The 144,179-nt window shown below is 43.1% G+C and overlaps 3 protein-coding genes and 1 long non-coding RNA gene across 6 annotated transcripts in view; 3 read left to right on the top strand and 1 right to left on the bottom strand.

The window, feature by feature from the left end:
- LOC123993392 (calcium-binding protein 8-like) overlaps positions 1 to 67,414 on the top strand; it is a 70,968-nt gene extending 3,554 nt beyond the window's left edge. The window contains exons 2-6 of the mRNA XM_046295493.1: positions 13,476 to 13,600; positions 29,750 to 29,893; positions 33,839 to 33,951; positions 43,294 to 43,444; positions 66,697 to 67,414. Of these exons, the coding sequence (XP_046151449.1) occupies positions 13,476 to 13,600; positions 29,750 to 29,893; positions 33,839 to 33,951; positions 43,294 to 43,444; positions 66,697 to 66,824 (661 nt within the window). The 3' untranslated portion in view covers positions 66,825 to 67,414. The remainder of the gene's footprint in view (positions 1 to 13,475; positions 13,601 to 29,749; positions 29,894 to 33,838; positions 33,952 to 43,293; positions 43,445 to 66,696) is intronic.
- Positions 44,653 to 47,914, top strand: LOC123993398. Its single transcript, XR_006831443.1, has 3 exons — positions 44,653 to 44,768; positions 47,507 to 47,569; positions 47,679 to 47,914. It is a non-coding gene; the product is annotated as an uncharacterized LOC123993398 (long non-coding RNA).
- Positions 67,415 to 76,063: 8,649 nt separating the features above from the next.
- LOC124005543 (stromal cell-derived factor 2-like) lies at positions 76,064 to 88,497 on the bottom strand. Its single transcript, XM_046314920.1, has 3 exons — positions 87,712 to 88,497; positions 87,293 to 87,489; positions 76,064 to 77,764 (listed from the first exon to the last, which is right to left on the bottom strand). Exons 1-3 carry the CDS (start codon positions 87,884 to 87,886, stop codon positions 77,462 to 77,464), a joined length of 675 nt encoding a protein of 224 aa, XP_046170876.1. The 5' UTR covers positions 87,887 to 88,497; the 3' UTR covers positions 76,064 to 77,461.
- LOC124005529 (transcription elongation factor SPT6-like) lies at positions 78,364 to 143,538 on the top strand. Of its 3 annotated transcripts, none has more exons than XM_046314897.1 (38): positions 78,364 to 78,551; positions 89,350 to 89,457; positions 89,650 to 89,820; positions 92,828 to 92,901; positions 93,186 to 93,378; positions 93,537 to 93,615; positions 95,515 to 95,773; positions 95,923 to 96,024; positions 98,689 to 98,802; positions 99,088 to 99,177; positions 99,372 to 99,514; positions 102,708 to 102,859; positions 103,106 to 103,213; positions 104,785 to 104,914; positions 105,024 to 105,174; positions 110,066 to 110,220; positions 110,428 to 110,623; positions 110,968 to 111,113; positions 111,379 to 111,496; positions 111,815 to 111,890; positions 112,011 to 112,171; positions 112,351 to 112,488; positions 112,793 to 112,960; positions 115,384 to 115,511; positions 115,716 to 115,923; positions 119,882 to 120,029; positions 121,468 to 121,610; positions 121,903 to 122,043; positions 122,247 to 122,442; positions 123,015 to 123,160; positions 123,304 to 123,396; positions 124,796 to 124,909; positions 125,181 to 125,305; positions 133,786 to 133,898; positions 135,697 to 135,774; positions 136,006 to 136,187; positions 136,479 to 136,726; positions 141,049 to 143,538. In XM_046314897.1, exons 2-38 carry the CDS (start codon positions 89,361 to 89,363, stop codon positions 141,236 to 141,238), a joined length of 5,274 nt encoding a protein of 1,757 aa, XP_046170853.1. In that variant the 5' UTR covers positions 78,364 to 78,551; positions 89,350 to 89,360; the 3' UTR covers positions 141,239 to 143,538. The 3 variants fall into 3 exon arrangements, with proteins under 3 accessions (XP_046170853.1, XP_046170847.1, XP_046170862.1); XM_046314891.1 differs by lacking the exon at positions 78,364 to 78,551 and adding an exon at positions 88,070 to 88,340; XM_046314906.1 differs by lacking the exon at positions 78,364 to 78,551 and adding an exon at positions 88,071 to 88,340 and having other exon boundaries at positions 111,815 to 111,891; positions 112,036 to 112,171.
- The last annotated feature ends 641 nt before the right edge of the window (positions 143,539 to 144,179 follow it).

The raw sequence follows: 144,179 nt of genomic DNA, 5'->3' as shown, positions 1-144,179 counted from the left end.
AGTGTTGTATGGTATTGAAGCTTGTTTGGAGGTTAGATAGCACAGTGTCCAATGACGGGCCGAAAGTATATAGAATGGTGTCGTCTGTGTAGAGGTGGATCAGGGAATCGCCCGCAGCAAGATCAACATCATTGATATATACAGAGAAAAGTGTCGGCCTGAGAATTGAACCCTGTGGCACCCCCATAGAGACTGCCAGAGGACTGGACAGCATGCCCTCCAATTTGACACACTGAACTCTGTCTGCAAAGTAATTGGTGAACCAGGCAATGCAGTCATCCGAAAAACAGAGGATACTGAGTCTGCCAATAAGAATATGGTGATTGACAGAGTCGAAAGCCTTGGCAAGGTCGATGAAGATGGCTGCACAGTACTGTCTTTTATCGATGGCGGTTATGATATCGTTTAGTACCTTGAGTGTGGCTGAGGTGCACCCGTGACCGGCTCGGAAACCAGATTGCACAGCGGAGAAGGTACGGTGGGATTCAAGATGGTCAGTGACCTGTTTGTTGACTTGGCTTTCGAAGACCTTAGATAGGCAGGGCAGAATGGATATAGGTCTGTAACAGTTTGGGTCCAGGGTGTCTCCCAATTTCAAGAGGGGGATGACTGCGGCAGCTTTTCAATCCTTGGGGATCTCAGACGATATGAAAGAGAGGTTGAATAGGCTGGTAATAGGGGTTGCGACAATGGCGACGGATAGTTTCAGAAATAGAGGGTCCAGATTGTCAAGCCCAGCTGATTTATACGGGTCCAGGTTTTGCAGCTCTTTCAGAACATCTGCTATCTGGATTTGGGTAAAGGATAACCTGGAGAGGTTTGGGCGAGGAGCTGCGGGGGGGGCGGAGCTGTTGGCCGAGGTAGGAGTAGCCAGGCGGAAGGCATGGCCAGCCGTTGAGAAATGCTTGTTGAAGTTTTCGATAATCATGGATTTATCGGTGGTGACCGTGTTACCTAGCCTCAGTGCAGTGGGCAGCTGGGAGGAGGTGCTCTTGTTCTCCATGGACTTCAGTGTCCCAGAACCTTTTGGAGTTGGAGCTACAGGATGCAAACTTCTGCCTGAAGAAGCTGGCCTTAGCTTTCCTGACTGACTGCGTGTATTGGTTCCTGACTTCCCTGAACAGTTGCATATCGCGGGGACTATTCGATGCTATTGCAGTCCGCCACAGGATGTTTTTGTGCTTGTCGAGGGCAGTCAGGTCTGGAGTGAACCAAGGGCTGTATCTGTTCTTAGTTCTGCATTTTTTGAACGGAGCATGCTTATCTAAAATGGTGAGGAAGTTACTTTTAAAGAATGACCAGGTATCCTCAACTGACGGGATGAGGTCAATGTCCTTCCAGGATACCCGGGCCAGGTCGATTAGAAAGGCCTGCTCACAGAAGTGTTTTAGGGAGCGTTTGACAGTGATGAGGGGTGGTCGTTTGACTGCGGCTCCGTAGCGAATACAGGCAATGAGGCAGTGATCGCTAAGATCCTGGTTGAAGACAGCCTAGGTGTATTTGGAGGGCCAATTGGTCAGGATGACGTCTATGAGGGTGCCCTTGCTTACAGAGTTAGGGTTGTACCTGGTGGGTTCCTTGATGATTTGTGTGAGATTGAGGGCATCGAGCTTAGATTGTAGGACTGCGGGGTGTTAAGCATATCCCAGTTTAGGTCACCTAACAGAACAAACTCTGAAGCTAGATGGGAGCCAATCAATTCACAAATGGTGTCCAGGGCACAGCTGGGAGCTGAGGGGGGTCGGTAGCAGGCGGCAACAGTGAGAGACTTATTTCTGGAGAGAGTGATTTTCAGAATTAGTAGTTCGAACTGTTTGGATATGGACCTGGAAAGTATGACATTACTTTGTAGGCCATCTCTGCAGTGGACTGCAACTCCTCACCCTTTGGCAGTTCTATCTTGACGGAAGATGTTATAGTTGGGTATGGAAATCTCTGAATTTTTGGTGGCCTTCCTGACCCAGGATTCAGACACGGCAAGGACATCAGGGTTAGCAGAGTGTGCTAAAGCAGTGAGTAAAACAAACTTAGGGAGGAGGCTTCTGATGTTGACATGCATGAAACCAAGGCTTTTTCGATCACAGAAGTCAACAAATGAGGGTGCCTGGGGACATTCAGGGCCTGGGTTTACCTCCACATCACCCGCGGAACAGAGAAGGAGTAGTATGAGGGTGCGGCTAAAGGCTATCAAAACTGGTCGCCTAGAGCGTTGGGGACAGAGAATCAGAGGAGCAGGTTTCTGGGCATGGTAGAATATATTCAGGGCATAATGCACAGACAGGGGTATGGTGGGGTGCGGGTACAGCGGAGGTAAGCCCAGGCACTGGGTGATGATGAGAGAGGTTGTATCTCTGGACATGCTGGTTGTAATGGGTGAGGTCACCGCATGTGTGGGAGGTGGGACAAAGGAGGTATCAGGGGTATGAGGAGTGGGACTAGGGGCTCCATTGTGAACTAAAACAATGATAACTAACCTGGGCAACAGTATACAAGGCATATTGACATTTGAGAGAGACATACAGCGAGGCATACAGTAATCACAGGTGTTGAATTGGGAAAGCTAGCTAAAACAGTAGGTGAGACAACAGCTAATCAGCTAGCACAACAACAGCAGGTAAAATGGCGTTGACTAGGCAACGGGGCCGACAGATAAAACAAACAAGCAGAATGGAGTACCGTGATTAATGGACAGTCCCAGCATGCATCAGCTATGTAGCCAAGTGATCAGTGTCCAGGGGGCAGCGGTGGATGGGGCAGGGGAGCTGGACTGGCGAGTGTTATCCAGGTTAAAAAACTAACAATGACTAAATAGATTGTAGCTAGTTAGCTGGTTAGCTTCTGGAGGTTCTTGAGTGTGTTGTAAAAATTAAAAATAATATCGATTCCTTATCACATTGGGTGAGGCAGGTTTCCGGAAGTTATAAACAAAAAAATTTAAAATCGGAGATAGAAAGTACATATGGGCCACTGAGTGTTTGGGACGTGGCGATGCAGACGGTTAGCAGGCCTGTGCTGACAAGCTAACAGTTAGCAGGCCGTGGTAAACAAGGTAGCAGTTAGCGGACCTGGGCTAAACAAGCTAGCAGTTAGCAGGCCGAATTAGCAAGCAAGGAGATGGCAAGGGCTAGAGAGTTAGCCTTTGGGGGACGTCTCAATGGGGTGAGTCTGTTTATTCCTCTTCATCGATGACATCGATAGACCGGTCGTGGGTTTCGGTTTAGCTCAATAGCTAGTTGTGAAGATCCAGCTGAAAAATGTTCCGTTTGCGGTGGAATCCGGGGATAAAAAAATAAATAGGCCCGTTATGCTCTGGTTAGCGTTGCGTTGTTCGAACTGGCGAGAGCTTTCCGAGCTAAAGGTTAGCTGATGACCGGTTAGCTGAAGACCGCTAGCATAGCTGGTGGTTAGCTGGCTAGCTTCAGTTGAGGGGTTCCGGTTCCGAAGTAAATATAAATACTTTAGGAAAAAGTAGCTACATTGGGTGAGGCGGGTTGCAGGAGAGTATTTGGAAGCTTAGGTTTAGCAAAATGTTTTTAAAGATATGCGAAGAAAAATATGTAAAACGAAAAAGAGACGATATATACAGGGGACACGATACGACAGGACAACCTACTGCTACGCCATCTTGGAAAATACTTGCACATCCTCATCTGCACATCTATCACCCCAATGTGAATTGCTAAATTGTAATTACTTCGCCATTACGGCCTACTTATTGCCTTACCTCCTTACTTCATTTGCATACACTGTATACTGATTTTTCTATTGTGTTATTGAATGTACGGTTGATTATCCCATGTCTAACTCTGTGTTTTTGTCGCACTGCTTTGCTTTATCTTGGCCAGGTCGCAGCTGTACAGTGCCTTGCGAAAGTATTCGGCCCCCTTGAACTTTGCGACCTTTTGCCACATTTCAGGCTACAAACATAAAGATATAAAACTGTATTTTTTTGTGACGAATCAACAACAAGTGGGACACAATCATGAAGTGGAACGACATTTATTGGATATTTCAAACTTTTTTAACAAATCAAAAACTGAAAAATTGGGCGTGCAAAATTATTCAGCCCCCTTAAGTTAATACTTTGTAGCTCCACCTTTTGCTGCGATTACAGCTGTAAGTCGCTTGGGGTATGTCTCTATCAGTTTTGCACATCGAGAGACTGAAATTTTTTCTCATTCCTCCTTGCAAAACAGCTCGAGCTCAGTGAGGTTGGATGGAGAGCATTTGTGAACAGAAGTTTTCAGTTCTTTCCACAGATTCTCGATTGGATTCAGGTCTGGACTTTGACTTGGCCATTCTAACACCTGGATATGTTTATTTTTGAAACATTCTATTGTAGATTTTGCTTTATGTTTTGGATCATTGTCTTGTTGGAAGACAAATCTCCGTCCCAGTCTCAGGTCTTTTGCAGACTCCATCAGGTTTTCTTCCAGAATGGTCCTATATTTGGCTCCATACATCTTCCCATCAATTTTAACCATCTTCCCTGTCCCTGCTGAAGAAAAGCAGGCCCAAACCATGATGATGCCACCACCATGTTTGACAGTGGGGATGGTATGTTCAGGGTGATGAGCTGTGTTGCTTCTACGCCAAACATAACGTTGTGCATTGTTGCCAAAAAGTTCAATTTTGGTTTCATCTGACCAGAGCACCTTCTTCCACATGTTTGGTGTGTCTCCCAGGTGGCTTGTGGCAAACTTTAAACGACACTTTTTATGGATATCTTTAAGAAATGGCTTTCTTCTTGCCACTCTTCCATAAAGGCCAGATTTGTGCAATATACGACTGATTGTTGTCCTATGGACAGAGTCTCCCACCTCAGCTGTAGATCTCTGCAGTTCATCCAGAGTGATCATGGGCCTCTTGGCTGCATCTCTGATCAGTCTTCTCCTTGTATGAGCTGAAAGTTTAGAGGGACGGCCAGGTTTTGGTAGATTTGCAGTGGTCTGATACTCCTTCCATTTCAATATTATCACTTGCACAGTGCTCCTTGGGATGTTTAAAGCTTGGGAAATCTTTTTGTATCCAAATCCGGCTTTAAACTTCTTCACAACAGTATCTCGGACCTGCCTGGTGTGTTCCTTGTTCTTCATGATGCTCTCTGCGCTTTTAACGGACCTCTGAGACTATCACAGTGCAGGTGCATTTATACGGAGACTTGATTACACACAGGTGGATTGTATTTATCATCATTAGTCATTTAGGTCAACATTGGATCATTCAGAAATCCTCACTGAACTTCTGGAGAGAGTTTGCTGCACTGAAAGTAAAGGGGCTGAATAATTTTGCACGCCCAATTTTTCAGTTTTTGATTTGTTAAAAAAGTTTGAAATATCCAATAAATGTCGTTCCACTTCATGATTGTGTCCCACTTGTTGTTGATTCTTCACAAAAAATACAGGTTTATATCTTTATGTTTTGAAGCCTGAAATGTGGCAAAAGGTCGCAAAGTTCAAGGGGGCCGAATACTTTCGCAAGGCACTGTAAATGAGAACTTGTTCTCAACTGGCCTACCTGGTTAAATAAAGGTGCAATAAATACATTTTAAAAATTGGCTTCCATAGCAACCCCCACAGGAACCCTTTCCCCAATAGAATCTTTCCCCCACGGGAACCAAACCTGTTGGTATTCTCACAAATAATCGCAACATTGTTTCAATTATATATAGAACTTTTCTCGCAGCTTTGATATATAAATATTTTTTGAGGCCTTGCTCGCAATTCATTCTGTGGCAGCACAATAACCAAACGATATATGTGAGGCTCTTGATCATATATTTGATCATGACACTGGCGAGGAGGAGAGAGGGCAGGAAACTGACAGTGAAGTAGTCTGTGATATATAGGACAATATGTTAAATCTGGGTATTTGTTATAGTCAAAATAATCCATACATTATGCTTTTTTTTACTAAAACATGAGCTGTATGAGCTAGCCAATGAGACCTACAGGCCACAAATAGCAAATAGAAGTTCAAAACTTGTAATGTTCACAAGAACTTAAGTTGATAAAAAGATTTAACACAACATTAGGTGATAATATATGTATTATTATGGATTTGGATTATGGATTTGGGGCGGTCATTTTGGACCTGGAACACAGAATTAATTAACATGAAACAAACACAACCGGAGGGTTAATTTATGGATATCCATCATCCATTTCATAGTATATTTTGTCAATTGGAATACGTACAGCATTTTAGGAATTTTCTAAATGTACAATTTTATTTTTTATTTTACCTTTATTTAACTAGGCAAGCCAGTTAAGAACAAATTCTTATTTTCAATGACGGCCTAGGAACAGTGGGTTAACTGCCTGTTCAGGGGCAGAACGACAGATTTGTACCTTGTCAGCTCGGGGGTTTCAACTTGCAATATGTTATTCATTTTCAAAACATATGATGTTATGAATTCCAATTTGTTGTGGCCAATGTTAGGTAGCTCATCCTAATGTTAGCTACAGTGAGCTCCAAAAGTATTGGCACAGTGACACATGATTCATGTCTACGGAAAATTCTGATTGAATTGTGAATAATGATGAGTGAGAAAGTAAATATAATAGTCCCAAAAAAGGCCTACCTCCCCTGTTATTGTAATGGTAAGAGGTTAGCATGTCTTGGGGGTATTGTCACGATATTGATATTGTCACGACTTCCTCCGAAGTCAGTCCCTCTCCTTGTTCGGGGAACGTTCGGCGGTCGACGTCACTGGTCTTCTATCCATCGCCTTCGCCTTCGCCAATCCACATTTAATTTTCCATTTGTTTTGTCTTGTCTTCCCAAACACCTGGTTTCAATCCCATCAATTACATGTTGTGTATTTAACCCTCTGTTTCCCCACATGTCCTTGTCCGGTATTGTTTTTTCTAAGTGCTTGTGCACGTTATGTCTGGGATTTTGTCCCATTATAATAATTGTGTTTTGTTCACTGCGATTTTTATCATTAAACTGCACCGTTGGAACACAGTCTTTGCTCTCCTGCGCCTGACTTCTCTACCACCAGTACTCACGCCTTACAGAATACCGGACCAAACTTATGGAGTCAGCAGGAGCAGGTACCCCGGGAGCTCGTCCGTGAGCACGTAGCAATGATCCACCATCTTGGCACCAACATGGACCAGACAATGGACCGCTGGGAGAGACAGTGAGCTCTCCCAGCGCCTCCACCAGCACAACCGGGGTCTCCACTAGGCGCCCCTCCTTCTCCTGGTCCCAGTGGGATTTGTCTCTCCCTTCCCCAAGAATATGATTGGACGGCTGCAAACTACCAGGGGTTCCTATTACAACTGGACCTATACCTGGCAACCGTCCACCCGGCTTCTTCGGGCCGTGAGAGGGTGTCCGCCCTCATCTCGTGCCTCACCGGGAAAGCCCTGGAGTGGGCCAATGCCTTGTAGAGAGAGGGAGATGCGGCGTTGGACCAGTTTGAGGAGTTCACCTGCCGTTTCCGGGCAGTCTTCGATCACCCGCCTGAGGGTAGAGCGGCGGGTGAGCGCCTCATCCATCTGAGGCAGGGGATGAGGAGCGCCCAGGAGTTCGCCGTGGAGTTTCGGACCCTGGCTGCCGGCACGGGATGGAACGACAGGGCCCTGATGGACCAGTATCGTTGCTGTCTGCGCGAGTTGGCCTGCAGATACACCACCTTCAAGTTCGACCAGCTGGTGGACATGTCCATCCGGCTGGATAACCTGCTGGCTACCCGCAGATGTTCAGATCAGGGTCTGTTGGTTCCATCCTCTCGCACCCCCTCTCCGATACCCATGGAGCTGGAAGGGGCGGTGCGCAGGGAGAACGGAAGGGGTTCCAGCTCGTGCCCCATCTGTGGTCGCAAAGGTCACACTGCCGGTCGGTGCCGGGTTGGTTCCTCTGGGTATCGAGGCAGCAGGCAGGGAGCTCTGACGCCACCCCAGGTGAGCCGGTACCATTCTCACCCAGAGCCCTCTGTTGCACATATGTTTGTGTATGTTACTTTCCATGAGTTTTCCCCGCATTCCCAGCATAAGGCGCTTGTTGATACAGGCGCGGCTGGGAATTTTATAGATAAATCGTTCGCCCATAGTTTAGGGATCCCCATTGTTCCAGTGGCTGTAGCTTTCCCCGTTCACACCTTAGATAGTCGACCATTAGGGTCAGGGTTGATCAGGGAGGCCACCACTCCTCTGGGCATGGTGATGCAGGGGGATCACAAGGAGATAATTAGTCTCTTCCTTATTGACTCTCCTTTCTTTCCCATGGTGCTATGCCTACCCTGGTTAGTTTGTCATGACTCCACTGTTTCTTGGCCACAGAGGACTCTCACGGGGTGGTCGCGAGAGTGCTCTGGGAGGTGTTGTTCCACTGGATGTCATAAGGTGAATGCACCAATTTGTAAGTCGCTCTGGATAAGAGCGTCTGCTAAATGACTTAAATGTAAATGTAAATGTGTTTAGGGGTTTCTGTTGGTGCTACTACGGTGGAAAGTCCAGACCAGTTCTCCACCGTGCGTATTTCCCTTGATTATGGCGATTTGGCTCTCACCTTCTCTAAAAAGAAGGTGACTCAATCACCACCCCATTGACGGGGCGATTGTGCGATAGATCTCCTGGTAGACGCTGCACTTCCCAGGAGTCACGTGTATCCTCTCTCACAGGCGGAGACGGAGGCTATGGAAACATATGTCTCCAAATCCCTGCGTTAGTGGTACATTCGGTCATCCACTTCACCCGCCTCCTCAATTTTCTTTTGTGATGAAGAAGGAGGGAGGTCTGCGCCAGTGTATTGACTATCGGTGTCTGAACCAGATCACTGTGAGGTATAGTTACCCGCTGCCGCTCATAACCACAGCGATAGAGTCAATGCACGGGGCGCGCTTCTTCACCAAACTAGATCTCAGGAGCGCTTACAACCTGGTGCTTATCCGGTAGGGAGACGAGTGGAAGACGGCTTTCAGTACCACCTCAGGGCACTTTGAGTACCTCGTCATGTCGTACGGTGTTGATGAATGCGCCATCAGTCTTCCAGGCCTTTGTAGACGAGATTTTCAGGGACCTGCACAGGCAGGGTGTAGTGGTGTATATTGATGACATTCTGATATACTCCACTACACGCGCCGAACATGTGTCCCTGGTGCGCAGGGTGCTTGGTCGCCTGTTGGAGCATGACCTGTACGTCAAGGCTGAGATGTGTCTGTTCTTTCAGCAATCTGTCTCCTTTCTAAGGTTCCGCATTTCCACCTCAGGGGTGGAGATGGAGAGTGACCGCATTTCAGCCGTGCTTAATTGGCAGACTCCCACCACGGTAAAGGAGGTGCAGTGGTTCTTTTGGTTACCCAACTACTACCGGAGGTTTATCCAGGGTTTTGGTCAGGTAGCGGCTCCCATTGGTCAGCTGAGGCAGTGGTCGGCTGAGGCAGACAGGGCTTTTGGTCACCTGAGGGCTCCGTTTACCTCGGCTCCCTTGCTGGCCCATCCGGATCCCTCTTTTGCATTCATAGTGGAGGTGGATGCGTCTGAGGCTGGGATAGGAGCTGTGCTCTCTCAGCGCTCGGATATGCCACCGAAGCTCCGCCCCTGTGCTTTCTTCTCGAAGAAGCTCAGCTCGGCGGAGCGAAACTATGATGTGGGGGACCGGGAGCTGTTGGCTGTCGTCAAGGCTTTGAAGGCGTCGAGACATTGGCTTGAGGGGGCTAAGCACCCTTTCCTCATCTGGACTGATCCACCGCAATCTGGAGTACATCCGGGCAGTGAGGAGATTGAACCCTCGCCAGGTAAGGTGGGCCATGTCATTATGATTATTGTGTTTTGTTCACAGTGATTTTTGTCATTAAACCGACTTCTCTACCCCAGTACGCATGCCTTACAGATATTTGTGCATCTGTTTCTCACACATCATTAGTCATGATTCATTCAGGATTATCCGTAATCATGGTAGCATCCACATTAATGTAGATGTGTTTGGAAACATATTCTATTCTTATTTACAACAAAAGTGATTCAAAAATGACACAACACATTATTTACCATTAATTTATATTGGGCACAAAATATCTGAAACACAAACCAAACAAACAGCAAATGCATCTAACAAATTTGTAGAGCCACAAGCTTGATGTCGTCATTGCGTCTTCTGCGTCTTTACCTTTGAAATATACGGTTATTTGTCAGTCCAAATGTAGCCCTCCCTGTCCAGGTATCCTGTTCAGGTAGAGGGTTCAGGGAAATATTGCATTACTGTATATTTGTAAGTATTTTTCCAGTGATAAAATGAGCAGGGAGACAGACAGTGGGAACAGCAGTGGGGTTGGGATTTGATCCCAGGCAGGTAGGGGTGGCCAATGTCAGGCACAGGAAAATACTTAGGAATGATCACATTTAGAAGAAATGTTTGGGGATATGGATTATAGTCAAATTATGTTAGATGTCCAGATAATGTTAGATGTGTATGTGAAATATTGTGCTGACCCTGCTCTCTCCCTCTATCCCTTTTTCTCTATTTCCCCTCACTTTTCTCTGCTCCTCCCCCCTCCTCACTCTCTTCTATCTGTGTGGCTGCTCTGCCCCCCTCTCTTCTCTCTCCAACTTATCCACTCCTTCAGTCACTTTAACTATACCTACATATACATATTACCTCAATTAGCCCGGCTAACCGGTGCCCCCGCACATTGACTCTTTTTCCTTTACCACCTGTATATAGCCTCGCTACTGTTATTTTCACTGTAATTGTACTGTTTTTTAAATTTCATTTCTGTACTTATCTACTGTTTACCTAATAGCTATTTTTTACTTCAAAATTGCACTGTTGAACCTCTCTCTCTCTCTCTCTCTCTCTCTCTCTCTCTCTCTCTCTCTCTCTCTCTCTCTCTCTCTCTCTCTCTCTCTCTCTCTCTCTCTCACACACACACACACACCCACACACAGTGAGAGAGAGAGAGACTCACCCTGGCTGTCATTATCTGCCCCATATTTGTATTGCTCTAAGGGGTGGCAGGGTAGCCTAGTGGTTAGAGTGTTGGACTAGTAACTGAAAGGTTGCGAGATCAAATCCCCAAGCTGACAAGGTACAAATATGTTGTTTTGCCCCTGAACAGGCAGTTAACATGCTGTCATTGAAAATAATAATTTGTTCTTAACTTGCTTTGTTAAATAAAGATAAAATAAATAAATAAATAGGCAGTGATGAGGGAGACAGAGTCAGAGAGCAAGAGGGACATACTGTATATATGTATGCTAGAGAAAGAGACATCTAAAGATAGACGGATACAGAGAACATTGTTTGTGGTGGTTGTAGTTCAGTGTCTAGGGTTGTATACACTGTGTGTGTCTCTATAGCTCTTTAGTGCAATGGAGGACATCTAGGGCAGGTCCAACCTGCAGCCCTCACATATTCAAATGAGATTTAGATCTCCAAGGATGTTTTATTGATCTGCCAGTATTTTCATTCAGATGTTCCAGTTAACTCTTTGATGTTTCCTTTCATTTGCCTACCAATTATATTGGATTATTCACCATGGCAACCACTTATGTCTCAGTTTGGTTGGCTTTCATGGAGATCAGACTGTTTTCATTTGAAGTGATATTTGTGTGTTTTTGACCAAATGTAAGTCAGAACAAATACTTATTTAACTTGCTATTGTTATATATAAATACAATACATTTGTATGTAGAGGGATAACTTTCTTCACCCGTTCTCATACCATTTTGTACAATTATGTGATTAGCCTACCCGTTGGTGTAACTGTAATGTTAATTCTCTTGAGAGGAATTATTATTTTTCTCTTATTGCCAATTGTGTATAGAGATTGCTAACATTACTGTTAAATGTGGTATTCTCTATTGGACTTACATTATAGTCATTTTCTATTTCTTTTACCCTGTTTCCCTCTGTACACAGACCACATACTGTATATACTCATCATCTCCACAGATCATTAAACCCCTAGACTGGGCTTCTGTCTCTTTGACGAGAGTGCAGTCCGGTATCCGTTTACTCCCAGTGGCCTATCCACACATTAGAGAGTACCAGACTCCGTCCTCTATTTAGGTCATTAGAGCATAAATGTACCTGTCGCAGTTCTCTTACCCTTTACGCTGCATCTAGCACTCATCTCCTCTTCTGTCCTTTCATCCGTTGCTTTTCGTACAGGGCATTCATATTACACAGAGGAGTCTAAAATGTTTATGTTCATTACATGAGGAAGGGAGAATATATTTTTGATTTGTTTCAGACATGATTTTGTATGTGTTATTTCATAGTTGATGTCTTCACTATTCTACAATGTAGAAAATATTATAAATGAAACCCCTGGTACTGTAAATATAATAGATCTAGCCTGTAGAAGCTGATGGGATCCTCCTCTTTTTAATAGAAGCCATCAGGCTGTTCTCACGCAAAAGCATAGGTTATAGAAATGTTGCGCATTGGGTGTGTAAACTCTGACCCTGCTCTCTCTTCCAGCAGCAAAACAAAAACCAATGATTGCAAAGATAAACAAACCATACAACCATACAAAAAACATCTATTTATCAATGTCCATTTGCTTCCCAAACTTTGCATCTGCACTGTTCTTCAAGTAAATGTGATTTTGGACATTTTTCATTGGACATTTTTAAAGGTAGTACTTGTGCATAAAGTTGTGTGGTTTGTTTAACGTTTCAATCATGGTTTTTGTTTGACATACATTTTAAAGTTAACAAAAACTTAGTCTCAGCCATCCCTCATGGAATCATCATTCAACTCTCATAGCGCAACTTATAGAAACACTGTCTTTTATCTCTTATAGCACCTTCTCTACCTCTTAGAGCTCTTTGTTGACTCTGGTGGTCTGTCTCTTTTTCTCTCTCTCTACACTGTAGATATGGTTCATTCTCCAGTCAGGGAGGAGAAGGGAGGGGGAAGCGGTAATGACAAGATGTGAGGAGGTGATGGGGAGCGAGGTCGAAGGCAAAACAGTGACAGGGCTTTAGTCAGGTGTTTATCTCTCTGGGCCAGGTACCGGGTAGACATTAGAACGAGGAGGAGATGAGTGGAGGTAAGGAGAAAATAAGTTGATGGGTGCTTATATTTGTCCTATTTCACACATGGACAAGTGTGTATAAACACACGTGTGAATTGGAAATGTGTTTATTTGCATATCCGACTCTCCCTGAAACACCATCAGAGAGTGAGGTCACAGCCAAGCTCTGCCTTCATAACTAGCAACCTTGGAGCAATTAGGGTTAAGTTCCTTGCTCAAGGGCATATGAACAGATTTTTCACCTTGTCAATGGCGGGATTCGTACTAACAAACTTTCAGTTACGGGCCCAACTCTCTAACTACTAGGCTACCTGTCGCCCTTAAGGGAGAGGGAGGGAGAGGGGGAGAGGATGGAGGAGAAGGGGATGAGTAGAGGGAAAGAGAGGTAGAGAAAGATAGATGAGTTCACTCTCTTTCACACACCTACTGTATATGGGTACACAGACCCTCAGCATTCAAACTGTATATGTGTGTTCTGCAGAGAGAAGATGCCGTTCCACCACGTCAGGTCTACACTGGTCTACACTGGAAGTCTCCTGACCCGGACTCTGTCTGAGGGGAGCGAAGCCTTCCAAATCAACAGTATATCCACTGAGGAGCTAGGAGGTCAGTGTGTGTGTAAGTGTGTGCACTTGTGCAACAGTATTGATATAAAGCTTAGGTATAAAGTGGTCTGTCCTCCAAATCTCTTCATTCTTCGCCACGATGTAAACAACTATTTATCCGTACACTGGCTCAATAAGAAAGTGTTTGATTGGCTGTAGCAGACAGATACTGTCACGTTGCATAAGGATGGGAGACAGTCGGAGGATACGTAATAGTTTAAAAAAATTCTCTACCCAAAACAAAAGAGTGAGGTGTAAACCTCTAAAATAATTAATTGGACGAGACCCGTAATAACAAGTGCACAAAAATACACGTAGCACCAAAAATAAAAATGGGCACAGGTACTCACAAGACCAATAGACATAGAACACTGATCAACAAAGACAGTCCGGGGTTGTGGTGATGATCCAGTTCAGCGACACCTAGAAGGCCGGTGACGTAGACCTCTGAAGCTGGTGAACGGAATGAGCAACAGTACCGGTGTCACGACTTCTTCCCAAGTCGATGCCTCTCCTTGTTCGGGCGGGTGTTCGGCGGTCAACGATCCACTTTTAATTTTCCATTTGTTTTGTCTCGTTTTTCCACACACCTGGTTCTCATTTCCCTCATTATGTGTTGTGTATTTAACCCTCTGTTCCCCCCATGTCTTTGTGTGGCATTGTTTATTGTGCTTGTGCAAATTTAGTTTGACACGGATTTGCGTCGGGTTATTGTGCCCATACTTTGTATTTCTCATGCCGTTGGTTTTACTATTAAACTACCATTAAACTATTAAAGTATTATCAAGTTCTGCTCTCCTGCGTCTGACTTCCCTGCCACCAGATACGCACGCCTTACAACCGGGGGGGGGGGGATCTTTGACAGATGATAGAGCATGGCAGGTCCTGTGTAGCTCAGTTGGTAGAGCATGGCGCTTGTAACGCCAGGGTAGTGGGTTCGATCCCCGGGACCACCCATACGTAGAATGTATGCACACATGACTGTAAGTCGCTTTGGATAAAAGCGTCTGCTAAATGGCATATATTATTATATTATTACAACCCTTTCCTGCACTGAGCAATCTGATTGGTCGAAGCATGTCCTGTGGACGGTCAAGGGCTAAGTGTTTAGAAACTAATTAGTGTAATTCTGACCTCTTAGTGTTCGGTTATCACTGCGTCCTGTCAATCACACATGGGAACCTTTGATGTGGAAAACAAAGAGATCCCATTGGGTGTTGGAGATAAATGGATGTTGATAATCCACCCATCAAGGGATTCAGAAAGCTATTTTTCAATCGCCTGCCTGTGAAGGTTAGTACAGTGGCTCCCAAACTAGGGGTTGCGGCCCCATGTGGGTCCACCTGATTTGAAAATGGGGTCGCGGGACAATTTCCAAAATACAGAAAATAAAATATATATATATTATAACATCGTCTTTGTATGTCAAAATCATTGTAATATACTTCACCTTAAAAATCTAAATTAAAATGATTCAAATCTAAAAGATACAATTCAACCAGAGAGTGCCTTTAGATCATGAGAAAAGACCACATATGACCTTTGCACTTGAATCATTCCCACATTGAATGGCTAGGCCCGCTACGCTATGAAACACTATTGCACAGACTTTGATATTACCAGCTGCAATTGATATGCTGAAAACAGTGTGTCACCACACAGAAACTCACATGAATAGGCCTACCTTTGTTAGATAATGTTTAACAAATAATTTATACTATTGCTAGCAATAAAGATGTAACTGACTGAACAACTTTAAACTCCCCAGCTTATGCTCTAAAAATGGACGTTGACTGTAAGGGGCAAAATGTCCATGCATTGACTTTTGTTCATTATACATGTTGGGGATACTATTCACGAGGGCATATTGTTCTGTCCCACGATTCCCAAGATTGAAATGGCACAGGGGATGTTCAGTGTGCTGTGTGGCTGTAGTGACAAAAAACGTATTCCATGGGAACGAATAGTGGGCTTTTGCAAAGATGGGGCTCCATCTATGGCGGGATGGTAGGCAGGCCTCTGCCTCCTCTATAAACTACATCAAACCACACACTGTGCGCACGACTGTTCGCAAAACCATGTGGATATTTGGGATCAGAGCATGACAATGTTCTATTCCACACCGAGGCTTGGTGGTTATTGAGGGGGAGTGTTGGAAAGAATTTTCGCATGTTTGAGGTCGCGAGAACTTTCAGGTATCAAAATGGTGTTGCGGGCCAAAAAAGTTTGGGAACCCCTGCCTTATCACTTCAAGGCTAGATTCAACATGTCGTGCTGAAGATCTGCATTGTAGCGTGGTTGAAATGTAAAGGTCATTTTTGATTGAGCCAATAAATGCAGCATTTACCGTGAATACGGGAACCTTTAAAGCTGAAATATCGATCCTTTTGGGATAACCCAACCAAATTCACATAGAAATGTGAGTTATAGATCTGTCATTCTTATAAAGCAAGTATAAGAAGCGGTTGATCTGTCTGGGCACAATTTCTTTGCTTCCCATTATTAAATTTTGTTTTTGCATCTTTTAATTTCAGTTTTGTACACTAGCTTTAAACTGCTGAAAATACAATATTTTTGGTTATTGAAAATATATTTCACAGCAGATTAGATGGTACATTGATTCCCTGCACTATACAGTACATCTCTTGTTTTGTCACAAACTGAAATTAGGCAAACTACTAGAATTATAGCAACCAGGAAATGGCAGAGAAATTTCTGCATATTGCAACTTTAAATGTCAATCGTGCTACAGCGCAGCTACGGATTGAATCGAGCCCTTACTGTTTAGTCTGGATTTGTTGTTTCTCAGTGAGGGATGATGTCTGTCCAGACTGAAGGGTGTATCACAGCGTGAGCCACACAAAACTCACTTGCATGCATACATGTACAGGTCATTCGGAACGTATTCAGCTCCTTTGACTTTTTCCAAATTTTGTTTTGTTACAGGCTTATTCTAAAATGGATTAAATAAATAAAAATCCTCAATCTATATACACTACCCCATAATGAGAAAGCGAAAACAGGTTTAGAAATGTTAGCAAATGTATTAAAAATATTTAAAAAACAGATACCTTTACATAAGTATTCAGACCCTTTGCTATGAGACTCAAAATTGAGCTCAGTTGCATCCTGTGTCCATTGATCATCCTTGAGATTTTTCTATAACTTGATTGGAGTCCACCTGTGGTAAATTCAATTGATTGGACTTGATTTGGAAAGGCACACACATGTCTATATAAGGCCCCACAGTTGACAGTGCATTTCAGAGAAAAAAAACAAGATGTGAGGTAAAAGGAATTGTCCGTAGAGCTCTGAGACAGGAGGCACACATCTGGGGAAGGATACCAAAAAATGTATGCTGCATTGAAGATCCCTGAGAACACGGTGGCATCTATGATTCTTAAATGCAAGCAGTTTGGAACCACCAAGACTCTTCCTAGAGCAATCTATGGAGAATAGACTTCGCCAGGGAGTTGACCAAGAACACGGTCACTCTGATAGAGCTCCAGAATTGCTCTGTGGAGATGGGATAACCTTCCAGAAGGACAACCATCTCTGCAGCACTCCACCAATTAGGCCTTTATAGTAGAAGCCATTCCTCAGTAAAAGGCACATGACAACCCACTTGGAGTTTGCGAAAAGGCACCTCAAGGACTCTCAAATCATGAGAAACTTGAAACCAAGATTGAACTGTTTGGCCTGAATGCCAAGCGTCACGTCTGAAAATCTGCCACCATCTGTACGGTGAAGCATGCTGGTTGCAGCATCATGCTGTGGTGATGTTTTTAGTGGCAGGGACTGGGAGACTAGTCAGGATTGAGGGAAAGATGAACGGAGCAAAGTAGTGAGATCCTTGATGAAAACCTGCTCCACAGTGCTCAGAAACTCAGACTGGAGGCGAAGGTTCACCAACCAACAGGACACCAACCCAAAGCACACAGCCAAGACAACGCACGAGTGGCGTACAGAGTAAAGAGTAAAGGGTCTGAATACTTGTAATTGTGTCATGTAAATGTGAACAAAATTATATTTGTTTTGTTGCAAAAATATCTAACCTGTTCTTGCTTTAACACCATGGTGTATTGTATGTAAATTGATGATAGAAAAAAAATGTTTTAATCCATTTTAGGATACGGTTGTAACAAAATGTGGTTGTAACAAAAAGTCAAGGGGTACTTCCCGAATGCACTGTATACACACACTCAGGCAGCAGCAGTAATTCAATAGAGTACAGTCTTAACTGAATAACAGAAGCAGAATATCATATGAAATGTTATTGAATAGTTTGGGTTAGGCCTAGACTCAGAGGAATGCTCCTCAGAGCCAAATGCTGATGACAGGTTGCCCTATGCAGGGAAATATGGGACCAGGGGCGATGAGGGACAGGGAGTGGCTGAGGGAGGCCAGACTGAGCTTGCCGCAGAGTCTTGCTTTCAGCGCAAACCGTGCAATGAAGGCTGAGACATCAGGAGCCATGATGGGCCACCAGAAGTGTTGTCGGAGGAAAGCCAGGGTACAACGAGCACCCGGATGACAGGTAAGCCTGGAGCAGTGAGCCCATTCCAGGACCTGAGGCCGGGCCGAATCAGGAGCAAACATCTGGTTAGCCGGGGTGTTGTGCCTTGCAGACCAGAGTGCCAAACATGAGGCAGGTAGGATGGTCTCAGATTCGGAGGGAGTGGCAATGGAACTGTGCAGATGGGAGAGAGCGTCCGGCTTCACGTTTTTGCACCCTGGGGCGGTAGGAGATCGTGAAATTGAACCTGGTAAATAACAGAGCCCAACAAGCTTGCCTTGGGTTGAAGCGCTTGGCAGTGCATACCAAAAATAGATGTTCCTCCCCTTCCAGCCAGTGCCTCCACTCCTCCCGAGCCATCTTAACCAATAGAGGTTCCCAGTTCCCAATGTCATAGTTCACAGGGTTGAGACGATGGGACATGAAGGCATACGGATGAAGCTTTTGGTCCTGGAAGGATCTCTGGGAAAGGATGGCCCCTTCTCCCACGTCGGAAGCGTCAACCTCAACCACAAACTGACGAGTCGGGTCCGGATGGGGGCAGTACTGAATCGCTGCTTCAGATCCCCAAAAGCCTTGTCCGCTGCTGGAGACCATGTGCACGGTATCTTGAGAGGGAAGAGGTGAGTGCAGAGAGAGGAGCTGCCAGGTTGCTGTAGCCTCGAATGAAACTGCGGTAGAAATTAGAAAACCCCAGAAATGATTGTAGCTGCACCCTGGACGTGGGCTGGGGCCAATCCACCACCGCTCTCACCTTTTCCGGATCCATCTGAACATTCCCTTCAGCAATGATGTATCCCAGAAAGGAGATAGTGGAGTGGTGGAATCCGCACTTCTCAGCTTTTACAAACAACTGATTTTCCAGGAGGCGCTGATGGACCTGTCGAGCATGGAAAATGTGTTCCTGGGCAGAATGAGAGAACCAGGATGTCGTCGAGGTAGACAAAAACAAAATGATTCAACATGTCCCGGAGCACATCGTTGACCAGGAAGACAGTGGGCATGTTGGTGAGTCCAAACGGTATGTCCAGGTACTCATAGTGTCCACTGGCAGTGTTGAAAGCCATCTTCCACTCATCTCCTTCGCGTATCCGCACAAGGTGGTAGGCATTCCGAAGGCCAAGGAGTGGTAGAGGGTACCGATCAATACATGGACGCAGGGTCTTGTCCTTCTTTCCCACAAAGAAGAATCCTGCACTAGCAGGAGAGGAGGAAAGACAAACGCTACCAACAACCAGAGAGCCCTCGATGTACTCCTCCATGGCCTTGGTCTCAGGACCAGACAGGGAATATAGCCGGCCTCGAGGCTGTGTGGTGCCCGGGAGGAGGTCAATAGCACAATCATAAGGATCACAATCATAAGGATAACCCATGACTGAGCCTGTGGTCCAGTCAATATCGGTGTTGTGCTTCTGGAGCCAAGAAAATCCCAAGCCAATAGGGCATGTGGGGAGACTCAATGAGGAGAAGCTGTATTGACTCACTGTGATTTCCAGATACCCAATGAATAAGGATTCAGGTCTCTTCACTGGGCAGGTGGCTATGTAATGCCCTACAGCACCACAATACAGACAATTATTGGAGTTTAGCCTGCATGAACGTTCCCTAGGCGATAATCTAGCTCTTCCCAGTTGCATAGGTTCCGGTGTATCCGACTCACCCGTCATCGATGATTCTCGAGAGTTATCGGGTGGCTCTTGGATCCTCTCGGAAAACAGCCTTCGGCGACATCCGGATTCCTTTGGAGGTGAGCGAGCCGCAGCAGATTGACGAGTGTGACCAATTAATCTGTCCATTAATCCTAATGGTGAGGGCAAGGAGGGAATCAAGGTCCACCGGTAACTCTCGAGCAGCTAGTTCATCTTTTATCACCTCTGATAATCCCTGAAGGAAGGTATCGAATAGGGACTCCGGATTCCAGGCACTCTCGGCGGCCAATGTGCGAAAGTCGACAGCGTCGTCTGCCACACTACGGGAGTCTTCATGTAATTCCAGTAGTTTTCGGTCCGCCTCTCTCTCGGATACCGGAGAATCGAATACCTTCCTTACCTCTGTAATGAAGTCTTCCTGATCACGACGAATGGCAGATTGTTGCTCCCAAACTGCCGTAGCCCAGGAGAGCGCCCTTCCCATCATTAGCGTAATAATATACTGAGGGAGCACTGAGAAAGAAAACCCCGGCAGGTTCCAGGATTCCCAGAATATCATTCCGGAGGAGTTCATCGGGGTTCTCGGGGAGCCGGGGTAGGCTGTACAAACCCACCACTAATAGTAAAAAGGTTACTGGGTGGTTGGGAGGTCTCAAGAGATGGAGGGCTGCCTATGAGCTAACTCACTGATTTGCTCCATAATAGCCTTGAACCCTTGGTAGTGGTGTTCCGCCAGGGAACAAAGCCCTTCCAAAAGGTCCAGCAGTAGCTCCTCATGGCTCCCAATACTGGGGCTGTCAAGAAGGAGGGGGGTCTTTCTCCGTGTACTGACTAGAGGTCTCAATGCCATCACCGCCAAGTACCGGTACCCCCTTCCGTTGGTGCCGGCCACCATTGAAAAGCTCTGCGGGGCCCAGTTTTCTCCAAGCTGGACCTGCGGCGTGTCTACAATTTGATCCGCATCTGATAGGTGGATGAATGGAATACGTCCTCCAGCCCGGTATCTGGGCACTACGAGTACTTGGTGATGCCTTATGGTTTAGCCAATGCCACGTCGGTGTTCCAGGCATTCGTAAATTAGGTTTTTTGGGACATGCTTGGGCGCCAGGTGGTCATGTATATTGACGACATCCTGATCTACTCGGCCACCTTGGAGGATCATATCGCCCATGTCCAGGTAGTCCTGGGGCACCTGCTGGAGACCCATCTGTACGTTAAAGCGGAGAAGTGCCAGTTCCATTAGGTCGTCGTCTCCTTGGGATATCAGATCAGCCCACAGTGAGTGGTTATGGAAGAAAGGAAAGTAGATGCGGTCAGGTCATGGCCAGTCCCACCACCATAAAGGGACTACAACTTTTACAGAAGCTTCATCGGGAACTTCAGCTCCATCAACTCACCTCTCTCCTCAAAGGTGGTCCCCGTTAGTTGGCGTGGAATCCTGCAGCTGATGAGGCCTTCCACTTGCTGATGAGGCATTTCACCTCGGTTGCTGAAACACCTAGACCCTACGCTGCATTCATGGGGGAGGTGGATGCCTCAGAAGTGTGCGTGGGGGCCGTCCTGTCACAATGACAAGGTAGTCCACAAAAAACATCCGTTTGCATACTACGCTAAAAAACTGTCCCCTGCAGAGAGGAACTATGATGGTGATTGGGATCTCCTGGCGGTGAAGTTGGCATTCAAGGAGTGGAGACACTGGTTGGAGGGCGCCACGGACCCGTTTCTCATCCTCACCGACCATCGGAACTTGGAGGTGGCTGAACCCGCGCCAAGCAAGGAGGGCCCTTTTCTTTACTAGATTCAACTTCACCTTGTCATACCACCCAGGTTCATGAATATCCAAACCGATGCCTTCTCCGAACGTCTCCAACGTCAACTCCTGCTCCGTATCTACCCAAACCAAGTCTCCCCGGAACGCACCAGCCGTGGTGTAACCATCAGACAGGGGAAACCCCTTCCCCTCCCCGTGTCTCAGCGGCCTTGGACCCATCTGTTGATAGGTTTTATTTTTGTTTTCTTCTGATCTTCCCCTGTCTGATGGTTTCACCACTATTATGGTTGTTGTGGATAGATTCTCCAAAACCCCTCTCTCTTGACTCTATACCACTCTCCAGGTCGCTGAGGCACTGTTTCAAGCAGGTCTTCCTGCACTATGGCCTTCCAGAGGATATTGTCTCCGACCGTGGTCCTCATTACACCTCACTTGTATGGCGAGTCTTCATAGACAAACTGGGGCTCATGGTCAGCCTCACAATTGTGTACTGTCCTCAGTCCAATGGGCAGATGGAGAGGACCATTCACAGGAATCTCCCCAGCTCCTGGAGTCACTGTCAGGACAAGCAGAGAGAGTGGTCCCGATTTCTTCCCTGGACGGAGTACGCCCAGAACTCACTTTGTCACTGCTCTACCGGGTTGTCTCCCTTCCAGTGCGTCCTGGGGTACCAGCCGGCCCTTGCTCCGTGGACCCTGAGCCAGACCGAAGCCCCTGTGGTGGATGAGTGGTTCCGGCATGCAGGAGTGATTTGGGACACTGCCCGAGTGAGGCACCAACACACGTCCGGTGCCAGAGGGAGCAGGTGGAGTGAGGCACCCATTTTCCATCCTGGTGGAGTGAGGCACCCATTTTCCATCTCATCTGGATCTCCACCAGGAACCTCCCGCTCCTCCTGCCAGAAGCTGGGCCCCGGTTTGTGGGGCCATTCAAAGTCCTATGGAGGGTCAATGAGGTAACTTACCGAATACAGCTTTCCAATGACTACCGGATCTCACCCTCTTTTTCACCCTCTCAGGCCGGTGGTTCCTGGTCCCCTGGCTGATGCTGTACCCCACGACACCCCTCCACCTCCCCTGGACATTGAGGGTAGTCCCATCCATGCCGTCAGGTCCCTCCTGAACTCCAGATGTCGTGGGAGTCGGCTCTAGTACCTGGTGGACTGGGAGGGGTACGGTCCAGAGGGGCGGTGTTGGGTTCCGGTGGACCACATTCTAGATCCTAACATCATCTGAGATTTATACCTTTGCCGTCTGGACTGGCCCGTCCCTCGTTGTCCTGTGGCTGGAGCCGAGCATCAGGGGAGGGGGTTCTGTCACAACCACTCGTTTCCCCTCTCCGGTGCTCAACATCGCCAGTCTGCTAAACACTGGTCCTGGTAACCCATCATTACGCACACCTGGCAACCTTCATTACGCACACCTGCGCTTCATTAGGCATTAAACTCATTAGCTGCACTTGTTTCCTGAATTCCTGCATCTGCGTTACATAATTGTAGAGTTTATTAGATTAATGAAATGGCGATCCATTCAGACCAGACCAAACTGATTGAACTTTCATAACTACATTAAATGTGAGGCAGCTCTTTCAGAAACAGCAGATAATGTTGCTTCTCTCTTGTGCTGCATACAGATAAATCACTTTGCTATAGAGGAGAAAAACCACTGTGTCGATCCCACTCATTTTGTTTGGAGATAGAATAAGAGGAGCTCTGCGATTATCTGTTGAAATGGGAAGGTTTACAGGCTTAGATGGGTGTTGCGACTTAACTCAAACATTCTGAAAACTGACAGCGTAGACAGGCGGAAGAGACATCTGAGACTGGATTAGTACAAAGACACAGAGGAGAGGAGGGGAGAGGGGGGGGGGGGTTCAGTCAGAGAATATCAAAGAGAGAAATATACAGAAGTGGGGCTCTGTCTACACCATGGCTCTGAAGATGAATTGATACAGATGGGAAATATGGAAAGGAGAGATAAAGAGGGAGTCTTTAAGCTTACCTTAGTGAGAACCCAGAACAGTTTCCATCACTCAACAATCAGACAGTGGTGTGTTTTCATGGATGCCAAGCTTCCCCAAAAAATGTACTAATAAAAAATACAAAAACATAAAATATATATTTTGTCTCTGCTTCATCATTTTCCTTCAATTCGCAAGAGGTTGAATGTGGAGAAAAGGAGAAAACATCCGAATGAGCGAAACAGCGCACCTTTGTGTCTCTACCAATAGGCCATGTATTTGATGATGTCTTGTCGAAACGAGTATGACATTGTTGCTGCCCATAGCATTGAAGGCAAGAGAAGCCAGTGAGTATCTGGCCTCCCTTGACAAAAAAAGTATTGATAAATTTGCCAATCAGCGTTAAGCTAAACTGAGCGGGCTCAACTGTGAATGGTCCTGGCACACCAAAAAAAGTGTCAACAGAAGCCAGGTTGGATTTTGCTTCACTCCTATCAAATCCCATACGTCATTGACAGAAAAACTTCAATTGTTGAAAAATAAGGAAAGGTGACTACAGTGGAGGAACACAACTAATATGAATGCATTGGTCTCAACCCACATCAAAGCAAAGCTCTGTAATGGAAAGTCACCATGTTGGATATGGTGACTTTGCACTAACCCAGAAAATTACTTCAGTAGAAGTAGAAGTAACCCAACTTCATTCTCTGCATGTCCACAATGTTGTGAAAAGGGATATTTATTGATGACAATTGTATTTAATGTTTTGCAAAAGTGGATCTAAGATATGCAATCCAGGTACAAAGGCAAAACAACTGACCAGACATTCTGCAAATGTATTTATAATTTGATCATTGTTGTTCTGCTATTGGTACTTTGAACCACATTTCCAAAAATACTTGTGGGTCTTTCTATAAATCATGGGGCCAATGTGCAATCAATTAAAATGTCATTAAAAATCATTGTTATCCAGTTCCACATGTGTATTTAGAGGAATATATGCAAATTGACCAGTAACTCCACCTATACAAAAACAGAGGCCTAGAACTATACATCCTTTAACCTCTACGGGATCGCGACCCCCCCCCCCCCATGATTAGCATGTGGTTGTAAGTAACAAACAAAAAAATCCAGGACATAGACATATCTGATATGAGCAGAAAGCTTAAATTCTTGTTAATCTAACTGCACTGTCCAAATTAGGGTAGCAATTACAGTTGAAGAAAAACATGCTATTGTTTGAGGAGAGTGCATAATTATGAGCTTGAAAATGTATTAATAAACCAATTAGGCACATTTGGGCAGTCTTGATGCAACATTTTGAACTGGAATGCAATGGTTCATTGGATCAATCTAAAACATTGCACATTCATTGCTGCCATCTAGTGGCCAAAACCAAAAAATTCTGGGCTGGAATAATACATTGTGGCCTTTCTCTTGCATTTCAAAGATGATAGTAAAACTTTTTTTTCTTTTTTTCTTTGTATTACCTTTTACCAGATCTAACGTGTTATATTCTCCTGCATTAATTTCACATTTCCACAAAAGTCAAAGTTTTTCTTTCAAATGGTATCAAGAATATGCATATCCTTGCTTCAGGTCCTGAGCTACAGGCAGTTAGATTTAGGTATATAATTTTAGGCAAACATTTTTTTTAAAGGGTTGGATCCTTACGTTAAGAAGGGTTCATACAATCATTGGCAAGTCAAATTCAAGAACTTTCAGGGACTTTTTCAAGCACTTAATTGTAATTTTCAAGGACCTCAATGGTATACATTTGTGTAATTTTACATATACAGTTGAAGTTGGAAGTTTACATACACTTAGGTTGGAGTCATTGAAACTTGTTTTTCAACCACTCCACAGATTTGTCGTTAACAAACTAGTTTTGGCAAGTCGGTTAGGACATCTACTTTCTGCATGACACAAGCATTTTTTCCAACAGATTATATCACTTGTAATTAATTTTATCACAATTCCAGTGGGTCAGAAGTTTACATACACTAAGTTTAAACAGCTTGGAAAATTCCAGAAAACTATGTCATGGCTTTAGAAGTTCTGATAGGCTAATTGACATCATTTGAGTCAATTGGAGGTGTACCTTGTGGATGTATTTCAAGGCCTACCTTCAAACTCAGTGCCTCTTTACTTGACATCATGGGAAAATCAAAATAAATCAGCCAAGACCTCAGAAAATAAATTGTAGACCTCCACAAGTCTGGTTTATCCTTGGGAGCAATTTCCAAATGCCTGAAGGTACCACGTTCATCTGTACAAACAATAGTACGCAAGTATAAACACCATGGGACCATGCAGCGGTCATACCACTCGGGAAGGAGACACATTCTGTCTCCTAGAGATGAATGTACTGTGGTGCGAAAGTGCACATCAATCCCAAATCAATCCCAGATCAACATCAAAGGACATTGTGAAGATGCTGGAGGAAACAGGTACAAAAGTATCTATATCCACAGTAAAACAAGTCCTATATCGTCATAACCTGAAAGGCTGCTCAGCAAGGAAGAAGACACTGCTCCAAAATCTCCATAAAAAAGCCAGACTACAGTTTGCAACTGCACATGGGGACAAATATTTTTTTTAGAAATGTCCTCTGGTCTAATGGAACAAAAATAGAACCGTTTGGCCATAATGACCATTATTATGTTTAGAGGAAAAAGGGTGAGGCAATGGCAATTTAAAGGCAATGGTACCAAATACAAATTGATTGTATGTAAACTTCTGACCCACTGTGAATGTGACGAAAGAAATAAAAGCTGAAATAAATAATTCTCTCTACTATCATTCTGACTGTTCACTATCTTAAAATAAAGTGGTGATCCTAACTGATCAAAGACAGGGATTTTTTTCGAGGATTAAATGTCAGGAATTGTGAAAACTGAGTTTAAATGTAGTTGGCTAAGGTGTATGTAAACTTCCGACTTCAACTGTAGGTACTAATATAGGACCCACCCATTAACAGTTTAAGAATGATGCATTTTTTGGGCCTTGCTAATGCATTGATAGTCTATCCTACGGAATTGCAAACGGTAGACTCGGTGTCTAATCCGAGGCACAAAGACATATGCAAACATGAGCTCATTACCTTGATGCTTTTCTGTGTTAAATCTAACGAGACCCTGGTGTAAATCAAGCGGACAACAACAGATGATCAACATTAATTCACTAGATATTAGATCCAAGGTGGTTCCAGGCACAACTGTCTTCACCGGCATAATGAATGAGACACCAAAATATTCTGGACATTCCTCATGAACACCTTTTCCAGCACTGGGCTGTTGTTGAATTGCATGCGCTATCACAACAGCTGTTGGTCACTTGACTGTCATTCAGAAAATTCCTTCTTGGATCAGATGATGATGTGCGAATATATCATGGTGTCATTAAACAGCTCAACACCGTGCACATCCAACAAGTATTATGTATAATCATTGAAGAACCACATTAATGACAATATCCATATAAGTTTTAAGTATCAAGGTAAGGTTACTCTTTGAATAAGAAGCATTAGATTTTACAATCTTGTACATTTTGGGGGATTTGTATGCCCATGAAAACCGTTTCGCCCCTTAACATAAGGAGACAGGAAATGTTATGTATTTACACTAAATTTCTGAGGTCTCTATACAAAAACCTGTCTGACAGCTTGTTCAAGGATTCCTACAGGGTTCAAGTTCAATGTCTATTTTAACTGGGTAATGCTTAATATATGATCCACTATATGTCCAAATGAGTGGATTCAGGTTTTTCAGCCACACCCACAGGTGTATATATTTGAGCACACCGCCATGCAATCTCCATAGACAAACATTTACAGTAGAGTGGCCCGTACTGAGGAGCTCGGTGACTTTCAACGTGTCCTGGTAGAGCTTCCTGGGTCAACTGTAAGTGCTGTTATTGTGAAGTGGAAACTCTAGAAATAACAATAGCGAAGTGGTAGGCCACATAAGCTCACAGAACACAAGTGCTGATGCGCATAATCTGTAAAAAAATCATCTGTTCTTGGTTGCAACACTCACTACCGAGTTCCAAACTGCCTCTGGAAGCAACGTCAGCACAAGAACTGTTCGTCAGTAGCGTCATGAAATGGGTTTCCTTGGCCGTGCAGCCCACAAAAGCCTAAGATCACCATGCGCAATGCCAAGCTTCGGCTGGAGTGGTGTAAACCTTGCCGCCATTAGACTCTGAAGCAGTGGAAATGCGTTCTCTGAAGTGATGAATTACGCTTCGCCATTTGGCATTCCCACGGACAAATCTGGGTTTGTCGGATGCCAGGAGAACGCTACCTGCCGAATGCAGAGTGCCAACTGTAAAGTTTGGAGGAGGGGTAATAATGGTCTGGGGCTGTTTTTAATGGTTCGGGCTCGGCTCCTTAGTTCCAGTGAAGGGAAATCTTAACGCTAGAGCATACAATGACATTCTAGACGATTCTGTGGCATTAAAGGGGGGACCAATTCCATATTATTGCCCATGATTTTGGAACGAGATGTTCGATGAGAAGGTGTCCACACACTTTTTGCCATGTAGTGTATCTTATTATAGTGTTATTCTGTGACCAAACTAGGACCTGTACTAAATGTCCTCTTGTGGTACCAAGGTGTTTTAATGTTCCTAAAATGTACTCAGAACATCAGTGGGATAACGTCTCGCCAAAACGCCAAAAAAGGACCTAATGGGAAGGTCGCCCAAAGTCTTTAAGATATCCCCTGTTTGCTGGACAGAGTTGACTTCACAGGGCTGAGTTACAGGGCAAATCTCAAGTGATACTCTCTTCCTTATATAATGCAGTACTTTCGACCAGAGCCATAGGTGGCTCTACATAAAGTGTTTTAACTGAGAGGAGTCTGTGGAAAAGCTGTAGGTGTTGCATGTAAAAGTGTTCCCTCTGAAAGGAGTGTGACTGCCCCATGGGTTGGTCAGTACAGTAACTTCAGTACAGTAAGTTACTGAAATAAACCACAACAGAGAGACGGGGGGAAGAGAAGGCAGCGACAGAGAGGGGGGGGGGGGGCAGGAGAGGAAAAGGAGAGAAGGAGATGGAGAGAATGGGAGAGAGAGAGAGAGATGGATACAAAGAACGAAGAAAAATAACATCTCAGAAAAGGGAGTTAAACACAAATGCTTCGGCAGTAAAAAATACTTCCTGTCAGTATTAGTCTCATCTCTGTCTCATGTTTGATTGTCTGATGTTGAGACTGATCATTGTATCATGTCTGATTGGTTCATATTGATTGTGTGGTGAATGCAGGAATGGAGCTGTGGGTAAATATGTCAGTTATATATCTTTATGTACATATTCTTTATCCCTTTACACCTGTGTGTATAAGGTAGTCGTTTTGGAATTGTTAGGTTAGATTACTTGTTGGTTATTACTGCATTGTCGGAACTAGAAGCACAAGCATTTCGCTACACTCGCATTAACATCTGCTAACCATGTGTATGTGACAAATAAATGTGATTTTATTTTATTTGATTGAATATGTGTGTGTGTGCGTGCATGTTTTTGTACATATGTGCGTACATGCATGGGTGTTTGCCTGTGCATGGGGACACTGAGTGTACAAAACATTAAGGACACCTTCCTAATATTGAGTTGCACCCTTCCCCTTTTGAGTTCAGAACAACCTCAATTTGTCAGGCCATGGACTCTACAAGGTGTTGAAAGCTTTCCATAGGGATGCTGGCCCATGTTGACTCCAATGCTTCCCACAATTGTGTCAAGTTGGTTGGATGTCCTTTGGGTGGAAAATGTTGAGTTTGAAAAACCCAGCCGCGTTGCAGTTCTTGAAGTGGTGCAACTTTGGTTTTAGAGGTGGACGAGACATAATTATTATATTTAAAAAAATATATATATATCCAGTCCATAAACACTCCAAACAGCATAGCCAATATTCGGAGGCATCCGCATGGTCCTAAAGCACACTGTTGCCTCGTTTATTATCACAATCCAATTATAAAACTGGGGGGGAAATGCAATTTTAGAATGTGGGGGGGACATGTCCCCCATCCCCAGTGAAAGTTGCACCCCTGGTTCTTGACACAAACCGGTGTGCCAGGCAGCTCCTCCAATAATCCGTTCAAAGGCACTAGTTTTTTAACCTGTCTCCTCCATTTCACACTGATTGAAGTGGATTTAACAAGTGACATCAATAAGGGATCATAGCTTTGTCTATGTCATGGAAAGGACAGATGTCATACATTTTCTTGTACACTCAATGTATGTGTGTCCCTGTGCAGAGATCCGGCAGGCGTTCCGGGTGCTGGATCGGGATGGGAACGGGTTCATCTCTAAGCAGGAGCTGGGCATGGCTATGAGGTCCCTGGGATACATGCCTAGCGAGGTGGAGCTGGCCATCATCATGCAGAGACTGGACATGGACGGTGAGGCATAAGAATGAAAGACACACACGCACACACACATTGGCCTATACTTTATGTAGGCACACACACTGAAAGTCTTAGTCTGTGATTTCCTAAATGCATTTTTCCAAGGTTAATGAATCAATTACACCTCCAAGTCTTAGCAGTGTGGGAGAGTGGGCTCATGCTGTATGTACACTGTGTCTGTGTTTGCATTCACCCTATATACCAGGTTCTCTGTGTAAACCGCACTGCATTAAACAGCTTTGACAAAATGCTTTGCGGATGACTGTGCGCACACACACACACACACACACACACACACACACACACACACACACACACACACACACACACACACACACACACACACACACACACACACACACACACACACACACACACACACACACACACACACACACACACACACACACACACACACACACACACATAGGGATGGCTCCAGGAATAAGCGACATCAGCATTTGCTTAGGGCCTCCGACTGCTAGGGGGAGTTTAGGAACACAGTTGTGGCCTCAACTTATTGTTGAGAGTTATAATAGTGGAATGCACAAGGTGCAGTTTAGACATTTGGTTGTCCATCTGCAGTTTTTCTCTTGTTATGTCAGTCACCGATAGTCACTCAATTAGCATGTCAGCTAACAATTTTTTAATTGGTAAGTTAATATAGCCAGTTGTCATGGCCGAATACCAACCGGGCACTCAGAGCAGGTGCCCAGGGGTCTTAATATAATAATAATAATAATATATGCCATTTAGCAGACGCTTTTATCCAAAGCGACTTACAGTCATGTGTGCATACATTCTACGTCTTGACCTCCAGGGGTTCCCCATTGATTTTGTCAGTCACTGCCACTCAGATATAATTAACATGGAAAAAGTATTGGCAAAATGTGTAGAATTGCAGGAAATTAGCTGTAAAACTGCTAATTATTCTCTCTGCTCTATGGTATAAAAAAACGGGACCCCAAAAAGCTAAGACCGACCCTGAACACACACACAGGTTGCTCTCTGAAAGGCAAATCTATGTGTGTGTGTATGTGTGTGTGAGTCAAATGACATTTTATTTGTCACATGCGCCAAATAAAACAAGTGTAGACCTTACTGTGAAATGCTTACTTACAAGCCCTTAACCAACGATGCAGTTAAAAATAATGATAAAAGGGTTAAGAAAATATTTACTAAATAAAATGAAGAAAAGTAACACAATAAATAACAACAACAAGGCTATATACAGGGGGCACCGGTACCGAGTCAATATGCAGGGGTACAAGTTAGTCGAGGTAATTGAGGTAATATGTACATGTAGGTAGGGGTAAAGTGTCTATGCATAGATAATGAACAGTGAGTAGCAGCAGCATAAAAAAATGGGGGGTCAATACAAATAGTCATATGATTAGAGTACCAGTCAAAGTTTGGACAAGTAACGCTCAAACTCCATTGACAGCAAAGCTAGGTGATCACGCACCAGCTGGGAGAAAGACGGCCCAGTCTCAGTCTCTCTGAAAATCCCTGCTAATGTTTGGAACATGTCAAATATGCCCCTTGTCCACTCACCGTCCCCACAGTTCCAGTTTGGCTTTGAATGCAGCCACTTTATCTGACAACTTAAAGACATTTGTCATTCTCCCCTGAAGTGACAGATTGAGTTTGTTGAGCAGGTTGAATAAGTCGCACAGGTAAGCAAGTTTTGCAACCCATTCCTCGTCATTGAAATGTGCTGCCAAATCTCTGCAGCTCTAGTAACTCAAACACTCTGGTAAGCGATCTCCCCCAGGATAGCCATCTGACTTCAGTGTATAAGAGAAGGTGTTTGTGCTCTGCGTCCATTTCCTCACAAAGCTGCCCAAACAGATGCGAATTAAGGGTGTGTGCTTTGATGTGATTGCTAACTTTAATAACATCATTAAATATGACGGTAAATTCAGGTGACATTTCTCGGCTAGCCTGCATTTCTCTGTGCATGACACAGTGCTTAGACTCACGTTCAGGCTCAGCCTCTTTAACCCAGTAGTGAAACCAGACAGCCGTCCAGTCATGGCAGCAGCCGTGCATATGCCAACACAGAAGGACCAATCCAATTTTCCTGACATGTAATCATCCAAAGACTTGAAAAGTTCTGCGGCCGCTGTGTTAGTCGGCAGGGACAGCGCACACAACATATCCTCATGCACATCATCCTGAAATATATTTATCACACATAAGCAAGCAGTATTGCCTTGTTGTCGACATCGTTAGATTTGTCAACCTGGATTGCATACCACGGTGACTCGTTAATAAACAAATTAGGAACATTTGAGCAGTCTTGACACAACATTTTGAACAGCAATGAAATGGTTCATTGGATCAGTCTAAAACGTTGCACATACACTGCTGCCATCTAGTGGTTAATATCTGAATTGCATGTGGGGTATAATAATATGTTATGGCCTTTCTCTTAAATTTCATGATGATGGCACACTTTTTAAAAAGTTTGGTGTTTTCTTTGTATTATCTTTTACCAGATCTAATGTGTTATATTCTCCTACATTCTGTTCACATTTCCACAAACTTCAAAGTGTTTCCTTTCAAATGGTACCAAGAAATGCATGTCCTTGCTTGAGGGCCTGAGCTACAAGCAGTTAGATTTGGGCATGTCATTTAAGGAAGATATTGAAAAAAGGGGTCCAATTCTTATGAGGTTTTAAGCCTCTAAACAATTGTGCCTCAACGTCCTCCGCTATTTCATCAATTCGGCTAGTGATGGTGGTAGCCGAAAGAGGAACTTATGATATCTTTTTAGCTGCAGCCTATCCTAAGAGTTCATGGCAAATGTCCTTAGCAGCAGGTAGAATCATCTCCTCGCCAATAGTGAAAGGCTTCTTGGCCTTAGCAATACGGCTAGCCACTAAGTATGATGTTCTCAGTGCAGTTCACGTTTTCTTCGTTTAAAGAATTCAACAGGTTTGTCTTTAAGTGCAGGGTGCTTGGATTCGATATGCCGAAGCAGTTTTGAGGGCTTCATTGCCTCGTTAGATAGCCTATCTACACATACTACACACAGGGGGCTAGGAGCATGTGAGTCACCTGTCGCAATAAAGCCATATTTTAGGTAGGACTCATCATATTTTCTATTGAATGAGGCTTTTTTTAAAGTATCAGGCTCTGCTGTCTCTGCATTATCGACATCGTCGTTGGGCCTTTGATCTCTCTTACCCCTTCCGAAAGAATCTCTCCAGCGACGTTTGTTTGTTCTTATTCATGTCAGCTAACGTAGCTAGCTAGTCCAAAGTTGGCGGGCAACACAGCTCACACAGACCGTGATGAACTCATTACTCAAGTTCAAAATCTGTAAACTGTTGTGGATGTGACAGAGATAATTAGAGTGGTGAGAAAAGGACGGACAGACTGCACCAAGTTCAATGTATTTACTACACAAATAGCCTATAATTGTATTCAATTATTATTTTATTGAACCGATTAAAACGATTTAAAATGAATGTATCCTTTCCGTGCGGCCCGGTAGAGTATGTGCCAGGGGGTTGGGGACCGGTGGTCTACAAGACTGTGTGTGTGTGTGTGTGTCTGTCTGTCTGTCTGTCTGTCTGTCTGTCTGTCTGTCTGTCTGTCTGTCTGTCTGTCTGTCTGTCTGTCTGTCTGTCTGTCTGTCTGTCTGTCTGTCTGTCTGTCTGTCTGTCTGTCTGTCTGTCTGTCTGTCTGTCTGTCTGTCTGTCTGTCTGTCTGTCTGTCTGTCTGTCTGTCTGTCTGTCTGTCTGTCTGTCTGTCTGTCTGTCTGTCTGTCTGTCTGTCTGTCTGTCTGTGTGTGTGTGTGTGTGTGTGTGTGTGTGTGTGTGTGTGTGTGTGTGTGTGTGTGTGTGTGTGTGTGTGTGTGTGTGTGTGTGTGTGTGTGTGTGTGTGTGTGTGTGTGTGTGTGTGTGTGTGTGTGTGTGTCTATCTATATAGGTGATGGCCAGGTGGACTTTGAAGAGTTTGTGACGATACTGGGACCCAAACTTCTGTCGTCTGATACCAGAGAAGGTTTCCGAGGAAGCACCATCGATAACATCTTCTGGCAGGTAGGACCACATAGTCCTCTCTTCTCTTGAATTCACTTATCTTCTATTTTCTCCAGTCAAATCCTCTTCTCTCCTCTTCTCTTCAGTTCTGGTCTCTTGGGCCAAAACTGGTTGAATCAACATTGTTACCACGCAATTTCAACCCAACAATTCAATGTGATGATGTCGAATCAACGTTGAAAACTGATTGGATTTTTTAAAAGTCATCAATGTAAGGATGTCTTTGCCCAGTGGGTTCTCGCCTCTCTTCTCTTCTGTTTTTCTGCTCTTTTCTAAAATCAAATTGTATTTGTCACATGCGCTGAATACAAGCCCTTAACCAACAATGCAGTTTTAAGAAAATAACCCCCCTCCAAAAAAAATTAAGATATAAGAAAAACAAATAATTAATGAGCAGCAGTAAATAACAATAGCGGGCCTATATACATGGGTTACCAGTTCAGAGTCAATGTGTCAATATGCGGGGGCACCGGTGTCGACGTAGTTGAGATAATTATGTACATGCAGGTAGGGTTATTAAAGTGGCTATGCATAGATGATAACAGAGAGTAGCAGCAGCGTGGGGTGGGGGTGGGGGTGGGGGGAAAGTCTGGGTTGCCATTTGATTAGCTGTTCAGGAGTCTTATGGCCTGTGGTAGAAGCTGTTTAGAAGCCTCTTGGACCGAGACTTGGCGCTCCGGCACCGCTTGCCGTGCGGTAGCAGAGAGAACAGTCCTTTCTATTCCTTTCTCTTCTCTTTTCCTGTCCTCATTTGCTCTACCCCCTTTCCTTTCATCCTCTTCTCTTCCTTTCTTGTTTTCCAGTCCTCTCATCTCTTCCCCTCTCCTCTCTCCTTTTTTTCTCCATCATCTCTACCCCTTTTCTCGCTTTTTGATGTCTCCTTTATCTCATTTCCCCAAATCCCCATATCCTCCTCTTCTGTTCCCCTCTCCTCCTTCTGCCCCTACTCTCCTCTTCTCCCTCCCTCTGTGAAGGCTTCTGCAGTCAAGGCACGTGGAGATGCTTGCTCAAAAACCTGTTTTTGATAGATATTAACACACACACAGAGATAGAGACCCTATACCTTTGCCTTTTGTCCCATGGTGATGGGGAAGGGATATTTGGGCCCATGTCTTCAAAGGAAAAAGACATGCCAGGGTGTGTGTGTGCATGTGTGTGTGTGCGTACATCCGTGTGTGCATGTGTACAGGCTTCAAAGTAATTTAGGGGGGGTCTCTGCATCAGAGAAAGGAGAGAGAAAGGAGAGCTTTTGGGCTCCCAGAGAGATGCAGTGGTCTAAGACACTGCATCTCAGTGCAAGAAGCGTCACTGCAGTACCTGGATCGAATCCAGGCTGCATGACATCCGTGGAAGAGAATCATCCGTGTTCCCCTGCATCAGCCATGCAACCATCTCTGAGCCAGGTGCTGGCTGTTGAGACTGAGCCCATGCGATCTACCATTCAGCCAGGCATTTGTTAATCTCAGTGAGCCATCTTCATGTGAGGTCAACTACAGCGCTTTAGAGAATTGTCTCTACATCAAAGCGTGATTGGGAGTCCCATAGGGCAGCGCACAATTGGCCCAGCGTCCTCTGGGTTTGGCCGTGGTAGACCGTCATTGTAAATAAGAATTTGTTCCTAACTGACTTGCCTAGTTAAATAAAGGTTACATTTTCTTCTCTCGTGTATTTTCCAGTCCTCTCCTCTCTTCCCCTTTCCTCTCTCCTTTTTTCTCCATCATCTCTACTCTTTATATTTCTGTTTCTTCTCTTTTTGATCTCTCCTTTTTGTCCCATGATGATGGGGAAAGGGATATTTGGGCCCATGTCTCCAAAGTAAAAAGACACGCCAGGGTGTGTGTGTGTGCATGTATGCGTGCGTAGTGTATTTCAATTTACTTCTGTTCAGCGAAAATATGTGTTTTCGGGGAAAGTAAAACTAAACGACTTTTAGTTCAGTGGTTTTTGCTGCATTATGAAAAGGGTTGAAATAGAGAGAGAAAACAAGGGAAAAGGGAAGACAGAACAACAACTGAGTGACAGGCAGAGAGTAGACACACGGAGAGAAGGGGGAATGGAGAGAAATGTTTTATTAAAGACAGAAAGGGAATAAGAAACAGAAAGGGAATGAAGCATGAAACACACTGAGAATCTCACTGCCGATAGACTGCTGATAGGTACCTATCACAGTGGGAGACCGTTCCTTCTCTTGCTAGAACAAAAGCGGTACCTGTTGATTGCCAACGCGGTAGCGACGAACCTACCGATTTGTACTTGTAAAATCGCAATGCTCGTCAGTGGCCCAACAACTTGACTTTGAGCCAATCAGAGAGCATGATCCCCCACGTGAGGAGTCAACAATAAAAAATTGGGGAAAAAGAAGGCATTTTATCTGTGCATCCACGGATGAGCTCATCACACTTTTATGTAATGTAGGCTAGGGGACGGTAGCTAGCTAAATGCACAGATGCAATGCACGCAACCCTAAATACTTCCTCCAAGCTAGCTAACCACTGTAGCTAGTATTGGCAAGACTGTAACTACTACCAATTGGATATCACGAAATTGAGGAGAAAAAAAGGGGTAAAGTAATAATAAATAAATCTTTTTCTAATTATATAAGGAACTGGAACACGAAAGTATTCAAAAGCCTGAAATTAGGTAGAAATCAACATGGTAGGGATAAGAACACAGCAAACAGAGTACATAGAATGCACAGTATGTGGGTATGTGCAGGTGTATTGTGATGGAAGGTGGGGTGTGTGATTTTGTGTTTGGAAAAGTGTGCAGTTGAGTGAAAAAGGAAAATGGTTGCAAATGACAGAGCCAGCCTGTTTGTGCCTGCGAGCAGTAGTTGTGACAGAGAGAGCTTTCAATTCTGTGCAGATATATGATATATTTTAAAATATGTTTATTTATTGTCTTATCATGATGGAACAGCCCCCAACCCTATACCCTAGACACCCACCTGACCGACCCACATACTAAGGAGAAGTCCTTATCTGTTTAATAGGCTTACTGCAAGTAGCCTATATAATACACAGCCAAGAAAGATAAGCGCGTTCAGAGACCTACTAACGCAGCACTGCCCCCTCAAGAGTCTGAGCCTGCCTGGCAGGGTTGGTTCCACAAAGCCAAAGCCTCCAAGGAATTTTTCAAATCTGCTAATGAGAACCTTGATGACCTTGTACCTAGCTGGTGGGGATTCCGGGGATGCCCCCATCCCCACCCATGGGTTACTGCAACACTAGCTGCAGTAACCCATGGGGAGGGGGGTCACACTCGGACAATCAGAGAGGGGGAAAATTATTGTGGCCCTGGTGGCACAAAATAATCAAATGGTCTGACTGCACAGAGATGCTTTGAGAAATAGTCACAACGGGGGATCAGTGTGTGTGTGTTTCAGGGTAGGGGGGGTGTATCTGAGCTCCATCACTTCAGACTTGACGTTGGATAATCAAATCTCCCCATTCTTGCACAATTTTGCATGCCTTCTCAAACAGCTACAACTGTATATGCATTGGCACATCAAGTCTTCTCTTCAGCTGGCCTCAGGGATGGAACATCTGAGATTTGTGGTTGTTTGTGGAGGAACGGTTGGGAGTGTGTGTGTGTGTGTGTGTGTGTGTGTGTGTGTGTGTGTGTGTGTGTGTGTGTGTGTGTGTGTGTGTGTGTGTGTGTGTGTGTGTGTGTGTGTGTGTGTGTGTGTGTGTGTGTGTGTGTGTGTGTGTGTGTGTGTGTGTGTGTGTGTGTGTGTGTGTGTGTGTGTGTGTGTGTGTGTATATGTGTGTGTGTGTGTGTGTGTCCCACATCTGTTGCTATGGGGTAATGATGTTACGGACAATACCGGATGAATCTTAATAATTGTTTGACAAAATAATAATCGCTTGGCAAAAATGTAATTGTTTAGTTTAGTTTAGTTTAGTTTAGTTTATTTTATTTTTACAGGGACAGTGCACATTAATCAACATTTCAGTAAAAGTGCCGGTTTTAGCCAGCCGGCTAATTTTCAACCGCAGTCCCTGGGCAGGTTATTAAAAACAATTACAATATAGACAATAGCACCACAGAACAAGCAAGACATAGCAACATAGGACAAGCAAGACATAGCATACAGACAGAGCAACATAGAACAAAAAGCAGCAAAACAAAATTCATAAAAGCAACAAAGTGTTTCCACACCTCACAAGCTACAGACAACAGACAACATGGAAAGCGGCAACACACAGCTAGGGACCATGTTCACAAATCTGATTGACCTTTAGCCAGGTCTTCAAGCATTTTGTGAAAGTGTGATATGTGGTGCAGTTATGTGTGTCTGATGGCAGTGTATTCCAGACATGGGAAGCTCTCACAGAGAATGCAGATTTACTAAAGGTGCTTTTCCTTAGGGGAACTATACAGTCACCTCTCATGGCAGACCTTGTGGATCTGCTGCCATATGTCTGGGTTTTCTGTTTAACAAAAATATTGAATGGAGGGGGAGCCAGGCCATTTAGGATCTTGAATACAAGACATGCAATCTTTAGACATATAGCCAGGATTGGGCTTCAGTATGTTAAGTGGGGAGTATCTAGTTTTGCTACCACCACTGAGGTATATCATTATTTTTTTGGGGGGGGGCACACGGGGAGTGTGGTTGGAGACCTGAGGCAACTCCCCGTGCTTACCTTGGCGAGCATGTGACTGGTCCAGGCCTCATGCTATGGGGTGATGTGCACTGTGTCTCGGTTGAGCAGTGCCAGCGTCCTGCATTTGCCGGGTGGAAGTGGGCATCCAGCCAGAACGGGTTGTGCCAGCTCTGCATTCGAGACAGTGCGCCTCCACGGCCCAGTGTATCCGGTGCCTCGGCCAAGGAAGAAGCCTCCTGTATGTCTCCCCAGCCTGGTGAGTCCAATGCCTGCTCCCAGAGCCAGGCCTCCTGTGTGTCTCTCCACTCCAGAGATGTCCTCCGGCCCGGAGCCTCCGGAGACGGCCACCATCAGACGAGCGTTACAAGTCCACACATCTGTAAAATACTTATCAAAAAACAATATTGACTTGTCGATCCAGGGACAACAGGAATGTCAACCACTTGGAGAAATCAGGACAAGTCTTGTAAAAGGTTAAAAATAGCCCTGTAAGACACCTGCCTGGTAGACACCATTCTAAATCAAATAAAATTGTATTTGTCACACACATTTCGCAGAAGTTATTGCGGGTGTAGCGAAATGCTTCTGTTTCTAGCTTCAACAGTGCTGTAATATCTAACAATTCACAACAATACACACACCAATACACGCACCTAAAAGCAAAATAATGGAATTAAGGAATGTATAAATATTAGGATGAACAATGTCGGAGTGGCATAGACTAAAATACAGTAGAATATAATACAGTATCAAATCATTTTTTGTCACATACACATGGTTAGCAGATGTTAATGCGAGTGTAGCAAAATGCTTGTGCTTCTAGTTCCGACAATGCAGTAATAACCAACGAGTAATCTAACCTAACAATTCCACAACTACTACCTTATATACACAAGTGTAAAGGGATAAAGAATATGTACATAAAGATATATGAATGAGTGATGGTACAGAACGGCATAGGCAAGATGCAGTAGATGGTATCGAGTACAGTATATACATATGAGATGAGTAATGTAGGGTATGTAAACAAAGTGGCATAGTTTAAAGTGGCTAGTGATACATGTATTACATAAAGATGGCAAGATGCAGTAGATGATATAGAGTACAGTATATACATATACATATGAGATGAGTAATGTCAGGTATGTAAACATTATATTAAGTGGCATTGTTTAAAGTGGCTAGTGATACATTTTTACATCAATTCCCATCAGTATATACATTTGAGATGAGTAAAGCAAAAGTAAGCTAATATTATTAAAGTGACTAGTGTTCCATTATTAAAGTTACCAGTGGTTTTAAGTTTATGTATATGAGGCAGCAGCCTCTAAGGTTATGTAACCAGGTGGAAGCCGTCTAGTGATGGCTATTTAACAGTCTGATGGCCTTGAGATAAAAGCTGTTTCTCGGTCCCAGCTTTGATGCACCGGTACTGACCTTGCCTTCTGGATGATAGCAGGGTGAACAGGTAGTGGCTCGGGTGGTTGTTGTCCTTGATTACCTTTTTGACCTTCCTGTGACATCGGGTCCTGGAGGGCAGGTAGACAGCGCCACCCTCTGGAGAGCACTGCGATTGCCGGCGGTGCAGATTCCTTACCAGGCGGTGATACTGCCCGACAGGATACTCTCAATTGTACATCTGTAAAGGTTTGAGGGTTTTAGGTGCCAAGCCAAATTTCTTCAGCCTCCTGAGGTTGAAGAGGTGTTTTTGTGCCTTCTTCTCAACACTCTCTGTGTCTAAATGCTCCCTCTCTCTCTCTTTGTTCTGTCTTTTAGAAGCCAGCGGACAGCAAGTCAAACGCCTAAATGACTGTGATTGATGTGTCTATACACCCTGTCTGTCATCTAGCTCTGTTGACAAGCATACACGCACGCAAGCATGCACACACAAAAACACACACACACACATACATTCACATTCCTTCACACTCTTCACATACACTACTGCTACTCTTTGTTTATTATCTATGCATAGTCACATTACCCCTACCTACATATTACCACAGTAATCTTGACTACCCCGTACCCCTGCACATTGACTCGGTACTGGTACCAATTGTATGTACCATCATTATTGTTCGTATGTAAGCATTTCACGTTAAGATCTACACCTGTTGTATTTGGCGCATGTGACAAATAAAATGTGATTTGAAACAACACACTAACACTGTAAATCAGCCCTAATGAGACAAGCTTTTAGAATCACAAACGTGTGTGTGTGTGTGTGTGTGCGTGTGTGTGTGTGTGCGTGTGTGTGTGTGTGTGTGTGTGTGTGTGTGTGTGTGTGTGTGTGTGTGTGTGTGTGTGTGAGTGAGTGAGTGAGTGAGTGAGTGAGTGAGTGAGTGAGTGAGTGAGTGAGTGAGTGAGTGAGTGAGTGAGTGCGTGCGTGCGTGCGTGCGTGCGTCCGTGCGTGTGTGTGTGTGTGTGTGAGCGTGTGTGTGTGATAAGATCAAGCAGTCTTGCTGCATTATTGCAGAATGCTCTGCAATGGAGTCTCCATTCTGCTATTATACCACTGGCAGGGCTGTGATATTGTAAGTGGAGGAGATATCTAATGGATTGTGCCTGCGTCCCAAATGGCACCCTATTCACTACTGCACTACTTTTGACCAGAGCTCTGCACTATATAAGGAATAGTATGCCATTTGGGCTGCAGCCTGTGTGTGTTGTGATAACAGCAGAGGGACGGAAGGGATATTGAATAGTGTGATTAGAGTGTTATTACAGTATTACTGGCTCTTATTGTCCTATTGTACTGTCTAATGGCCCACAACAATGTCACACAATTCCATTAGTAACTATTTATCTATTTAATTTTCTTTATCACATAGTTTATTTTTAATCGGTCAACAAAATAGAATAGACACAACCCATTAATGAATTGATCAATCAATCAGTCACATTTTACATTGCAACAACTGAAAACTGACCTGGACTTAAGCCTCTCCAAAAAGCAAACCTAGGGCAACAGTAACAAGGAAAACCCACCTAGGTAGAGAGGCACCTAGAAGGAGAGAGAGGCCGACTTCAGAATGGGAGCATTAAAGTTATGAAACATTAAAGGTATCCTTTTTAGATAAAACTATACTAAATACTTGTCACCAAATAATGTCACCAAATATTTGATTTAAGCACACTATTTTGCAATGAAAGTCTACAGTAGCCTCAGCAGCACTCTGTAGGGTAGCACCATGGTGTAGCCGGAGGACAGCTTGCTTCTGTCCTCTTCTGGGTACATTGACTTCAATACACAACCTAGGAGGATCATGGTTCTCACCCTCTTCCATAGACTTGCGCAGTAATTATGACAACTTCCAGTGGGGGTCCTCCAACCTATCAGAGCTCTTGCAGCATGAACTGACGTGTTGCCCACCAAATCAAAGGATCAGAGAATGAATCTAGTACCGAAAGCATAAGCTACAGCTAGCTAGCACTGCAGTGCATAAAATGTGTTGAGTAGTTGATTCAAAGAGAGAGCAAGACAATTAAGAAGAAGCGAGAGGGCGAGTGAGGGCTAATTTTCGTTAGCTATATTTCGTAGTATATATTTCTTTCACTTTCACTTAGTATTAAATGCAGCTCACTAGTTTGGCCTACTCAAACACCCGGCTCAAACAGAGAGGGATGCTATGTTAGTTGATGCTATGATAGATGCTATGCTATGTTGATAAACATACCTGAATTTGTCCAATAGAAACTCTTGTTTGCAACTGTTGAACTAAGGATTAAACCCTATATCAGCTAGCTGCAGGCAAGAGTATGCAATGTGGCATTGAATGTGTAACTGTCTCTCATCCTGATTACAAAAAATGCACCTAAGTTGTAAACTTTCGTTCATAGGCTAGGTTGTAGCAGGGAGTAACATGTATCATGTAGTAGCCTAAACCTATCGAACCTATTGAGCTGGGTGAATGGAATATGAATGACACTCATCCAATATGGTGTAATAGAAATAAGGCCATGTTCATCAAGAAAATTATCATCCTCCGTCATCTTAAACAGCAGCGTCTGCCACTGCAGTACAGGTATACCTCTAGGCCATCCGTCACTCCACATGCATATTTTCTCCTCTCTTCTCCTTTGGGTCATTCTTACCACAGTGGAAGGGGAACAACAGAGTTCTCTCTCTCTCCCTCCCTCTCTCTCCCTTTTTTTTTTTTTCTCTCTCTCTCTCTCTCTCTCTCTCTCTCTCTCTCTCTCTCTCTCTGTATTTGCTGTGTCAAACTGAGTGAATAGATTGTGTTTCACAAGGTAATAGGCATGCAATTGTGAATTGGGGAGAGGGAGGCAAGGACAGGAGGGGAGTTTAAAGCTGCCAAAAATGAAATGAATGAAAAATTGAAAACGTCTGACACACACACACACACACACACACACACACACACACACACACACACACACACACACACACACACACACACACACACACACACACACACACACACACACACACACACACACACACACACACACACACAAATGAGAGTAAAAAATTATATAATATGACCTTGGAATGTATCTGCATAGTACTGTCATTTTGTGTACATATATCTTCAACTCTTCAACTCTTACAGTGTGTGTGTGTGTGTGTGTGTGTGTGTGTGTGTGTGTGTGTGTGTGTGTGTGTGTGTGTGTGTGTGTGTGTGTGTGTGTGTGTGTGTGTGTGTGTGTGTGTGTGTGTGTGTGTGTGTGTGTGTGTGTGTGTGTGTGTGTGTGTGTCTTTCCCCTGCAGTTTGACATGCAGCAGATGTCTCTTGATGAGCTGAAGCAGATTCTGTTCCATGCGTTCCAAGACCACCTGACAATGAAGGATATCGAGAACATCATCATCAACGAAGAGGAGAGCCTCAATGAGACAGGGAACTGCCCGGAGTACGAGGGAGGTGAGGGGGGGGGCAGAGAGGGCGAGAGCTGAGAGAGGGAGGAGAGAGAGAGTGAAAGAGGGGCATAAATCTGAAATGAAAGGGAACTGCCAGACAGTCTGAAGTAGGAGAGAGTGGAGGGAGTGGAGGGGAGTAAAATAGAGAGAGAGAGAGATTTCCCCTACCACATAGAAGAAGGATTTCAGAATATCCAGTTAGAGATACTACATTTTCAGTCTCTGGGCTCGGTGATCTCAACGTCAGGACTGAGGTCAGGTGGACTATCTAGAATCAGAAGGAAACACCTATCTATTTGGAAAGGCATCTCTCTACAATTGAACAAATCCCCATTCACAGAAAGAGTTATGAAAGTGTGGTTAACAAAAGTAGGAGGGAGATATTTCAGCTCTGCAACGGTCTCAGTATATACTGTATAGTGTTAATGGTAGTACAAGGGGTGACTTATTGGGCCGATTCACATACAGCTCTGTGCTAGGTAGACAGTGTGGTGGACTACTCCATAACCGATATTCCACCTCAACATAAGAATGCATTTACAGTCATGCCACAACTTGCCCTGTCGGATCACTTCCAGATCACATTTAACCTTTAAGAACTACGGAGTCAACCAAAATCCCAAATCAGAAACCATATCTATTCAATCTCCCTCCCATTTACAAATGGAAAAAGACCAGTGACAGATCATTTGAGGCAACATTAAACAACGGTGAAATTGATCACTTTCTGAACCGCTTTCAGTACATCAAATTGAGTTATTGTAAAAGAAGACATTCATTTGGCAACGTGAATAAAATGAAATATTTGACCAACTTGCAACACAATTATGTCTTTAATTGAACAAATGTAAAAAAACAACAACATTTAATTGAACAAATGCCTTTTTGAACATGTGAACTTTTATGTGCCGTAATTACAAACGTGTATTTAATCTGTATTTATAAATCAAATGTGAACTCACGAATCTGTTTCGAAACAGAGAAATACAGAATCGTAACCTACCCATGATTGTTTGAGATAATGAGGGGCTGGGACATTCACGAGAAATCCATTCTGTCATGCAAGGCTTCTCTGTCAAATGGCACATTCTGCTCTCTGCTACCACGAATATTTGAAAGATCCTTTGGATTTACGAATGTTTTCATCATGGACAACATGCAAAGTGTAGCTACAGCTTTCAATAACAGTGTTGTCCTGAATACAGCTGCTGTTATCGACACAGCTCTGTCATCTGTGGCAAAAGCAGTCTGGACTGGTTGAAGCCGATTGGGAAGGATTATTTTGGGAGTGTTTCAGTCAGCTGTGAATCATCATAATCCATACACAGGTAAGAGTCTATAGTTAAAATGCTAAAATAGCTACATGTGTTTATACGTTTTGTCTCAACTATATCAAAAAGTGGTTTCATTGCTGGCTATTGTTAGCTATATACAGTGCATTCGGAATGCATTCAGACCCCTTCCCTTTTTCCACATTTTGTTGACATACCCATGTCCATAAAAAAATCTACATATCCCATAATACCCCATAATGACAAAGTGAAAACAGGTTTTTAATTTTTGTTGTGCTCATTTAAAAATAAAAACAAAAATATATAATTTACATAAGCATTCAGACCCTTTTCAAAATTGAGCTCAGGTGCATCCTGTTTCCATTGATCATCCCTGAGATGTTTCTACAATTTGATTGCAGTTCACCTGTAGTAAATGTATTTGATTGGACATGATTTGGTAAGATACACACATCTATATAATGTCCCAGAGTTGACAGTGCATGTCAGAGCAAAAACCAAGCCATGAGGTCGAAGAAATTGTCTGTAGAGCTCCGAGACACAGATCTGGAGAAGGGTACAAAAACATTTCTGCAGCATTGAAGGTCCCCAAGAACACAGTGGCATCCATCATTCTTAAATGGAAGAAGTTTGGAACCACCAAGACTCTTCCTAGAGCTGGCCGCCCAGCCGAACTGAATAATCGGGGGAGAAGGGCCTTGGTCAGGGTGGTGACCAAGAACCTGATGGTCACTCTGACAGAGCTGCAGAGTTCCTCTGTGGAGATGGGAGCAGGACAACCATCAGCAGCACTCCACCAATTAGGCCTTTATGGTAGAGTGGCAAGACGGAGGCCACTACTCAGTAAAAGGCACATGACAGCCCGCTTGGAGTTTGCCAGAAAGCACCTAAAGGACTCTCAGATCAATAGAAACAAGATTCTCTGGTCTGATGAAACCAAGATTGAACTCTTTAGCCTGAATGCCAAATGTAACGTATGGAGGACACATGGCACCATCCCTATGGTGAAGCATTTTGGTATCAGCATCATGCTGTGGGTGATGTTTTTCAGCAGCAGGGACTGGGAGACTAGTCAAGGTCGAAGGAAAGATGAACAGAGCAAAGTACAGAGAGGACCTTGATGAAAACTTGCTCCAGAGTGCTCAGGACCTCAGACTGGGGTGAAGGTTAAACTTCCAACAGGACAACGACCCTAAGCACACAGCCAAGACAACACAAGAGTGGCTTTGGGGGAACTCTCTGAATGTCCTTCATGGCAGCGATGCTCCCAAAACCACCTGACAGAGCTTGAGAGGACCTGCAGAGAAGAATGGGAGAAACTCCCTAAATACAGGTATGCCAAGCTTGTGGTGTCATACCCAAGAAGACCCAAGGCTCTAATTGCTGCCAAAGGTGCTTCAACAAAGTACTACGTAAAGTCTCTGAATACTTATGTATGTGATATTTACGTATTTTCAACTATTTCTAAAAACCTGTTTTTGATTCATCATTATGGGGTATTGTGTGTAGAGGGGAAAAAACGATTTAATCAATTTTAGAATAAGCCTGTAACATAAAAAATGTGGAAAAAGTCAAAGGGTCTGAATACATTCTGAATGCACTGTAGCTAGCTAGCTAGCTAGACAGTTGCATACTGTGCTTAATGTTGATTGCTGATGTGCTAATCCATGCCATGGAAATAGCTACTGTATCGATTAGCAAGCTAATCAAACTCCATGTTACATGGAGCTCTCAAGTGGCGCAGCGGTCTCAGGCACTGCATCTCAGTGCTTGAGGCGTCACTACAGACACGCTGGTTTGAATCCAGACGAGTCCCAGTTGTGCCGCACAACTGGCACAACGTTGTCTGGGTTTGGCTGGTGTAGGCCTTCAATTGTAAATAAGAATTTGTTCTTAACTGACTTGCCTAGTTAAATCATTTTTTAAAAATGTGATTGGGACAATGAAGTGATAGCTAGCCAAATAGCTAGATATTGGATTATAGATTTTGAGGTTGTTTTTTTTGCATGTTTTTTGCATGCAGCTGGATAGCTAGATGAATACCATTTACATGTAGCCAGCTGGTAATTATGATGCTAAATGTTTTCTAAATCTAGCTAGTTATCTTCAATCTTGTAGTTTTTGCATTACCATTGTTGGGCTGGAAGCAGGTTGAATGTATTTTAGTACAGCTGTAGCAGTCAACAGGCAATAACAATTCATTGCTTGCACCTCTGTCACTCGGTCAAGTCATGCCATTGTTGTGAATGTTCTCAAGCCCCCTTATGTCGGCGGCACCATAGTGGTGCCCTACAAATGATGATAAGTCATTCTGGACGGAGGCTAACTACTGTTTCGGCTAAATTACACTATATTGCCTGGAGATACGATGACATTGCTAAAGTAGTCAAACATTTAGTACGGAAAAACTTTGCCAGCATTATCGTCAAATGGATTTTGACAACATTGCCATCTTTCTATTCGTCAGAAATAGCTAGCAATGCTAACATTAGCTAGCTAAAATCTGGTGGCCTCCCATCAAAATGATGACAAAAGGTTCTTACTAATGATTTACCTCCTTATGAATGTCATTGTATTTCCAAGCCACTGTAATGCACTTTTGATTAAATCTAACGATGCATTGAGTAGAATTGACGATGCATTGAGTAGAATGCTCAGTCGGAGATCAGTTCGAAACAAACATTCAAAACAATATTGTGACAAAACATGCAACCTATGAAAAGGATACTAATGAATTCATGTTTTAACATATTTTTCTGGAACTTGTCTTTCAGCATAAACCTGCTCTCTGCCACCAGTACAAGGAGATTATCGAGGGGGAACAAGCAATGCTTCAGGTATTTTGTCTTTGTACTTATTTCTTGATCTTGGGGGTCAATAAATGTTATTGCTGGTATGCAAAAGTTTAATGTCTTGTCTATTTGTGTCTGCTTTCCTCCTTTACAGTTTGAATTGTCTGGAGCCTGGTGTTGTTGTGACCAAGGAGCTTCCACTCAGATGGAACCAGTGCAATGTTGACTTCCTTCCAGAGATGTGAAAGCATCCCTGGGACTGGACACAACACGGCAAACATATATTTTTGAGAAGATCAGGACTTTTGCAGTGAGAAGGCCATGGATATTACATGCCCTGCTCCAAAGGGCAGGACAGAAATATGCTCTCAGGCTAGATTCCTTTGTTCATATCATATCACTGAAAGGATCTTATGATATATGCCTATGTCTAGATAGTATTTTTCCTAATTGTAGGCTAATACCTTTAGCACTTGAAGTTAATAAAGTATTTTAATGTTGAAATATTTTTTGTTTTTTTTAAGAAAGACTTCACTGCTTCAGCACATGGCCACATTCACATTTCAATATGAATACTTTAAGAGATGTTTGGGTCTAAGGCTTTAGAGGGTTTGAATGATGCTAAATGGGTGGAAACAAAGAGCAGCATCGTAGCTGTTCAATGTTAAAGGGTATCTTTATTATACAACAATAGGCCATTTAATACTGTTAATGATTTGCCTAATGGGGGAACTTGGTGAGATAATGTTCAGAGAATCTATTTAGGTCATTTGGTAAAATTATTCCTTTTCTATATGTTTCCCAAGTATTAGGTTCCAATTTTGAGTAAATAACTCACAGACACTAGCGAAGCTTAACCAAGTTGAATTCTTCTATACATTACCCTCTCTTCCTCAGTGATATTGTTAGTTTCCAAGATCTCCACCTGTCTCCAATTATCAATGCCTGCCTCATGTAATCGCTTCCCTGCACTCAACACATTCCAAGCTTAGTTACACACACTATATGCCTTCCTCCTATAACCCTTCACTTCTGGCGTAGACCCTCAACCTTATCACTCCATCAGTGACATGACTAAGTATATTTTCATATTCTCAGAACCCAACATTCAAAAGGCACTCGCACATCTGAGCAATCTCTTTGCAGGTGCATGGCAACAGTTGAACAAGATGAAGGAAAAAGGAAGCCGCACACTGCTCTTGGTAGTATCACTGATATTTAATAAGCTTACGTATCGGCCTCACGGCCTTCGTCAGAGCTTTTGTGATTTAAAAAAAAATTAGCACCCTTATGTAGACCTAGCCCCACCCACATCCATTCCACGCATGGAAAGGGGTTGGAGGCAAAGGAAAAACAAATAAGTGCTACCAAATATAACAACATGCATCTCACAAACACTACAAAAGTGTATAAATAAGACGTTTTAAACACGTACATAAAATCACAATTAGGACACAGCAAGTTTTCATTAATCATTGGGTACATGGTACGAAAAACATCAGAGTAATCTTAAATAGGCACATAATTCATGTTCAAATTCACAACATAACATACATAGGCATTTCATCATTAAGTCCTTTAGGAAATAATGTCTGGTGGGTGAAAATCCCAAAACATTCTCTTTTGCTCAGAGTATTATTAATATCACCTCCCCTGTCTGATATCTTAACTTTCTCTATGCCACAAAATCTAAAGGTAGAAATGTCATGCTTTAGGTCATTAAAATGTACTGTGACTGGATAATCGACAAAGCAGAGCCCACATGGAAATGTACTAATGTAAATAACACGGGTGGTAGAACACGTAATGATGTCATTTATTTGGAACCGTTTTCCTGTGTGCGGGTGGAAGAAATATTCACACTTCATCATATTGTTGCACTGTGCGCATCCTCTGCATTTATAGCTACCATTTGATAGAGGGAGTAAAAGAGCCTGGCTGATTTTCTTTAGTGGCTGGACGTGAGGCCGAAACGTAAGCCTATTATATATCAGTGATACTACCAAGAGCAGTGTGCGGTTTCCTTTTTCCTTCATATTCTCAGAACCCAACACAAGTATTAATGTTGAGCAAGTGTGAAAATCGCTGCAAAATGTTTGAATCCCTTTTCTCCTAAAAGTATTACTTCCCCATGTTTCCAGCAACTGCAGTGTATGATATGCCATTTTGAAGCTCTGAGTCTGTACTTTTATTCAATGTAAAAAATCAAAATAAAATAGATTTTGGAACATAAGACTGAAAAGAGATGGTGGGTCACAAATGTGTTAACAGGGAATGTAACACCGCCAGGAAAAGCCTGAGGTAACTGTCAAATCAAAAACACAGAAACTCTACAGGGGTATTCCAGAAAGATGGTTTAATAAATTATGGATTTCCTGAACATATCCGGCTTGTTTTAACCAGATGAGAAGTACTCATCTGCTTGCCATTACAGTGTGTGGGTTGTTGTCTTACAGTTGATGTAGCTTGTGTAATTGAGGCTGGTATTATTGTTATTTCACTTTCCATCTCCTTTTGTCTTTCCACTACCATCAAGCAGTAATGATAGACATTTTAGAAGATTCAACATCTACTCTCTGCACAGCTTCCCAAGCAACCACCATATGATACAAAATCAGCTTCCCCAAAGACAGAGTAGGGGGGGGTATGCTGTGAAGCCTGTGAAGACATACTGAGGGAGGGGGGGATTGCTTAGGAGACTCTTCTCCAGGTTCATCTCTCTGTAGATGATGACTTTTTTATGGAAGGTTTGGGAATCGCTTCCTTTTAGGTGGTTGTAGAATTTAATGGCTCTTTTCTGGATTTTGATAATTAGCGGGTATCGGCCTAATTCTGCTCTGCATGCATTATTTGGTGTTTTACATTGTATATGGAGGATATTTTTGCAGAATTCTGCATGCAGAGTCTCAATTTGGTGTTTGTCCCATTTTGTGAATTCTTGGTTGGTGAGCGGACCCAGACCTCACAACCATAAAAGGGCAATGGGTTCTATAACTGATTAAAGTATTTTTAGCCAGATCCAAATTGGTATGTTTAATTTTATGTTCCTTTTGATGGCATAGAAGGCCTTTCTTGCCTTGTCTCTCAGATCGTTCACAGATTTGTGGTAATTACCTGTGGCCAAGGTATGTATATTTTTTGTGTGCTCTAGGGCGGTGTCTAGATGGAACTTGTATTTGTGGTCCTGGCGACTGGACCTTTTTTGGAACACCATTATTTCGGTCTTACTGAGATTTGCTGTCAGGGCCCAGGTCTGGCAGAATCTGCAGAAGATCTAGGTGCTGCTGTAGGCCCTCCTTGGTTGGTGGCAGAAGCACCAGATCTTCAGCAAAGAGTAGACATTTGACTTCAGATTCTAGTAGGGTGATCCCGGGTGTTGCAGACTGTTCTAGTGCCCTCACCAATTTGTTGATATATATGTTGCAGAGGGTGGGGCTTAAGCTGCATCCCTGTCTCACCCCACGGCCCTGTGGAAAGAAATTTGTGAATTTTGCACATTTTAACCGCAGATTTGTTATTTGTGTACATGGATTTTATAATGCCTTATGTTTTTCCCTCAACAACACTTGCAATTAATTTGTATAGCAGACCCTCCTGCCAAATTGAGTCAAAGGATTTTTTTAAATCAACAAAACATGAGAAGACTTTGCCTTTGTTTTGGTTTGTTTGTTTGTCAATTAGGATGTACAGGGTGAATACGTGGTCTGTCGTACAATTATTTGGTAAAAAGCCAATTTGACAATTGCTCAGTAGATTGTTTTTACTGAGGAAATGTACGAGTCTGCTGTTAATGATAATGCAGAGGATTTTCCCATGTTTGCTGTTGACGCATATCCCACAGTAGTATTGGGGTAAAATTTGTCTCCACTTTTGTGGATTGGGGTGATCAGTCCTTGGTCCCAAATATTGAGGAAGATACCAGAGCTACGGATGATGTTAAAGAGTTTAAGTATAGCCAATTGGAATGTGTTGTTTGTATATGTAATGCTCCAGGTGTCGTGGGTGTGGAGTCAAACGCAGGAGACAGAGAGTGCAATGCTGTGCTCTTTAATTGCACCAATGCACCACAGGGTGCTCACAATAATAACGGCCCCAAAACACAGGGAATTAAAAATGACTACTGAAAAATGCACGACCAGGAACTAACACGTTCCTCTACTACAGAGCCGAAGGTTACAATGAATAATCCCGCACAACAAACAGGCGGGCCGGCTGTCTAAAGAAGCCCAACTAATCATCACAAACAGGTGCTACCAATAAACATACAAGGAGGGGGAGGAAAGACAATCAGTGGCAGCTAATAGGCCGGTGACGACGACCGCCGAGCGCCACCCAACCGGGGAAGGGAAGCCATCCTCGGTCGAACTCGTGACAGTATATTTTATCATTTAATTGAGGATACCATCAAATTCCCTGTCTTAGGTCAGTTAGGATCACCACTGTGTGAGATGTTGCTTCAATATATCCACATAATTTTCCTTCCACATGATGCCATCTATTTTGTGAAGTGCACCAGTCCCTCCTGAGGCAAAGCACCCCCACAACAAGATGCTGCCACCCCCGTGCTTCACGGTTGGGTTGGTGTTCTTCGGCTTGTAAGCCTCCCCCTTTTTCCTTCAAACATAACAATGGTCATTATGGCCAAACAGTTATATTTTTGTTTCATTAGACCAGAGAACATTTCTCCAAAAAGTACGATCTCCGTGCCCATGTGCAGTAGCAAAACGTAGTCTGGCTTTTATTTATGGCAGTTTTGGAGCAGTGGCTTCTTCCTTGCTGAGCAGCCTTTCAGGTTATGTAGATATAGAACTTGTTTTACTATGGATATAGATACTTTTGTACCTGTTTCCTCCAGCAGCTTCACAAGGACCTTTGCTGTTGTTCTGGGATTGATTTGCACTTCTCGCACCAAAGTACGTTCATCTCTAGGAGACACAACTCGTCTCCTTCCTGAGTGGTATGATGGCTACATGGTCCCATGGTGTTTATACTTGCGAACAATTGTTTGTACAGATGAACGTGGTACCTTCAGGCATTTGGAAATTGCTCCCAAGGATGAACCAGACTTGTAGAGGTCTAGAAAAACATTTCTGAGGTCTTGGCTGATTCCTTTTGATTTTCCCATGATGTCAAGCATAGAGGCACTGAGTTTGAAGGTAGGCCTTGAAATACATCCACAGGTACACCTCCAATTGACTCAAATTATGTCAATTATCCTATCAGAAGCTTCTAAAGCCATGACATAATTGTCTGGAATTTTCCGAGCTGTTTAAAGGCACCGTCAACTTAGTGAATGTAAACTTCTGACCCACTGAAATTGTGATACAGTGAATTATAAGTGAAATAATCTGTCTGTAAACAATTGTTGGAAAATGACTTGTGTCAAGCATTAAGTAGATGTCCAAACTGACTTGCCAAAACTATAGTTTGTTAACAAGAAATTTGTGGAGTGGTTGAAAAACGAGTTTTAATGACTCCAACCTAAGTGCACGTAAACTTCCGACTTCAACTGTATATTGTTTAGATTTTCTACCACCAAGTTTACAACTTACCTATTACAGTGGAACGTTTTGTCCAGAAGGTTGTCTAAAAGGGATTGAATTTGTTGTTGCCTAATTGATTTTTAGTAGGTTTCCACACTACATTCCTTCCATCTGTAGCATTTCTTAAGACTACTCAGTTCCTTCGGCTTTGATGCCTCATGATTAACTATTGCTCTGTTCAAGTAGACTGATTTTGCTGTGATCTGATAGGGGTGTGTCACACCCGGACCATGGAGAGCCCTTTGAGTTCTCTATGGTGTTTTAGGCCAGGGCGTGACTCGGGGGTGTTCTAGTCATTATATTTCTATGTTGGTGTTTTAGTATGGTTCCCAATTAGAGGCAGCTGATTATCGTTGTCTCTAATTGGGGATCATACTTAAGTTGTCCTTTGTTCCCACCTGTTTTGTGGGATATTGTTTGTGTTAGTGTTTTGAGCAATACGGCTTTCACGTTCGTGGTGTTTATTGTTTTTTGTCGTTTCACTGTGTAATAAAGTATGTGGAACTCAACTCACTCTGCGTCTTGGTCTGTTTCTATCGATGATCGTGACAGGGTGTCAGTGGGCTGACTGTGAACGCTCTGAGAGACTCTGGGTAGAAATCAGTGATAAAGTAGTATACAGTACTACTGCCAAGAGATGAGCTATAGGTGTTCCTACCATAGGAGTCCCCTCGAAGCCTACCATTGACTACATATCCAGTGTACAACAGAGCTGCAGGAGGTGTGACCTGTTTTTGTTGGTTATGTTGTCATAGTTGTGCCTAGGGGGTCATATGGGGGAGGGAATGCTGTCCCCTCCAGGCAGTTGTTTGTCCCCCTGTGTGCTGAGGGTGTCAAGGTCTTGTCCGGTTCTAGCATTTAGGTCGCCACAGACTAGTACATGTCCCTGGGCCTGGAAATGATTGATTTACCCCTCCAGGATGGAGAACCTGTCTTCATTAAAGTATGGGGATTATAGTGGGGGGATATAGGTAGCACAGACTTTTTTTCTGTGTTAAAATCATTTACTTTTTGAATTTCTAGCCAAATGTAAAATGTTCCTGTTTTGATTAATTTAATGGAGTGAGTTAGGTCTGTTCTATATCAAATTAGCATACCCCCTGTCCCTTCCCTGTTTCACACCTGGTAGTTTGGTGGATGAGACTACCAGGTCTCTGTAACCTAGAGGCCAACCAGTGGGTCCGTCTCCTCTATACCATGTTTCTTGTAGGATGACAATGTCTGATTTCTTTGATGATGTCCAGGTTCCTGCTCTTTAGGCCAAAGGCAGATGACCTCAGGCCTTGGATATTCCAGGATGAGATAGTGAAGGCTTTGTGTTTCATAAAGTGTCCAATGTTATTGGTCGTGTGGTTTGGTCTCAGGCCAGTAAGTGTGAGCAGAGCCTGCTGAGCATCTGGTACATTCCATTAGCTTGGGCGAGTGTAAGAGTGGGGGTTGGGCCTGTTTGCCCGCTCACGCCTGGACGTATGTGTGATTTCCATGTTGAGGCTCTTTTTGTGTGGGTGTGGGGTGGGCAGGTGTGGCATAGGTCTGATCTGATGGGCCCTAAATAGAGTGTGGGCGTTGTTCACCTGGGGGGGGGTGTTGATTGGTTGGGGTGGGGGTGTGGATGTGGCTGGTGGTGTTGTGGTCTGAATATAGGTCCTCTCGGCGTGGGTCCTCTATGTGTAGATCCGGGGGGGGGGGGGGGTCCGCAGGTCTGGGAGCGTGTCTCACTGGTCTGGGTGGGGTGTCTAGTTGAAGGCTGGGATGGCTCAGGAGTCTGGCCCGAATCAGTTCCTGGTTAAGTTAAAGGGGGGAAGGTGATGTGGAGACATATTGGTGCACCTTCAAGAGGACGGCGTAGAGGGAAGGATGACCCAAGCCCAAGTTGGCTAGCCTGTTGGCACCCTACCTCTCCGGGAAGGCCTACTTTGACTTGAATGCCGACCAGGCCGTGAATTATGAGGGACTCAAACATGAAATCCTGAGCCTTTATGGGTTCAGCCTCACACGCCATGTACAACTGGTCCACAACTAGGCCTTTGACTCCACCCTATCAGATGAGTGACCTGGTGCGCCTGACCAGGGGCTGGCTACTGACTGATGTACCGTCCCTCCCGATGATTGACAAGGTCGTCCTGGATCGCTACCTTCAGGCCCTGCCATACGAGATGAAGAAGACGGTGAGCATGCAGAACCCCCAGAGCCTGGAGGAATTGCTGACCACTGTGCAAACTCACCCAGGACCTGCTGAGAGGGGCCCGAGCGGAGAGAGTGGACCCGGTGATTAGAAGAACTGCACAGAGAGAGGCGAGGGGCTGAAGGGGGCCCAGCCAAGGCCGTGAAGCGGGAGGGTGACCCAAAACAATGACATCGGCCATTGCTGGCCCTAGATCAGAGGCGCTGGTCTGAGTACGGTGAGCCCGGACAAATCGTGTGGAGCTGTCCCGGCCGGGAGGAGACCATGCCATCCACATCCCCCAGCTCTGGGATAACCCAGATGGTGAATTATGTCACCTCCTGTTGGGCGCACACCGAGACGGCACCTCAGATGGTTCCTGTATGAATCGATGGCATATTATGCACCAGCGCTCTGCTGGACTCCGGCAGCATGGTGACCCTGACCCACCCACAGTGGCTCACACAAGAAGGGAAAGATGAACCGGGGGACAAGGAGGTGACAGTGTCCTGTGTACACGGGGACACAAAGAGGTACCCAACTGTGCCGGTGAGGATAACCACCCCAGATGCGAGTGGGGGCTGTTCTTAACCTTCCCGTGTCCATTCTCCTCGGTAGAGATTGCCCTCTCTTCCAGGCACTGTGGAGGAGGGACCTGGGGAGGCACGCATGCGAGGTAGGAAGGAGAGGAAAAGGACGGTGGCCTGTGCAACCCACCCCCCGCCGCAAGAGGTGTCCACTGGAACCGAGTCGGACCCGGAGGAGGGAGAAGACCCCTCTCCGGAAAGCGGGCCACCAGGCTCCCCTTTATGGAGGTGGAGGCACCAGATGGACCTCCCAACATGCGAATCCTCACGGGTCAGTTTCCGGATGGCCCAATCTCCAGAACGCGAGGAGCCAGGTGATTGCGGTGGATGGCGTGCTGTTACTTGGGGTAAGTGAGTGGTGCTACCCCCACTTCGCCATCAAGAATAATTTATTGTATCAGGTAGTAAAGCACAATGGGGAGACGAAGGACTTGTTACTCATACCCAGCCAGTATGTTAGGACTGTCTTGCAGCTTGCCCACACCCACCTGCTTGGGGCACACCTGGGGATGAAGAAAACCAGGGAGCGGATCGGTAACCGATTCCACTGGCCCGTAGTCAAGCGTGCCGTGGTGGACTACTGCCGTAGTTGCCCGGAGTGCCAGATCACTGCAGGGTACATTTTAGAAACCCTTTAGTTCCCTTGCCAGTTATAGGTATGCCATTTGAGCAGGTGGTGATGGATCTGGTGGGGCAATTGGTGAAGACTGCGAGGGGACACCAATACATCCTGGTAATCATGGATTACGCCACCAGGTATCCTGACGCAATCCCGTTACGCATGGCGACAGTGAAAGGTATCGCACGGGAGCTCTTACATTTATTCAGCCGGGTGGGTATCCCACGGGAAATCCTGATGGACCAGGGCACCGCATTCATGTCTCATGTGATGAAAGATGTCTGCAATCTACTACAAATCAAACAGGTGAGGACTAGTGTGTACCATCCACAAACGGACGGGCTAGTTGAACGCTTCAATAAGACCCTAAAGCAGATGCTGAAGAAGGACATCGAGAGAGACGCGAGGAACTGGGACCAGCTGCTAGCCCACCTGATGTTCTCAGTGCGCGAGGAACCCCAAGCACCCACTGGGTTCTCCCCCTTTGAGCTCCTGTATGGCCGTCGGCCCCGCAAACTGCTGGATCCAGCCAAGGAGGTCTGGGAGTAGCAGCTTCCCTCCCCCATCACAGCGTAGTAGAACATGAGGAGGAGATGAGGGAGAGGATGACGGCGATTTTGCCAGTGGTGAGAGAGTACATGGCTCAGGCGCAACACGCCCAGGAGCGTGTCTACAACCGGGGGACCCAATCACGATAGTTCCACCCAGGTGAGAAGGTCTTGGTGTTGGTCCCTACAATGGAGAGTAAATTCCTGACTATGTGGCATGGGCCCTACGACATCGTAGAGAGGGTAAGCGATGTCAATTACAAGGTCCATGTGAACTTGCTGAAGAAATGGCACACACGAGAGCCGCTGTGCGCAACGTGGACCCGGCAACAGCAGAGCCCGCCCCCTGTCGAAGTTGCAATGGGGGAAGACCACAGCCCGATCCAATGACAAGAGCTCAGATTTGGACCAGCAGAATACGGCCGTGTTCTCAGAGGTGCCGGGGCACATAGATCTCCTGGAACATCATATCCACACGTCCGGGAGAAAGTGTGTAAATGGCCATACCGGATACCAGAAGCCCGGAGGGTGGCGGTCCAGCGGGAGGTGATGACAATGCTAGAGATGGGGGTACTGGAGGAGTCCCACAGTGAGTGGTCTTTCCCTATAGTGCTGGTGCCGAAACCTGACAAAACCGTCCGCTTCTGCAATGACTTTCGGGGCCTGAACGAGGTCAGTAAGTCCGACGCCTACCCCATTCCCCGGGTGGATGAACTAATCGACTGCTTGGGGATGACGAGATATGTCAGCAACTTGGATCTGACGAAGTGGTACTGGCAGGTGCAGCTGGCAGCGGCCTCCTGGGAGAAGATGGCCTTCTCCACCCCAGGGGGGGCTATACAACTACCGGGTTCTTCCTTTCTGGCTCCACGGGGCAACAGCGAGCTTTCAACAACTCATAGACGGTGTCCAGTGGCCACACAGTGAGTACACGGCTGCTTACTTGAATTTTTTAAGAACATGCTGAAAAATGCAGGAGCTTATCTTCTCATGACCTCTTTGTCGCTCTCTTCTTCTCTTCCGCGCCCCATATATCTCTGTAGTTGGTTTAATTTCCTAAGCAATTCACTTTTGGTTCTTTGTATAGTTTTTTTTTCAAGCATACGGACATGAGATGAGTTATTAATTGTGCGAATCAATGAGTCCCTAGCCCCAAGTTGTGTGGCCGGGTGCCTATTAGACTTATGTTAAATTATTTCTCACCTTTTCTCATGATTATTATTTCGGCTTTGCTGGCCCATTGTAAATTACCAATACATTTCTGATCAATAGATACAATTCTGAACATAATAATTTATAATACTAATGCAGAGGCACCAATAAATTGTCCAGTACACTTATTGTATGCTGTTTGAATGTACATTCCCTTATGTCTATGCTTCTAAGGTGACTAAGAGGCTTTATTCTTGTGACGAAGTGTATCAGTGAACTGTATTCTGTGATTAGTTACAAAACCATAGAAATGCAATTGTGTATTGCTGCTTTCTGTCAGATATCCAACCGTCACCTTTGTTGACCATGAGAGCATTTTGCAGTGAATATGGGTTGAGGCATACTATTTAGGCTCGGAAGGACGTGGTCCATTGTTTACCTTGTCATCAATGACATGATGCCCATTGTTACTTGGCAACGACCACAAGGGCGTTTCAAAGAGCAGTCAGTCAAGGTGAGCTCATGAATATAAGCTCCCAGCACACTCAGCCTGTTTTTTCAGGCTCCCTGATAGTTAGAGATGATAAAAGGTACAATTTCTTAAATTATTCTAAATATTATGGGTGATGCTTTGGTCATTCAAATGCTAGGGAGGGAGGGGGCAGGCAGGAGAGAGGATAGGAAGGATTGAGTGAGAGAGCAGGAGGAGATGGGTTCAGGGAGAGAGCAGGAGGGGAGGTCGGGTTGAGGGAGAGCGCAGGATGGTTAGGAAGATGGTAACCTCTGGTTAAGCTTCCAATTCTAGTTGTTTCTTCTCTCCCTCCCTTATCCTCTTGACTCTTTCCATGTTTCTCACATCCTCTTATCTCCTCTATTGTGCTTCCCTTTAAAATCTCCTCTCAGACCCTCCCCATCTGCTCTCTTGCTCTCACTTACTGCAATCTCTTCATCTCTCCCTCTATCCTTTCCCTTGCTCAAACTGTCTGTCCTCCATTCTCTCATTAACTCCTTATTTCATCTTCTCTCTCTCAAATTCAATATGCTTTAATGGCATGAATATTGTTGCCATGGCATGAATAATGTTGCCAAAGCAAAGTGATACACACAATTCTGGGGGAAAAAAGTGACAACAATAAAACAGTAGCTATAATACAAAAAAATATATATCAAATCAAACAAATACATATCTTACACAAAAATGTTTTTATATATATATATATATATACATATGTTAACGTTCAGAATATAATTCCTGAAACAATAAATGATTGGTGGAATTTATATTGTTTAAATAGCTACTATTGTTATAATACATAATACATAATAAATAGTACATTTTATGTTTCCTCCCTTAACTTGTGGCAAGCTGTGAGAAATTGTGCATCCATGGGTTGTGTTTTTTTTATTACCAATTTTAACACATTTATTTTCATTGCACATTGATTTAATAACGTTGTAGGTTCTTCCTCCAATTCCACTTTGGATGAGTTTGATTGAGAAAGAGTCCTTTACGCCAGATGGAATCGAAAGGCTTTTTGAAGTCAATAAAGCAGGCAAATATAAGGGTGTGGAGAGTATAGATGTGATCAGAGGTTCTTTGTTTTGGTAGGAAGACAATTTGACAAGGACTTAAAACACTGTTTTTGTTTTAAGGAAGGTCTGTATCCTCCTATTAATTATGCTATAGAAAACAATCCCTAGATTGCTGGTCACTCACATCTCCCTGTTAATTATTATGATCGAATTTGTCTCTACTTTTGAATATGGGTGTTATTATGCCTTTATTTCATATTTCTGGAAAGTATCCTACATTCAGCATCCTACATCCAATGGATTTTGTTGTTTCTAAATTTTGTAATTTAGTCTCAGTTAATTTCTGGTATTCTGGATTTTCAATACACTTTTTCTAAGTAGTTTTTCCAGGTGTTGCCATTTTGCATGGCAGTGTTTTTCTTGTTATGTGAGGCATTATGTTTCCCCCATATTTCCCAAAATGAGTTTTGGTTTATTGCCTCTTCAATTTCTTCAAGCTTTTTATATTATTTTTGGGCCAGGTGATATTTTAGATGTCCATCCAGAGGGGTATCCCAGAAAGCTGGATTAGTGATTTAGCGAGATCTGTCAAACCAGAACTTGTGCAAACTCAGACTTTCTGGCTCCAGAAAGAGAGATTGAAAGAGCCTGAATGCTCTGAAGCAAACCTGCTATCTTGTAGTTTAACTTGATCTTAGCCTGTCCTGGTGAATAAAAACAGGACTTCTCTGCCAATCAGATTCTTGTTTGTTACTATGGCCTGTCCCTTCTCTGAAAATCCACTTAACATCGGAACCTGCATTGTTCGCCATGCTTTACAAAGGGAACAATGTATTGGACATGGAATACATCCTTTAGATAATTCAGAATAATACATGTTTTTGCTATTTCACTCTTACAGTGCATTCGGAAAGTATTCAGACCCCTTGACTTTTTCCACATTTTGTTACGTTACAGCCTCATTCTAAAATGGATTTAAAAATAATAATACATCTCATCCATCTACACACAATATGATGTCATGATGAAAAAGCAAACACATGTTCTTTTTTTGCACATTTTTGCAAAACAGCAACTGAAATATAACATTTGCATAAGCATTCAAACACTATATTTAGGATTACAGCCTTGAGTCTTCTTGGGTATGACGCTACAAGCTTGGCACACCTGTATTTGGGGAGTTTCTCCCATTATTCTCTGCAGATCCTCTCAAGCTTTGTCAGGTTGGATGGGGAGTGTCGGTTCACAGCTATTTTAAGGTCTCTCCAGAGAAGTTCTATCGGGTTCAAGTCCGGGCTCTGCCAGGCCTCTCAAGGACATTCAGAGACTTCTCCCCAAGCCACTCCTGTGTTGTCTAGGCTGTGTGCTTAGGGTCCTTGTCCTGTTGGAATGTGAACCTTTGCACCGGTCTGAGGTCCTGAGCACTCTGGAGCAGGTTTTCATCAAGGAGCTCTCTGTACTTTGCTCTGTTAATCTTTTTCTCGATCCTGACTGGTCTCCCAGTTACTGCCGCTGAAAAACATCCCCACAGCATGATGCTGCCACCACCATGCTTCACCGTGACACTTGGCATTCAGGCCAAAGAGTTCAATCTTGGTTTCATCAAACCAGATAATCTTGTTTCTCATGGTCTGAGAGTCCTTCATGTGCCTTTTGGCAAACTCCAAGCAGGCTGTCATGTGCCTTTTAATGAGGAGTGGCTTCTGTCTGGCCACTCTACTATAAAGGCCTTATTGGTGGAGTGCTGCAGATGGTTGTCCTTCTGGAAGGTTCTCCCATCTCCACAGAGGAACTCTGCAGCTCTGTCAGAGTGACCATTGAGTTCTTGGTCACCTCCTTGTCCAAGGCCCTTTTTCCATTTAAGAATGAGGGAGGGGACCTTCAATACTGCATAATCTTTTTGGTACCCTTCCCCAGATCTGTGCCTCGACACAATCATGTGTCTGCACTTTACGGACAATTCCTTTAACCTCATTGCTTGTTTTTTGCTTTGACATGCACTGTCAACTGTGGGACCAAAAATAAACAGGAGTGTGCCTTTCCAAATCATGTCCAATCAATTGAATTTACCACAGTTGTAGAAACATCTCAAGGATGATCAATGGAAACAAGATGCACCTAAACTCAGTTTTGAGTCTCAAAGTGAAGGGTCTGAATACTTATGTAAATAAGGCATTTCTGTTTTTAAATTAGCTAAAAAATCAAAATACCTGTTTTCGCTTTGTAAATATTGGGGTATTGTGTAAAATAATTTAATCAGTTTCAGAATGAGGCTGTAACGTAACATGTGAAAAAGGGGAAGGTGTCTGAATAGTTTCCGAATGCACTGTATGTCCTGAATACATTTACATTGAAAAATGTTGTCATTTAGCAGATGCTCTTATCCAGAGCGACTTACAGTTAGTGCATTCTTCTTACAAACTTCTTAGTGCTAGGCGTCCCGCTGGCGGGACAACTTCCGGTGAAACTGGAGGGCGCGCAATTCAAATAAATTATCATAACAATTATGGATATTAACCTCTTGCTCCTACCTGACACAAAGGCGTCCCATCTAGACATCTGGAAATGCAAATGCGCTACGCTAAATGCTAATAGTACTAGTTAAAACTCAAACGTTCATTAAAATACACATGCAGGGTATTGAATTAAAGCTACACTCGTTGTGAATCCAGGCAATAAGTCAGATTTTTAAAATGCTTTTCGGCGAAAGCATGAGAAGCTATTATCTGATAGCATGTAACACCCCAAAAGACCCGCAGGGGACGTAAACAAAATAGTTAGCATAGTCAGCGCTACACAAAACACACAAATAAAATATAAAACATTCATTACCTTTGACCATCTTCTTTGTTGGCACTCCTAGATGTCCCATAATCACTATTGGGTCTTTTTTTCGATTAAATCGGTCCATATATAGCCTAGATATCGATCTATGAAGACTGTGTGATCAACTAAAAAAAATAGCGTTTTATAACGTAACGTCATTTTTTGAAATTAAAAAAGTCGACAATAAACTTTCACAAAACACTTCGAAATACTTTTGTAATGCAACTTTAGGTATTAGTAAACGTTAATAAGCGATCAAATTGATAACGAGGCGATGTATATTCTATAGGGGTACGTCTGGAAATAATGTCCGGGTAAATCTCAACCAAAATATCCGGTCGGAGACCTGAAGAAATGGGCTGTCTCTTCTTCGTTTGACCAAGAAACAAAGCCTAGGCAAATGACAAGACTGTTGACATCGTGTGGAAGCTGTAGGTATTGCAACCTCGGCCACATTTAATGTTGTTCGCCTTTATCAATCGGTTGAAGTGGCGCATGGATATATGTTTCCATTTTCAGTGATCAGATTTTCCTGCACTTTTTGATGAAACGCACGTTATGTTATAGTCACAGCCGTGATTTAACCAGTTTTATAAACGTCTGAGTGTTTTCTATCCACACATACTAATCATATGCATATACTATATTCCTGGCACAAGTAGCAGGGCGCTGAAATGTTGCGCGATTTTTAACAGAATGTTCGAAAAAGTAGAGGGTCGACTTAAGAGGTTAAACATTTAATCAGTTGAAAGCTTAAATTCTTGTTAATCTAACTGCACTGTCCGATATACAGTAGCCATTACAGCGAAATCATGCCATGCGATTGTTTGAGGACGTCGCCCAACATCAAAATATTTTTCCACCGGCACAAGTTTCATAAATTCACAAATAGCTATTAAATATTCACTTACTTTTTGAAAATTATCCACTGATTTGTTATCCAATGGGTCCCAGCTATAACATGTAGTGTCGCTTTGTTAGATAAAATCCTTCTTTATATCCCAAAAAGTCAGTTTAGTTGGCGTCATCTTTTTGAGTAATAACATGCAGAGAAAGGAATCCAAAAATCTAGCACTAAACTTTAAAACAAGTCAAAATACATTTCTATTGACTCCTCGGATAGCCTAAAATGTAATCAAACTATACAATTTCATACGGAAAGAAGTATGTTCAATAGGAAACCGATATTAGCAGGTGCGTCTTGTCTTCATCGTGCGCCCAAAAACGAATTTCCAAGACTTTGTTCTTCTTGTACTAAAACTGTTCTTTCTCATTAGTTTTGGAAGAAACAAGTCTGAAACCTTGAACACAACAAAGCATCCTTCACTCATGCTGCCAAACATACCCTCGTAAAACTGACCATCCTACAGATCCTCGACTTCGGCGATGTCATTTATAAAATTGCCTCCAACACTTTACTCAACAAATTAGATGCAGTCTATCACAGTGCAATCCGTTTTGTCACCAAAGCCCCATATACTACCCACCACTGCGACCTGTACGCAGTTGGCTGGCCCTCGCTTCATACTAGTCACCAAACCCAGTGACTCCAGGTCATCTACAAGTCTCTGCTAGGTAAATCCCCGCCTTATCTCAGCTCACTGGTCACCATAGCAGCACCCACTCGTAGCACGTGCTCCAGCAGGTATATCTCACTGGTCACCCCCAAAGCCAATTCCTCCTTTGGCCGCCTTTCCTTCCAATTCTCTGCTGCCAATGACTGGAACGAACTTCAAAAATCACTGAAACTGGAGTCTTATATCTCCCTCACTAACGTTAAGCACCAGCTGTCAGAGCAGCTCACAGATCACTGCACATGTACATAGCCCATCTGTAAACAGCCCATCCAACTACCTCATCCCCATACTGTATTTATTTATTTATTTATTTATTTATTTATTTATCTTGCTCCTTTGCACCCCAGTATCTCTACTTGCACATTCATCTTCTGCACATCTACCATTCCAGTGTTTAATTGCTATATTGTAATTACTTCGCCACCATGGTCTATTTATTGCCTTAGTAAACTCCCTTATCTTACCTCATTTGCACTCACTGTATATAGACTTCTTTTTTTTCTACTGTATGTTTTGTTTATTCCATGTGTAACTCTGAGTTGCTGTATGTGTCGGACTGCTATTCTTTATCTTGGCCAGGTTGCAGTTGCAAATGAGAACTTGTTCTCAACTAGCTTACCTGGTTAAATAAAGGTAAAATAAAAAACTAAAATAAAGAGATAGATGGGAGGGGTTGAATGGAGCTGAAGGTTGGGACTAAATAACAAGATAAGTACTGTAAAACATATATAGGTTAAAACCTTTTTTGAAAGAGCACAGTTTGAAATATATGGCAAATAGATATCAAACCAGATGGACATCATAAATATTTTACCTTTATTTAACTAGTCAAGTCAGTTAAGAACAAATTCTTATTTTCAATGACGGCCTAGGAACAGTGGGTTTCAGGAGTAAGTTCTTTGTTTCTGGCAATTTTGAGCATGTAATCGAACCCACAAATACAGATACTCCAGATACTCAACTAGTCTAAAGATAGCCAGTTGTATTGCTTCTTTAATCAGGACAACAGTTTTCAGCTGTGCTAACAATTGCAAAACGAAATACGCCTTTTATTGGCTTTTTCATTGCAACTACCTAGAAGGCCAGCATCCCGGAGTCGCCTCTTCACTGTTGACGTTGAGAACATATCCTGTAGCTTAGCATCTGTCTGTCCTGTAGCTTAGCATCCACTTCATCGGACCATTACTGTATTGAGTGTGTCACTGGTACTTCCTGTTTAAGATTTTGCTTCTAATCAGGAGGATATAATTATGGTCTGATTTGCCAAAGGGTGGGTGAGGGAGGGCCTTGTATATGTTTCTATGTGGGGAGTAAAGGTGATCTAGAGTTTTGTCGCCTCTAGTTGCACAGGTGTTAAAATTGAGGTAAAACGGATTTCCATTTCCCTGCATTAAAATCACCAGCCACGAGAAACACCACCTCTGGATGTACATTTTCTTGTTTGCTTATGGCCCTATACAGCTCGTTGAGTGCGGTCTTTCTAAAAGCATCGGATTGTGGTGGTAAATAGACAGCTACGAAAAATATAGACTAAAACTCTCCCGGTAAATGGCATGGTCTGCAGCTTATTATGAGCTATTCTAACTCAAGCGAGCAAAAACTTGAGACTTCCTTAACATTAGAGATCGTGCACCAGCTGTTGTTAACAAACAGACACAACCTCCTCCCTTCGTCTTACCCGAGTCTGCCATCCGGATTGAATAACCAGCGAGATGTATATTATCCATGTCCTCTTTCAGCCACGACTCTGAGAAACAGAATATTCTAGTTTTCAGTTCCCGTTGAAAGGACAGTTTCGAACGGCGCTCATCCAGTTTGTTCTCTCGTGTCTGCATGTTCGGCAATAGAACAAAGGGCAAAGGCAGTTGATTTGCTCGTCAACATCGTCTCGTCAAGTACCATTTCTAGACATAAGCAAAAATCATTCTTGACGTACTGTTAATTAGGATAGTACAATACACAACGTGCAATTTTGAAATATGGTAGTGCATTAGCAGTTTCCCTTTTGTTAAGACAGTCACTCAATTAGCCAATGTCAGCTAATATTTTATAGATTGCTGGGTAAGTTAGTCTAGCCAGCTTTCTAAACCTTGTAGCAGTCATGGCTGGATTATTGACCTGGCACGCAAGGCAAATGCCCAGGGGCCCTGACCTCCAGGAGGCCCCCATTGATTTTGTTAGTCACTCTCACTCAGATATCCTGAATGTAGCATAAGTCATGGCAAAATGTGTAGAATTGCAAGAAATTCACTTTAAAACTGCAATATTTTCTCTCCATGCCATGGTAAAATATGTATCATTGCAGAATAATTGCTTTAAACTGCAACATTTTATCTAAGCCCCATGGAAAAAGATGTAGAATTGCAGGACATTAACTTTAATTAAAGCTGCACATTTCTCTGTCCGCAGCCATGAGACAGGCCGCTAACATGTTTTGTCCACGAGGTGTACAACCAAATCTTGCTTAGGGCCCCAAAAAAACTTTCTTTGATTAGATTGTGATGTTAGGCGAGGGGAGGCACATTATCCTCCGATGTAGTAAGCGACTTTTCTTATACTTATTTCTTCTCTTTTTTTCTCTTCTGTCCTCTCCTCTTCTGTCCTCTTCTCCTCTTTCGTTCAGTCCATCCTAAGAAGAAGAACAGACAGACGTGCGTGAGGAAGAGTCTGATCTGTGCCTTCGCCATGGCCTTCATTATCAGCGTCATGCTCATCGCGGCCAATCAGATGCTGCGGAATGGCATGGAGTAGCCAATCACAATGTGAGCCTGGGGAGTGGGCGGAACAGTATTATAACCTCACTTCCTCTCTCTGCAGTAAAAGAAAAAAGGAAGACAGAGCAGCCAGAACCCAAACACATCTGTGAAGGACAACTATATGTTCTTTTAAATAAAGTTTGTTTTGATTTATACCATAAACAGACAAGAGGGTGCAAGGCCTGATGAACAACAAAGTAAAACGAAAAGCCATTTTTTTCAAGTCACTAGGAGGACTTGATTAACATAGATAGACTGGAAGGGATGCAAAGCAATCGTTTTATATTTTGTGGGGATTATTCCTTTCATTTCTGTATCAGAGAAGGCCAGCCGTTTAAATTAAGATTGCTTTTCTAATCTCCCCTTTAAAAGATTTTCTAATCAACAGCAATCTATTCAATATGCAGCAGGTGCTTTGAGCCATTTCTGAACTTTTGGTTCTGGAGTTCATATTATTTCAGGAAGGCAATATATGAGGATACTGATACTGTACTACTGTTCAATGTTTTAAACTGTATATAAACATGTTAAACTGTTCATTAAAAAAAAATATATTGTACTATCTTATATTTAGATTTTATACCTACTCAGTCACTCACCTGTGAACATTCTACACATTTATTTTTACACTGTGACAGAGGTGTAGTTTGCAACTTAAGGACAGACTTGTGTTGGCTCCCAGAGCAAACACCAAGGCTTTAGCTCTGCTGACTAACATAGTCTTCAGTAAAATAGTCGACCTTCTACTGTACACCTGGCATTCACTCCCTCGCAATGTTCTTACAATATAGTTGACTGTCTATTTGTCTGTCTGTCTGTATACACTGCAATGTGACTCTGTGGATATTCAAAGACACTGTATGTATGTGGAGTATTTACCATATGTTGTGTCATTCTCCGTGTCCATAGGACAGGGTGCTGTGTGTGTGTGTGCTAGACTGTCTATGCTTGGTCAAGGTTGCTGCCTGGTGGCTATGGAGAGAACTTCACCCAAATGCTTGGAATTTGAACCACGGATAATACAGTTGTGGTCTAAAATGTCTTTGACCAGGCCCGATTAAGATTGCTTTTCATTCCAGGAGGCTTTTGGGTTTTTCCACTTTTGCCCTCGTTCACTCCCCTTCACAAATCTGATAGGACTAGATGGTTGAAAGCATATGGTGGAAACTCCAACACCTATCCGACCTGAAGGCTTGGTGGAGCTTTTTCTTTACACCTACTGTACCAATCCAGGGCCAATATTCACCACCTAGCGGATTCATGTCATTTAAACTGCTGGCCATAAGACTCACAAAGCGTCTGAGTAGTGCTAAGAAGATACATTTTTACTCCTGCTCTTATGGGTGAAAATAAAAGCTATGCATGAAGCCTCTTTCGTCATTAGAGTCCCACCTCGTTGACAGATATTTAGGAGACCTCATGAGCTGTCCTAACCAGTTGAGGGACCAGCGGGTGCCTTGAAAAGAGAAAATGCAGCGAGTCAGTAGTTCCTGCACCACATGCAATGGCTTTGGAGTTGTTAAAGAAACGTTTTGATATTTAATTTATATACGATCAATCCATAAATAATCTGGACCTACATGCAACAGTATATCTTGCGATTTTGACAATGATTTCTCCTTGGCCTATTTCACATGATATGCCTAAATACTTATGACAGGGGGATTCAACTCTATCCCTACAAGGTCTGGAGCCGACTAGTTTTCTGTTCTACCTGATAATGAATTTTACCCACCTAGTGTGCCGGGTCTACATCAGTCCCTGATTAGAGGGGAACAATGAATAAAAGCAGTGGAACTGGCTTTGAGGTCCAGGGTTGAGTTTGAGGGCACTAGGCTAACAAATAAACATTTTTCTTTTGATTATTTAATAACCTACATCATGCTACTTCATGTTATCCCTTAAAACAGGTTTTAACAAGATTCCTTTTTTTGTTGATATTAGCCCTGGGGACATATGTATCAAGCAGCTCAGAGTAGTGCTGATCAAGAATCAGTTTTGTCTTTTATATCACAATGAATAGAAAGATTACATGGACAGGATGGAGCTAATCCTAGATCAGTACTCGTACTCTGCTGCACTTGATACATACAGCCTCTAAAATCCACATACTGTACACACTGTAACGTGTTCAAGAGACAGAGTAGTTTACAGAGGTCATTCATCGTTAATGTTTTCACTTCCAATATCACATGTGCGGGCTACTGCAATGTATTTATATTCTTGGCCATGTAGTGTAGCTCATCACACACAAAAATCCCCTCACTGTCTCAGATATTTTAATATATTTATATGTGATTGGTCCATCAGTTTATAATAAAGCCATTATGGCTCCTGACACCAGCATCTAATTGTAATGTGTATCTAGATTAGTCATAGTTTTACTATTGAAAATGTTTCTGACATATCTTTTCCGACCTGGTAAAGGGAATGTAACGAAAGAGGTCTATTGCTTGAGGATATTTCTATCACTGAGTTTCTACAGTGCCTTCGGAAAGTTCAGACCCCTTGACTTTTTCCACATTTCTTGAGGTTACAGCCTTATTCTAAAATGTATTGTTATTTAAATTGTTATTTTACACACAATACCCCATAATGACAAAGCAAAAACAGGTTTAAAAAAAGAAAAAACACTGAAATAGCAAGGAGTCATCATGCCAGGTAGTCCTGAGGCATGGTCCTAGGGCCGAGAGAGAGAAAGAAAGAGAAAGAAAGAGAGAATTAGAGAGAGCATACTTAAATAAGGCTGCAACGTAACAAAATGTGGAAAAAGTCAAGGGTTCTGAATACTTTCCGAATGCATTGTATCTATGCCTACCACTCAAGTATCCATGCACATTGTAAATATGGTATTGACACCGACTCTGGAACTGACCCTGTATATACAGTAGCTGACTTACTTTCATGTGTTCTTCTTATTTCTATTTCCTGTGTGTTTTTGTCCTACTTTACTATATTTTATAATACTACTGATATTGATTGCTGCATTGTTGGGAAAGAGCTTGCAAGTAAGGCTACTTGTTATAAAGGCTACTTAGATACATTTCTATCTCCAGCACCACCCCAACATCTACAAAAAAAAAAAAGATGGAGATAAGTGTTTCCATTGACATCATCAACCAATTTGGTTAAAATCACATGATACACACCGATGATGTCATTGGCAAACCTTATCTTCCTCTATTTTGTTTTACTACAAAACATAGAAACCATTTTCACATATGTTGGGGTGGGGCTGGAGATTATAAATATGAAGTAGAAAAATGTTGACATTTCCCTTTAAGACCATCATATGCATGACAAAACACAATACCTTAGTTACAAGAGAGATTTATTGATCAACGCAATATAAATATAACTGTTCAAAATATTCACGTCTGCCCATGTCATTCTTGAATGGAGTTTGAATGTCTTGTCTTATTTAGAAACACCTCTAGGTTAACCTCTAAAAGTGACAACTTGAGGAAAAAAAACAAACCTGTGTTGAATAACACATTCACAAACAAGACAGTAGAAAATAAATCATAAGGAATTAGGTTTTGCAGTGCTTGTCCTATATCTTTGTCAGTATAGTAAAGCTCAGAAAATATATACACTGCTCAAAAAAATTAAGGGAACACTAAAATAACACATCCTAGATCTGAATGAATGAAATATTCTTATTAAATACTTTTTTCTTTACATAGTTCAATGTGCTGACAAAAAAAATCACACAAAAATTATCAATGGAATTCAAATTTATCAACCCATGGAGGTCTGGATTTGGAGTCACACTCAAAATTAAAGTGGAAAACCACACTACAGATGAGGTAGCGGATGGTCTCCTGAGGGATCTCCTCCCAGACCTGGACGAAAGCATCCGCCAACTCCTGAACAGTCTGTGGTGCAACGTGGCATTGGTGGATGGAGCGAGACATGATGTCCCAGATGTGCTCAATTGGATTCAGGTCTGGGGAGGAATCCTTCCAGGTCTCTTGCAGGAATTGCTGACACACTCCAGCCACATGAGGTCTAGCATTGTCTTGCATTAGGAGGAACCCAGGGCCAACCGCACCAGCATTGGGAGGATCTCATCTCGGTTCCTAATGGCAGTCAGGCTACCTCTGGCGAGCACATGGAGGGCTGTGCGGCCCCCCAAAGAAATACCACCCCACACCATGACTGACCCACCGCCAAACCGGTCATGCTGGAGGATGTTGCAGACAGCAGAACGTTCTCCACGGCGTCTCCAGACTGTCACATGTGCTCAGTGGGAACCTGCTTTCATCTGTGAAGAGCACAGGGCGCCAGTGGCGAATTTGCCAATCTTGGTGTTCTCTTGCAAATGCCAAACGTCCTGCACGGTGTTGGGCTGTAAGCACAACCCCCACCTGTGGACGTCGGGCCCTCATGGAGTCTGTTTCTGACCATTTGAGCAGACACATGCACATTTGTGGCCTGCTGGAGGTCATTTTGCAGGGCTCTGGCAGTGCTCCTCCTTCCACAAAGGCGGAGGTAGTGGTCCTGCTGCTGGGTTGTTGCCATCCTACGGCCTCCTCCACGTCTCCTGATGTACTGGCCTGTCTCCTGGTAGCGCCTCCATGCTCTGGACACTACGCTGACAGACACAGCAAACCTTCTTGCCACATCTCGCATTGATGTGCCATCCTGGATGAGCTGCACTACCTGAGCCACTTGTGTGGGTTGTAGACTCCGTCTCAGGCTACCACTCGAGTGAAAGCACCGCCAGCATTCAAAAGTGACCAAAACATCAGTCAGGAAGCATAGGAACTGAGAAGTGGTCTGTGGTCCCCACCTGCAGAACCACTCCTTTATTGGGGGTGTCTTGCTAAATGCCTATAATTTCCACCTGTTGTCTATTCCATTTGCACAACAGCATGTGAAATGTATTGTCAATCAGTGTTGCTTCCTAAGTGGACAGATTGATTTCACAGAAGTGTGATTGACTTGGAGTTACATTGTGTTGTTTAAGTGTTCCCTTTATTTTTTTGAGCAGTGTATATATTTTTTAATACATATTGAACTCCTTATTTTTGTTGGCACAAAACTACCTCCTTACTTTCATTCATTTCTATGAGTCCCGTGACTCTTGTGGAGGTCGTAGAGCAAAACGGAGAACAACATTGTGTTTGTGAGAGTCTCATCTGTCAATAGGGTGGTGATATTAGTTTGTAGGCCGTTTAGACGTTTTCGTTAGAAGGCCGATGATCGGGATGTCGCATAGACTGACAAACACCGCTGTAGCTCGGCCACCTTCCACCGCAGTTGCGGACCACCAACATAGGTAGATGCCCATGCAAAAAAAACGTATCTCTAGCTTAAACTGACATATTAATAGCTGGGCAATTGTGCGCCGCCTCAAAGGTCTCCCGGTCACGGCCGGCTGTGACACAGCCTGGGATCAAACCCGGGTCTGTAGTGACGCCTCAAGTACTGAGATGCAGTGACTTAGACCGCTGCGCCACTCGGGAGGTCTAAACTGACATATTTTGATGGGGATTATTTTATTATGTTACACTTAAGGATTAAAAAACATGTAAAACATATTGCTCTTGGACCTTCCCACCATTTCCAAGGCAACCCCAATAATTAATATTTAAGTTGACCACTGCTGGTGTTTTTCTGGCCTGCCAGATGCGAGAGCATATCCTTGCATCTGTGGTGGAGCTTATAGAGAGGAACTGTGAGTCTGAGGAAGTGTCTACAGGTTCAGACAGAACACTGCTCACACATCATCTCCTTCACCTTTGACACACAGGTTCTAGAATGCTACAGACACACCTGCTACGTCTGGGCACACTCAAAGGTGGGGAACACACACAAAAACACAATGTCATGTTCTTGAGTTCTGTTCTTGAATTCTATGTCATGCTCTTGAGTACTTCTTTATGTTACTGAGTTCTACAGTACATTAGCAAAAGTATCATCAAACATATCATACCAAAATCATTGGCATTAATATGGAGTTGGTCCCAGCGTTCCAATTCATTCCAAAGGTGTTCAATGTGGTTGCGGTCAGGGCTCTGTGCAGGCCAGTCAAGTTCTTCCACACCAATCTCGATAAACCATTTCTTTACAGGCCTCGCTTTGTGCATGGGGGCATTGTCATGCTGAAACAGGAAAGGGCCTTCCCCAAATTGTCTGTCATTGTATGCTGTAGCGTTAAGATTTCCATTCACTGGAACTAAGGGACCTAGCCCAAACCATGAAAAACAGCCCCTGACCATTATTCCTCCTTCACCGAACTTTACAGTTGGCACTATGCATTCATTAGGGCAGGTAGCGTTCAACTGGCATTCGCTAAACCCAGATTCGTCCATCGGACTGCCAGATGGTGAAGCGTGATTCATCACTCGAGAATGCGTTTCTACTGCTCCAGAGTCCAATGGTGCTCGGCATTCCACATGCTGATCTTAGGCTTGTGTCCGGCTGCTTGGCCATGGAAACCCATTTCATGAAGCTCCCGACGAACAGTTACTGTGCCGACGTTGCTTCCAGAGGCAGTTTGGAACTCGGTAGTGAGTGTTGCAACTGAGGACAGATGATGATTATTATATATTCAAAAGTATGTGGACATAATGGGGGAGGGAGGCACAGGGAGGGTTGTCAATATCACTGGCACAGAATTGGCAATTGCAGTGGTGGAAGGGGGTGAGCCCTCGGCAGTCCCATTCTGTAAGCTTGTGTGGCCTACCACTTTGTGGCTGAGCAGTTGTTGCTCCTAGAGGTTTCCACTTCACAATAACAGAACTTACAGTTGACCGGGGCATCTCTAGCATAGCAGAAATTTGACAAATTGACTCATTGGTAAGGCGGCATCCTATGACGGTGCCATGGGGTCAGTCTCCTGCCAATGTTTGTCTATGGAGATTAAGTGGCTGTGTACTCAATTTTATACACCTGTCAGCAATGGGTGTGGCTGAAATAGCCAAATCCACTCATTTGAAGGTGAGTGTCCACATACTTTTGCATATATAGTGCATGTCAAGTTTGAGTTCTATGTGCCTCCTTTGCATTATCAGTGGGCTAAGAAGCACCTCTACCTGTTAGCCAGCCTGTGTGAAGAGAAGATTCCACTGGAACGGTGAGGACAACGAGCACTGTCCGGACCAACAAGTTCTAGTCTTTCACTCAAACCTATATGCATATTCAATAGTCAGTCCCTCTTTATGTCAAGCTGATCCAATACAGTGTTGTTAAACAAATGTGTAATTATCTGTAGTTACACAATTACAGCTCTCACAATCTCAATGGAACAGCAATGTCTCTATGCAGAGCCATTGATAAAGTGGGTAGAAATCTGAAGAGAAACCTTTGAAGACCTTTCCTGACTTTCCTTTACAAACAAGTCACGTCATCAACCAGAGGCAAGACAGAGGACATAACATTGGTTTGCACAAATCATCCATTTAATTGAGGTCTCTAATTGTGTTTCATCATGTACAAATCTCCTGAAAACAAAGCTGTTGGGATGAACACTCAAACAGCTGATGGTTCCGACAAAGTTCTCTATGTCAGACAAGACAGGATGTTGCCATCAACTCCTTGGACACAGACAGCAGGGCTGAGGTCAATTCTAATAAAAAATTGTAAGTTCTAGAAGTTGATTTGAGAAATTCCATTCTAGAATAGGAAAAAGTGCCTTTCGTTTTCAAAGGCACTTTAATTCAGAATTCCAGTTCACATACTGCCAGAATGCAATTGTCCCCTATGGCTGACTGAGATAATACTGTAGTGGACACAGAAAGCTGATACACTTTATGTTTCAGCTTAGTCAATGGAAGAGATATGTAATACTGTACTGAATTAAGCTGGAATCGAAAGTCAAACAAACAAAAAACACTTGCTTGTTTGTCGTAAAGAAGAGAAGGGGTGTTGTAACCGTGGGGAGAGTCTGCTATAATTTAAAAAAATTGAAAACAGAAAAGTGCTCCTTCCTCTTGAATGATACACTTAAATGAGTACGAGAAACAATATCATGTTATAAAGGCGCCGTAACAATCCTGGTTTTCCATCTACAAATCGGACTAAAAACGAGGCTTGTTCTTCAAATAAACATCGGCTTTAATTAGAACTGTTCCAGTGCACTCAATTTTGTACACAAATAGTTTATATGGACTGTTGTCTGTTGTGTCCATTGTTGATCATGACATTGATTTGTCAGAGGAGCAATAAAGTAATTTATACTCTATTCCTTTCATTTTTTTTTTACACATCTTGGGCAGCACACAGTCTTTGAGACAGTAGGGTGGTTCCACGTGTGGGAGCGGAAAATATTTTGTGCATCTCAGATTGTTCTGGCAATTCTCACATAGAAAATTCAGGAAGGAAATACATGTTTTAAATGTTTTTTTACATGTATCACAAACCATTTTTGATAAAATAATGGAAGGGCCATTTTATTCCCTTTTAAAAAGATCCCTCCTGTAAGACCCTATGATCGTAAACTGTACGTAGATCTGGGTGTCATAGTCCTTGTAGAGTGCTCTAAAATATGGAGTATGTATATATTCCGAACAATAAAAGCACTCGTTTTCGTTCTGGTGGCTTTGGGCAGTATTTCTAGAGTTTGACATTCATTTTGCTGTCTATGTTGAAGTGACATGTTGGGAGGTGTGGGAAGAGGGCCTTCACTACATCCTGTTGCAGCCTTTTGGTTGGTTTAGTGCACGTGTCAAACTCATTCCACGGACGGCTGAGTGTCTGGGTTTTTGCTTCTCCCTTGTACTTGATTACTAATTAGGGACCTTAATTCATCAAAGAACTCCCCTCACCTGGTTGTCGAGGTCTTAATTGGGGGAGAAAAAAAAACGGACACTAGGCCCTCCATAGATTGAGTTTGACACCCCTGGTTTAGTGTTTCAGAATAGTCTGTTCCCAGCTGTTGTTCTGTGACCGACAAGTCAAAGAGCAGGTGAAGTCATGTGACAGAGATTTATTTTGATTGGTCAGGAACAGTTCTGATGTTGTCCTGGCGACCCTTAGATCAGATAACATCCACTGTGGCACTTATGCCGGACTGTGTCCTCAAAACAGAGGGAGGAGAAACAGGTAGGCAGACAATAATAGAGGTGGGTAAAATAGATCCTGGGTGAAGTAGACACTGGTCCTGAGTTAGTTTAGCATTTCCTCAGCTAATGGTGAAGGTCAAGATTTAAGGAGGGTAAGCTGATCATAGATCCATACCTAGGGGCAACTTCAGCCCAGAGCAGGAAAATAGAAAGGGGGCAAAGAAGGCAGGTAGTGAAAACCTCAAGCGAGTCTGGAGAGGCCAAAGTAGTGTAGATCAGAACTCTGGGAGGGAGGGAGCGGGCGAGAGAGGGGAGGAGAGAGAGCGGAGAGAGAGATAAAGGAAGTAAATGCTATAGAGCTGTGTTTCTTAATCCTGGTCCTATGGACGCTAAGCGGCGAACATTTATTTTTGTTTTGCCCTAGCACTACCAGCACTCTAGACTAACTTTTTCAGTTGATGGCACATGATTTGGTCAAACCAATTTATTTTTATAATTGGTAGGGACCTGACCTGTGTTCCATAATGTACCTGCATTCCATAAGTAACCAGGCTAATAATGACTGATCATCTTTTAAATTAGCATGCCCTTGCAGGGTTTGACATTCAGGCAAATTTGCCAGTGACACACCAGGCCAGTGGTAACTCAAAGCTACTAACCTGAATGGAAAAGAATACTGGTCCGAGAGAGCGGATGATGCGCACACCATTGGAATGTTCTTTTGCGGGCTGAGCAAGTAGCCTAAAATCTACCTTTGCTCAATCTCAAAAAGGTTGTTTTTGTTCGCTATGTTAAACAGTCACACTACAGTTGTAAGGCCTATAAAATCTGTTTTCCCGATTTTATTTTCCAGGTTTTCGAGTTCTCCAAGTTTTTTCCCCCAGGTTCACACTCAAAAATCACACCTATTTTATATGTTGGGATGTTCCAAGTCCACAACAATGCTTAAACCACTTTTGAGGTCTAGGTGTTGCCCTTTAATTAAACTGCACACCTAGCAAGAGACCCTTGTGTTTAGCTAGCAGTGTTTTTGTACTGTACAGTGTAGGCTAAATGTGATGGCAGTCCATTTGAAAAACAAATACCCCATGATTGAATCAAATCATCATGATATCATTCTGCCAGGTAAACTTCATTTGCAGAAATTGGGAAGGTTTTTTGTGAAAGCCTTTAGAAATGTTCATTCAAACTGCGCATGATGACTGAATTCAATCAAGACATCGGACTAAACTTTCTGAATACCTGGTCTGCATACCCATTGCTGTTTGAATAATTCTTGATAATAATAATAAAAGAAAGCTAATTGTGAACCAAAAACTAACGTGACCATACCAAAAAATATATAAAATCACTGGCACCCTAACGATCAATTAAAATTGGTGTCGCGCTACCAAGTCAAAGGGTTGCAAATGCGAGAGTGTTGCGTTTTGAGCCCCGACTACCCAGCTGACTGAAATTATCAAGTCATCATCAAGCTTTGATGATTTTAAAAATCAGGTGTGTAGTGCTAAGGCAAAAAACTAAAACAGACAGCTTTTGGGTCCCCAGAAACAGGATTAAGAAACACCGAGTAGTTCGTTAGCTAAGCGCTAGATGGGTCAGTTAACAGGTTGATTGAGAATTAGAACTCTGTGTGTAGAGGATGGCTGTAGTCCATGTTCCCTAGTGGGCTTTCACTGGGCTTCATAAACACCCCCTCCATGGCCCTCCACAGGCTGTGCTGGCTGGGGCCCGTCATAGCGTGCACCTCCCTCTGCCCGTGGATGGGCCGGCCGTACTGCTCCCCCGTAACAGATAGCAACGTATCAGTGGAGGCATGCTGGAAGCGGACGGCCTCCTCACGCTCCCATACCAACCCTTCGCACTGCACCATCCACTCATCCAGGTGGTCTCCCTCGCCCTCCTCACCAAACGCACTCACCTCCTGAGAGGGTGGGAGAAAGAGTGAGTGTCAGAAAGCATTATCAACAACAATCATACAATGTTATCTTCTTGGTATTGTAGTTAGTGATTGAGAGGGGAAGACAGAGCAGGGGTACAAACCAGTTACAGGTTTAAGACAGTATACCACACCACCTCCTGTGCCATTAAAGGGGAATATCACTGCTGCTCTATTTCACTATATACAGTATGTCCGTTAATCTGTTATGAACATATGTACGATAAGACACTGTCTGCACTCTTTAGGTCCTTAACTGAAGTGTTTGTTCCAACTGCGTAGGAGTCAAAATAAGAATACTGGACGAAATGAGACCTGCACACAGTCAGACAAATTTAATAAATCATGGCGAACATGACGTTTTAATAAACATCTTTGTTTTGCATTCAAGCCTCAGACTGTTACAATAATTTGACACTGTGCAGGTCTGCATCTCCCATGAAAATTGAGAATTTCTTCACTACACATATACGAGCGTTTCTGCATCTCACCGGTAGAAACGGGCCAGCTACAGTTCCTGGTTTTAAGCAAACCACAATATCCAGAATTCATAGCGATTTCATTGCCGCCCGTTGATGTTTACACAATTGATGTGAGAAATATCAAAATGTCTGTTCATAGCCAGCAATTTCAGCCAGAGGATTTCGAAACGGAACTGAAGAATCAACTGATGGGGTTGCCATGTTGTTGAACATGTACGCTATTCCATGAATTTTCCCCTTCACTTCAAAAGAGGAAGGCATCTGAATAGCGCAGCAGAAAAGAGGACATGGTAATTAACTACATTTGTTTATCTAAACCAAAATCTAGCTAGCTTTCTTAATACACTGGCTAGACATTCCAAAGCATATAAATGTAATTAGCTAGCTACTATCTGGCGAAGTGATTTGTAACTTTGCAAGCTAACATTAGCTTCGTTTGGTTAAGTTAGCTAGTTTACTACCGCAGAGGCTAACGCGACAATGTGTTCTCTTTAGAGTACTATCCCATCAACATCTTCAGAGGCATCATCAAGCTCAGCAGCAGGAACTAGTGTGACTCGCCTTCTAAAATCATACTAAAAATCGGTCCATGACGAGCAAATACAAATACTGGAGCTAGGCATAATCATGGTCCGTGTCTTGTCATAGTTGGCTCCAACTTCTACTCTAGTTCTCGCTCTATTACAGCGGCTTACTTGACTGTTCATGCAAGGCTTGATGTCTACTTTGGAGAAGGGAGGTATTAGTAAGGAGGGTGCGTATTGTGTTTAGGTTAGTATGCATGATCTTTAGAAAAATCACCAATACACGAAACAGTCTACAAGTGCTCCTCAAACGTTTCATACCCTTGCAGTCAGTTCTTTCGCATGGGGTAGATAGAGGGGCTGTAAGTGTACTCTACTAGCCTATTAACTCTATTGGCAGTGCTTGTCAACTCAAGAGCACAACTATAAGTGCTCATACACAACAATACAAGACTGTTTGCAAGTCAAGCCTCCCTAAAACTGTTCACATCTTTGCTAACAGCCCATCTCAATGCCCCATTATTGTGTAACAAAACATACATAAGTTAGGGGATAGATCAGCTTTAATATTGCAGATACATTGACGTCCATCAATCTCTCAACTATGAAATAACACATGGAATCATGTAGTAACCAAAAAGTGTTAAACAAATCAAAATATTTTATATTTGAGATTCTTCAAAGTAGCCACCCGTTGCCTTGATGACAGCTTTGCACACTCTTGGCATTCTCTCAACCAGCTTCACCTGGAATGCATTTCCAACAGTCTAGGAGTTCCCGCATATGCTGAGCACTTGTTGGCTGCTTTTCCTACAATCTGCAGTCCAACGCATCCCAAACCATCTCAATTGGGTTGAGGTCGGGTGATTGTGGAGGCCGGGTCATCTGATGCAGGACTCCATTACTCTACTTCTTGGTCAAATAGCCCAAATATATAGCCTGGAGGTGTGTTGGGTCATTGTCTTGTTGAAAAACAAATGATAGTCCCACTAAGCCCAAACCAGATTGGATGGTCGCTGCAGAATGCTGTGGTAGCCAAGCTGGTTAAGTATACCTTGAATTCTAAATAAATCACAGACAGTGTCACCAGCAAAGCATCATCACAGCTCCTCCTCCATGCTTCACAGTGGGAACCACACATGCGGAGATCCGTTCACCTACTCTGCATCTCACAAAGACACGGCGGTTGGAACAAAAAGTCTGGAATTTGGATTCAGACTAAAGGACAGATTTCCACCGGTCTAATGTCCATTGCGCGTGTTTCTTGGCCCAAGCAAGTCTGAAATGCAACAAGTTCAATGATTTTACTGATTTACAGTTCATAAGGAAATCAGTCAATTTAAATAAATTCATTAGGCCCTAATCTATGGATTAATGAATGTCAGGGGAGCAGCCATAGTTCGGTCTAGGAGAGCATAAGCCCACCCACGCCGGTTGGACGTACTGCCAAATTATCTAAAATGAAGTTGGAGGTTTATGGTAGAGAAATTAACCTTTTTTAAATCTGGGAACAGCGCTAGTGGACAATCCTGCAGTTAGCATGCCAATTGCACGCTCCCTCAAAACATCTTTGACATTGTGTTAAAGTGGACTTTTATCATCCCCAGCACAAGGTGAAGGTGCCTGTGCCATTAAACCCCTTCAACTCATCCAGAACGCCGCAGCCCGTCTGGTGTTCAACCTTCCCAAGTTCTCTCACGTCACCCCGCTCCTCCGTTCTCTCCACTGGCTTCCAGTTGAAGCTCGCATCCGCTACAAGACCATGGTGCTTGCCTACGGAGCTGTGAGGGGAACGGCACCTCAGTACCTCCAGGCTCTGATCAGGCCCTACACCCAAACAAGGGCACTGCGTTCATCCACCTCTGGCCTGCTCGCCTCCCTACCACTGAGGAAGTACAGCTCCCGCTCAGCCCAGTCAAAACTGTTCGCTGCCCTGGCCCCCCAATGGTGGAACAAACTCCCTCACGACGCCAGGACAGCGGAGTCAATCACCACCTTCCGGAGACACCTGAAACCCCACCTCTTTAAGGAATACCTAGGATAGGTTAAGTAATCCCTCTCACCCCACCCCCCCTAAGTTTTAGATGCACTATTGTTAAGTGACTGTCCCACTGGATGTCATAAGGTGAATGCACCAATTTGTAAGTCGCTCTGGATAAGAGCGTCTGCTAAATGACTTAAATGTAAATGTAAATGTGATTTGACACACCTGTCAGGTGGATGGATTATCCTGGCAAAGGAAAAATGATCACTAACAGGGATGTAAACAAATTTGTGCACAAGATGAGATTTTTTTGTGTGTGTATGGAAAACATGTTGGATATTTTATTTCAGCTCATGGAACATGGGATCAACACTTTACATTTTCTCCCCAATTGGTAGTTACTGTCTTTTCCCAACGCTGCAACTCCCCTACGGACTCGGGAGAGGTGAAGGTCGAGAGTCATGCATCCGGCGAAACACAACCCTGCCAAGCCGCACTGCTTCCTGATACACTTCTCGCTTAACCCGGAAGCCAGCCGCACCAATGTGTCGGAGGAAACACCTTCCAGCTTTCGACTGAAGTCAGCTTGCAGGTGCCCGGCCTGTAGTGACGCCTCAAGCACTGTGTTGCAGTGCCTTATACCGCTGTTCCACTCGGGAGGCTGCTCTTGCTTTTCACGAGAATGGAGCATGGCATGTTTAGTTTGTTGTTGGCTAATCATAAGTCAAAGCGGCAATAGGCTACAGTCATAGAGTCTCCATGTGTGGCAAAAGTTAGGAGACATCTAATCAATGGAAGATGGCGACGTTGTCCCCACAGTGAGGGTTCGCTGCATCCCCAATTAAGAAGCCCTGGATTAACACAGAGGTTGGCACTCAACTAGACAGGTAAGGGCAACTGCACAGAGTTATCGTAGACAACCCTGGGGCTACGTCCAAGGACAGGAAAAAAGTACAAGAAGTTCCGCTGTCACCTCCGCAGAGTCATCAAATGAGCAATATAGGAATAAGGACAATATAAGAATAAGGTGGAATCAGGCTACAACCCCGCTGCTTGTGGCAGGGGCTACACTCCATTCCGGATTGACTGACCTCCATTTTATGCAAGCTTTGACAACATTGTGCTGGGTGTGAGGGCCGCCACCAACCCAGGGTGATCTCGCTCTCCGAGGCCGACGTGAGAAACGTCTTTAAATCAGGTCAACGGCCACAAGACCGCAGGGCCCGACGGTATTCCAGGGCGTGTTTTCAGTGCATACGCAGAACACAGTTGGCATATTCACGGTGATTTGCAACCTCACCTTATCGAAGCCTGGTTACAACTTGCATACCACCCCAACAGATCCATAAATGATGCAATCTCAATTGCTCTCCACACTGCCCTCAACCACCTAGATGAGAGGAAAACCTATGTGAGAATGCTGATGACTACAGCTCAGGGTTCAATACCATTGTCCCCTCCAAGCGCTTCACCAAGCTTAGGACTCTGGGTTTGAACACCTCCCTCTGCAACTGGATTGTGGACTTCCTGACGGGCCGACCCCAGGTGGTGAGGGTAGGCAACATTACCTCCGCCACGCTAACCTTCAACATAGGGGCCCCACAGGGTTGTGTGTTTAGTCCCCTCCTGTACTCCCTGTTCACGCACAAATATAGCACCATTAAGTTTGCTGAAGATCACCAGCGATGATGAGTGCCAGGCGGCTTTTTTGCGCTATACTCGACTTGAGTGGGTTGAGTCACTGACGATCTTCCTATCTGGTCTTGCGCTCCCTCGGTCTCATGCGGTGGATAAGATCTTCGTGGTCTGTTGATATCCCTCTAGCGGTGTGGTGTCTGTGCTTTGGCAAAGTGGGTGGGGTTATATCCTGCCCGGTTGGCCTTGTACAGGGCCACACTCTCCCCCGACCTCCAGGCGTGACAGCTCCTCTTCCCCCTCAGGAGATTTAACTTCTTGTGACCTAGCAAACCCGTATCCGGGAGTGTAATCATAGCCGCAAAAGCATTAGCATAACGCAACGGACATAAATACCCCTAGGACTTTTCCTATTCATGATAATCGCATATGAAATGAAATAAATATATTCAAACAAGCTTAGCCTTTTGTTAGCAACACTGTCATCTCAGATTTTCAAAATATGCGTTACAGCAAACGCTAGACAAGCATTTGTGTAAGTTTATCATGGCATAATGCTAGGCTCTGCTAGCAGCAGGCAACATTTTCACAAAAATAAGAAAAGCAACCAAATTAAATCATTTACCTTTGAAGAACTTCGGATGCTTTCACTCAGACTCCCAGTTATATAGCAAATGTTCCTTTTTTCCAAAAATATTATTTTTGTAGGCGAAAAAGCTCCCGTTTCTTCACCATGCTTGGCTGAGAAATCGACTGGAAAATGCTACAACTATAACGCCAAACTTTTTTCAAAATTAGCTACATAATATCGACAGAAACACGGCAAACGTTGTTTAGGATCCATCCTCAAGGTGTTTTTAACAAATATATTCAATAATATATCCGTCGAGGCAGTTGGTTTCTCATAAGAAGCGATTGGAAAAATGGCTACCTCACTATTTTACGTAAGGTTTTCTGCGGGAGACACCATGTGACCACATGCCATATATGGTCCCTTACAGACATTCTTCAAGGGAAATGCCTAAAAAGACATCACAATGCTGTAGACACCTTGGGGAAAACGTGGAAAACATAAGCTCATTCGTAGCTCACTGCCTCGTATGGCAATAGCTCTGCCCTCAATTGCATGGCACTACAGAGGGTGGTGAGGACGGCCCAGTACATCACTGGGGCCAAGCTCCCTGCCATCCAGGACATCTATATCAGGCGGTGTGGGAGGAAGGCCAGAAATTGTTAAAGACTCCAAACACCCAAGACTATTCTATTCCACATGGCAAGCGGTACCGGTGCATCAAGTCTGGCACCAACAGGCTCTTGAACAGCTTTTACCAAGCAATAAGACTGATACATAGCTAACAAAATAGCGACACCTACTGAGTTAACCGTATATCTTTATTGACCGGTAATTTTTATGTCTACGCACACTCACAGGGCCCTACACACTCACTCATGTATTAATACTGACTCCACACACACACTCACATACAAGCTGCTGCTATTATGTTTCTTATATCCTTTTGCCTTGTCACCTTACCCGTGGATACATATCTCCATTACTCCAGTATCCCTGCACATTGAAAATATGGTATTGGAACTAGAGGTCGACCAATTAATCGGAATGGACGATTAATTAGGGCCGATTTCATAACAATCGGAAATCGGTATTTTTGGGTGCCGATTTTGCAGTTTTTAATTTTAATTTTATTTCTTCAACTAGTAAGAAGTTAAGTTAAGAACACATTCTTATTTTCAATGACGGCCTAGGAACGAGGCAGAATGACAGATTTTTACCTTGTCAGCTCAGGGGATCCAATCTTGCAACCTTACAGTTAACTAGTCCAACGCTCTAATCACCTGCCTCACAAGGAGCCTGCCCGTTACACGAATGCAGTAAGCCAAGGTAAGTTGCTAGCTAGCATTAAACATCTTATAAAAAACAATCAACGACTGTCGTTGCGCCAATGTGTACTTAACCATAAACATCAATGCCTTTTAAAATAAATACACAAGTATATATTTTTAAACCTGCACATTTAGCTAAAAGAAATCCAGTTTAGCAGGCAATATTAACCAAATGAAATTGTGTCACTTCTCTTGCGTTCATTGCACGCAGAGTTAGGGTATATGCAACAGTTTGGGCCGCCTGGCTCTTTGCGAACTAATTTGCCAGAATTTTACGTAATTAAAAGGTTGTGCAATGTAACAGGAATATTTAGACTCATGGATGCCACCCGTTAGATAAAATACAGAACGGAATAAACGTTTTGTTTTCGAGGTAATAGTTTCCGGATTTGACCTAAGGCTTGTATTTCTGTGTGTTTATTATAGTTAAGTCTATGATTTGATATTTGACAGAGCAGTCTGACTGAGGGGTGGTAGGCAGCTGCAGGCTCGTAATAGTCAAAGGGATATGGTTTAGAGAGAAATAGTCAACGCGTTATAATTCCTGTAATAACTTGCGGCTGAACTTGAAAGGGGTTCCTTCGTTATTTTACCGTTCATGTCTTCCATAGAGAATGTCTTGATCTACTTCAAATAAGGTCTATGTTTCGTGCAGGCTTAAACCGCCTCAGCATTTTGATACCCGTGTAAATCTCACTAGGATAAGGTAACGTTTGTGAAAATATTTTCATAAATCCACTCACAAAAAAAAAAATGATCTTGGCTTATATTTAGCCAATATTGATCAGAGTTACCTTGTCCTATGGATATCTACACAGTTCCAAAATTGGCAAGGTGGTGTAAGCCTACAAGAAACACAGACCTTATTTTAAGTGAATCTAAAAATATCCTATGGAATAAATTAATGAAGGAACCGCTTTTCAGATTTTGCAAGAAGGTGTCATGGGAATTATGACTAGCACTTTGGTAGTCAATTCTTACCATGTCCATTATTAAAAATAGGATTTCCTGTATATATAGAAATTAGTTTTTGTTTTCAACATTCATCACAGGTAACTTAAACTCTATTTGTATTCAAACAGTTGAGAGTATTTGTCTCCTAAACATATTCTTCAGTATCATTGTCACTTCAGAGCTGTGTGTGTGTTTTACAGATGGCAGAGAAAAGCAGAGCACCAGTGTGGGACTATTACATGGAATTGGCACCTGGGAAAGCAAGGTGTCTTATTTGTGAAAAAGATGTAAGCATGGGGTCAGCAACAGCTAAATAAAAAAATACCACCAACCTGTGGAATCACGTTAAGAACACCCATCCAAAAGCCCATATGTATTATATTAAGTTAAAATAAAAAGTGTTCATTGAGTATTGTTGCAATTGTCATTATTATAAAAGTATATATACACACACACATAAAAAATATATTAAAAAAAATTGGCTGATTAATCGGTATCGGTTTTTTGGTCCTCCAATAATCGGTATCGGCATTGAAAAATCATAATCGGTCAACCTCTAATTGGAACTGACCCTGTTTATAGTATGCTTACTTAGTTTTCTTCATATTCTTATTTCTCTTGCTTTTTATAGTATTGCATTGTTGGGTTTTGAGTTTGCAATAAAGGCATTTCACTGTACGTGTGCATGAGACATTAAAACTTGAACTGAACACTAGCTAGCCTCAAGTGCACTTGATTCAGAAGCCCTGCACACCAGGTAGGCAAAGTGTTCCCATTTTGAACAATTTAAATTTGTCTGAAAATACCGTGAGATATGTAGCAAAATAGTGCACGTACTGCAGTGGCCAATCGGATAGCTCAAATCACAGTGGATACAGCTTCCACAACCCTGCCACCACAAAGTTTGATACTAGCCTCCGAGAGATTTAATAACTTAAAGCCATGACCTGAAAGAGACAGTCAAAGAATACAGCAAAGAGCTGCTGTTTGATTGAGATCATGTCTATGTTTTTATTCAGCACTGTCAACACTGTTACAAAACACACTATCCCTACTTCCACATGCGCTGCAATGAATGAGTAGCCAAGTGTATAGATAGCCCTGCGTTTTTTTTTTATTATTATTAGCAGCCCGTCTTGTCTATTTTAATATGGAAGAATATTTCACTTTCTCTGGTGATAGGAACAACATTAATTTGTGCATGATGCAGAGCGACTCGAGTTTCGCCATCAGATGGAAGACGGTGTCCCCTCTTTCTGGTCATTCTCACTCCCTCAGCTTTGCCTCGCAAGTGCTACACCAACTGATCTATTTTGTTACCAAAGCTTTTGAAATATAATAGGGTCTGCTGTGATAATGTATTAGCCCTACTGCACAAACCTCATTCCTCCAAAACAGTTTATTAGGTTCATGTTACATGTTTAAATCATGTAAAAAAATATGTGTATATCATTCAGAGTGGTAGATCTCTGCTTGCTTTTTGACTGCAAAAGTGATCTTGACTCAGAAAAGGTTTGTGACCACTGACCTAAAAACAAACAGGCATATGCAAACACACCCATGTCTGTGCGAGCTTAACGCTAGTAGCAATGCACCCCCCACCCCACTCCAGTCCACTTCTGGGGAAGCACTGGTGATCAATTTTGCCATTTCTTTTAGAAACAGTCATAGCCCAGCTCCAATATCTCCAGGCAGGGTTGTAATGCTCATTCATGAAAACATGCTTATATGTTGCATGTGACAGTTTGATAAATCCCAATCATTTGTTGCGTACACAAATCCTAGAATCACATACGCCTAAATTTAGTGAGAAATGTTTGCACGGTTGATAAATGAGGCCCCAGACCTCTTGGCTGAGGCCGTAATACGCTTATCTCCATACAGGGAGCCAGGCTACAGTGTCTTTCAGAACAAAATAAACAAGTGTTGACATAGGCTTTGTCCCAAATCACAGCCTATTCCCTGGGCCCTGGTAAAAACTGCGCCCTAAATTGAGAACTATTTAGGACGCAGACATGATGTTTCCCCTGACCTGGTTGGAGGACAGTGGAGAAGCAAAGTAGTGGCTGTGCAGGTTGCGTCCAGTGTTGAGGTGGGTGAGGCGGATGGTCTGACCACACTTAACAGGAGTCCCCCGGTGACATAGGGCCCCACTGGTGCCTCGTACACTCCAGTAACTGTTGCTGTCCTCCACTGTGGTCACCCCTGTCACTGACTGCTGCCCGCTACCTAGCAGGGGACACACAGAATTGAATACACAGACAGAAATCAATACGCTAAGTCAAACAGACACATAAAAAATAAGTACATTTAAGAACACCAGTCATTAACCTTGAGTGGACACACTCAAAAAGCAAGGAGGGACGGAGAGATAATCTAATCAAGCCGTCCTGATGTTTCCATTTTCTCTGGCCAAGCCAGCTAGCAGCTAGCTGGAATGTATTAACTCACCAGATCCGTAGCGCACGTCGTGAGAGTGCAGTCTGACATTGTGCTTTACATTTAACAGCTTCACGACCGAGCCGCAAGTCACAAAACTAAGTTCCGTTGCGAGCGATAGCACAAATAAACATGACAATAGGAAAAAGCTAAATAAAAAGTGTGCGGGGCCAGTGCGTTTATCCATTACAGCTCTCCGCTGCCACTAAAATCAGGGACTGATATTAGTTCATTCTACGTCATCGAAATGGTACAGTGGCAAAGAAAGAGCAAATCTTCCTTCGCGCCTGCTGCTGGCGCGGAGTAGTTATTGAAGATTCGAGACATTACTGAGAATTGATGGGACTTTTGAAGGTTTTGTTAGAGTTGAGTATTTCTGAGGCTTTGTCGTTTCTTATCGCTGAAAACAGTACTTTTAGTTCGTTATTTTAACTTCAATCCGCCCATGTCCACCAGAGGGAGGGGGTGAGATCCACGAGCTAAAACCCGCTTCTGTGACACAACAGCCGGACGCCGGAAGTTTCCTCAACACCGGAACTCATCAGCCATTTCTATTATTAGAAGCTGCATGAAAAGATTGCAGACCAACACATCCTTCTACGTTTCAAGGATTTAAATAAAATATCGTCGCAGGGTTAGAAGTAAGTTATTTTAACAAAGGAGTTTGGTGACCAGTGAAATAATCCCGCGCCAAAAACATAAGAACAATATAGCCGTGACTCGACTGATTGTCCCCCTGGCTGGTTAGCTAACATATTGCTATTGTTAGCTAGCTAGCTTACTGCAAAGTGCAGCTAGCCTAGGGGCCTTGTCTCCCAGTACCGTGATTTATCAACAAAACAGATTTCTAGTTGAAGTCAAGGGTACATAAATCACAATGAATGGTTCATTATCAACGTGTATTGTGAAAATACTAGCCACGTGGCTAGTAACGTAACACATGCAGGTTGTGTGCTAGCTAGCCGTTTATGACGTTCAAAATTATGAAAAGGCATAGATAGCTATGTCTTTCCAGAGAGCATTATATACAGCTGTAGGGAAAGTTGGCTAGAAACCCAAGCATCACAGAGCAGAGTGGTTCCCTATCTAACGTTACTTAGGTAATGTTAGCGAAGTGTGCTGTTTGCACTTTCTGGTCACAGCTGTTTTGTCGTCTTTTGTGCGCGAGACGTCAATCATCTCTAGTCTAGGGGAACATTATGTTCCAGATTCGCGCAACTCGTTCTGTTCAGCAATCCATTCACGAGTCTCTCTTCTGGACATTAATCCGTGGGATTCAGTGCCATGCTATTGACTTATTTGCAGCCCCGTCAACCCTGCATTCTCTAGTTTTCCTGGTTTGGTGCATCTTTGCAACTCTGAGACCAATATTCTCTGATGATACAAATTCTCTCTAGCGCAGTGGTTCCCACCCCACTTGGCCTATCCACAGGGAGGTACTTGAGAATAATCATGAAACCATAGGCCTACTGGTAAAACACACACTAGGGGGTACTCCTGGCAGAGCAACATTCAGTTGGGGGTACAGCAACCAAAAAAGGTTGCGAGCCACACACTCTACCACTGAAATTGTGTTAACCTGTAGTGTGTGTCTTCTGTTAACCTCTAGTGTGTGTCTTGTGTTAACCTGTAATGTGTGTGTCTGTGTAGGCCTTGCAGACATGTCTGACTTCTTAGACAGCGAGGCTGAGGAGTCAGAGGAGGAATTTGAGGAGAAAGACCTGAAGCCCAAAAAGACCCAGGCGTTTATGGATGATGGTGAGCTTGAACAGATGATTACAGTTGACTGATTTCTTATGTAATCATCAGACGATGTGTGAGTATGACACGTTTAATGTCTGTCAGCCAGGGCAATACTTCTGTCATGTCTTCATCAGTCAGTTCTAGTGTGTGTTTATGAGCAAATATGTTTGTGTGTGTGTTTAATGCTTCCTCCTCCTCCCCAAACAGAGGAAGAGGAGGAAGAGTTAAACACAGAGGACCAGGATGAGCACGGGAACCTGAGGGGGCTCATCGATGATGATGTGGATGAAGATGAAGAAGCGGAAGAAAAGAAGAGCGGAGGAGCGGGTAGCGGCAGCGACTCAGAGGATGAAGTCAGACACAGGCGCAAAAAACGCAGTGAGTTTGGGCTTCGGGGGCCTCACTTATAAACTTTGCGTACATTGCACTCTAAATGTCTGCGTGCGCCATTTCTGAAAAGACTGCGCACGTACAAAAAAAATTGAGATTTATAAACTTGGCGCAAGCCATACATACGCATGTTTCCGCGTTATAAATCAGACCCGTCCTGAAACTGTGCACGCATGAACAAGTATTAAATCTCTGCCTGTAAAACGCCCATCATTCACCTTTTATGGTGACAATAACACCCTTATTTGCTATACTTTGGAAGTATTGGATTTAGGCTAAGGCCGTATCTAAAGGAAATAGCAATGGCGAACTTGATTAAATGTCTCTGGAAGTGTTGGCAGTGACGTTTTCTGCCGTTTCTGAACAATGTGTTGTGGACCTGTGAACTGATCGTTTGAATTCAATAATGTTTTGCGTTTACTTTTTCCCTGACCTAAATATACTATACAAATGATGAAACATTGCCTAGTAACCTATGTATACTTGAATTTTATTTCAACTACAGTATGCCTACACACCGTGGTAGCCTGAACACTGTATATTATAAACCGTTCTCCCTTTCAGATGCATAGGCTAATATTTCAAATATTTTTATCTATCTAATATGCCCAATTAAATGTGCATGGTAATTTGTTGTAGGCAAAAGCTTCTTCTGCAATATGAACCAATCATGGCCAGAATAGGTGGTGAGGAATTTATTCTGCAATGGTTATGAAAATATGTATTATAAATGGAATATTGTTTACTTGAGACATTTGAAATTACAGTAGGCTATTCAGACGTACAGTAGCCTACAAAAACATCAATGGAAAAGGTGAACCGTCTTTTCTACCTTTAAACTGCGCTCAGAGTCAGATTGCATAGAGCAAAATACTTGAGTTTATCTTTTTACTACTGTAAAGTGGGTCCAATTAAATGAGAGATGGGATGTTGTAGGGCCTATAGGCTACTTTGCGAGTACTTAAGCATCACAGTCAGAAAAGGTGAGGAATTTATTCTGCAATGGTTCTGAAAATAAAATAAATACGAATCTTTTCCCTATGTCTAATTATTTGACATTCTAAAAATAAAACGCATCCATTTAAAAAACATCATTTTGCTCCTCACCAATGGCAAATGCAGCCGCATTCTTGTTAAGGTTTTCCTGTGTTTTTTTTAATGAATAAGCTTTTCATCATATCCCTCATTTGCACAACATACTTACTTGCCAGTTTGCAATTCAGTATTTCAACCACTAGCAGATGTGCGAACACATGCAGGCAGACTCAATAGCCTTGACTTTTCTAATGACTGCCTCGCCTGGTTCACCAACTACTTCTCTGATAGAGTTCAGTGTGTCAAATCGGAGGGCATGTTGTCTGGACCTCTGTCAGTTTCTATGGGGGTGTCACAGGGTTCAATTCTCTGGCCGACTCTTTTCTCTGTATATATCAATGATGTCACTCTTGCTGCGGGCGATTCCCTGATCCACTTCTACACAGACGACACCATTCTGTATACTTCTGTCCCTTCCTTGGACACTGCTAACTAACCTCCAAACAAGCTTCAATGCCATACAACTCTCCTTCCTTGGCCTCCAACTGCTCTTAAACGCTAGTAAAACCAAATGCATGCTTTTCAACCGTTCGCTGCCCGCACCCACCCGCCCGACTACCATCACCTGGACGGTTCCGACCTAGAATATGTGGACAACTATAAATACCTAGGTGTCTGGTTAGACTGTAAACTCTCCTTCCAGACTCATATTAAACATCTCCAATCCAAAATCAAATCTGGAATCGGCTTTCTATTTCACAACAAAACCTCCTTCACTCACTCACGCCGCCAAACTTACCCTATTAAAACGGACTCTCCTACCGATCCTCGACTTCGGCGATGTCATCTACAAAATAGCTTCCAATACTCTACTCAGCACCTTATACCACCCACCACTGCGACTTGTATGCTCTAGTCGGCTGGCCCTCGCTACATATTCGTCGCCAGACCCACTTGCTCCAGGTCATCTATAAGTCTATGCTAGGTAAAGCTCCGCCTTATCTCAGTTCACTGGTCACGATAACAACACCCGTAGCACACGTTCCAGCAGGTTTATCTCACTGATCATCCCCAAAGCCAACACCTAATTTGGCCACCTTTCCTTCCAGTTCACTGCTGCCAGTGACTGCAACGAATTGCAAAAATCGCTGAAGTTGGAGACTTTTATTTCCCCCAGCTATCTGAGCAGCTAACCGATCGCTGCTGCTGTACATAGTCCATCTGTTAATAGCCCACCCAATCTACCTACCTCATCTCCATACTGTTTTTATTTACTTTTCTGCTCTTTTGCACACCAGTATCTCTACTGGCACATAATCATCTGCTCATTTATCACTTCAGTGTTAATCTGCTAAATTGTAATTATTCGCTCCTATGGCCTATTTATTACCTACCTCATGTCTTTTGCACACACTATATATCTTTTTTTCTACTCTGTCATTGACTTGTTTATGTTATTGGCTTGTTTAATGATTATTCCATGTGTAACTCTGTTGTTGTCTGTGTCGAACTGCTTGCTTTATCTTGGCCAGGTCGCAGTTGTAAATAAGAACTTGTTGTCAACTAGCCTACCTGGTTAAATAAAGGTGAAATAGATTTTTTTTAAAGCATGGTCTAAAGTTTACTGGGTGGTAAGCACATTCTCACTTCATTTTTATAAATACCAACGTATGTGTAAAAACTGTCGGAATCACATTTTGGGTATATTTTGTACGTATGAATGGTTTATAATTGAGGCCACTGGGCTGTTTAAGAGTTTCATTCCAAAAGGTTGTTCACTCCCTTCCACTTTGTGGATCTGATAGTCTTGTCTAGTAGATAAATGGAAACAATTTTATGGAAGCTCATTTCCACTCTCTCTTGCCTTCCCCCCCACCTCCCTCTTCTTTTTCCCCTCCCTCTCTCCCTTCCAACATTTTTCTGCCCCTCTCCTCCCTCTTTCTCCTTCCCTCCCCTCCAGACTATGATGACTACCTGGATGATGATGACCTGGACCTCATTGAGGAGAACTTGGGGGTCAAAGTCAAGAGGAGGGTAAGCAGACATATCCTCTCTGGCATGCTTTCAATCGGGAATCTAAGCCTATATTAATAAATTCACTGATCTAGGATCATATCCACCTTGGCTATATAATCATATCATTAGATCATATTAATTATTATCTAGAAGGAAAAACTGATTCTTTAGCAGATCTCCTACTCAGAGATGCTTTGTTATTAAAATGACTCACGATTACATGTTAGTAATGGCACACATTCAATTATCATATGAACGCATGGACCCCGGTTAAAAGCTCTCTCCCTCTGTGGCCCTGACAGAAGAAGAAGTATGACCGCGTGAAGCTGATGGATGATGATGAAGATGACGAAAAGGACCAGATTGCAGACGAGATCTTCCACGGAGGAGACGGAGAAGGGGAGCTGGAGGAGGGAGAGACCGTCGACCCGCCCCTCCATCGCCATGGTGAACGCCACGATGAAGAGGAGGAAGAGGAAGGAGAGGAGGAGTCAGGTACTTGCGATAATGCTAATAATGTTACAGATTTAAGTCTTTTTGAGAAACTAAAAGCGCTATATAGGCAAATGTAAACATATTACAGGAAAGGGAATTATACATACTTTTGGATGTATACTTTCTGGTTGTGTAACTGATTTCAACAATTTCCTCAGATATTGACGACTTTATTGTGGACGACGATGGCCAGCCCATCACAAAGAAGAGAGGCAAGTTCTCAGGATACACGGACGCGTGAGTGTTCACACACACCTCAGTCAACTTGACAGAACGGTATGATGCCATTTGACCTAGTTCTTCCTGCATTCAGAAAGTATTCAGACCCCTTGACTTTTTCCAATTTTGTTATGTTACAGCCTTATTCTAAAATTGATTAAATAAATAAAATACCTCAGCAATCTAAACACAGTACCCCATAATGACAAAGCAAAATCATTTTTGGGGGGAATTTCTTTTAAAAAAATGTTTAAAAAATCTTTATTCACATAAGCATTCAGACCCTTTGCTGTGAGACTTGATATTGAGCTCAGGTGCATCCTGTTTCCATTGATCATCCTTGAGATGTTTCAACAACTTGATTGGAATCCACTTGTGGTAAATTCAATTGATTGAACATTATTTGGAAAGGCACACACCTGTCTATATAAAGGTCCCACAGTTGACAGTGCATGTCAGAGCAAAGACCAAGCCATGAAGTCAAAGGAATTGTCTGTAGAGCTCAGAGAAAGGAATGTGTCAAGGCACAGATCTGGGGAAGGGTGCCAAAACATTTCTACAGCAATGAAGGTCCCCAAGAACCAAGTGGACTCCATTCTTAAATGGAAGAACTTTGGAACCACCAAGACTCTTCGTAGAACTGGCCAGCCGGCCAAACTGACCAATCGGGGGAGAAGGGCCTTGGTCAGGGAGGTGACCAAGAACCCAATGGTCACTCTGACAGCTCTAGAGTTCCTCTGTGGAGATGGGATAACCTTCCAGAAGGACAACCATCTCTGCAGCACTCTACAAATCAGGCCTTTATGGTAGAGTGGGCAGACGGCACTCCTCATGACAGCCCGCTTGGAGTTTGCCAAAAGGCACCGGAAGGACTCTCAGACCATGAGAAACAAAATTCTCTGGTCTGGTGAAACCAAGATTGAACTCTTGGCCTGAATGCCAAGCGTCATGTCTGGAGGAAACCTGGCACCATCCCTACGGTGAAGCATGGTGGTAGTAGCATCATACTGTTGGGATGTTTTTCAGCGGCATGGACATGGAGAGACTAGTCAGGATCGAGGGAAAGATGAACAAAGCAAAGTACAAAGAGATCATTGATGAAAACCTGCTCCAGAGGGCTCAGTACCTCAGACTGTGGCCATGGTTCACCTTCTAACAGGACAACGACCCTAAGCCCACAGCCAAGACAGTGCGAGAGTGGCTTCGGGACAAGTTTCTGAATGTCCTTGAGTGGTCCAGCCAGAGCCCGGACTTGAACCTGATCTAACATCTCTGGACACCTGGAAATAGCTGTACAGCAACACTCTCCATACAACCTGACAGAGCTTGAGAGGATCTGCACAGAAGAGTGGGAGAAACTCCCTAAATACAGGTGTACCACGCTTGTAGTGTCATACCCAAGAAGACACCAGGCTGGAATTGCTGCCAAAGGTGCTTCAACAAAGTACCGACTGAGGGAACCTATACTTATGTAAATGTGATATTTCAGTTTTTGTTTTTTGTAAATTTGCAATGATTTATAAAAACCTGTTTTTGCTTTGTCGTGGGGTTTTGTGTGTCGATTGAGCGGGGGAAAATGATTTAATCCATTTTAGAATGAGGCTGTAACGTAGCAAAATGTGGAAAAGGCGTCATGGGGTCTTCCCGAAGGCGTTGTACATAGAAAGTGCAGAACAAACATTGAGATTAGAGTCTTACTTAAAACTTACCCGTTCAAAGCAGCTATGATCCATTTATCTATTTATTTTAATTACGTACATTGGTTTATGAAGCAGCTCTTCAACATGCTTACCAAGATATGAACTTAGGTATGAAGTGATCAAATAATACAAAATGGAGTCTCACCCTCTCCCTCACTCCTCCACACCCCATCCGTCTCTCTTCCTCATTCCTCTTTCCTCTTCTCCCCGTCTAAAGAGCCCTCCAGGAGGCCCAGGAGATCTTCGGCGGTGACTTTGATTTTGCAGAGTTTGATGCTGACGGAGCATATGACCAGGGTGAGGAAGAGGAGGAGGACCAGGACGAAGAGGCCTGGGACCAGCCCAAGAAGCAGACGAAGAGGAGAGTGGGGAGGAAGAGCATCTTCGAGATCTATGAGCCCAGCGAGCTGGAGAGTAGTCACATGACAGACCAGGACAACGAGATCCGCTCCACAGACATGCCAGAGAGGTTCCAGGTGTGTGGGGGTGGCGGGTTGTTTTTGTGAGTGAGGGTGTGTGTGTGTGCTTTGTCTGTTTCACCCTCCTGTGTCCTTGAATATAGTTGTGCCATCTCAATCAAGCCCTGTGTGTGTGTCTCACCCTCTCTCTGTGTTCTGCTCTGTAGCTGCGCTCCATCCCAGTGAAGCCTGCTGAGGATAATGAGTTAGAGGAAGAGGCAGAGTGGATCTACAGAAATGCCTTCTCAACCCCCACCATCTCCATGCAGGTAGGAACCTCTGACCATACTACACATTCACTTCATACATACTACACACTGACTACATACTCACACACTATTTTAGCCCACCCCACCATCTCCATACCGGTAGGAACCTCTGACCTTACTATAAAGCCCTAACTTACGATATGATATATCCAGGGCTCCAGAATAACATTTTCTCCTGGTGGCACTGGTGCAAATAAGTTTTTCAGTTGGTGGCACCAGGCCATGATTTGGTCACACTAGAGCTGTGGTGGTCACACATTTTCGTCAGCCGGTGATTGTCAAGCAAATAACTGTCGGTCTCACGGTAGTTGAACGTTAATAAACATAAACACATTTATCATCTGGCTTCCACATATGCTGACCCTTTGGAACATCTATATTTTAAAAAGTAATAAATCCATTATTTATTTTAGACAGGTCTAAAGAAGCATGATTATGAAGAAAATGTAGTCTATTTCAAAAGAACAGAACAACATAATCTTGAGTTGTCCTGATCAGGCTATGCTAAATGACTGTGGGTTACACGAGTTCATTTAGCAGACAAGATTTGCTTAGAATTCCATGGCATTATTTTCTAGTAATGAACAATACAATTGAACAAAGCTGAATAAAATCAAAAGGATATTTTCTGAAACGTTTTGAGGGCGTGTCCACATGGCTATTCTTCGTTTAACAGCGTTTTAACAAATAAATAGGTATTCATATATGCTTAATTTAGAGTTATTAATGTATCTTTAGTTGTTCTACAAAAGTTGGTCCACCTGTTTTTTTTTTTTTATACATTGTAAGGCTGCATGATGCGAAACAGTTGCTTTAATGGCATGAGCTCTGCTTTGTTTATTGCGCAGGCTGTACACACGACATCAGTCACTCATTCACAATTTGACTTGATAATGCCTAAAATTTTGCAGTGACATAATTGTCACCCATCAGACTATTCTTGATTTCATCTTGTCTTTACATATACTAAATAATATGTGACAATTTATTTAGAATGGACCATTATCATGCACCTGTATCGAAACAGGGGCAGTTGGAAAAAATAAGTGTCATCTATGCACTTAAATAGCGAAAGGAGGATGCTTTTCCCTTTGGTTTATTTTCATGCCAGTCAGGTAGGCTATACTCCTGTGGTATATAATCAATGTGCTTAATATTAAGTTGAGAAATAAATATAGTAGGCCTAGCCTATAGAAAGCTGATCTTCCTCTTTTTAGTAGAGGCCATCACTTTTTTTTTCTTGCTCAATTGCATTGCCTGTTGAAATGTTGAGCTCATGGGCACTCATGAAGTGTTTGATTTATTTTCATTGGTGTCACATTAGAGGGAAAATAGAGTGCCGAGTACCAGGCAGTTAACAAGTTTGGTAGGCTACTAATGACAATCAGCAGCATCAGAGCTTGGAGAAGCCTAATTACCTTGACTAAACGGTTATGTGGAATTTTAATACCTTCATGACTTGGGACTGCCGGTGTGGCGGTAATATGGTCACCGCAACAGCCCTAGGTCACACCAATTTCTTTTTGTGGTGTCACGCAATCTTATAAAGTATTTCACAATGCTTTTTAAAATGTAAGCGATCGACTACTGAGATGTCATTCAATAAATTAGTTTCATCTTATATGTTATGATTCAAAATATTTTCATGTGCTACATAATCCATTTATTGTCATTTAATTTTGGTTTGACAATTAGGCTGTTGTATTTTACTATTAAAATAGGGTTCCAGAATCATACTAATTGTATTTTTTTTTCAATCAAGATGAATTTGGCTTGCATCTTTATGTGCACTAATATCATAGGCAAATTTATTTGGGACCATCTGAGTAACTCAAAACACGTTAGCAAGATATAAAAATATACTTGAAATATAAAACCCAACTGCTAGTAACCATGTATAAATTTAACAGTAAATGTAATGTCCAAAAGAAAGCGTACCCCATTCCTCATCTCAAAGCCGTATCAAATATCTCATTTGTAGGCTATAATAGTTGCTATTAAGCTCAAAGTTGAGAAATTATACCTAAAGAAAGCTGAGAACATCCTCTATTCAACTGTGACAACAGGATTGTTGTGTTCTCCCCACAATTTGATTTGACAATATTACACAATCAGAACGCATGTTTTCTCCCGGAGCATTTTTTTGGGGGGGGCACCGCAACAGGCCCCGCAAAAGGCCCCAGCAAAACAGGTACATGGGTAGGCAGATACTTTCATCATAGGAATCGTGAGGATAATGTACTTTACAGTTTGACCAAATCATGGGTTTAGCCTCCTAAAAAATATGACATTTTTAGTGAGGTGACCATGTAGAATGTGCAGCTCGCACCGATGCGACTAATTAAAAATGTAACTCACACAGCCAAGTCAAATGTCACAAAATGCGACTAAATGGTCGCAGTCTGAAACCCTGGATATATCCATATCAATCATCCTCAATGCTGGTGTTACCTACAACCACCACATACCTTGCAGACAACACACAGACACCCAACACCCCAATAACTCACTAAATATCCCATTTCATTCTCCTCATCCAATACCTCACCCAATCACACGATCTTCATACACATGAACAGCCCAGCACATTCCTTACTGTCTCGGGCCGGCACCATACTCTTCTTTCTTTGTTAAAAAACGATCAATTGTTTTCTGGGTGTTCAGGAGAGTACAGACTACCTGGACAGAGGGACCACCACAAACCTCAGCAGGAAAGGCCCCAGCACCATCGCTAAGATCAAGGAGGCCCTCAACTTCATGAGGAACCAGCACTTTGAGGTACACCACCCGATTACATTTGCGTGAGTGTGTAGTGGCTAAGGCCCTAAAGGCGTCCGCATACAAAGGTTTGGTTTGATCCTAGCAGATCTTGGCTAGGCGACGCAAACGTCTGTGCTCGCTTATTCCCTTAAAAGACCTATGCTTGAAAAACAAGCAATATTACTGTTTGTCCCTCTTGAGACGCCGTAGCAACAACAGAATTCAGAATTAGTCTGTAAATCAAGCTTTACAGTGGTGTCTGTCTCATGTTCTCACCCACTTTAAATTATTTGTTTTCTCCAGGTTCCGTTCATCGCATTCTACAGGAAGGAGTATGTAGAACCGGAGCTCAACATCAACGACCTGTGGAAGGTTTGGCAATGGGACGAGAAGGTAAAGGATGACCTCATCACAACCTTTGGCATCTAACATGACTTTGAGGTTCACACCCCACACACTTTTGCGTATACCAGCAGTTGGTCACCTTAGCTTAGATTGTTACAACTGTAATCCAATAGAAATAAAGTTGTTTCTTATTTACCCACTTCCTGACCCCTGACCTGTACCCCTGACCTCTGGGACCCCAGTGGTGCCAGCTGAAGAGCAGGAAGCAGAACCTGACACGACTGTTCCGGAGGATGCAGTCGCACCAGTATGAACAGATCTCTGCCGACCCTGACAAACCCCTGGTTGATGGCATCAGACCCCTGGACACGGCTGATATGGAGAGGTATGTACTGTGTCTGAAAGGGCATCCTATTCCTTATCTCAGGGGTTGGCAACAGGCGGCCCTTAGGCCAGGTCTCAATTAGAGCCTGACCGATATGGGATTTTCTACTCCTATTTTAGAGTGAAAATATTGACTGATATACAGTACCAGTCAAAAGTTTGGACGTACGTACACATTCAAGAGTTTTTCTTTATTTTTACTATTTTCAACATTGTAGAATATGAAATAACACATATGGAATCATGTAGTAACCAAAAATGTTAAACAAATCAAATGTATTTTATATTTGAGGTTCTTCGTATTAGCCACCGTTTGCATTGATGACAGCTTTACACACTCTTGGCATTCTCTCAACCAGCTTCATGAGGAATGCTTTTCCAACCATCTCGAAGGAGTTCCCACATGTGCTGAGTACTTGTTGGCTGCTTTTCCGTCACTCTGCGGTCCAACTCACCCCAAACCATCTCAATTTGGGTTGAGGTCGGGTGATTGTGGAGGCCAGGTCATCTGATGCAGCACTCCATCACTCTCCTTGGTCAAATAGCCCTTACACAGTGAAAACATATGATTGATGGAAGTTGATAATTCAATAATAACAGTAGGCAAAAGCAACAAAATGCAGATTGCAGAATTATTCTAAATTGTTAAGCAAGCTTTGAATTTGTGTCCTTAAAGGTTAGGAGCATCACATAAAATCTATGGTAGCACCAGAAAGACAATATTATTTCTGTTAAAACTGTTACTCTTGTGAAAGGAGGATGAACAGCATGGTTAGGGTTTAGGGACATCCCAAGGGTCCCGGATAGCACTAACCCTCAAGTTAGTGCGGGCGGCAGCGTAGCCTAGTGGTTAGAGCGTTGGACTAGTAACCGGAAGGTTGCGAGTTCAAACCCCCGAGCTGACAAGGTACAAATCTGTCGTTCTGCCCCTGAACAGGCAGTTAACCCACTGTTCCCAGGCCGTCATTGAAAATAAGAATGTGTTCTTAACTGACTTGCCTGGTTAAATAAAGGTAAAATAAAAAAATAAAAAAATTAAAAAAAGTACTCTCACACAGCTAGTTAGTACTCGTACTGGAAATGGGGTAGCGAAATGTGAATTTGGACCAGTCCCTGACAAGTAACAATCCATACATTAAAATGTAACTATCAAAAACTACTTTGGAACCTGCTATGTTATTTTTTGTGTCTCTGAAAACATTGGAATGACCACTTGAGGAATTCCCTTTGCAAAGAGCAAATATAACACCAGATTTCGCAGGCTTCTCTAAAGGGCTGTAACATTAACGTTACCACAGAGTTGATCGTTCTTAGCATGGCACTTCCTTCACATTTGAGCATAGCATTCATTGTTTGTCACGACACCCAAAACCCTACCACGTAACAGTATAGGTCCAGTGCACATTTTTGGCAATTTATTGAGCTGGCACTCACCGTAGAAGCAGTAACAGTTAGGTCACAGTATTTCACTCTCCTCACTGACTGGTGTAGTTGCTTTGGGTGATTGTGTCCAATCTTACTGTAGCATGCCAAGGAAAGATAGGCTAATGGCCATGAAAAGAGCGCCATCTTCAGCACAAATAGTGAAATGCCCCCCCCCCCATGAAGAACAGCTTCTTTTTTTTTATCTCATTTTTTGGGTGGATTATATACTGATACAAATACATCTGAAAAGGCCAATATTGTCTGATAATATCAGTCGTGCTCTATTCTCAATGTTATCAAGGTATGATATTATTGTTTTTTTCCCCAAATCAAATCTATTTTGGGGCTTAGTTGTGGTCACTTTGCAAAGTACAAATTATGATCATGTTTTTCCGGCCCCCCAACCATTCACGCTGGATCTAGTTGCCTACACCTGCCTTATATAGGGTACTACCTTTGACCAGAATGCGTCTTAACACAGGGCCATAGGAGAACGCTGTGGTACGAGGAAGGTCAGTGTGACCTGTGTCAACAGGTCACACTGATATAGTTGATGATTGACAAGCTCTGTCCTGCACATTGTGTAAACGACAGGTGTAAAAGGACCGATAAGGGATATTGTAGAAATAGAAGTTCAGGAATCAGTGCTTTAAAAAATAAAATAATAATAATAATAATAAGATTGTGTGCTCCAGTGTTGTAATGCACTAGGGGCCAGTTTCCCAGACACACAAAGCCTAGAGAATCTCCCCAAAAATTCTGTGCCTGGTATTCTGACTTGACATATTAATAACCAGATATTGAAACAGTTCACGAGAATGCATAATAATGAATTGAATATGTTATGTGTATAATCCCATTTCCTTCCGTGCTGCGATGTAGCCTGTAAAGCGAGAAAGATGCATGTTAGAGTTTGGTTGGCACGCGGGCAAATCCTGTTATGTACGCTTTCCATTCATGTATTTTTGTGTGTTTAGTTTGCCTTACAAAGTGCACGTTGTAATGGTATTGAGATCACTATTTCTACAGGAGTATATGTTACAAACCTCCCTATTAATCCTCGTTATTGATGATGTAAAATGGTACCTCCTGCTGCTTCGGGAGTTTTGGCAAACCAGGTCTGCAGTCTGAAGCTTTTATCCCCCCTGGCCAAATCCCAGGGGGAGATAAATGTTACTCCAATCTATTATAGGCTTTTTTCATGGGCTAATTGTTACCTAAAGCTAGTTAGTTGAGTTATATGTTATGGTGCATTTAGTGCCTGTATTTCAACCTGTTAATTGTTGATCCCTGATGGAATTTACTTTAAGCCATGTCATTCCTTTCTTGGCCGGGTTGCGGGCAGTTATTATTAAGGCCTGTTGTGTATTGAGTTGAACCTTGATTTGATTTATTTTCAGTTTACCCAAAGTTTGTTTCCTGTTCTGGCCATCGTCATGTTTATTTTGTGTGTACATTGCTGCACATAGTATACAACAGTTTTGGTGCCTCTTCTCCACTAATAAAAGCCACCCCTGGGCATTGCACTGTGTCCATTTGTCTGCCTCCTAACTGAAACCTCCACCCCTAGGGAGATTTCCCATACACTTAGTTTGTGTCCAGGAAGCTGGACCCAGATTTCCCGTTACATGATTGTCAAAGTGCAGAAGTCTCATATCCCCATGTCTTCATAAAAGACATAGGACCAATTTAGTGAAGTCCAGCTAGTGTAACTGTTTCCCTCTCCCCTCCTCTTTTCTCCTTTCCTCACCTCTTCTCCCCTCCTGTAGACTGAAAGACGTCCAGTCCATAGATGAGCTGAGTGATGTGTACAGCCACTTCCTGCTGTACTACGGCAGAGACATCCCCAAGATGCAAAACACAGCCAAGGCCGCCAGTAAGAAGAAGACGCTGAGGAAGATCAAGGAGGTTAACGAGGACGGTGGGAAAACATAAATTATTGGGCTTATTGTTACATTTTCTTACTGAAAACTGTTATAGTAAATAACTACATTGTTACCCAGAAATGATTTGATAAGGAGATCGAAACAGCTGCAATGAGGGTGGCATTGTTGCATGGAAAGTAAAATAACGGCACCTTTTGAACAACCAGGCTTTGTCTTTATTTTTAAATGTGTTTACCACCCTCCACACTGTGTGACATCATGTCTCTTCCCTGTCCATTCAGGTGAGGAGGAAGAGGTGGAGGTGGAGGAGGAGGAAGAGCAGAAGGGGCCAGACCTGAAGCTGGCATCTCGTAGAGACATGTACAGCATCTGTCAGAGCGCAGGGCTCGGTAAGTCACCTCTGCTGACCTCTAATATGGTGTCTTTTTATCCCTACTTTATTGGACATATGCTTGACTTCATGTGTGCGTGTAGTGGATGCAGGGGCCTTGACATGTGGGCATACCTGGTTTACATTTCACATGCAGTACCCTGCACTGCCTCAAGACATTACTTTTGGCAATCTGTCCTTTTCGTATTCAGCAGAGACTGATCTTTTAAAATAAGGGCTGTCAAAGTTAATGCATTAATAACGCATTAATGCATTACATTTTGAATGCCTTTTGAACACATGAACTGCACCGCGCAGTCTCCAAAGGTCCTTCACAGTGTCCTTACACAACAGCGGGTTCGACAATGCCCTAGCCAAATGGCCAAAAATTGTTGGGCGTTTCAATAACAGCCTACCGAAACAACAACCACTGAAAGATGCTCTGGCCCAACATAAAACGAACATCACCATGCCAACCACAGCTGACCTGGAGAAACTGCAGAATTTGGGGGCAGTACTGTAGCCCTGCAAGTAATCTTCTTTATCACTCTGTTAGTGAGTGTGAGAGAGACCATGTTCTGTACATTTCCTGCTCAATGGTGTTGCATGCTTTGTGTCATCTCCTTTGGGTGATGGAGAGCTCTGATGACGTTCACAGACCTGGAGAAACGCAAGGAAAGCACCAACCTCACGTGGCTGAAGATCGCCACAGCACCCGACCCAAGGTTTAAGGACCTGAAGTGCCTTCCTAGACCTAGACCTGGGAGGTGTGTGCTTTGGTCAGCAACTTGCTGAAGGAAGAGAGGCCTGCACAGCAACCTGATAAAGCAACAGAGTCCGAGCCACCAAAGAAGAAAGCTGCCCTCTTGTTCAGTTCTTCTGAGTCTGTGTCCGATGAAGAGGAGTCCTTTGAGAAATGTGTGGAGTGTAGGCACACACCAGGCTGGCCTGCATTGCACGAAGGCTCCTGGCAACGCCTGCCACATCAGTACCTTGTGAGAGGTTGTTTTCACTCTTTGGCCGTATCGTACAGAAGAAGAGAGCAGCTTTTTCATCTGAAAATGTCAGTGGGCTTGTTTGTCTTAGCAACTCAGTCGGTGAAAAGAAATGGGAGGACGACTGAAGTGTATGGTCACAAGTTTATGTTCAGTGGAATTCATGACATTGTTGGTCAGGTTTATGCTATTTGCCAGTGCTTTTTTCTTATAGCCAACCCTCCAATCGGTAACTGGGAGAACAATAATTTGGAATGGCTGACGCTTTAAGTGTGTGTGTGTGCGTGCGTGTGTGTGAACTTCATGAACATTTGAGGGAGTAGGCCTGCTTGGAGCATTATTAGTAAGTTACAGGACTTTTGTATTGCTTGTTTATGGTGAAAACATTCTGATACAGAGTATTTCTTGTTTCAGTACCTACATGCCTATAACACAATACACTGCTTTTTTTTGCACCAAATTTGAGCAAATAAACTTTTGAGATGAATCGTGATTAATTATTTTAATCATTTGACAGCCATAGTTAAAATATGAGTGCACTGAGACATGTATAAAGATTGAAGATCCTGTCTTCCTTCCCTTCTCTGTGTTTCAGACGGCCTGGCTAAGAAGTTTGGTCTGACTCCAGAGCAGTTTGGGGAGAATCTAAGAGACAGCTACCAGCGCCACGAGACAGAGCAGTTCCCTGCTGAGCCTGTAGAGCTGGCCAAAGACTATGTCTGCAGGTAACCACACCACACACACATCAGGTAGCTCTGTAGAGCTTGCCAAAGACTGTCTGCAGATAACACACACACTGACCCCCTACCTCTTTTTTTCTCTCTCTCTCTCTAGCCAGTTTAACAGTCCTGAGGCGGTGTTGGAGGGGACTCGTTATATGGTGGCCATGCAGATTTCCAGGGAGCCTCTGGTCAGACACGTCCTCAGACAAACCTTCCAGGAGAGAGCCAAGATCAATATCAATCCCACCAAGAAAGGAAAGAAGGTACGGGAACCAAGACAATGCACTAACACTAATGTAGAGTTATTTAGGGTATTTGGACTAAATGCGATATCTTATAAATAAATCAAATTAAATAAATATCATCCCTATGTATCACCACTCTGCTTTACTGTAGTTTAACAAACTGACAAGATACAAACGTGCTACAATGCTGTGCCAAAATATACCAAATATGAGTGAGACCTGTCTCTAGACGACAGCAAACGTGCAGACAATAAAACTAGGGCTGACCCCAATTAGTGGGCGGCAGGGTAGCCTAGTGATTAGAGCGTTCGACTAGTAACCGAACTGTTACACATCTGTCGTTCTGCCCCTGAACAAGGCAGTTAACCCACTGTTCCTAGACCGTCATCGAAAATAAGAATTTGTCCTTAACTGACTTGCCTAATTAAATAAAGAAAAAATTAAATAGTCAACTGGTCGATTGTTTGGTCGCTAGGCTGTTGGTTGACCGAGATCGTTTTAATCGAGCAGTAACAAATATATATACACTGCCGTTCAAAAGTTTGGGTTCACTTAGAATTGTCCTTGTTTTTGAAAGGAAAGCGCATTTTTTGTCCATTAAAATAACATCAAATTGATCAGAAATACAGTATTGACATTGTTCATATTGTAAATGACTATTGTAGATGGAAACGGCTGATTTTTAATGGCATATCTGCATAGGCGTACAGAGGCCCATTATCAGCAACCATCTTTCCTGTGTTCCAATGGCACGTTGTGTTAGCTAATCAAAGTTTATAGAAGTGAATCGCAAATTCAAAACCGTTGGACAGCAACATAATACACTAAGGCACTGATCATTGGGAACGAGACTGCTAAGGCTTCATCCATAAGTTAAGTTGGTAGTTTAGCCTACAAAACTAAAACATTCCAGATGTTCAAATCAAAAGGCCTGATCTAAAATTATTGTAGCCACATCTCAAGTCCCCGGTGGTGACACATTCAGAACTCAAAAGATAATTTAAGTATTTATACTGAACAAAAATATAAACACGACATCATTAAAATTTCAACTATTTTACTGAGTTAAAGTTCATATTAAGAAAATCTGTCAGTTGAAATAAATTCATTAGGCCCTAATCTATGGATTTCACATGACTGGACAGGGGCAAAGCCATGGGTCGGCCTGGGAGGGCATAGGCCCATCCACTTGGGAACCAGGCCCAGCCAATCAGACCGAGTTTTCCCCCATAAATGGGCTTTATTACAGACAGCAATATTTAATCAGCTGTCCGGGTGGCTGGTCTCAGACGTTCCCACAGGTGAAGAAGCAGGATGTGGAGGTCCTGGGCTGGTGTGGTTTAACGTGGTCTGCGATTGTGAGGCCGATTGGAGGTACTGCTAAATTCTCTAAAACGACGTTGGGAGGTGGCTTATGGCAGATTTTTTTTTTAACATTAAATTATCTGGTAGCAGCTCTGGTGGACATTCCTGCAGTCTGCATTCCAATTTCATGCTCCTTTGTGTTCTGTGACAAAACTGCACATTTTAAAGTGATCTTTTAGTGTCCCCAACACAAGATGCACCTGTGTGATGATCATGATGTTAATCAGCTTCTTGATATGCCACACCTGTCAGGTGGATGGATTATCTTGTCAAAGGAGAAATGCTCACTAACAGGGATGTAAACAAATTTGTACACAATTTGAGAGAAATAAGCTTTTTGTGCATATGGGACCTTTTCTGTGATCTTTTATTTCAGCTCATGAAACATGTGACCAACACTTTAAATGTTGCGTTTATTTTTGTTCAATATACTTTAAAAACTCTGTCTAAGGCCAAGAGAATAAGAAACACTTTAGTCAGAAAACAAAAATATAAAAATACTTCTGTTTTCAATGATGTAGCTGACGATGCGGCACTCTTGGGCATTTTATGGAGAACAAAAACTACTTGCCTACATTTGAACACCAGGACAGAAGCTTCAGACATCTTCCCAATTAAGTAGCCTAGTTTTGTTTGTATACTTGAAGAGAACTCGGGCCTATCACTCGCAGCCCACATCTTCCAATGCATTCTGGAAAAGTGTGCATCAAATTCTACTAGGCGAAGAGCTGAAATGAGTAACATCCTGGCATTTAAACCATACCCGATTTAGAAATTTCACATGCTATTAAACATTCTATTTTTGCGTACTGAGATTACGTGATTGCATTGTTTCTTGTTTTTTTTCGGAAGCGCATTCCCATATCTAATTGTTCAGCTATTGTCAAAGCTGAAATTAGAATGACATCCGGTCATTTAAAGTATACTTGATTTTCGAAATGTCGTATACTTTATTTAAACAGAATTTTTTTTGCATACTCAAACGGCCTACTATTTAGAAACCAAGTGTGGCCGTTCAGACACGACCACTGTCAATGTTTATAATCACTATGTTTGACGTACAGCTACATTGCGTCATTCCCTGGGTTGTTCTGAACAGAATGAGCCTATGTTTGTCGTACTGTGAATATAATTTGCCGCAGAACATGTATCTCAATGCACTCATGACTCCATTCTATGCGCACCCAATTTATGATCTGCTTCACTGAATTTCCTGGTAAAAGCCTAACACTTAAAGATGGTATTTTCTAACTTTGTTAGTCATGTTGGCAATAGAACAAGCTTTCAAATGATGCCCACCTGACCCAGATTGTGATTTTACAATTGGCTGTTTTCTGGATTGCTTAAACAAAAACAGTAATTGTGTGATGGTGGGGATACAGGGCTGTGTTCATAACAACTACAAGTGTGCTTTCTCTAGTTCTTCAACGACACAGCTAGGAGAGCTCAAAAAAGCACCGTTATAATGGAAGTCATGAAAGTGAATTGGAATAACTTGAACTGAGAGGTGTGTGGCCACTTGGAGACACCAGTTAGACCTCTCACTCAAACCCTTGTAATTTTTGTCTTTCGTTGCACCTACCCCAACTTTTCTATTAATATTCTTATCAATGTATCCAGAGGGTTTTCAGATTTCACTATCAAACAAATGGGTAAGTCTCTAAAAGCTTTCCATACCTGGATTGTGCAACATTTTCCCATTTAAAAAAAATATATATTTTCAAAATTCTTCAAGCTCTGTCAAATTGGTTGTTGATCATTGCTAGACAACCATTTTCAGGTCTTGCAGTAGATTTTCAAGCAGATTTAAGTCAAAACTGTAACTCGGCCACTCAGGAACATTCACTGGCTTCTTGGTAAGCAACTCCAGTGTATATTTGTGTTTAATAGTCACATTTGCAGGGTTGCCGGTGTGATTGCAGGGTACAGTGGAAATATTGCAGGACTAAGTGAAGTAAAATAGGTAGCTAACTAGTGGTGGATATTCAGCAGCCTGATGGGCTGAGGGTAGAAACTATTGGCCAGTCTTTCATTTTTTTTGTCATGGTGCCCTTGTACTGTCTCTGTCATTGAAGCAGGGAGAACAGGGCACGGCATGGCTTGGCCTTCCTTCGACACCTGGTGTTGTAGGGTAGGGGTTCTGTAGGGCAGGCAGTGTGCACCCAATGGTGCGTTCGGCTACACGTATCACCCTCTGAAGAGTCTTGCGGTCCGCGGCGGTGGAGTTGCCGTACCAGGCTGTGATGCAGGCCAAAAATATGCTCTTGATGGTGCTCCTGTAGAACACTGTGAGGGCCCTCGGGACTGGCCAAATTTCTTCAGCATCCTGAGGTTGAGGAGCGGCTGTTGTGCCTTCACTACGGTGTCTGTGTGGTTAGACCATTTCAGCTTCACTGAGATGTGTACGATTTGAAATTGGAAGTTAATGATCGTCCGCACGGTGGCCCCAATTGATGAGGATGGGGGTATGTGCAGCCTGGTTCCTCCTGAAGTCCACAATCAGCTCCTTTGTTTTGCTCAAGTTGTGGGTGAGTTTACCTGTCACCACACTACACTGTGATCAGAGGGCCTACGTCCTCCCTGTAGGCTGTCTCGTTGTTGGTAGACTGTCGTGTCATCAACCAACTTGAGGATATTTTAAACTGTGTAAGACCATCCAGTCGTGGGTATACAGGCAATACAGGAGGGGGCTGAGGATGCATCTTTGTGGGCCCCCGTGTCGAGGAGGTACTGTTGCCTACCTTGACCACCTGGGAGCTGCCCGTCAGGACGCCCAGGACCCAGTTGCATAGGGAAGGAGTTCAGAGCTGTGAGCTTTGTAATGAGCTTATAGGGCACTATGGTATCAATGAACAGCATCCTCACACATACATTCCCTTTGTCCAGGTGGGTAAAGCCTAGGTCACATTAGTGTCATAGCATTTTGGTACACCAGAAGTACATTTATTTCCAAAGGAACGCTGCGTTTGCCTTGCAGCGCGTTCTGCGGTGCATACGTTGGATTTATCAAACATATACATGAAATTGTATGCGTAGACAGCTTCACATCATGTTTTCTTATGCTGGGCATCATTCACAAGTGTTATTATATAATTCACAAGTGATAGACCAATATTGTCACCCACCAGACTATTCTTGATTGAATCTTGTCTCTACATATACTAATAATATATGCAACATTTTGTTTTGATTTAAAATGGACCGTTATCATGCACCTGTATCGAAGTAGGGGCAGCGGAAAAAATAAATAGCTGATGAGATCCTCCTCTATTTAGTAGAGGCCATCACCCTGTTTTCTCCCACAATTGCATAGCCTTTAGAAATGTAGCTGCATCAGAGCTTGGAGAAGCCTAATTTGCGGACCGATGTGTATTGGTGAATCGTTACATCCCTAATGGTTATACATATTCATTTTCATATTTCTTCTTTAAGAAACATTTAAATGAATCCCTTTCCGTCTAGGTTCATTCCCACCAGTATAAAGGGTTAAGACATTATCCTCTTTGTACCATGCCGTGTTAATTGACCTCCAGTTTGTTATTAGGATATGGATGAGGCCCATTTTGGCTACTCCTTCAAGTACCTGAAAAACAAGCCAGTGAAGGAGCTGAACGGAGAACATTTTTTAAAGATGTGCCAGGCTGAGGAGGAGGGACTTCTCACCATTGACATCTGCATCGACCTCCTAGGGGTCAAAGGGTATGGAGACAACCTTTAAGTTAACCCTTTTTTCCTGGAATGGTCAATTGTGCAAAATATGTATTTTGTCTGTTCTGCTGGTTTGTTCAGAACAAAGCTAAAGGCTTCTGCTCTATTATTTCCTTCTACTCAAACCTTCTCCACGGATTCTTTAATTTTGGTTCATAATAATTTCTCTCCCCCTCTCTTCCTATCTCCCCCCCCCAGGTTTGCAGGTGACCAGACGTACTTTGATGAGATCAAGCAGTTTTACTACAGAGATGAGTTCAGCCACCAGGTGCAGGAGTGGAACAGACAGAGGACCCTGGCCATCGAACGCTCCCTCACACAGTTCCTCTACCCTCAGATGGCCAAGGAACTCAAGAACAAACTCATCGCAGAGGCCAAGGACAACATCATCAAGGTATATACTCGATAGTGTTACAGCACACCTAGCTACATCCAGGACTCAGTATCATGAATTCCATATACTGTTGAATACTTCAAGAGTTGCCGTAACTTGATCATTTTTTTTAAATCAAAAATTAATGATATTGTGAATTTCAATTTAGAATTGCCGATGTTCCAGCACATGTTGTGAATAAACATCCATTTCAAGCTTTAGTGTACATTTGGTCACAGTGGTGTATTATTCCTCTTCCGGTTCACCTTTGACCCTAGTCGTGTTGCAGGAGGCAGTATAACTGGCTGAAGGTGTAGCGGTGTGGTGTAGGTTTGTATACACTGTGATATTGTGTGTACGTCCAGTCGTGTTGCAGGAGGCTGTATAACTGGCTGAAGGTGGCTCCCTACAGACCAGACCAGCAGCAGGCGGAGGAGGAGGATGATGATCTGATGGATGAGAGTCAAGGAAAAGGCATCAGAGTCCTGGGAGTGGCCTTTGCAGACAGCAGGTGTGTGTGTGTGTGTGTGTGTGTGTGTGTGTGTGTGTGTGTGTGTGTGTGTGTGTGTGTGTGTGTGTGTGTGTGTGTGTGTGTGTGTGTGTGTGTGTGTGTGTGTGTGTGTGTGTGTGTGTGTGTGTGTGTGTGTGTGTGTGTGTGTGTTTGCGCAAAAGGGAAGGCGATGTGTGGGCGTGTTTTGTTTGTTTGTGTTATCCTCCAACTTATTGTATACCATATGCATTAATAATAACTGAAAGTTGTAACTCTGTTACCATAGAGACACGCCAGTGTTCTGTTCTCTGATCAACGGAGAGGGAGAGGTGGTGGACTTCCTCCGTCTGCCTTACTTCCTGAAGAGGAGGAATGCATGGAGGGAGGACGATAGGGACAAAAAGGTACAACCTATCCTCTCCTCTGCCCACCTGTCATGCCATCTTATCATTTAGCCATGCATTCATAGGAAACATCACTTCGTCAGTGTAGTTGTATCAACGATAGTTCACCAAAAGTCAAGAAATCGCTTTGGAAGCGTCATGTATTCCAGGAGATATTGCAGTACACGCTTTGGGTTTGTTTAATCAGCTGCTGTGACCAACCTGTTAATCCTTAGATTTTGTCTCGTTTTATTTTGTTCTACTCAGTCTTTTATATCATACTTTCATTCATATGATTATTATCATGGAGCATAATATTGTAGTGTTTTGTCTCCTCAGCTCCAGGACATTGAGAACCTAAAGAAGTTCCTGATCAGTAAGAAGCCTCACGTGGTGGCTGTTGCCGGGGAGAATAGGTGAGTCTTCTCCAACTACTGACCACATTTGAGAAGAAAAACCTTTCTCTGTATGTGCAGAGAGCGCTTAAGAGTTTTTTTTTTTTGGATATCTACCGTAAAGAGCTTTTTTGGCATGCGTGTTTGTTGCGTGTATGTGTGTAGAGATGCCCACATGATAATGGAGGACATTAAGAGAACAGTGAGTGAGTTGGAGCAGGAGTCTTCTCTGCCTGCTGTGGGAGTGGAGCTGGTGGACAACGAACTGGCCATGCTTTACATGAACAGCACGAAGTCTCAGGTACACACACTCCGTATACGTGGGCGCACACACACACACACAGTCCACATGAACTGCAAGAAATCAACAAGTCTGCTTTGACACAGCATGAATGCATAGCTACGCAATACACACACATCTGATGACACATATCTAACCATACTCATGACTCCTCCCTCCCCTATTCTCTCTCGCTCTAGACTGACTTCAGGGACTACCCTCCGCTGCTGCGCCAGGCCGTGTCCGTAGCCAGGAAGATTCAGGATCCCATGGTGGAGTACGCGCAGGTCTGCAGCACAGACGAAGACATCCTCTGCCTCAAACTACACCCTCTTCAGGTGAGACACTGAGTGTGTGATCTGTCCTCAGGACCCATATTCATAAAGCCTCGGAGTGGAAGTGCTGATATAGCAATCTTAAATGTTGTTTAATTTAGATCATAATGACTAAGATTATATGGACATGGGGGACCCAATCCTAGATCTGCTTGAAAATTGTCAGAGAAAGGTCATCGATACTCAGTGGCCTTCGCGGTATGTTGATTTTATGGTACCCTTTCTTTCTCCTCTCTCCCCTCCCCACCTCTCTCCCTCGCCACCGTCTCCCCTCCCTCCCCACCGTCTCCCCTCCCTACCCTCTCAGGAGCATGTAGTAAAGGAGGACCTGCTGAATGCTCTGTACTGTGAGTTTATAAACCGGGTCAACGAGGTGGGGGTGGATGTGAACAGGGCCATATCTCACCCCTACACACAGAGCCTGGTCCAGTTCGTCTGTGGCCTCGGACAAAGGAAGGGATCGCACCTGCTCAAGGTCCGTCTTTGTCTCTCGCTCTCTGTGTCTGCCTGCCTGCAGGTGTTGAGTCAGTGCCGTGTTCAGTATGTCTGTGCTTTGCTCCATGTCTGTACACGGTCTGTATTGTGTCTCGCCCTCTCAGAAGCGAGTCCTGAGTCATGCTAATGTGTACAGTGGGGCAAAAAAGTATTTAGTCAGCCACCAATTGTGCAAGTTCTCCCACTTAAAAAGGTGAGAGAGGCCTGTAATTTTCATCATAGGTACACTTCAACTATGACAGACAAAATGAAAAGAAAATAAATCCAGAAAATCAAATTGTAGGATTTTTAATGAATTTATTTGCAAATTATGGTGGAAAATAAGTATTTGGTCAATAACAAAAGTTTATCTCAATACTTTGTCATTGCCAACAAAAGGTATATAACAGAGGTCAAACGTTTTCTGTAAGTCTTCACAAGGTTTTCACACACTGTTGCTGGTATTTTGGCCCATTCCTCCATGCAGATCTCCTCTAGAGCAGTGATGTTTTGGGGCTGTTGCTGGGCAACACGGACTTTCAACTCTCTCCAAAGATTTTCTATGGGGTTGAGATCTGGAGACTGGCAAGGCCACTCCAGGACCTTGAAATGCTTCTTACGAAGCCACTCCTTTGTTGCCCGGGCGGTGTGTTTGGGATCATTGTCATGCTGAAAGACCCAGCCACGTTTCATCTTCAATGCCCTTGATGATGGAAGGAGGTTTTCACTCAAAATCTCACGATTTTTAAATGTATTTTTTATTTCACCTTTATTTAACCAGGTAGGCAAGTTGAGAACAAGTTCTCATTTACAATTACGACCTGGCCAAGATAAAGCAGTTCGACACATACAACGACACAGAGTTACACATGGAGTAAAACAAACATACAGTCAATAATACAGTATAAACAAGTCTATATCCGATGTGAGCAAATGAGGTGAGATAAGGGAGGTAAAGGCAAAAAAAGGCCATGGTGGCAATGTAAATACAATATAGCAAGTAAAACACTGGAATGGTAGATTTGCAGTGGAAGAATGTGCAAAGTAGAAATAAAAAATAATGGGGTGCAAAGGAGCAAAGTAAATAAATAAAATAAATACAGTAGGGAAAGAGGTAGTTGTTTGGGCTAAATTATCGGAGGGCTATGTACAGGTGCAGTAATCTGTGAGCTGCTCTGACAGTTGGTGCTTAAAGCTAGTGAGGGTGTTTCTAGTTTCAGAGATTTTTGTAGTTCGTTCCAGTCAGTGGCAGCAGAGAACTGGAAGGAGAGGCGGCCAAAGAAAGAATTGGTTTTTGGGGTGAGCAGAGAGATATACCTGATACAGGGCCCCATTCAATCTTTCCTTTACACGGATCAGTCGTGCTGGTCCCTTTGCAGAAAAACAGCCCCAAAGCATGATGTTTCCACCCCCATGCTTCACAGTAGGTATGGTGTTCTTTGGATGCAACTCAGCATTCTTTGTCCTCCAAACACGACGAGTTGAGTTTTCACCAAAAAGTTATATTTTGGTTTCATCTGACCATATGACATTCTCCCAATCTTCTTCTGGATCATCCAAATGCTCTTTAGCAAACTTCAGACGGGCCGGGACATGTACTGGCTTAAGCAGGGGGACACGTCTGGCACTGCAGTATTTGAGTCCCTGGCGGCGTAGTGTGTTACTGATGGTAGGCTTTGTTACTTTGGTCCCAGCTCACTGCAGGTCATTCACTAGGTCCCCCGTGTGGTTCTGGGATTTTTGCTCACTGTTCTTGTGATCATTTTGACCCCACGGGGTGAGATCTTGCGTGGAGCTCCAGATCGAGGGAGATTATCGGTGGTCTTGTATGTCTTCCATTTCCGAATAATTGCTCCCACAGTTGATTTCTTCAAACCAAGCTGCTTACCTATTGCAGATTCAGTCTTCCCAGCCTGGTGCAGGTCTACAATTTTGTTTCTGGTGTCCTTTGACAGCTAGCTCTTTGGTCTTCGCCATAGTGGAGTTTGGAGTGTGACTGTTTGAGGTTGTGGACAGGTGTCTTTAATACTGATAACAAGTTCAAACAGGTGCCATTAATACAGGTAACGAGTGGAGGACAGAGGAGCCTCTTAAAGAAGACGTTACAGGTCTGTGAGAGCCAGACATCTTGCTTGTTTGTAGGTGACCGAATACTTATTTTCCACCATAATTTGCAAATAAATTCATAAAAAATCCTACAATGTGATTTTCTGGATTTTATTTTCTCATTTTGTCTGTCATAGTTGAAGTGTACCTATGATGAAAATTACAGGCCTCTCTCATCTTTTTAAGTGGGAGAACTTTCACAATTGGTGGCTGACTAAATACTTTTTTGCCCCACTGTATGTAGTCCTTTGTCCTTTTGTAAAGGAGCAACATTAGACATTTTTACAGTATTAGTATACCAGCGATGTCTCTCCCCAGATCCTAAAACAGAACAACACTCGTTTGGAGAACAGGACTCAGCTGGTCACCATGTGTCACATGGGCCCCAAGGTCTTCATCAACTGTGCTGGTTTCATCAAGATAGACACCGCATCGCTCGGAGACAGGTACGTGTGTGTGTCTCTCTGTTTGTGAAGGGCAAAAAGTTATATTTGGAGAGGTTTTGTTTTTTTCTACCTAGAATGTTCTTCCCCCACTGCGTATTCCTATGGAAAAATATGTTTTACATTTTTATGTCCAATAATTGACAGTTGTTTTGTATGCTCTTGGTATGATGTTGGTTCTAACTCGATCCCTTTCCCCTTCTGCAGTACGGAGTCATACATCGAGGTTCTGGACGGGTCCAGGGTACACCCGGAGACGTATGAGTGGGCCAGAAAGATGGCGGTGGACGCTCTGGAATACGACGAGTCCGCGGAGGACGCCAACCCGGCCGGTGCGCTAGAGGAAATCCTGGAAAACCCGGAGCGACTCAAAGACCTGGATCTTGATGCCTTCGCTGAGGAGCTGGAGAGACAGGTATGGACAGAAGGGTGTGTTGGGGGGGTTGTGTGTGTTCCTGTCTTATATGTTGTACTTAAATTCCCTGAGAACTTTATTCTCTCCACATATTCCTTTTCAATGACCTAACCTGTCCAATCCTTGCTGGGTTACCTTTATAAGAACATCATGCCATGTCCCCTCACCTTGTCCTCTCCCCTGCAGGGTTACAAACATTGTATGTATGATATATTCCCCTTGTTATCCATCTTACCTCTGTTCTCTCCTGTAGGGTTATGGTAACAAGGGCATCACACTGTATGATATACACTCCCCTACATATTTATTTGGACAGTGAAGTTGAAACGTTTCATTTGGCTCTATACTCCGGCATTTTGGATTTGTGATCAAATGTTTTATTTGAGGCGACAGTACAGAATGTCTTCTTTTTTTTTAGGGCATACATGTATATCTGTTCTACCATTTAGAAATGAAAGTGAATGATGTAGCTAGTCCACCGCATTTTGAAGGTGTCATAAGTATTTGTTTAATTCACATATGTTAAAGTAGTCGAAAGTGCGGTCTAAGGCAGTGCTTGAGGCGTCACTACAGATCCGGGTTTGATCCCGGGCTGTGTCGCAGCCGGCTGCGACCGGGAAACCCATGAGGCGACGCACAATTGGCCCAGGGTTGTTCGGATTACGGGAGGGTTTGGCCGGCCGAGATGTCCTTGGCCCATCGCGCTCTAGTGACTGCTGTGGCAGGCCGGGCGCATGCACGCTGACACGGTCGCCAGTTCTACGGTGTTTCTTCCGACACATTGGTGCGGCTGGCATCCAAGGAGCAGTGCAGCTTGGCAGGGTCGCGTATTTAGACGCATGGCTCTTGACCTTCGACTCACCCGAGTCCGTACGGGAGTTGCAGCGATGGGACAAGATTGTAACTAACAATTGGATATCACGAAATTGAAGAGAAAAAGGGGTAAAAAGTACAAAAAATAATACAAACATTTAAGTTGTCGAGTTTAGTATTTGGTCCCATATTACTAGCCCGAAGTGACTACATCAAGCTTGTGACTCTACAAACTTGTTGGATGCATTTGCAGTTTGTTTTGGTTGTGTTTCAGATTATGTTGTGCCCAACAGAAATTAATGGTAAATAATGTGTCAAAGGCTAGGTAGGAGAAAACTGAGGATGGATGAACAACATTATAGTTACTCCACAATACTAACCTAAATGACATAGTGAAAAGAAGGAAGCCTGTGTAGAATATAAATACTCCAAAACATGCATCCTGTTTGCAATAAGTCACTAAAGTAATACTGCTACAAATGTGGCAAAGAAATGAACAAATTCACCTTTCAGCAGGACAATAACCAAAGTCATAAGGCCAAATATACACTCAAGTTGCTTACCAAGACGACATTCTGAATGGCCTAGTTACAGTTTTGACTTAAATCGTCTTGACAAGCCTTGAAAAGGGCTGTCTATCCAATCAACGTGACATAGTTTGAATCATTTTTTAAAGAGTAATGTGCAAATATTGCACAATCCAGGTGTGCAAAGATCTTAGAAACGTATCCAGAAAGACTAACATGTATTGACTCAGAGGTGTGAATACTTATATATATGAAATATTTCTGTATTTCATTTTCAATTATAATACATGTTTAAAAAAAATCTGAAAACATGTTATGGGGTGTTGTGTGTAGATGGGTACACTGTGGGGTCTGAAATTGACACCCTTGATAAAGATGAGCAATGATAACTGCGTAAAATAAATCATTCAAATACTGAGGAAAACTGTATGCTCAAAAAACAAAGGGAAATTATATTGTTTTATACTAATACATCAATTAGCAATAAGGTTAGCATGTCTTGGAGGTATGGTCTTTGACCCTCTTTCTCACTCATCATTAGTCACGATTCATTCAGGATTATGTGTAATCATGGTAGCATCCACATTAATGGGCTCCCGACTGGCGCAGTGGTCTATGGCACTGCATCTCAGTGCTATAGGCATGACTATAGACCCTGGTTCGATTCCAGGCTGTATCACAACCGGCCGTGATTGGGAGTCCCATAGGGTGGTGCACAATTGGCCCAGTGTCGTTAGGGTTTGGCCGGGGTAGGCCGTCATTGTAAATAAGAATTTGTTCTTAACCGACTTGCTTTAGAAGTGCTTAGAACCATATTCGTATTTATAATAAAAGTGAAACCAAGCTGACACACTACATTATTTACCATTCTTATTTACCAAATTTGATGTAGTCATTTGCGTGTTAGGAAGCTGGGACCAAATACTAAAACTTTGGACTAAGAATCTTTAGGGGTGTCAATATTGTTGACCCAAAAGCTACACCTCACCTTAGCAGAGGTACAATTTACAGCTCCACCACTTTAATTAGCCAAAATAGTTTTGTTTCTCGCCCCCCGTTTATTTTTCTCCATGTAGTTTTGCTCCGTATTACACCCTATCCTAAGTCTGTGTGTCTATTTCCTTTAGTGTCTTTTCTGACTCCAATCTAGTGGGTTCTAAAACCCCCCTCCCTGTTGCTTTTCTAACTATAAGTGTATCTTTCAGAACCCCGTTTGAAACCCTTCGTTTTTTTGTCGGAGTATCTTTGTTAGTCACTGTGAGCGACGACATTTTGAGGTTGTCTTTTGGGAACATAAAACTGTCAAATTAAATACATAGGGTAGTGTATGTTACTCTCTTATGTAGGGTTATGGTAACAAGCTCTATATCACTGTATGAGATGTATATGTGGGCTGGGAATTGACAGGAACCTCACGATACAATATTATAACGTAATTTAAGGGCCGTAATGTATTGTGGGGTGTCCATCCACTCTGTCCAGAGTGGGAGAAAACAGGCTTTGGTGGTGATAATTTCCCTTCCTTATGTTATCAAATCACTTTTACCAAGACAAATATGATTATTCATGTTCTGAATTGTTCAGTGGGGTCTCTCTAACATATCATTAGTATTATATCCAAAAAGTTGGATTTCGTAACCTCATAAATCCATTAAAAGCACAGAGCTCTGTTGACATAGCAATGCAGGTTTCTTGTGCCGTCTTCAAAGTTGTTTCCGCGAGTCGCAAAAAGCTAAATTAGCATGACACGAGCTGAATTAAATGTGAAAGCTTACGGTACACTCAGTGCAGTGTTGACATTTCATAGAGATTCAATTGATTTTGTGTCAAATCTGAAGAAAATTGAAAAGGATCAGTAAATTTCAAATTAATATGATAAGCGTATCCTAAAATATGAAAATACTACGTCATGTCTCAATCGATATTCATCTTACCTCTATATATTTTTTTATGTCCTGCAGATTTGAGAAGAAAGATGACGAGTTCAACGGGAAAGTGAGCCTGTCAGGTAGCCAGTAGCCTTAATTTTTGCACAGAATCCAGCCTAGCTGACACGATGTCATTTCTCTGTTTTTCTACCACTTTTTTTCTCTGGCCTCAATTGATTTAGTCACCCTAATTCTGGACATCCTACAAGGGTAAAAACTCTTACATTTCAAGCAGATTATGATAGAGACATGAGGTTTTCTTAGATGATTATCCACACAATTAACCAATTGGTCAAAATATTTGTTTTTGATTGGACACCCTATGTATTATGTATTGTAATTCGATACTGCGATTTTGTGATTCGATGTTCCAAGCATATTGCTCACCATATTTCTGCTGCAGAGGGACAAGAGAACCATGAGAAAAGTTTTGATCCGTCATGGAAATAAAAGTACTGGAAACAAATTGAGTTTGGTGCAGGTACAGCCGACTAGCGCAAAAATAATATTGTGATATTGTCCAAAAATAATATTGCGATATATCACCAACAATTATATCCCGATATGTAACTGTATTTATTTTTCCACTCATCACTAATGATATATGTTATTCTCCTCTGTACGGTTATGGTAACAAGCTCTATATCGCTGTTCGACATATATTAACCTTGATTCTCCCTTTCCCTGTAGGGTTACGGTAACAAGGGCATAACGCTGTATGATATCCGTGCTGAGTTGAGCTGCAGGTATAAGGACCTGAGAGTTCCCTACAGAGCTCCTAACACCGAGGAGGTGTTTAACCTGCTCACCAAGGAGACACCTGAGACCTTCTATATAGGTAACACACACATCTTCTACATAGGTAACACACACATAAACTCAGCAAAAAAAGAAGGACCCTGTCTTTCAAAGATAATTTGTAAAAATCCAAGTAACTTCACAGACCTTCATTGTAAAGGGTTTTAACACTGTTTCCCATGCTTGTTCAGTGAGCCATAAACAATGAATGAACATGCACCTGTGCATCGGTCATTAAGATGCTAACAGCTTACAGACGGTAGGCAATTAAGGTCACAGTTACGAAATCTTAGAACGCTAAAGAGGCCTTTCTACTGACTCTGAAAAACACCAAAAGAAAGATGCCCAGGGTCCCTGCTCATCTGTGTGTACGTGCCTTAGGCATGCTGCAAGGAGGCATGAGGACTGCAGATGTTACCAGGGCAATAAATTGCAATGTCCGTACTGTGAGACGCCTAAGACAGCGCTACAGGGAGACAGGACTGACAGCTGATCGTCCTCGCAGTGACAGACCACGTGTAACAACACCTGCACAGGATCAGTACATCTGAACATCACACCTGCGGGACAGGTACAGGATGGCAACAACTGCCCGAGTTACACCAGGAAAGCACAATCCCTCAAACAGTGCTCAGACTGTCCGCAATAGGCTGAGAGAGGCTGGACTGAAGGCTTGTAGGCCTGTTGTAAGGCAGGTCCTTACCAGACATTACCGGCAACAACGTTGCCTATGGGCACAAATCCACCATCGCTGGACCAGACAGGACCGGCAAAAGTGTTCTTTACTGACGAGTCGCGGTTTTGTCTCACCAGTGGTGATGGTCGGATTCGCATTTATCGTTGAAGGAATGAGCGTTACACCGAGGCCTGTACTCTGGAGCGGGATTGATTTGGAGGTGAAGGGTCCGTCATGATCTGGGGCGGTGTGTCACAGCATCATCGGACTGAGCTTGTTGTCATTGCAGGCAATCTCCACGCTGGGCGTTACAGGGAAAACATCCTCCTCCCTCATGTGGTACCCTTCCTGCAAGCTTATCCTGACATGACCCTCCAGCATGACAATGCCGCCAGCCATACTGCTCGTTCTGTGTGTGATTTCCTGCAAGAAAGGAATGTCAGTGTTCTGCCATGGCCAGCGAAGAGCCCGGATCTCAATCCTATTGAGCACGTCTGGGACCTGTTGGATCGGAGGGTAAGGGCTAGGGCCATTCCCCCTAGAAATGTCCGGGAACTTGCAGGTGCCTTGGTGGAAGAGTGGGGTAACATCTCACAGCAAGAACTGGCATATCTGGTGCAGTCCATGAGGGGGAGATGCACTGCACTACTTAATGAAGTTGGTGGCCAGTTTATGTCTGTTGTTGAATCTTATGTTCATACAAATATTTACACATGTTAAGTTCACTGAAAATAAACGCAGTTGACAGTGAGAGGACGTTTCTTTTTTTGCTGAGTTTACATACACACACCTTCGTCTCCAGGTAAGCTGATCACCAGTGTCGTGACAGGCATTGCTCACCGGCGCCCACAAGGGGAGAGTTATGACCAGGCCATCAGGAACGACTCTACCGGGCTGTGGCAGTGCCCCTTCTGTCAACAGGACAACTTCCCTGAACTCAGTGAGGTGAGATACCCTCACCCCATGGCTTCTGACCTTAAAGCCTCTTGCTCATTTCCCTCATTACCCGTTGATGACTTTAAATGGTGGTTTTGGAAATAAAAGACACTTTCGAGGAAACATCTGTTCTATGTTTTGGTTTGTGTTCCTCTTCTTATTCTTCTTCCTCTCTCTACCTGCCCTTTCCCCACATCTTCCTATTGCTTTCTGTCTCTTTCTTCTCTATCTATCTATTTTTCGCTCGCTCCCTTCCTCCTTCTATCTCCCTTCCTGTCTCCTCTTTCCCTCTCTCTGCTAGGTGTGGAACCATTTTGACAGTGGATCATGTCCGGGCCAGGCCATCGGTGTGAGGTCTCGAATGGACAACGGTGTCCAGGGCTTCATCCCCACCAAGTTCCTCAGTGACAAGGTGGTCAAGCACCCTGAGGAGAGAGTCAAGGTGAGACACAGCTGCACATTCACACGCTATCTCTCTCTTTCTCACACACACACACACCGTCCAGCACTGACACATCTGAATCAAGTAATCACGCCAGTCTTGTAGCTCTCGAGGACTTGGGTTAGAGAAATCTACAGTTGTTTCCAGGAGTTAGTTGAGTTCCTGTACAAGTGTTCACCCGTCTCCCCTCTTCCCTCTCCCAGGTGGGTATGACCGTACACTGTCGCATCATGAAGATTGACATTGAGAAGTTCAACGTGGACCTGACGTGTCGTACGTCTGACCTGATGGATAAGAACAACGAGTGGAAGCTTCCTAAGGACACCTACTACGACTTTGACACAGAGACAGAAGACACTAAGGCAGAGGAGGAACTCAAGAAGAAACAGCAGAGAACCAGTAGGTATACACGACGAGTAAACAATAGTATACAGAGAATAAACTGTCCGAGCCAATTAGGGCTGGCACAATTACCATATAATGGTAATCTACGGTTATGGATGAAGACTGTCCTGAAAATAACATAAAGAGATAAAACACTTTTTGTGGGAAGAACAGCTGACTGAAGATGGGACGGCCGGGCATCCGTTTCTGGTGTAACATGGACTCTTCAGTAACATGGGCATTCAACTTTTTTTTGCGCCTTGCTGAAACAAGCGAGGTTTTGCAGAGGTTTTGCAGCAAACAAGTCTTTGGTTGCCTAGGCAATGACCCCCTCCTTGCAGCACATACAGGAAAGGAGAAGAGGAGAAAGTGTACATTAAAAAACTAAATATATATTTTTTTGGGCTATTTCATTGAAGATTCCATAACCGTCACAGCCTTAGAGCCAGTTATTGTACTGGGGCAGGCTTAGAACTAAAAAAAAATGTTTTACATTTATTTGAACTTAACCTTACTCTGCCCTTTCTCACTTTCTGTGTCTGTCTTTCCTCCCTCTATCCACCCTCTTTCCTTCTCCCTCTCCCTAGCCTATATAAAGCGTGTGATCGCCCATCCATCGTTTCACAACATCAACTTCAAGCAGGCCGAGAAGATGATGGAGTCCATGGACCAGGGAGATGTTGTAATCAGGCCCAGCAGCAAGGGAGAGAACCACCTCACTGTCACATGGAAGGTGTGGAGGGAGAGGGGGAAAGGGAGGAGTGCATTCAATGAGTGTATTGACAGAGGCTTGTAATATATGTAATGTTCAGTCACGGACCAACAGGTTGGTTAGTTCATTGATTATTGTTTTGGGATGCTAAATTCTTGTTGTAGGTGGCTGATGGTATCTACCAGCATGTGGATGTGAGAGAGGAGGGCAAGGAGAACGCCTTCAGCCTGGGACACACACTCTGGATCTATACAGAGGTACCTCAGTGGCACACGCGCAAAGTGTGTACATTATTCACATGCTTAAAGAGATCCGACCAAATTCACATAGAAAAGTGAGTTATAGTTATATCATTGAACGCAAGTTTGATAAGCGGAAGATCCTTTCTATGTGCGGTATTTCTATGCTTCCTGTCCATACGTGGGTTTTTTTTGGCGTCTTTTTACTTTAGGTTTTGTACATCAGCTTCAAACTGCTGAAAATACGATATTTCTAGTTATTTAAAATATATTTCACATTGGATTATAGTAAGATGATTCTCTACTACACCCTACATTGATTTTTGTCACGTAAACAGTAATTAGGCAAACATTTAAAAAGTTTAGCAACCAGGCAATATAGGGGTAAGGACTTGGCTCATCGCACTCTAGTGACTTCGGTCGTCAGTTGAATGGATGGTGTTAACTCCGACACATTGATGCGGCTGGGTTTTGGGTTAAGCGGGTGGGTGTTAAGAAGCACAGTTTGGCGGGTCATGTTTCGGAGGACACATGACTCGATCTTCGCCTCCCGAGCCCATTGGGGAGTTTCAGCGATGAGATGAGATTGAAATTGAGAAGAAAAAGGGGGTAAAATACAAAAAAAGAAATGCATTCAAACTGAAGAAATACTCAACCGAAATGAATCAGAGGTGCGGGAGGCTGCCTTAATCAATATCCACGTCATCAACGCCCGGGGAGCAGTTGTTGTTGGGGGTTAACTGCCTTGCTCTCAAATTTGTTGATAAAAATTCATGTAACGAGTAATCCAGGAATGTTATGGGTTAATTGACCAGAGAAAAATAGCAACTACAGATCGCAATGGCTAAATTAATTCCAGATACTAGGGGTCCGCGGGGCTCCTCCTCACCACTCTATGGCAGAATGTTTTCTATATATTTTGCCTTTTAAGGGATAGTTCACCCAGAATACAAAATTACATATTGGTTTCTTTACCCTGTAAGTAGTCTATGGACAAGGTATGACATCAATCCAAAAATGTTTCCACATGCTAACGTTTTAGCATTTGTGGCACAAATCACATTCAAGTCATGGGACCGAAATGGGCATTTTTAGCTCTTCATGTTCAAATCATATATAAGTGACTTTGCTGAGCTTCACAGTCAATTTTAGGCCTTACAAAGTTGATTTACTGTTTAACAGATTTTTTTTCTTTAATGCAAGGCAAGCGAGCAAAAAAAAATGTATGTAATGAAAAAAGTGTAAGCAATTTAGACATTTTGTAAAATACTAAACAACCTTAGTACAACACCTAGTGACCTTAGACTTGAGATATAATGGTGTTGGAATGACCGTCACTGGGCCATTTGGGTCAACTGTCCGTTTAATTGTGTTTTGAATTTCAAATAAATATTTATTTATTTTTCTCTATCTGTAGGAGTTTGAGGATCTTGATGAGATCACAGCTCGTTATATTCAGCCAATGGCAGCGTTTGCTCGCGACCTCCTGGGACATAAGTACTTCCAGGACTGTAACGGAGGGGACAAGAAGGTAGGTATGGTGGTGTGAATATTGTCGTAACCACGGGAAGTGGCACAGAGTATTTGTTTATTTTGATCGACCTCAAGTAGCTCACAGAGTATTTGTTTTACAAAGACTTACAAAGAAACTAACCTCCATTCTGTCTATAAAACATGTTTAATCTCCCCAGTGACAATTTTTTGGTTCTATTGTTCTCTATTTATAGAGCTACATATATTTTTATTCATCCACTCATCTTTTCTGACCCTCTTTCTTTTTCTCCCTCCCTCGGTTTGTGTAGAAAATGGAGGAGTTGTTGATTAGGTGTAAAAAGGAAAAGCCTGCGTTCATCCCCTATTTTGTCTCAGCCTGTAAAGACCTGCCAGGGAAGTTCATACTGGGGTACCAACCTCGCGGAAAACCACGGTGAGCTACCATGACTACTGCTAACTAACCCAAACCATGCTGGGTTACCATGACTACACTTAACTAACCCAGACCACGGTGAGTAACCATGACTACAGCTAACCTAACCCAAACCACTGTGAGCAAACATGACTACAGCTAACGAACTCTAACCCAAACCACAGTGAGTTACCATGACTACAGCTAACTAACCCTAAACCCTGTCCCCTTATCCAGCCATTACCCTTTACCCAAACCATGATGAGTTCACCTAACTACTGAAAAAAAATTGCACACCCTTCCCCCTCATAGAATTAACTCAAAATAACGACCACAAATAACAATAACTGTGTTTATAAACATGGCCATCAACTTTGCCACTACAGCATGCTTTTGTGGCATAGTTGATGCCACGCAGGGCTACGGGCCAGAAGGTTGAGGGTTCACCGACCACCACAGACGAGCTAACTCTCCCTGCCTGTTTCATTAGGCCTATACTGCGATCAGAGCTGGCTGCAGACAATGATCAGCTAGGTGGAAATGAGATTTTCAACATTTTGATGCCATATTTATAATTATATAACATCTATGCAACAAGTTTTCGACCAACAGGTTTCTGGCCCAATGCACCACACAACCAATAAACAAAGAATACCGACTTCTGGCGCTTCAATATCATGGTTTGCGTTTTCAACACCACAAAAAATAGACTATGTCAATGTCGACAAACAGAAAATACATCCCTGCCTGCATTGTAAACCGAAGGCTTTGCTTGACAATTTCTGAATGCCATTAGACATTTTGGTGTTTTGTAACAGATGTCTCTTTCCATTCATCATGGCCCCTGCATAGTTTGGATTGATTGACTTTGTATTTTTCAGTTAAAAAAAATACATAAACACACAGTATAACGATTTTTGTGACTGTGATAACATAAATAGAGTGCATTCGGAAAGTATTCAGACCCCTTGAATTTTTTCACATTTTGTTATATTACAGCCTTATTCTAAAAATAGATTAAATTGTTGTTTTCGCTCATAAATCTACACACAATAACCCATAATGATTTTTTTTTAGAAATTGTTTTAACTTGATTAAAATGTCAATATTACATTTACATAAGTATTCAGATCCTTTACTCAGTACTTTGTTGAAGCACCTTTGGCAGCGATTACAGCCTCAAGTCTTCTTCGGTATGACGCTATAAGCTTGGCACACCTGTATTTGGGGAGTTTCGCCCATTCTTCTCTGCAGATCCTCTCAACCTCTGTCAGGTTGGATGGGGAGCGTTGCTGCACAGCTATTTTCAGGTCTCTCCAGAGACGTTAGATCAGTGTCAAGTCTAGGCTCTGGCTGGGCCACTCAAGGACATTCAGAGACATCAAATTGTATTGGTCACATACACATGTTTAGCAGATATTATTGCGGGTGAAGCGGAATGCTTGCGTTTCTAGCTCCAATGCTCTAATACCTAACAATTTCACAACAAAAATAAAGGAATGGAATTAAGAATATATACACTATCGTTCAAAAGTCCACAAAAATAACATTAAATTGATCAGAAATACTGTGTAGACATTGTTAATGTTGTAAATGACTATTGTAGCTGGAAACGGCAGATTTAAAAATATATATATATATATTATGGAATATCTACATAGGCATACAGAGGCCCCTTATCAGCAACCATCACTCCTGTGTTCCAATGGCACGTTGTGTTAGCTAATCCAAGTTTATCATTTTAAAAGGCTAATTGATCATTAGAAAACCCCTTTGCATTTATGTTAGCACAGCTGAAAACTGTCATGCTGATTAAAAAAGCAATTAAACTGTCCGCCTTTGGACTAGTTGAGTATCTGGAGCATCAGCATTTGTGGGCTCGATTACAGGCTCAAAATGTCCAGAAACAAATAACTTTCTTCTGAAACTCGTCAGTCTATTCTTGTTCTGAGAAATGAAGGCTATTCCATGTGAGAAATTGCCAAGAAACTGAAGATCTCATACAACGCTGTGTACTACTCCCTTCACAAAACAGCGCAAACGGGTTCTAAACAGAATAGAAAGAAGAGTGGGAGGCCCCGGTGCATGACTGAGCAAGAGGACAAGTACATTAGTGTCTAGTTTGAGAAGGACACCTCACAATTCCTCAACTGGCAGCTTCATTAAATTATACTCGCAAAACACCAGTCTCAACATCAACAGTGAAGAGGCGACTCTGGGATGCTGGCCTTCTAGGCAGAGTTCCTCTGTCCAGGGGCTGTGTTCTTTTTCCCATCTTAATCGTTTATTTTTATTGGCCAGTCTGAGATATGGCTTTTTCTTTACAACTCTGGGGTTCAGACCCAGGGCCTCGAGCTTAATGATGAGCTTGGAGGGTACTATGGTGTTGAATGCTGAGCTCTATTCAATGAACAGCGTTCTTACTAGTGATGCACCGATATGACATTTTGGGCGAATACCTATATCTGATATTTCCTTGCCAAAAAACACTGTTACTGTTAAATTATAGCGGCCTTTTAAGCGTTCTAGTACAGTTAAATAGTTAACACGCACACATGGACGCAGCGGTCTAAGGCACTGCATCTCAGTGAAAGAGGCATCACTACAGTCCCTGGATCGAATCCAGGCTGTATCACATCCGGCCATGATTGGGAGTCCCATAGGGTGGCGTGCAATTGGTCCATGTTTGGCTGTGGTAGGCCAAAAAGTTATTTTGTTGCCATTTATGTATGTCCTCATTACCAGTAAAACATAATCAAAAACAATTTCTTTAACTTTCTGTTCTGCTTCATTGTTAATTTGTTCAGTCATTTCATTCTCAACCAGGATTTCTTAATACATGTCAAACAGTGAGGTTTCAGCTCTGTCTGTCAGTGGCCTCTCTTCCTCGGTGCGCACTGTCACTGTTTTTTTCCATCTTGTCCAGCTGTGTATGTAACATTTCACGTAAACCCTGTTTCTTGTCTGCGTTGAAATAGCGGTCCTTGTACCTAGCATCAAGCATGGTGGCGTTTTGTTGAGCTGGCGTTTCAATTAGAGGTCGACCAATTATGATTTTTCAACACCGATACCGATTATTGGAGGACCAAAAAAAAGTCGATACCGATTAATCTGACGTTTTTTTGTGTTTTTTTTATTGTAATAATGACAATTACAACAATACTGAATGAACACTTATTTTAACTTAATATAATATATCAATAAAATCGATTTAGCCTCAAATAAATATAGAAACATGTTCAATTTGGTTTAAATAATGCAAAAACAAAGTGTTGGGGAAGAAAGTAAAAGTGCAATATGTGCCATGTAAAAAAAGATCACGTTTGAGTTCCTTGCTCAGAACAGGAGAACATATGAAAGTTGGTGGTTCCTTTTAACATGAGACTTCAATATTTCAAGGAAAGAGGTTTTAGGTTGTAGTTAATATAGTATTTATAGGACTATTTCTCTCTATACCATTTGTATTTCATATACCTTTGACTATTGTATGTTCTTATAGGCACTATAGTATTGCCAGTGTAACAGTATAGGTTCCGTCCCTCTCCTCGCCCCTACCTGGGCTCGAACCAGGAACACATCGACAACAGCCACACTCGATGCAGCGTTCAGCGTTACCCATCGCTCCACAAAAGCCGCGGCCCTTGCAGAGCAAGGGGAATAACTACTCCAAGTCTCAGAGCGAGTGACGTTTGAAACGCTATTAGCACACACCCAGCTAGCTAGCTAGCCATTTCACATCGGTTACACCAGCCATTAGGCTGATAGGCTTGAAGTCATAAACAGCGCTGTGCTTGCGAAGAGCTGCTGGCAAAACGCACGAAAGTACCATCGCTCAGTCAGACTGCTCTATCAAATCATAGACTTAATTATAACATAACACACAGAAATACAAGCCTTTGGTCATTAATATGGTCAAATCCGGAAACAAAACGTTTATTATTTCAGTGAAATACAGAACCGTTCGGTATTTTATCTAACGGGTGGCTTCCCGAAGTCTAAATATTCTTGTTACATTGCACAACCTTCAATGTTAAGTCATAATTCTGTAAAATTCTGGCAAATTAATTCGCAATGAGCCAGGCTGCCCAAACTGTTGCATATACCTTGACTCTGCGTGCAATGAACGCAAGAGAAATTACACAATTTCACCTGGTTAATATTGCCTGCTAACCTGGATTTCTTTTAGCTAATATGCAGGTTTAAAAATAAATACTTCCGTGTATTGATTTTAAGAAAGGCATTGGTGTTTATGGTTAGGTACAGTCGTCCAACGATTGTGCTTTTTTCGCAAATGCGCCATTGTTATGTCATCCCCCAGCATCGATTATATGCAACGCAGGACACACAAGATAAACTAGTAATATCATCAACCATGTGTTGACTAGAGATTATGATTGATTGTTTTTTATAAGATAAGTTTAATGCTAGCTAGCAACTTACCTTGGCTTCTACTGCATTCGCGTAACAGGCAGGCTCCTCGTGGAGTGCAATGAGCGGCAGGTGGTTAGAGCGTTGAACGAGTTAACTGTAAGGTTGCAAAGATTGGTTCCCCTGAGCTGACAAGGTGAAAATCTGTCGTTCTGTCCCTGAACAAGGCAGTTAACCCACCGTTACTTGGCCGTCATTGAACATAAGAATGTGTTCTTAACTGACTTGCCTAGTTAAATAAAGGTAAATTAAAAATTTAAAAATCGATGCCCAAAAATACAGATTTCCAATTGTTATGAAAACTTTAAAATGGCCCAAATTAATCGGCCAGTCTGATTAATCGGTCGACCTCTAGTTTCAATGCCACGACAGAGGGTATCACATCTGCTGCAGGCGCAGTTGATGAGCTTATTTCTCAAGTCAGTTGTTAGAATGGGAGCGAGCTTGTGTGTTCATGTTTCCAAGTTTCAAACATGTTCGCAAATGCCATTGAAATGGCAGCAGCGATATGACAACCAGCACATTCATGAGTATGAAATACGACTTTCCTCAGTACAAAATCCTCGACGACCCACTGTGCTGTCAGACTCAGCATGCTCATGGGGCTGATATTGCTGGTCCAAATGTCAGTCGTGAAGCTAATAGCAGTGATGCTATTACTGTGTAACTCCGGTAGGGCAACATCTGAAAAATAGCGCACTTGGTAACTTACTGTGTACCGGTGCTCGACCAGTCGGCGAAAGCCAACACCACCCATGACAGAGAACAGGTGATTGTCAAGGGCAATGAATTCCATTATTTTGGTATTAATGGATTTCAACCTTTGAGTTTTCTTGCTGAAATGTTCTTACTCTTTCAAATGACTGCTCGACTTGTTGACTGCTTGATCCACATAGCAGACTTTGTGTGCTAGGTTAAAAATGCAGGAAATTAGCTTTAGATGTTCAAATCAAATTCATTTATATAGCCCTTCGTACATCAGCTGATATCTCAAAGTGCTGTACAGAAACCCAGCCTTAAAACCCCAAACAGCAAGCAATGCAGGTGTAGAAGCACGGTGGCTAGGAAAAACTCCATAGAAAGGCCAAAACCTAGGAAGAAACCTAGAGAGGAACCAGGCTATGTGGGGTGGCCAGTCGTCTTCTGGCTGTGCCGGGTGGAGATTATAACAGAACATAGCCAAGATGTTCAAATGTTCATAAATGACCAGCATGGCCCAATAATAATAGGGCAGAACAGTTGAAACTGGATCAGCTGCACGGCCAGGTGGACTGGGGACAGCAAGGAGTCATCATGTCAGGTAGTCCTGAGGCATGGTCCTAGGGCTCAGGTCCTCCGAGAGAGAGAAAGAAAGAGAGAAAGAGAATTAGAGAGAGCACACTTAAATTCACACAGGACACCGAATAGGACAGGAGAAGTACTCCAGATATAACAAACTGACCCTAGCCCCCCGACACATGAACTACTGCAGCATAAATACTGGAGGCTGAGACAGGAGGGGTCAGGAGACACTGTGGCCCCATCCGAGGACACCCCCGGACAGGGCCAAACAGGAAGGATATAACCCCACCCACTTTGCCAAAGCACAGCCCCCACACCACTAGAGGGATATCTTCAACCACCAACTTACCATCCTGAGACAAGGCCGAGTATAGCCCACAAAGATCTCCGCCACGGCACAACCCAAGGGGGAGGGGGCCAACCCAGACAGGAAGATCACATCAGTGACTCAACCCACTCAAGTGACGCACCCCTCCCAGGGACGGTAGGAAAGAGCCCCAGTAAGCCAGTGACTCAGCCCCTGTAATAGGGTTAGAGGCAGAGAATCCCAGTGGAAAGAGGGGAACCGGCCAGGCAGAGACAGCAAGGGTGGTTCGTTGCTCCAGAGCCTTTCCGTTCACCTTCCCACTCCTGGGCCAGACTACAGTCAATCATATGAGCCACTGAAGAGATTAGTCTTCAGTAAAGACTTAAAGGTTGAGACCGAGTTTGCGTCTCTTACCTGGGTAGGCAGACCATTCCATAAAAATGGAGCTCTATAGGAGAAAGCCCTGCCTCCAGCTGTTTGCTTAGAAATTCTAGGGACAATTAGGAGGCCTGCGTCTTGTGACCGTAGAGTACGTGTAGGTATGTACGGCAGGACCAAATCAGAGAGATAGGTAGGAGCAAGCCCATGTAATGCTTTGTAGGTTAGCAGTAAAACCTTGAAATCAGCCCTTGCCTTGACAGAAAGCCAGTGTAGGGAGGCTAGCACTGGAGTAATATGATCACATTTTTTAGTTCTAGTCAGGATTCTAGCAGCCGTATTTAGCACTAACTGAAGTTTATTTAGTGCTTTATCCGGGTAGCCGGAAAGTAGAGCATTGCAGTAGTCTAACCTAGAAGTGACAAAAGCATGGATTAATTTTTCTGCATAATTTTTGGTCAGAAATGTTCTGATTTTTGCAATGTTACGTAGATGGAAAAAAGCTGTACTTGAAATGGTCTTGATATGTTCTTCAAAAGAGAAATCAGGGTCCAGAGTAACGCCGAGGTCCTTCACAGTTTTATTTGAGACGACTGTACAACCATTAAGATTGTCAGATTCAACAGAAGATCTCTTTGTTTCTTGGGACGTAGAACAAGCATCTCTGTTTTGTCCAAGTTTAAAAGTAGAAAGTTTGCAGCCATCCACTTCCTTATGTCTGAAACACAGGCTTTTAGCGAAGGCAATTTTGGGGCTTCACCATGTTTCATTGAAATGTACAGCTGTGTGTCATCCGCATAGCAGTGAAAGTTAACATTATGTTTTCGAATGACATCCCCAAGAGGTAAAATATATAGTGAAAACAATGGTGGTCCTAAAACGGAACATTGAGGAACACCGAAATTTACAGTTTATTTGTCAGAGGACAAACCATTCACAGAGACAAACTGATATCTTTCCGACAGATAAGATCTAACGCCTCTCATTTTTGGACAACATCCACCCCCCAGTAAATTTGAAATTCTCCCTTAGGACAATATGTTAAATTAATGTCAACAGAAAATTGAGCTTTCAATAGATTTGATCTTTTTAAATTAGGAACTAAATAGGGTGTCCACCCACTCTGCCCAAATTGTAGGGTGTCCACCCGGTCTGCCCAGAGTGGGTGAAAACACACTTTGGTGATGAAATTTCACTCATTTACATTACATTACATTTAAGTCATTTAGCAGACGCTCTTATCCAGAGCCACTCCTTTATAAAATCTATTTTTTACCAAGACAAATATGATTGTTCATGTTCTGAATTCTTCAGTGTGGTCTCTAACATATCATTAACATTATATCCAAAAAGTCCGATTTTGTAACCTAATACATTCGATAATAAGCACTGAGCTCTGTTGACAGAGCGGTGTGCTTTTTCGCAACTACTTTTGATGATTTTAGATGATGTGGTCATCTGCGAAGTTGTTTCTGTGGGTCACAAAAAACTGAATTAACACAAACTGATTTAAATGTAAAAGACTTTGAAAATAAAAAAATCTTGCGGTACGCTCAGTGCTCCGATGACATTTCATAGAGATGCGTGTTTTGTGAGAAATCTTGAAAAAAATAGCAGGCATTTTTGCATTAATATGAAAAGCATATACTAAAATATAAAAATACTACTTGTCTTAAAACAATAAAGAGTTAAAATAGATGTTGTGTCCTGTGGATTCGCCAAAGATTATAAGTTCAACTCGTAAAGTGGGCCTGTCATGTAGCCTTCATTCAGCCTGTCAGGTAGGCTCTCGATGCTGTGCAATTTTTCTTATGTTTATCCACTTTTTTTTCTCTGGCCTCTGATTTTGGCCGTCATGCAAGGGTAAAAACAAACGTTTGAACGGATTATGATACAGAAATGAAGTTTGGACCATTGGCTTTCTTAGGGGATTATCTACACAATTAACATTATTTAACTCATTGGTCAAAATATGCGTATTTGATTTGACACCCTCGACTAAACTCTAAACCTTTTAACTAATACAGTTTGGAGCAGCTGACTGTTCTGAGTGAGGTGATGTGTTGTATCTGAATCTGTCTTGTTGTCCTCTGCTCTGTCTCTGCAGTGTTGAGTTTGTGACCATCAGTCCTGACGGGTTCCGCTACCGTTCCCAGATGTTCCCCACAGTTAACGGACTGTTCCGCTGGTTCAAAGACCACTTCCAGGAACCGGTACCAGGTATGAGGGTCGTTCCACAAGTAGAGTACATTTTGGGTAGTGTAACTTGATAAAAAAAAATACTTAATTTCACCTAATGTTAACGTTCTATCTTGTTTTCCCATCTCAAGTGTTTTAAATTAAATACTATAGAAAGTGCTAGGGTTGGGCCGTATCCAGATTTTCATACCGTCCTACTCAACCGCAAAAACATTTAATATTACCAGAAAGCTAACAAAATTAGCACAAGTGATAGCACATTTCCGTGGAGGCTGCTAGCTAAATATGCTAACAACTGCAAACAAAAATAAACTAATTGCAAAGACAGGCAATCCGGCTAATAAAGTTATAGAAGTATGAGTAGTAGCTACCAAATGTCATTTTTGGTGAATTTGGACATTTACATGCGAATGTGAACGAGAGACAAAGTGCAAAGTTTTGATGCATGGAAGAAGAGCGCTGGCTCTGCAGCATTCTTCGGCTTGCAAGCCTCCCCGTTTTTCCTCCAAACATAATGATGGTTATTATGGCCAAACAGTTCTATTTTTGTTTCATCAGACCAGAGGACATTTCTCCAAAAAGTACGATCCCCATGTGCAGTTGCAAACCGTAGTCTGGCTTTTTAATGGAGCTTTTGGAGCAGTGGCTTCTTCCTTGCTGAGCTGCCTTTCAAGTTATGTCGATATAGAACTCGTTTTACTGTGGATATAGATACTTTTTTAACTGTTTTTTGCTGCTGTTCTGGGATTGATTTGCACTTTTCTCACCAAAGTACGTTCATCTCTAGGAGACAGAATGCGACGGCTGCGTGGTCCCATGGTGTTTATACTTGGGTACTATTGTTTGTACAGATGACCGTGGTACGCAGTACCTTGCTTCCTACAATTATTTACAACTCAATTTTTACAATGAGACGCCGCACATTGACAACTCAAGTCTCTGAAAAAAAGGGCCTTCTGATTTGTCTTCTTACCTAATGAAAGCCTATAGCCGACATAACAAAACAATACCTATACATTCAATATTATTTGGATAATCAAATAGTTGAATTGAAACTTAAATAATTCCCAGAATCGAATATAGGCTGCAAAAATGTATTAATTTAGTAGTCTATAGCCTAGGCTACTCAAACATGACATGGCCTGGGTATGGTCTAAATGAACGAAAGTCTGAATTCATGTAATAATTAACTGATAATAAACCGAATTAGCCTATCATAAACAAATACCTGTTTGCACTTTAAGCTGACTGTATCAATCTACTGGGTTGTTGTCCTTGTCCACAATGACTCTGAAATCCTTCCACAGTTAGGCCTATGTTAGACATTTTTGCTTGAGCTATGCTCACCAGGAAAAGTACACTTGGGGGGTGAAACATAAGTTTCAGCACCACATAAATAATGGACAGTTCCTTGATCCACTGCTTGCGTGACTGGCAGCCTATATGTCTGGAATTCGCCTCAAAACAAGCTCCTGGGTTTGTAAAAATAAATTTAAAAAACATCTTCATTTTAAAACTTTTCAGACACGCAATATAATTGTTCTGAATTGTGAGCCGACCCGCAGGTTGAAAGAATATTTGAGGGTCAATCGTCGTGAACAGTGGGTATCCGACCAATGCAGGGCGCTCTCACATACAGCGCCCCAATCCCGCTGCAATGTCAGCGTCTCTACCTCGCCCACAGGCTAGGCTGAGGTTAAAAACACAAGTATTTCGATTAATTTCATGATACTATTCGAATAGTGTCATTATTTCAAACGCCCATCTCTACACTTTATTGTGCTATTTTGGATTTTATTGTTTGAATTTTTGTCTTCAGGCATCACCCCCAGCAGTAGTAGTCGAACACGGACACCTGCTTCTGTCAACGCTACACCAGCTAACATCAACATCGCAGGTCACACACACACACACACACACACACACACACACACACACACACACACACACACACACACACACACACACACACACACACACACACACACCAGAAATTTTGAATTTGAAAATGTTTGTTTTTTTGTGTCCTATCCAAACAAAGATAACCTAACAGTATTTCTGACTTCTCTCTCTATCCTTCCTTCCTGCCCTCCCCCTACACATCTCTGTCTCTCTCTCTGTCTTTCAGACCTGACGCGAGCTGTCAACGCTCTCCCGCGGAACATGACCTCTCAGATGTTCAGTGCCATCGCCGCGGTGACAGGGCAGGGCCAGAATGCCAACACCACACCCGCCCAGTGGGGCTCCAGCCAATACGGTTACACCGGGGGCAGCAGTGGGGGTGGGGGAGGCAACTCCTCAGCCTATCACGTGAGTTTTTGTTTGTTTTGGGTTAATAGCACTAAACGTTTTCCCAATGATCCAATAGGGTTGTATTATATTAGGGTATAATTAAGGTAACTCGCCTCATCCACTGCCAGTGTGTAGCACCCACCTGAGTGATGCTAAGGAAGCTTGTTGTCGCAGAAAGATCATATTGGAGAGATGAAAACCGAAATAGTGAAATATTAAAAGTGGAATGTTCTCTTTTTTACTGATGTTTGCCACATATCAGTTGATTGATGGACTGACTGATTCATTTACCGATTGATTAATTTGCAGGTATTTGCAACGCCCCAGCAGCCAATGTCGACGCCCATGATGACCCCCAGCTACTCATACACCACCCCCAGCCAGCAAACCATGGGTACGCCCCAGTACCCCTCCTCCACCCCCTTGTCCTCCCACGGACACACACAGAGCAGCCAAGGGCAGGGCCACAGCAGCAGCAACAGTCACCATGGACACTCGTCCAACACACCTTCCTCCTCCTCCACCTCTTCCAGAGGACGCACGCCACAGCAGCCTAAGTAAGTAGAGATGGGGAGTGGGTGTGTGGTCATGTGTGTGTGTATAAGATGGAATTTAAATTGTGTTCTAAGCCAAATTCCAAATGATGTGCCCCCAGACTCAAGTTTTGGAGTTTTGCACCCCATTCTCTTCACAGAGCACTAGATAGCATGGATAGCACTGCACCGTCGAAGCTGCCCTGTACCTAACCTAGCCCTCTTAAAGACTACAACATCCAGACTGCCTTGTACTTAACCCAGCCCTCTTTAATACTTTTTACCCCTCTTGTTTATCTTTGTTTAAACATGTATCATTGAAACCAAGGCTAAAGGGAGTCCTGCATGTACACAATCATACAATTTTACATTTCCAACGGACTATTTACAAGCAATTAAGAAAATAACTTAGAAAACACAATGATGAAAAACGAACATTCATCAGTAAAAAGGCCATTTGATATGCCCTAGCAGCACCAAAACATCCAACTTCATTCCACAAGTAAGGTGTAAAAAATAAATAAACGCAGATCTACCGAACTCAGTGGAAACCAAAAAGATCTCTAGAGTTAGCCATTATTTTTTATATTTGATTAATTTAGCAGACGCTTGTTTGTTTGAGACTGGGTCTGGTAGCTCGGTCATCTCTGGGTTAACAATGAAGTAAGGTATGGCAGAAGTTTGTGCAAGAGGGTCCCCACAATTGTCCCCATGTTGGGGAATAAGAGATTTGAAAGTCTAGGTTTGACATAAAATATGTCACCAAATTACTGTTCCAAACAATCTGATCATTCACCTAATTGTGGCGTTCTAAGCAATTCCCATAGGAATTTCAAAAGCGCAGGTCTTGTGCAACGTTGCCATGCCTTCATTTTTGTCTAACATAAATGATATACATATTAGTAGAGAATTGAAGTCTCTACCTATCCATTAACGTACACACAGTGGAAACGTTACAGCCTTATTCTAAAAATGGATTGAATAGTTTTTTCCCCCCTCATCAGTCTACACATAGTACCCCATAATGATAATGCAAAACCAGTTTTTGATATTTTGGCAAATGTATAAATAATAAACTGATAATGCATTTACATAAGTATTCAGACCTTTTACTCAGTACATTGTTGAAGCACCTTTGGCAGCGATTACAGCCTCGAGTCGTCTTTGGTATGACTCTACAAGCTTGGCACGCCTGTTTTTGGGGAGTTTCTCTACCATTCTTCTTTGCTGATCCTCTCAAGCTTTCTTCACTGCCACTCCTGCGTTGTCTTAGCTGTGGACTTAGGGTCGTTGTCCTGTTGGAAGGTGAACCTTTGAAGCAGGTTTTCATCAAGGATCTCTCTGTACTTTGCTCTTTATCTTTATCTCTCTTTATCCTCAATCCTGACTAGTCTCCCGGTCCCTGCTGCTGAAAAACATCCCCACAGCATGATGCTGCCACCACCATGCTTCACCGTAGGGATGGTGCCAGGTTTCCTCCAGACACGACTTTGGCATTCAGGCCAAAGAGTTCAATCTTGGTTTTCATCAGACCAGTCCTTTAGGTGCCTTTTTGGCAAACTCCAAGCGGGTTGTCATACTGAGGAGTGGCTTCCTTCTGGCCACTCTACCATGAAGGCCTGATTGGTGGAGTGCTGCAGAGATGGTTTTCTTTCTGGAAGGTTTTCCCATCTCCAAGGAGGAACTCTGGAGCTCTATCATAGTGATCATCAGGTTCTTGATAACCTTGCAGCCCATGGCCCTTCGCCCCCGATTTCTCTGTTTTGTATGGCCGGACAGCTCTAGAAAGAGTCTTGGTGGTTCCAAACTTCTTCCATTTAAGAATAATGGAGGCCACTGTGTTCATGGGGACCTTCAATGCTGCAGAAATGTTTTGTTACCCTTCCCCAGAGCTGTGCCTCGGCGCAATCCTGCTTCGGATCTCTATTCCTTTGACCTCGTGGTTTTTACACTGTCAACTGTGGGACCTGATATAGGTTGTAGGAAAACATTTTGAATCTCATAGCAAAGGGTCTGAATACATTTTCAGTCACCGTGTCTGAAGGACAAGTGGATAAAAAGGTTAATGTCAAGCCCTACATGTTTATTTTTAACATTCTCATGGAATGTAGGCCTACATTGAACACCACACATTTGCTGCCTGAATGATAGAACATTTGTTAACATGTTAAAATGTTATGGGATTTTTCGCCATTGTTTTTGATGGTAGGCCACTCTGGTAGGCCTATATTATGATCAAGTAGCCTACTTGGCCACTGTTAGAACTGTTACTTAAAGCATGTAACGTTTGTGTTCACAGTAAACTCGCGCCTGAAGTTGCACAGAAATTTCTCAATGTTCAGGTTTGTGCTCAGCAGACCTGGAATTTGCTCAGTGATGGACATTTTGTTGTTGAGGGAACATTGGTTGGGGGTACTCGAGGACCAGGGTTGAGAAACACTGAGATAGATCAACAGTGCATGTGGAGGATGCCTAATGTAGATGGAGAAAGAAATGCATTGCTTTACAATGACCATTAGGGTGTACCATTTCCATGCCTATTTTGCCATACTCTATGAATATGACCATAGCACATGATTTATGGCCTTTGTATGGCATTGCCAGCAGTAAGATTTGAGTTCGAATATCCAAAAATACGTGGAAGGTAGCTTTCAAATGATATGTCCCTTTCTGTTTTTCGGACAAAAGATTTGTGCAGCGGGGTGTCCCTCAGTCGTTGGACCCGGTACTTGCTTTAACAACCACTCGAGTTTAACAGGTTAACAAACTCGTCAATTTACTTTTTGAAAGATGGATTTTTGTCAATTCAGACACCCAGATATTTAGAAGCGGAGACACAATGTGTGCACCGTCCAATGTACTTATTCATAAATCGTCAGATACAATTTTAAGCGTTTTTGGAAAATAACATATGCTTAGTTTTACCAATTTTGGTTCAACAAAGTATTTCTGCAAGGCAAAACAGGCAGATTGTAGTTCTGAAAGAGCCTTGTCAACGAAAGGGCCAACAGAATAAACAACCATATCGTACGCATACAATTGGAGGCCACAATTTCTTAGACAAACCACTGTTGTTTATATAGATAGTAAAAAGTACAGGGCCCAAATTCTGCCCTTGGGGGACACCTGACAACACCATCAGAATAAACACTTTGTCTTTAATGTCAGGTAGTTTTCAAACCAATTGCAGGTAGCCTGACCCAGGCCAATTTCAGACAGTCTACAAATTAATAAGGAACAGTGGTCAACAGTGTCAAAAGCCATCAACAGGTCTATGAAAAGGGCAGCACAATGCAACTTACTATGTAATTTATCACCAAAGAAGCAGCAGGTGTAGTGACCTGGTCTGATGGACACATTTGAAGCCTGAAAAGACGGACATCTTTGGAGCTAGAAAATATCTAATTTGAGTGAGATCGGGCATTAAATATTCTTTACTTTGTGAAGAGGGGGGCACATGCTTCCAGACCCAACAGATAGCACCCGAGATAATTGTCAGCTTAAAAATATATGAATGATTCTACAATTAGAGTATCAGAAATCTGCAGCAAGAAAGGATCAAGCAAATCAGCCCCACAACAGAAAAATGCTAATTTTCACTTTTGGTGAAATCTATAACCAAAAGCAAAAAAATACATTTGGGGATAGGGATATTTAGAGAACATGATGCCACAAGTTTATTTCAAATATATAGCCACCCCTCCCCCTGTTTGTTCTGTCACACCTGAAGATGTTGTAAGTAGCACTGTCAATATCCTTATGCGGGATCGAGACATTTAGCCACGTCTCTGAGAACCAAAATATCCCGGCTCATGTCATGCACCCAGATATCAAGAAGGTCCAGACTTTGCATGCTGAAATATAACCAGGGTTCTCAAAGTGCGACAAACCAGTTTTATTTTTGGAGTGCTATGCGACTATGAAAAATATCTTGCATATAATAGTTGTACTAATAATCAGGCTTCGCTGTACCATTGTTTCCAAGTGCCCTAGAGAAACAAGCCAGTGCAGATTCATTAGCGTCATGGTTGCACCATTACTACAGCGAAACTGGCTTGTTTCTAGCTCAACCAGGTCAAAGATCGAACTCATATTACCGGCACAATATTTGTATGTTCCTATATCGCATCGCCGGGACCACCTTTTACATTCGTAAGCCATGTCGTAAACTGTTCTAAAACTACTTGCACATTGACGTCGTAAACCATCTGCCCTGTACCTAACCCAGCCTTATAGAACACTACATCATCCAAGCTGCTTTGTAACTAACCCAGCCCTCTAAAACACTACAACCATCCAAGCTGCCCTGTACTTAACCCCACCTTCTACTCTGTCTCCCCCTGCAGGTCGAGCGGCAGCACGGCAGTGGACTGGGCCAAGATGGCGGAGCAGTGGCTCCAGGACAAGGAGGCGGAGAGGAAGAAGCAGAAGAACCCCAGGATGACCCCACGGCCTACACCCAGCCCCATGATCGAGAGCACCCCAATGTCCATCGCTGGAGACGCAACACCCCTTCTGGACGAGATGGACAGATAGAACGGGCTGGTGGGGGTGGGGCTACTATATCCCCCCCCTTATCCCACTCCTTCCGAATATACCACTCGCTCTCATCAACTCATCCATCCGTACGCCTGCCCCTTCAAAATGGACCCATTCCTTTCAGATTCAGAGCCTCCTTAGCTTCCTCTCCTCCTAGCCCACTAGCTAACCCTCCATACCCACTTCTTGTGCCCATTGGAATCCGTTTCTAGCTACTGTGTATCTAGCCATGATTTTCTCCCGGCACATCTCTTCTTCAGTCTATCACTCACTCTTTTTTTGCCAGCCACATCATCCAGTATTTTATTTAGTAAGGATATTACCACTGTCAGGCAGGCAGAGTGTCGACACCAACCACTTTAAATAAACTGCTGACAGATGGAGTTATAGGACGTGGACCTAATGGAGAAATTGTTTGTTGTGAGACAACCTTTCTCCTTTTCTTTTCCTTTTAATAACATGCGATAGGGTATGCTGTGCTTCAAAGTTTAGGGGATGCTGACGAAAGGGTCCGATCGGTTGGCGGGTTGTTGTGTAACGTTCCTTTGGCTGTGTAGACCCGCCCCTTGCCACCCTGGTGATCAGTGGGTTGTGGCGAGAGGCAGCCGAACGAGCATTTCGAGGGGCCAGTCAGGAAGCTTGTCTGCGTTTTTGTATTGATGCATCGGAACTAATAAAGACGCTGTTTTCAGTATGAACCCTAACTCTGGACTGTTCACATTGTCTGTCAAACCAATGCTTATGCATATGAGTCTGGTATTGATCCCCCCAAAAATTTGCTATTGAATATTAAGAGCTTTGTCCTTATTTCAACTAATATGTGGTGAATTAAACCTTGTGATGATAGGAATGATTGAAACGTGAGAAACATAACCATGTCCTCTTCCATCCAAACCCTACTGGTTAGTCATTGTTGCATTCATTAACAAAGACCGACGGACACAGGGATATGTGGATGTAACATGGTTTACTAGTATGTCTCTCTTTTGATCTGTCTCTTTGGGAGACCAGAGAGAGATACTAGGCTTTGTTCTTGTTTCTTATTCTAACCATGAAAATAGTACTAATGGTAACCATGGTAACTGATACCATGACGACACCACAAACGAAAGGAAGTAATGATTGACGTAAACCATTGACGTAAACAGCTGACAAGACAGTAGACTCTGTGGGTAGGGACTAGGTTTCACCGTTGAACTTTTTGTTTTGCTGTGAACTTTTTTAGATCTTGATTGCTTCAAATACTTTATCGTTGTCTTTAAATCATCATATGAGCATTTAAGCCTCTTGGGTATTCGGGCGTTTACATCTATCCCTTTTTCATATCGTCCCTAGCCACTTCCCCCAACTCCGCACCCTTAAAATCCACTCTTTGAAGCATGTCTACAATTTATCTTTTTAACATCAGAACTTAAACCCTAACCTTAACCACACTGCTAACCTTATTACTAAGCCTAACCTTAACCACACTGCTAACCTTATTACTAAGCCTAACCTTAACCACACTGCTAACCTTATTACTAAGCCTAACCTTAAGTTAAGACCCAGCCAATGTTGACTTTGTGGCTGTGGTAACTAGTGACAACCTGCGTGTTGTTGCTTTCATCTTCGCCGTCATTGTTTTGGTCATTGGACTATTGGCTGTAGTCATTATCCAATCGCGTCGTAGCACTGCTCATACTACAAGATGCACTTCCAAATTTTCGCAAGCAATACAATGATCATGACGTCCGACGGGTCTGGAGAACGGAATAGCCATCAACTGGGCCTCCTTCATTCATCTGGGACGACAATAACGAGGCGCAATAGTTTCGTGTATGCCTTGCATAAGTGACACTACCTAGTGTCACACAAAAACACATCTATTGCATTCTGGGGATGTTTTTTTGTTGACTATTTGCTCTGTCTGTATACAGTTGATTGAGTCGCTGATATACTGTACAGTTGCGGGCTTCATTTGTGGATGTGCGATGTTATACAAGGATTTACTCACAGGAACAAAGCATGTTCCACGGAGAATCCTCATTTTATAAATGCTCAGGCTAATAATTGCAAATGAGGACTAGTTCTCAATCAAACTGATGGGGAAAACAATGGCTTTAGTCTAGGAGTATAGGTTTTATCTATAGGACTGGGAAACTGGTCCCACGTTTCTATTTGCAATATTACTTGCTGTACCATCAGTAAGCCTGTGGTTGTTGACAGTGGGAGGAGAGAAAGGAGGGATTTTGTCTCTGGTATTAATTACACTGCTGATAACCTTTTCAAACCCTTTTAATAAAGTATTTGTATTAAAACTGGGAGCCCCTCCCCCCAGTATGTGTGTGTTATGTACACACAGTGTTGTTCAACACACACACACATTTATTTGGTTCTGTGTACAGCGGCGAAAGTGTACAGCCCCACATTTTTACCAAAACATTTGTGTCACACATCAGTTTGCAAACAATGTAAAAAAAAAAATAATAATAATAATAATAGTTAATAAAGCTGCATACAAATATGGTCTCTTTTTTTGCTTTCATGAGTAAGGCAGCTCAAAAATACAGGTGTTTCAGCCTAGCTCAGTGCTTTCTGTGGTGGTTGGGCAGCCAGCGTCACTGCCAAATCTAAGGGAAGAGCTCAAACATTCAAGGCCCTTGGGTGCTGCCATAAAGTTACAGAAGTGCCCATCCAAGAAAGCTCAAGGTCATTGGATCACTGCATATTGGCTATGCTTGAATTGCCCTGCCAATGTTCTTCTCAGACCATTATGAAATTATATTTTGCAATGTACAGTGGGGAGAACAAGTATTTGATACACTGCGGATTTTGCAGGTTTTCCTACTTACAAAGCATGTAGAGGTCTGTAATTTTTATCATAGGTACACTTCAACTGTGAGAGACGGAATCTAAAACAAAAATCAGAAAATCCCATTGTATGATTTTGAAGTAATTA

The sequence above is a fragment of the Oncorhynchus gorbuscha genome, linkage group LG02 (genome assembly GCF_021184085.1).
Source record: "Oncorhynchus gorbuscha isolate QuinsamMale2020 ecotype Even-year linkage group LG02, OgorEven_v1.0, whole genome shotgun sequence".
Classification (NCBI taxonomy): Eukaryota; Metazoa; Chordata; class Actinopteri; order Salmoniformes; family Salmonidae; genus Oncorhynchus; species Oncorhynchus gorbuscha.
The sequence above is the reverse complement of the archived record's forward strand: the minus strand, read 5'-3'. Positions and strand labels throughout refer to the sequence as shown.

What these genes read in the sequence shown, in the direction of transcription:
- LOC124005543 (XM_046314920.1), bottom strand. Translation starts at nt 87,886, where the DNA reads ATGGATAAACGCACTGGCCCCGCACACTTTTTATTTAGCTTTTTCCTA. An exon ending in CGACGTGCGCTACGGATCTG is followed by an intron (nt 87,490 to 87,711) that starts GTGAGTTAATAC and finishes GTCCCCTGCTAG; the next exon opens with GTAGCGGGCAGCAGTCAGTG. An exon ending in CTCCACTGTCCTCCAACCAG is followed by an intron (nt 77,765 to 87,292) that starts GTCAGGGGAAAC and finishes CCACCCTCTCAG; the next exon opens with GAGGTGAGTGCGTTTGGTGA.
- LOC124005529 (XM_046314897.1), top strand. Translation starts at nt 89,361, where the DNA reads ATGTCTGACTTCTTAGACAGCGAGGCTGAGGAGTCAGAGGAGGAATTT. An exon ending in TTTGGCAATGGGACGAGAAG is followed by an intron (nt 99,178 to 99,371) that starts GTAAAGGATGAC and finishes CTGGGACCCCAG; the next exon opens with TGGTGCCAGCTGAAGAGCAG. An exon ending in CAAGGAGGTTAACGAGGACG is followed by an intron (nt 102,860 to 103,105) that starts GTGGGAAAACAT and finishes CTGTCCATTCAG; the next exon opens with GTGAGGAGGAAGAGGTGGAG.